The sequence below is a fragment of the Triticum aestivum genome, chromosome 2D (genome assembly GCF_018294505.1).
Source record: "Triticum aestivum cultivar Chinese Spring chromosome 2D, IWGSC CS RefSeq v2.1, whole genome shotgun sequence".
Taxonomy (NCBI): Eukaryota; Viridiplantae; Streptophyta; class Magnoliopsida; order Poales; family Poaceae; genus Triticum; species Triticum aestivum.
This window is the reverse complement of record NC_057799.1, coordinates 654,944,673-655,088,851: the sequence shown is the minus strand read 5'-3', so window position 1 is coordinate 655,088,851 and position 144,179 is coordinate 654,944,673. Positions and strand designations below refer to the sequence as shown.

At 44.9% G+C, this 144,179-nt stretch overlaps 1 protein-coding gene and 4 pseudogenes across 1 annotated transcript; all 5 read right to left on the bottom strand.

Moving 5' to 3' along the window:
- Positions 1–11,083: 11,083 nt before the first annotated feature.
- LOC123056220 (putative disease resistance protein RGA4) lies at positions 11,084–12,836 on the bottom strand (annotated as a pseudogene).
- A 4,360-nt stretch (positions 12,837–17,196) lies between these two features.
- LOC123050869 (putative disease resistance protein RGA4) lies at positions 17,197–19,765 on the bottom strand (annotated as a pseudogene).
- Positions 19,766–21,693: 1,928 nt separating this feature from the next.
- On the bottom strand, positions 21,694–22,425 carry LOC123056219 (F-box/kelch-repeat protein At2g24250-like). Its single transcript, XM_044479901.1, has one exon. The coding sequence runs from the start codon at positions 22,423–22,425 to the stop codon at positions 21,694–21,696; it is 732 nt and encodes a 243-aa protein (XP_044335836.1).
- Positions 22,426–27,307: 4,882 nt separating this feature from the next.
- On the bottom strand, positions 27,308–30,688 carry LOC123056218 (disease resistance protein RGA2-like; annotated as a pseudogene).
- A 9,612-nt stretch (positions 30,689–40,300) lies between these two features.
- LOC123056217 (putative disease resistance RPP13-like protein 1) lies at positions 40,301–118,266 on the bottom strand (annotated as a pseudogene).
- Between the last annotated feature and the right edge of the window lie 25,913 nt (positions 118,267–144,179).

The window sequence follows — 144,179 nt, the reverse complement described above, 5'->3', positions numbered from 1 at the left end:
AATATCTAGGTATGATCATGTATATAGGCATCACGTCCGTGACAAGTAGACCGACTCCTGCCTGCATCTACTACTATTACTCCACACATCGACCGCTATCCAGCATGCATTTAGAGTATTAAATTCATCAGAACGGAGTAACGCTTTAAGCAAGATGACATGATGTAGAGGGATAAACTCATGCAATATGATATAAACCCCATCTTTTTATCCTCGATGGCAACAATACAATACGTGTCGTTTCCCCTACTGTCACTGGGATCGAGCACCGCAAGATTGAACCGAAAGCTAAGCACTTCTCCCATTGCAAGAAAGATCAATCCAGTAGGCCAAACCAAACTGATAATTCAAAGAGACTTGCAAAGATAACCAATCATACATAAAAGAATTCAGAGGAGATTCAAATATTGTTCATAGATAATCTTGTTCATAAACCCACAATTCATCGGATCTCGACAAACACACCGCAAAAGAAGATTACATCAAATAGATCTCCAAGAGAATCGAGGAGAACTTTGTATTGAGATCCAAAGAGAGAGAAGAAGCCATCTAGCTAATAACTATGGACCCGAATGTCTGAGGTAAACTACTCACACATCATCGGTGAGGCTATGGTGTTGATGTAGAAGCCCTCCATGATCAATGCCCCCTCCGGCGGAGCGCCGAAAAAGGCCCCAAGATGGGATCTCATGGGTACAGAAGGTTGCGGCAGTGGAAATAGGGTTTTGGCTCCTCCTCTGATGTTTTCGGGGTACGTAGGTATATATAGGAGGAAGAAGTAGGTCGCTGGAGCCACGAGGGGCCCACGAGGGTGGAGGGCGCGCCCAGGGGGGTAGGAGCGCCCCCTGCCTCGTGGCCTCCTTGTTGATTGCTTAACGTCCATTCCAAGTCCTCTGGATCACGTTTGTTCAGAAAATCACGTTCCCGAAGGTTTCATTCCGTTTGGACTCTGTTTGGTATTCCTTTCCTTTGAAACACTGAAATAGACAAAAAACAGCAATTTGGGCTGGGCCTCCGGTTAATAGGTTAGTCCCAAAAATAATATAAAAGTGTATAATAAAGCCCATTGAGCATCCAAAACGGATAATATAATAGCATGGAACAATCAAAAATTATAGATACCTTGGAGACGTATCAAGCATCCCCAAGCTCCTGCTCGTCCTCGAGTAGGTAAATGATAAAAACAGAATTTTTGATGTGGAATGCTTCTTAGCATAATTTTCAATGTAATTCTTTTTATTGTGGCATGAATATTTAGATCCGAAAGATTCAAGATAAAAGTTTAATGTTGACATAAAAACAATAATACTTCAAACATGCTAACCAAGCAATTATGTCTTATCAAAATAACATAGCCAAAGAAAGCCCATCCCTACAAAATCATATAGTTAGGCCATGCTTCAATTTCGTCACACAAAACGTTCTCATCATGCATAACCACGATGACAAGCCGAGCAATTGGTTCATACTTTTTAAGGCGCTTCAGCCTTTTCAACCCTTACGCAATACATGAGCGCAAGCCATGGATATAGCACTATGGGTGGAATAAAGTATAATGATGGGGGTTATGTGAGAAGACAAAAAGGTAGAAAGTCTCACACTGACGCGGCTAATCAATAGGCTATGGAGATGCCCATCAATTGATGTCAATGAGAGGAGTAGGGATTGCCATGCAACAGATGCACTAGAGCTATAAATATATGAAAGCTCAACAAAATAAACTAAGTGGGTGTGCATCCAACTTGCTTGCTCACGAAGACCTAGGGCATTTCGAGGAAGCCCATCATTGGAATATACAAGCCAAGTTCTATAATGAAAAATTCCCACTAGCATATGAAAGTGACAACATAGGAGACTCTCTATCATGAAGATCACGATGCTACTTTGAAGCACAAGTGTGGAAAAAGGATAGTAACATTGTCCCTTCTCTCTTTTTCCCTCCTTTTTTTTCTTTTTTTTTGTTGGGCCTTCTCTTTTTCTTTGGCCTCTTTTTTTAGTCCGGAATCTCATCCCGTCTTGTGGGGGAATCATAGTCTCCATCATCCTTTCCTCACATGGGATAATGCTCTAATAATGATGATCATCACACTTTTATTACTTACAACTCAAGAATTACAACTCAATACTTAGAACAAAATATGACTCTATGTGAATGCCTCCGGCGGTGTACCGGGATATGCAATGAATCAAGAGTGACATGTATAAAAAATTATGAAAGGTGGCTTTGCCACAAATACGATGTCAACTACATGATCATGTAAAGCAACATGACAATGATGGAGCGTGTCATAATAAACGGAACGGTGGTAAGTTGCATGGCAATATATCTCGGAATGGCATGATAGGTAGGTATAGTGGCTGTTTTGAGGAAGATATAAGGAGGTTTATGTGTGATAGAGCGTATCATATCACGGGGTTTAGATGCACCGGCGAAGTTTGCACCAACTCTCAAGGCGAGAAAGGGCAATGCAAGGTACCGTAGAGGCTAGAAAATTGTGGAAGGTTGAGAGTGCGTATAATCCATGGACTCACATTAGTCATAAAGAACTCATATTCTTATTGCAAAAGTTTATTAGCCCCTGAAGCAAAGTACTACTACGCATGCCCCTAGAGGGATAGATTGGTAGGAAAAGACCATCGCTCATCCCCGACCGGCACTCATAAGGAAAGCAATAAAAGAACACCTTATGTGTCAAAATTGTCGCACAACTTTTACCATACGTGCATGCTACGGGACTTGCCAACCTTAACACAAGTATTTCTCAATTTCACAATTACTCAACTAGCACACTCTAATATTACCACCTTTATATCTCAAAACACTTATCAAGTATCAAACTTCTCATGATATTCAATGAACTCAATATGGAAGTTTTTATTATGCTCATCTTTGATGCCTATCACATTCGGATTAATTTCAAAATTAAAGAAAATTACCATGCTATTTAAGACTCTCAAACTAATATAAGTGAAGCATGAGATATCAATAATTTCTATAAAATAAAAACCACCACCGTGCTCTAAAAGATATAAGTGAAGCACTAGAGCAAAAACTATATAGCTCAAAAAATATAAGTGAAGCACATAGAGTATTCTAACAAATTCTGAATCATGTGTGTCTCTCTCAAAAGGTGTGTACAGCAAGGATGATTGTGGTAAACTAAAAATCAAAGACTCAAATCATACAAGACGCTCCAAGCAAAACACATATCATGTGGTGAATAAAAATATAGCCCCAAGTAAAGTTACCGATAGATAAGACGAAAGAGGGGATGCCTTCCGGGGCATCCCCAAGCTTAAGATTTTGGTTGTCCTTGAATTTTACCTTGGGGTTCCTAGGGCATCCCCAAGCTTAGGCTCTTGCCACTCCTTGTTCCATAATCCATCAAATCTTTACCCAAAACTTGAAAACTTCACAACACAAAACTCAACAGAAAATCTCATAAGCTCCGTTAGCGAAATAAGACAAACCACCACTTTAAGGTACTGTATTGAACTCATTATTTATTTATATTGGTGTTAAACCGAATGTATTCCAACTTCTCTACGGTTCATAATCTCCATTACTAGCCATAGATTCATCAAAATAAGCAAACAACACACGAAAAACAGAATCTGTCAAAAACAGAACAGTCTGTAGTAATCTGTGTCTAACGCAAACTTCTGTAACTCAAAAATTCTACCAAAATAGGAAATACTAGATAATTTGTTTATTGATCTACTGCAATTGGAATCCGTATTTTATAACGTTCTGGTGATTTTTAACAATTGTTTTCGTGAACAGAAAGTTTCTGGAATTTTCAGCAAGATCAAATAACTATCATCCAAGAAGATCCTATAGGTTTCACTTGGCACAAACACTAATTAAAACATAAAAACAAATCTAACCAGAGGCTAGATCAAAGATTTATTACTAAACAGAAATAAAAAGCAAGAAAATTAAAATAAAATTGGGTTGCCTCCCAACAAGCGCTTTTCTTTAAAGCATTTTCGCTAGGCATTGATAATTTTAATGATGCTCACATGAAAGACAAGAATTGAAGCACAAAGAGAGCATCATAAAACACGTGACAAACACATCTAAGTCTAACATACTTCCTATGCATAGGCATATTATAAGCAAACAAATTTGCAAGGCAAGCAAAAACTAGCATATGCAAGGAAGAAGAAAGGAACAATAGCAATCTGAACATAACGAGAGGTAATTTTGTAACATGAAAATTTCTACAACCATATTTTCCTTTCACATAATAATAAAAAGTAGGATCATAATCAAATTCAACAAAATATCTATCACATAAAATATTTTCAACACGATCCACATGCATGCGAAGTTGACACTTCTCCAAAATAGTGGGATTAACATTAACAAAAGTCATGACCTCTCCAAACCCACTTTTATCAAAAAAATACCATAAGATTGAACATTCTCCAAATATGTGGGATCTAAAGTTGACACTCTTCCAAACCCACTTTCAATAATATTGCAAGCATTATTATCAATCTCATATTCATCATGGGGCTTAAAATTTTCAAGATCATAAGAAAAATCACCCCAATCATGATCATTGCAACAAGTAGTGGACCTAGCAAAACTAGCATCCCCAAGCTTAGGGTTTTGCATATCATTAACACAATTGACATTAATAGAATTTATAATAACATCATTGCAATCATGCTTTTTGTTCAAATATCTATCGTGAATCACTTCATAAAGCACTTCATCACAATTTTCAGATTCACGGATTTCAAGCAAAACCTTATAAAGATAATCTAGTGCACCCAAATCACTAGGAATTGGTTCATCATAATTGGATCTCTTAAAAAGATTGGCAAGCGGATGAGGATCCATAGATCTTAGGTTCTCTGTTTAGCAATAAATACACAATTATTCCAACCAAACGAGCAACCGAGCTAAGTAAGACATCAAGGAAAACGAAAAGACGAACAAAAGAAGGGCGAAGAAAACGGCAAGGGTGAAGTGGGGGAGAGGAAAACGAGAGGCAAATGGCAAATAATGTAATGCGAGGGATAAGAGTTTGTGATGGGTACTTGGTATGTCTTGACTTGTGCGTAGACTCCCCGGCAACGGCGCCAGAAATCCTTCTTGCTACCTCTTGAGCACTGCGTTGGTTTTCCCTTGAAGAGGAAAGGGTAATGCACTAAAGTAGCGTAAGTATTTCCCTCAGTTTTTGAGAACCAAGGTATCAATCCAGTGGGAGACCACGCTCAAGTCCCACGCACCTACACAAACAAATAAGAACCTTGCAACTAACGCGATAAAGGGGTTGTCAATCCCTTCACGGCCACTTGCAAAAGTGAGATCTGATAGAGATGATAAGATAATATTTTTGGTATTTTTATGAAAAAGACTAAAAGTAAAGAAAGCAAAATAAACGGTAATAGAAATAACGGTAGATTAATATGATAGAGATAGACCCGGGGGTCATAGGTTTCACTAGTGGCTTCTCTCAAGAGCATAAGTATTACGGTGGGTAAACAAATTACTGTCGAGCAATTGATAGAATTGAGCATAGTTATGAGAATATCTAGGTATGATCATGTATATAGGCATCACGTCCGTGACAAGTAGACCGACGCCTGCATCTGCTACTATTACTCCACACATCGACCGCTATCCAGCATGCATCTAGAGTATTAAGTTCGTAAGAACGGAGTAACGCTTTAAGCAAGATGACATGATGTAGAGGGATAAACTCATGCAATATGATATAAACCCCCATCTTTTTATCCTCGATGGCAACAATACAATACGTGTCGTTCCCCCTACTGTCACTGGGATCGAGCACCGCAAGATTGAACCCAAAGCTAAGCACTTCTCCCATTGCAAGAAAGATCAATCTAGTAGGCCAAACCAAACTGATAATTCAAAGAGACTTGCAAAGATAACCAATCATACATAAAAGAATTCAGAGGAGATTCAAATATTGTTCATAGATAATCTTGATCATAAATCCACAATTCATCGGATCTCGACAAACCACCGCAAAAGAAGATTACATCAAATAGATCTCCAAGAGAATCGAGGAGAACTTTGTATTGAGATCCAAAGAGAGAGAAGAAGCCATCTAGCTAATAACTATGGACCCGAAGGTCTGAGGTAAACTACTCACACATCATCGGAGAGGCTATGGTGTTGAGGTAGAAGCCCTCCGGCGGAGCGCTGGAAAAGGCCCCAAGATGGGATCTCATGGGTACAGAAGGTTGCGGCGGTGGAAATAGGGTTTTGGATCCTCCTCTGATGTTTTCGGGGTACGTAGGTATACATAGGAGGAAGAAGTAGGTCGGTGGAGCCATGAGGGGCCCACGAGGGTGGAGGGCGCGCCCCCCTGCCTCGTGGCCTCCTCGTTGTTGCTTGACGTCCACTCCAAGTCCTCTGGATCACGTTTGTTCAGAAAATCACGTTCCCGAAAGTTTCATTCCGTTTGGACTCCGTTTGATATTCGTTTCCTTCGAAACACTGAAATAGGCAAAAAAACAGCAATTTGGGCTGGGCCTCCGGTTAATAGGTTAGTCCCAAAAATAATATAAAAGTGTATAATAAAGCCCATTGAACATCCAAAACAGATAATATAATAGCATGGAACAATCAAAAATTATAGATACGTTGGAGACGTATCAAGGTACCAAAGTAATCCAGGAGTGGATCACTGGACATCGGTCAAGAACATCCTGAAATACCTGAAAAGGACTAAGGATATGTTTCTCGTTTATGGAGGTGACAAAGAGCTCGTCGTAAATGGTTACGTCGATGCAATCTTTGACACTGATCCGGACGATTCTAAATCGCAAACCGGATACGTGTTTTTATTGAACGGTGGAGCTGTCAGTTGGTGCAGTTCTAAACAAAGTGTCGTGGCGGGATCTACGTGTGAAGCGGAGTACATAGCTGCTTCGGAAGCAGCAAATGAAGGAGTCTGGATGGAGTTCATATCCGATCTAGGTGTCATACCTAGTGCATCGGGTCCAATGAAAATCTTTTGTGACAATACTGGTGTAATTGCCTTGGCAAAGGAATCTAGATTTCACAAGAGAACCAAGCACATCAAGAGACGCTTCAATTCCATCCAGGATCAAGTCCAGGTGGGAGACATAGAGATTTGCAAGATACATACGGATCTGAATATTCCAGACCCATTGACTAAGCCTCTTCCACGAGCAAAACATGATTAGCACCAAGACTCCATGGGTGTTAGAATCATTACTGTGTAATCTAGATTATTGACTCTAGATTATTGACTCAAGGAAATATGCCCTAGAGGCAATAATAAATTTATTATTTATTTCCTCATATCATGATAAATGTTTATTATTCATGCTAGAATTGTATTAACCGGAAACATAATACATGTGTGAATACATAGACAAACATAGTGTCACTAGTATGCCTCTACTTGACTAGCTCGTTGAGCAAAGATGGTTGAGTTTCCTAGCCATAGACATGAGTTGTCATTTGATTAACGGGATCACATCATTAGGAGAATGATGTGATTGACTTGACCCATTTCGTTAGCTTAGCACTTGATCGTTTGGTTTACTGCTATTGCTTTCTCCATGACTTATACATGTTCTTATGACTATGAGATTATGCAACTCCCGAATACCGAGGAACACTGTGTGTCCTACCAAACGTCACAACGTAACTTGGTGATTATAAAGGTGCTCTACAAGTGTCTCCAATAGTGTTTGTTGAGTTGGCATAGATCAAGAATAGGATTTGTCACTCCGATTGTCGGAGAGGTATCTCTGGGCCCTCTCGGTAATGCACATCACTAGAAGCTTTGCAAGCAATGTGACTAATGAGTTAGTCACAGGATGATGCACTACAGAACGAGTAAAGAGACTTGTCGGTAACGAGATTGAGCTAGGTATTGAGATACCGACGATCGAATCTCGGACAAGTAACATACCGATGACAAAGGGAACAACGTATGTTGTTATGCGGTTTGACCGATAAAGACCTACGTAGAATATGTAGGAACCAATATGAGCATCCAGGTTCCGCTATTAGTTATTGACCGGAGACGTGTCTCGGTCATGTCTACATAGTTCTCGAACCCGTAGGGTCCGCACGCTTAAAGTTCGGTGACGATCGGTATTATGAGTTTATGTGTTTTGATGTACCAAAGGTAGTTCGGAGTCCCGGATATGATCATGGACATGACGAGGTGTCTCGAAATGGTCGAGACGTAAAGATCGACATATTGGACGACTATGTTCGGACACCGGAAGTGTTTCGGGAGGTTTCGGACATATACCGGAGTACCGGGGGGTTACCGGAACCCCCCCCCCCCCCCCGGGGAGTATATTGCGCCTAATGGGCCCTAGTGGGAGAAGAGGAGGGGCGGCCAGGGCAGCCGCGCGCCCCCTCCCCCTCTAGTCCGAATTGGAGAAGGAGGGGGGCGGCGCCCTCCTTTCCTTCTCTCCTTCTCTCCCTTCCTTCTCCTCTCCTACTCGTACTTGGAAGGGGGGAGTCCTACTCAGTCCTACTCCCGTTGGGAGTAGGACTCCTCATGGGGCGCGCCATAGGAGGCGGGCCCCCTCCCCCTGTCAGTGTCAAAACCGGCGGATCTCGGGTAGGGGGTCCCGAGTGTTGTCCGATAGCAGGTCTAGGCCATGCTCGTCGTGACTGTCCGGTGCTCCTGGCGCGGGCCCGAATCCATCGAAGATCAAGTCTCCGCGGATATCCGCCGTGTAGTTCAGGTTTCCGAACCTGATTTGATGGCCAGGGGCGTAGCTGTCGATCTGCTCCAGATGGCCAAGCGAATTGGCCCGCAGTGCGAAGCCGCCGAACACGAAGATCTGCCCGGGGAGAAAAGTCTCACCCTGGACTGTGTTGTTGATGATGGTTGAAGGAGCCATCGAGCCTTGTGGCGACGACACAGAGGAACTCTCAATGAAAGCACCAATGTCGGTGTCAAAACCGGCGGATCTCGGGTAGGGCGTCCCGATCTGTGCGTCAAGGCCGATGGTAACAGGAAACGAGGGACACAATGTTTACCCAGGTTCAGGCCCTCTCGATGGAGGTAAAACCCTACTTCCTGCTTGATTAATATTGAAGATATGGGTAGTACAAGAGTAGATCTACCACGAGATCGAAGAGGCTAAACCCTAAGAGCTAGCCTATGATGGTATGATTGTAATTGTGATCGGCCTTCTAAGGACCAACCTCTCCGGTTTATATAGACACCGGAGAGGACTAGGGTTTACATGGAGTCGGTTACAAGGAAGGAAATATAATATCCGGATCGCCAAGCTTGCCTTCCACGCAAAGGAGAGTCCCATCCGGACACGGGCCGAAGTCTTGAGTCTTGTATCTTCACGCTTTAATAGTCCGGACGATGTATACAGTCCGGCTGTCCGGATACCCCCTTATCCAGGACTCCCTCACCCCCTCCTCCACTCCTTTATATACGGGGAAGGGGGCACCCCTTGGACACACAACAATTGATCATTGATCTCTTAGCCGTGTGCGGTGCCCCCCCTCCACCATAACCCACCTCGGTAATATTGTAGCGGTGCTTAGGCGAAGCCCTGCGTCGGTAGCATCATCATCACCGTCATCACGCCGTCGTGCTGATGAAACTCTCCGGCGAAGCCCTACTGGATCGTGAGTTCGCGGGACGTCGCCGAGCTGAACGTGTGCAGTCCGCGGAGGTGCCATAACTTCGGTGCTGGGATCGGTCGATCGTGAAGATGTACGACTACATCAACCGCGTTGTGATAACGCTTCCGCTTACGGTCTACGAGGGTACGTAGATGATACTCTCCCCTCTCGTTGATATGCATCACCATGATCTTGCGTGTGCGTAGGAAAATTTTGAAATTACTACGTTACCCAACAATCAAGAGGTAGGTAGAAGCGGTGCTGTGATCATGCATGCTAGGAGTAGCACCGTGCACAACGGAATGGAATATGATCGAGTGGAAACATGAAAGAGATGTACTTAATTATGTTTTCTATTTATTTACGGGACTATTGAAGCAGTACATGAGAAGACCAAATTATATCTTCTCTGCCTTCTCCACACCTTGGTAACAGAGCCTTCTGCTTCTGCCTTCCTCAGCTTGCTGAAACTTCTCACCATGTTTTCCTTCGAAAACAATTGTTTGTTCGATTCTATTCACAGAGTTGTGTGTGGGACGCATGCAGAAGAAGAAAGCAAACCAGAGCAGAAGAAACCAAACCAGAGTAGAAGAAACCAAGCTCATCTGGCTACTCGCTGCCAAATGCGCAGCAGCAGCAGCAGCAGCAGCTATACGTACAGGGTACAGCCAGAACATTGCTTGGAGATGCTTAATAAAAGTCTGTATTGATTGCAGGGTACAAGGTTCATTGTTCCAAAAATTTGAATCCTAGTTAGCATCATGACTCCGGCTCTCAACTGCAGTGCAACAGCTCTTTTTTGAGCAGCCATCAGATATAGTAAAAGTTAAGGCCAACCAACTTTGCGCGGCAGTTTGAAATGATCATCAGAGGCGTCGAACTTTAGGCTAGTACTTGGGGCTACTTCTTCCTACAAAGGCCATTCATTCTACTTTGTTGTAGTTTCAAACAGAAACAAATACGAACGACTAGTCTGAATCCCGCAAACCAAACCAAATTGTTTTTCCTCACTTGTGAAACTCCAAACACTCTCTTAAAAAATGTTCAGTAAGTAGGCTTCTCTAGTTCAGGCTAGACGAAGCATGATGTCTTAGTGCTTCCCTGATATTTCATCACCTGGAAGAAAAAAACATGGTTAATACAACAAATTTGGCAAGAGAGAGAGAGAGACTTAGCAAAAAAAATCACAATGCCCTCTACATAGAATTACTGTAAACATCAAAGTTTACTTTCGGGGAAATATGAGCAGATCAAACTTCTGTCCGAACTATTCAGACAAAACATGTAGGTAGGTGTCATCAACAAGTCCAGCATACCTTAATGATGATGATTTAAGTGGGATTTTTACTGCATAATACATGAGAAACGAGTATTAGCACAAATACCTTGGGCGGTATCTTGTGTCCATCTGCTCCACTTCCTCTAAGTTTGGACAGCCGGATATTAGCACCTCCTTTATGTTTGCAACTGCCTTGTGCATAGCTTTGTGTACTTGCATAGGCTCAACAAGTTGGGTTCATCAAATTCACTGTTGCGGAGTACATATAGATGGCGAACATTCTGGGGAACTTTATCAAAATCAGTCTTATTTCTTAAGATGAAGCAGTCATGCTCTGAAACTTTTTGTGCCATGTCATGCAACAAGTCATGGATTACGTATCCACCATTAACCTTTTGAAAGAAGGACCGTGCTACAAGGTCTTCAAAATACTGAGAACCAATATCTTGAATAGGAACACCACCTTGAGGTTCCACAAAGCCTTCTGCTGCCCAAATTTCAGCTAAGCATGTCTTCTCAAATTCATAATCTTTGGGGTACATAGCACAGAATGCGAAGCATTGCTTCAAATAGAATGGTAAATACATGTAGCTCAACCGAAGGGCAGGCAAAATCTCGGTTTCCTTTTGTTTCAACTCCCACAGTTCACTTTCAAGTATAGAATTCCAATGCGATGCTTGAAGGTCCATGCTCAACATGCGCCCCAGAGTTTTGGCTGCCAATGGAGAACCCTTCAATTTAGGAAGTATTCTTCTTCAAATGCGCTCTAACTCAGGATTATTGTTAGAACCCTCAGATCTAAACGCGCACAATTTGAAAAAATTCCAAAAGACATCATCCTTTATACCTTCAACTATACCAGCCTCCATTGTTTGCACCCTCTCAGTAACAATTGGACATCTAGTGGTGACCAACATCGCACTTCCCTCTTGGACACTTGTAAAAGGTGCACAAAACATCTCCCAACACCGCCCATTATCCTTCAAGGCATCATCCCACATGTCATCAAGGACTATCAATACCCTTTTATTATTCACGTGGTTAGAAAGAGAACGTTGAAGAGAATCCAAATTATCAGTTGTTGCCTCCTTTCTGATACATGATTGTATGACCTCTTTATTAGCCTTTTCACATCAAAGTCATCGGAGACACAAATCCAAATTATTAGCTCGAAGTGGGACTTCACATGTTGATGGCTGCAGATATGTTGGGCCAAAGTAGTCTTTCCAACACCCCCAATTCCAGTTATCACCAAAACAGGAAGACTCAATATTACCGATTTACCATCAACATGGTTGCTTGATGATGTGCTTGTTGATGCATTGATTGAACTTGTTGCTCTCTTGCGTTTTGGACATGTAGGTACATTAAGAGATCCCAATATCTGCTTCAGCTCTTTGTCACGACTAAATATCTTTGTTTCCTTTGACAACAAAGAGGTGGTCTCCGGCCTGACTAATTTGTCAATGTGATGTCTAACTCCACAAAGTCCCATATTCTCCAGCTGACTCGAAAGGTGATTCAACCTTGATTGAACATCATACAGTTTGTTGAAGTTGCCATCAACAAAGAGGTGGTCTCCGGACATTGGATTGCATTGCCCTCCACTTGCACCTTCATCTCGTACCATCTAAACTCATCAATAATGTCCTCAGCTTCAGACACGGCATCCTTGAGACTCGGAAGAAGCTTGGCTACACGCTCTTCGTAGCTTCTCCACTCTGCTCCATTAATGAGGTCATACATTGCAGGAAGAGTGTCACAGAGACGTTGTAGATCACTCTGTAATTGGAATACATGATCATGGAGACTTTGCTCCTGTGAGCCACTCCATCGGGAGCGCAGAGATGAAGTGGCAGATTTGGCCGACAGAAACAAACTGACACACTCATTGATGGCACTGATGATCCCGGCGGCAGATAAACTCATGGTTGCTGGAGTTGGAGTCTGGACATCTATTTTCTTCCTGGGAGAAAACAGTGGACACAATTAGCATTATGGAGGTAAATTTTGTAGTCATAATATACATTTCCACCCATGAAATTAGTCTCAATGGATACATCAGCAAGAAAGCAAGTTAGAGAAACATCATGAATGATCTGGCACTTGTGGTGAAAATGAAATCATTAAGTTTCAATATGCCTTTGCAATTATTTACAAACATTTTGTACTTTTCCTAGAAATCGTGTACGTGGAATGCATGCTATACTGAATATATATGGAAGTCGTGACGTGAAATATACACTGCATGCTGTAAATACCAAATTATTTTCTTCTGACTCCTCAAAGGCAGCTTTTGAGCACTTCTCAGGCTCTTTGGGCTCCACGGACTCGCGCGCCTTCTCCCTCAACTTCCCTGCTTTCGAGCCACGCTCCTTCGACCTTTCGGCCCTCGAGCTCCCATTCTCTGCCGACGAGATTTGGCACGCGATCAAGCTCTTGCCCACCGGGAAAGCGCCCGGACCAGACGGGTTCACGGCTGAGTTCCTTCGATCCGCCTGGGTGATCATCAAGGACGACATCGTTGAGGCCTTTGGCAAGCTGTACGAGCTTAACGGGCAGAGTTTCCAGCGGTTGAATGAGGCTCTCCTTACGTTTATCGCAAGAGGCCAGACGCCGCCTCACTCTCCGACTATTGACCGATTAGCTTGATTCACCTCCTCGCAAAGCTTTTTGCGAAGGTTCTCTCCCTCCGGCTTGCCCCTAGGCTTGGGGAAATGATCTCCCCCAACCAAAGCGCGTTCATCTCGGGCCATTGCATCCACGACAATTCTTCCTCGTCCAACAGACCGCCAGGCACCTTCATCATCGCAAGCTGTCTAGGATCCTCCTCAAGCTCGACATTGCCAAGGCGTTCGACTCGGTCTCTTGGCCGTTCCTCCTTGACACTCTTCGCCATCTCGGATTCGGCCCAAGATGGAGGGAGTGGATCTCCATCCTCCTCTCAACGGCCAGCACCCGGGTCTTGATCAATGGGCATCCCAGACCCCCCATCCCCCATGCCAAGGGCCTTCGTCAAGGCGATCCGGTCTCCCCGATGCTTTTCATGATCGTCATCGACATGATCAACTCCCTCATTCAGCATGCCGTCCGTTGTGGCATCCTCAGACGCCTCACTCCACAATGCATGACCGCCGGCGTGTCCCTCTTCGCGGACGATGTGGTGATCTTCTGTCATCCGGATGCCCACGACCTCGATGCGGTGCGCGAGATCCTCCGGATTTTTGGGGTGGCCTCCGGCCTCCATACCAACTACGCCAAGTGTTCCATCTCTCCCATCCGTTGCTCCGATGAGCTGTCTGCGGAGCTGAGCGCCGCCCTAGCCTACCCCGTTGCCCCGGCATCCAAGACCTCGACGACACCTCACCCGCCACCCACCGCTACCCCAACCAAAGAGATAAGTGGAAAGGCCCCACCTTTAGCACCCCTGAGCTGCCCCCAGCGGCGAGACCCAATAGGCCAGCCAAAACTGCCGGGCACGAGACAAGTCCAGTCCTGCTGCCGGGCGTGACACGAGCTCGGTCTAGCTGCCGGGCACGAGACGAGTCCGGTCCTGCTGCGAGGCGCGAGACGAGCTCGATACTGCTGCCAGGCATTAGACGAGCTCGGTCCTGCTGCCGGGCACGAGACGAGCGATGGACCGCGACTGGGAGGGGGCCAACCCTTCAATGAAGGTAGCGCCCGAACGACGATGAGAGGAATCGAAGGTCGACAAGGGCGCTCACCGACCGGCCAATGTCGAAGAAGTCCAGCTGTTGTCGCGAAACGGCCCAGACCACCGCCATGAGCCACCACCACGTCGTGGCAGCCCACATCCATGCCGGGACCCCGAGGGGCAGCTCCGAGTCGTCCTACAGCAGGAACGCCACCACCCTCGCTGTCAAAGGTCGCCACACGCAAGGGCCGGCCGAAGCCCACATCACCCGAGCGCCACCACCAGCATGAACCCCCACCACCACCCCAACGCCAGCAACCTTGATTGCCGATGATATCTGACCCTCGCCGCCTCAGCCCGCGCCGCCCACGGGCAGCTGACCGGAGGAGCAGCCCCCTCCAAAGGCAGTTGCAAAAATAAAGGAGGTGAGGATACACAACTGTGCAAAGTTGAAGGAAGCAGAGCATATCAATAGAAGACCCCGCCGAAGGTATTTTTGCTAGCACTTGTTTCCTTGGGAACCGGTACGAAATATATATTTTCTCTTTCTGAAACAATGAGCACAGGGAAAGGATTACTCGATTATTTTCCTTTTTCATATTTCCCTACCCAAATTGTTGGCCTGAAAACAGTGAAACAGAGCAGGTAGACATGATCTGCAGAAGAGGAATTTTCGCTAGTTAGGATGCTGGTGTTGTTAATACCTACGTACTCGAGCACTACCATGCCACTCCTACTTGTAGTCACTAGCCATCAATTTGCTATTTACAATGCTCGTCCGGACAGAAAAATACCGGCACTATGTAGCAGAGCAGAGCAGCGTCAGTAGAACTCAATGCAGCAGCTGCTTCAAGTTCAGAGTTATGGGATCCCCTGATCGTTCAAGCAGATCACTTCAGTCACGTGCTCCTCTGGGTGATATACGTCGATTGAGTTTCTCTGTGACCTGAGTGTTCAGGACCGGGACAGAGCTTGAAGACGATGCCATGGCCGTTGGGTGGTAGGTTTTGGGTAAATAGGTTTGGGTGTTTTGGTTTGTAGCTAGATGATGAAGAAGAGGCCTGCTCTGACTACCATGTGCGATAGGGTAAAGCGTCATACCCTTGGTTGACGGGACGCGTCCATGTTTATATACAGGGGCTTATCCCTGGGATGCATACATATGTTTGTAGTACAAGTCAAGATACAAAGAAGAGATAGAAAGATAAAGGACATGGCGACAGAATAACTAACTAGGGAATCCTAGCCTATCTCTAACTTGAATGGCTATCTCTCTCTCCGTGGCTCTGTGGTTGTTTCTCCCTTTTTACAGTTTTATTCCATCAATCATTTCCCAATTCCGAGTTTGCACAACCGTAAGCTCGTTGTGATAACAACTTGTGAAATGTCAGAGTCGCTGTGTCAGACATGTGGTATTTGTATGCATTTGTGTGTTATGAACTTATGATGCATCTTAACTAGTTGTTACAATGTGTTAGCGATTATTCACATATGGTTTGGGGCGAATCAGGACGCTGAGAAGGCAAGACAATGGCATGATATCTTGTCGTCCTCAGGTCTTCCAACTTCATGTAATGCAGCTGTGAGTTCCTTTAAAAAGAAACATGGTCAGTATAGCATAATTTGGCACAAAAAAAAACAAGAGTTTCGACATAACACGCACAACATGGCAGCAATCTTGTGGATGAGTTTTTTTAGATGTCAGTCTATATTGGAATTTCTTTATGGAGATGAATGATTAACGTATCAAGATTTTATACGGACTGAATATTGGGATCACAACTTTCCTAACATTGGAACTAACAAGCAGAAACAAAACAAGACATACAGTGCATGTACATGTCATCAGTGAGTAAATCCAGCATACTCTAGTGATACTGATTTAAGTTGGATCGTCACTGCATAACACACGAGCAATTCACAGTATATAGGGAATTTCGAGCAACAGAGGGGTTAAATCTGGGCAGGAAAGAAGCGTTAGCACAAATACCTTAGCGGGGTCTTCTTTTGATCTCATCCATTCCTCTAACTTTGGACACTGGGATATCCGCACCTTTAGATAAGATGGCAACACCAGCCCCCTTTGCCAGTTGAGACTTGGGCAGTCATAAATATTCAAATGTTTCATATGAGGAAAACTCTGAAGCCTTTCAACTGGCAGGGACGGTAACTTGGGACAATATTTGATGTAAATTTCCTCAATAGCAGGTACGTATTCTGGTGTTAGGATGCCATCAAGGGTTGACAAATTCTCACACAACGTAATTTCTAGGTCAGTAAGGGACGGGAGTACTCCAATGCTGCGAGTGCTCGTAGAAATGGAGAGATTAGGTGAGCCTCCAATAGATGTAAGGGATTTGCACCAAATATCCAACCTCCTTAGAGCTGGAAGACTCCACGTTTGTAGTTGTATGGACGTGACAAACGGGCATTGGCAACGAAAGTAAGTGAGGGAGCAACAGTCAATATTGCAAAAGAGACTAGAATCCGACAAATTGAGCCACTTGAGGGACGGCGAAACCAATCTTTGGAGGCGGATGTTTGGACAATCAGCTATGCACAATGATTCAAGGAAATGAAAATCCCCAAACACTTCAGTTGGTATTGATTCTAGCATCTTGCAATTGGAAATTTTTATTTTCTGGATGGCTGGTACATAATCTGGATGCAGAAAATCTTCTAGGCTTGATATATTTTCACAGTTAGCAATGGTTATGTCTATCAAGGACAAGTAAGTACCAGTTGCATGTATCCCATTTCGATTTATGCTCTGTGAGATCATGGGAAATGATATGCCCTTCAGCCCAACACAGCCTCTAAAAGCAAGTGATTTTAAGCTTGGCAAGTTGTGTGGTTCAAACCATCTTGGGAGCGAGACACCTACATAATTTGAGAGGAGCAAAGACTTGAGGCTGATAGGAGGCTGCATAACTTCAAGCACTTCTAAATCATTGTTGTGAATATAAAACTCGGGGAAGCCTAAAGCAACTCGCATAATCAATATCAACCTATCAAGATATTTCTTATTCTTCAATTCAGCTTCTGCTGCATGATCCTTACTTAGGATGCCAAGATTATTTATCACCAAGTATCCATGAATTTGGTTCAGATTCTTTATTGACCTGATTCCCAGTCCCTCTTCATGGGATGAATCAAGAGTAAGTCCTTCTGTTTCGAATTTCTGCAAATTGATCAACTTCCCAAAGTCACTGGATAAGCTTCGTAGTGTGCAGTTCTTGGCATATAAAATCTGCATATTATATAACCAACAGAAAGTTGAAGGGATCCTCTTTAAAGTACAATGTCCGGAGATTTCAAGGTACCGAATATGCTTCCAATTGCCAATACTATCTGGTAACTCATCTATGAAGGCACAAGAAATCACGCGGATACACGGAAGTTTAGTACACCAATGGCCCATTACAATGCCTGTTTCCCCATAATAATCCGGGCAAATTAGTGTGCGCAACTTTGTGTACTTGCATAGTCTCAACATGCTAGAATCATCAAAGCCACTGCTAGGGAGTACGTACAGATGCCGGACGTTCTGGGGAACTTTATCAAAGTCACTCTTATTTCTTAAGATGGAGCAGTTGTGCTTTGAAACTTTTTGTGCCATATCATGCAATAAGTCATGGATTACATATCCACCATTAACCTTTTGAAAGAAGGACCGTGCCACAAGGTCTTCAAAGTACTGGCAGCCAATATCTTGAATAGGAACACCACCTTGAGGCTCCACAAAGCCTTCCGCTGCCCAAATTTCAGCTAAGCATGCCTTCTCAAATTTGTAATCTTTGGGGTACACAGCACAAAATGCAAAGCATTGCTTCAAGTAAAATGGTAAATACATGTAGCTCAATCGAAGGGCGGGCAAGATCTCTGTTTCCTTTTGTTTCAACTTCCACAGTTCACTCTCAAGTATAGAATTCCAGTGTGATGCTTGAAGGTGCATGCTTAACATCCGCCCCAGAGTTTTGGCGGCCAAAGGAGAACCCTTCAGTTTAGGTAGTATTCTTCCTCCAATGCGCTCTAACTCAGGATCATTGTTAGAACCCTCAGATCCAAACGCGCACAATTTGAAGAAATTCCAAAATACGTCATCCTTTAGACCTTTGACTATAATAGGCTCCATTGTGTGCACCCCCTTCGTAACATTTGGACATCTAGTGGTGATCAACATCGCACTTCCCTCTTGGACACCTGTAAAAGGTGCACAAAACATGTCCCAACACCGTCCATTATCCTTCAAGGCATCATCCCACATGTCATGCATCAAGGACTAACAATAACCTTTTGTTTTTCACGTGGTTTGAAAGAGCACACTGGAGAGAATCCAAATTATCTATCCGTGTCTCCTTTCTAGTACAGGATTCTATGACCTCCTTAGTTAACGTCTTCACATTAAAGTTATCAGAGACAGAAATCCAAATTATTAGTTCAAAGTGAGACTTTACTAGTTGATGGTTGCAGATATGTTGGGCTAAAGTAGTCTTTCCAACACCACCAATTACAGCTACCACCAAAACAGGAAGACTCAATATTATCGATTCACCATTAACATGGTTGCTTGATGATGTGCTTGTTGATGCATTGATTGAACTAGTTGCTCTCTTGCGTTTTGGACGTGTAGGTACATTAAGAAATACCTGATTCAGCTCCTTGTCACGACCAAATATCTTTGTTCCCTTAGAGAAGAAAGAAGTGGTCACCGGCCTGACTAATTCGTCAAAGCATTGTGCAACTCCACGAAGCCCCATATTCTCCATCTGACAAGAAAGATGATCCAACCTTGATTGGACATCATTCAGTTTGTTGAAGTTACCTTGGGTGACCTTATCAAGGAAGTCAATGAAAGGAGATTGGTTTGCATTGCCTTCTACTTGCACCTTCACCTCGTACCATCTGAACTCATCAATAAGGTCCTCAGCCTCAGACACGGCATCCTTGAGACTTGGAAGGAGCTTTTCCACACGCTCTTCGTAGCTTCTCCACTCTGCTCCGTTAATGAGGTCGTACATTGCAGAAGAGTTTCGCAGAGACGCCGTAGGTCACTTTGTAATTGCAATACATGGTCCTGAAGAATTTTCTCTTGTGAGATACTCCATCGGGAGTGCAGAGATGAAATGGCAGATTTGGCTGACTGAAACAAACTGACACACTCATTGATGGCACTGAGGATCCCAACGGCAGATAAGCTCATGGTTGCTGGAGCCTGGACATCTATTTTCGTCCTGGGAGCAAATAGTGGACATAATTAGCATTATGGAAGTAATTTTTGTTGTCAGAATATACAACGAGTCGACTAGTGCAGTAATTATTTTCTCCGGATACATTTCCACCCATGAAATTAGTCTCAACGGATACATCAGCAAGACAACAAGTTAAAGTAACACCGTGAATGATGTTGCAGTGAAAAAAACATTAAGTTTTATTGAGGGAGAAAACCGTTAAGTTTCAATATCTGTTTGCAATTATTAGCAAACATATTGTACTTTGACTAGAAATCGTGTATGTGGAAATCATGTTATAACTGAATATATATGTCGTGTGGTGAAATATACATTGCGTATTGAAATGATTTCACATATGGAATAGCCCAGGGAGGACCATGCTATGAAACAGGAAATATGATGGAGTCGAATGTCAAAACATGAAAGAGAGACTGTAGGAGCAACGCATGAAAATACCAAATTATCTTGTCCTCCTTCTCCACACCTTCATAAAACAGAGCCTTCTGCTTGCTCTAGTTTTCTTCTGCTCAGCTTGCAGAATAGGTTGGTGGATTCTATTCAACACAAAGGAAAATCAAAGAGTATGTGGAACGCAAAAGAGGTAGAGGAAGCTCACCTTGACCGGCGCTGCTTGCCGTCGACGAGCAGCTCACTGCCAACAGAAGCAATGAACCATTCCATAAATCTATCTGTAGCAGCTTGAGATGCAAAAAGGGAAGTAGTTGAAAACCAAACTGTCAGTGAAACCTCAGTAGTGTATGTAGTATCTGAAAGAAGTGCAGCAAGAGTGGTGCTCTGCTAGCAACAGAAATGGGCAGAAACGCCACCAAAACTGTCGCTGCACTGCAAATCAATTGAGCTGCATCAATCAGTCCCTGTACTGCATCAAACACCACAAATCTGCTTGCTTGATAATCAACGGGCAGGCAGGCAGATGCAGTGCAGGGTACAGACATAACATTGTTAGGTTGATCTCCTCCCGTTCGAGCCCAACGGCTCTAACGGGCCCTTGCCTCACGCCCTGATCGGGGGCGCCCAACCAAACTATGGTTGGTGGGCCCCTGGCGCCGTGCTATATATAAAGAGGTGGGGGAGCCGGCCGCACACGATACAAGGTTCACCGTGCGCCGCAGCCCCCCACCTACATCCGTTCCGATCTAGGGTTAGCGCAGAAGCGAAGGGAAGCACCGCCACCACTTCGTCCACACACACACACAGCGCCATCACCGACCACCCCTCCACCATGGCCTCCGGCTCAAGTCAAGCAGAAGGTGAACTACCGATGTAATCTAGCCTACCCGATCTAAAGTCTCTATCAAACATGTCTTGGAGATGCTCAACAAAAAAACTCTGAACTGACTTGCCTATTTAGTGTTCCTAATTGTTGTGCTAACTAATCCTAATTCAGCTCGATCATCTGGCTCTCAAACCAAATGTACAACAGCTCTCAACGGGCAGGCAGCAGCTTTCTTTCTAGCAGCCATCTGACCTAAAAGTTAAGCCCACCCAACTTCAGATTGAAATGATCAGGGGAGGCATAAAATTATTACTGTTTTCCTCTGTTTAGTTCTGAATTTAACCTGTTAGTCAATCCAGAAACCTCACAAGGCAATAGTTACTTACTAATATGGGTGGCAATCATCATAGCATAAAATTAATTCAGAACCCTGCAACACTGATTAGACTGTTCCCTCGGAAAACCTAAAGGGGCCACCTTTGTTTGGTGCCGCGATCTCAAGGGCGAAAAGAAGAAGCTGAAAATCAAACTTTTTCCTGTGTTCTGAAACCTTTTACTGAAAATCAAACCGAACTGTTCCTTAATTTAGAATCCTGTAACTGCATCTGAACTTTGCTAGTGCTTAACCCACCCAAGCTATCAAATCAGACACAATATCTATCATGGGATGCAAAGCGTGAACCACGCCGGTGGCGGCTTGTTCCGGTGCGGCCCAAGGCCCTCGACCTTCTCCTCCCTGCCGTCCTTGAGGCTGAACACCCCGGCGCCACGCTGGTTGTCGGGGTAGTACGGCGACAGATCGTCGGCGGTGTAGTAGACGCAGCCGGCCCTAAGCTCCGGTTGCTCCCTCGTCGACACGCACAGCGAGCCATTCACCCCGATGAACAATGCGGCGTCGCCGATGTCGTCCACCTCCTTCCATTGCTTGGCACCCGCGTCAAGGACCAGCACCTTGAATGTCAACCGATGCGTGACCTTATCAGACTGCTTGAGCACGACCATCAGCCGACCGCCCGGCGCCGTCACCAGGTACTTGTTGTGGTCGCACCAGGGCTGCCCTGGCTCTACAACCACACTGGTGAACACGCCAGTACCATCGGCGTCCTGCTCCCACGCCTCCAACTCGCCGGAGTAAGTGATCGAGTAGAACCTGCCCTCGTGGTGGACAGCGTCCTCGATGCTGTCGCGCGAAGGCGGCCTCGGCCACCTGGCACACTTGGTCCCGGCCTTGGTGATGCCATGGCGCGAGGGCACTAGCCTCCACACGCGGCCCTCCCCCGTGGCGAAGGCCACGGCGCCGTACCGTAGATCGGTGATGAGCATGGCGACGGCGGCAGAGTCGGAGAGGACGACCTTGCGGTAGATGTAGCGGCGCATGGAGCCGGGGGTCATCGCCGAGAATCCGTCAGGGTACGGCGGGGGCCCCCTGATGAACCGCTTCTCCTCGAATGAGAAGACGGAGCCCCACGTTCAGCGTCGATGCAGGGAATGGTCTCGATGGCCGGGAGCGCGCGCTGCTCGCCGGTGACTGGGTTGACGAGGCGCAGCCGGGCGAAGGCATCAGCGGTGACGAGCCACCCGCAGGAGGACGAAGAGCCAAGTATGAGGTGGTCGGGCCCCGGAGCGCGCACGACGGCGGAGCGGCGGTGCGCGAGCGAGAAGAGCGTGGCCGTCTCCGGGGTGTCGCCGGGCAGGACGAGGCACGGCGCCTCCGGCATGCGGAAGGCGGCGGCGAAGGCGAGGCGGTCGAGGAGGCACAGGCGGGCTTGGATGTTGGCTAGCATGTCCGGCGGGAGGCCGGCGGCGGCGGCCTCTGCTCGATCTCGCGGCATTGGATTGGGGATGGATGGAGCAGTTGGGGACCGGAGAGAATAATGGAAATATTTCTTAAAATTATAATTATTAAATATTTATTTTAATTATGGAAACGTTTAAATAAGTATACACATAATTTTAGAACTCATGGGTATGACGTTTAAAATAATGTTTGTATAATAAAAAATATTCATAATGTAGATAAAATGTTGATATGAATATTCAATTGTGGTAATACTTAAGTTACTGAAAAAAATTGAATATAGATCACAAGTCAAAATTATACACGAGTTGATGGTCATAAATATTTACTAAATGTTTGTATTCAATCTTTTGTATAATTTAAATATGTGCTATGAGTTTACAAAAATGTTCGTATTCATTAAACCTTTCGAATGCTTTTATTTACTAATCATAAGTTTTTTTGTAATTATTTTGTTATTGACTACATGCATTTTGCAAATATCTTTAAAAACATTAGCGCTTACAAAATGCGCGGCACTAACTGCAGTCCATACCCAGTGAGCGTCCTTGTTACGAGATATTTAGCGAAATCACTAGTGGAGGAACACTCTTTGCAAAGGTGAGTTTTACTTGTCGCAATTTGAGAGTTTTCTCTTTTTCGTAGATCCGTTTATTCAAAACTTTTTATTTCTTAAACCGTGCGTTCAAATCTCAAACCGTTTTCATTATTGGATTCCACGCGTCGAGATCTTCAAAACGAAATCCCGTGGTGATAGATTTTGACGACTTTTTTCATGAAAAAAAAAGAAAAATAATCGTGTCTCTTGCGAAAAAAACACGTTTTTTTCTTTTCAGAAAGGCACGGACATGCCTCTTGCAGAAGGACAAAACTGTGTTTTTTCCGTTTCCAAGAGGCACAAACCGTGCCTCTCCCAGAAGCAAATCGTGCCTCTCGGGAAAAAAAATGAAAATGTGTTTTTTTATCGTCTCCGACAGGCATGGCTATGCCTCTCGCGAAGCAAATCTATGCCTCGTAGAAGGAAAGTGTTTTTTCGTTTCCGAAAGGCACGACCGTGCCTCTCGCGGAAGCAAATTCCTGCCTCTCGCAGAAGGAAAAAAAACTTATTTTTTTCATTTTCAAGAGCTCCCGGAAGCAAATCCGTGCCTGTCGCGGAAGGAAAAAAATTAAAATGCATATTTTCACCGTCTCTGAGAGACACGGCTGTGCCTCTCGTAAAAGCAAATGCGTGCCTCTTGCGAAAGCAAAACTGTGCCTCTCGCGGAAGGAATTTTTTTTGTTTTCGATAGGCACGGCCGTGCCTTTCGCAGAAGAAAAACCGTGCATCTCACGAAAGCAAAAAAAATGTATTTTTTTATTTCCAAGAGGCATGGCTGTGCCTCTAGCGGAAAAAGAGCACTTTTTTGATTTTTTTATTTTTGTGTCGAAAAGCTATGAAAGACCGGTGAAAAACCGAAAAGCCGAAAAAACATCTAAAAAGCTGAAAACACGTGTGAAAAAATAAAAAATAAGTATCGAAAAAAGCGCTCAGAGCACGACACATTGCGGCGGCTAAGAGCGCGCCAAGCGACACGCTCTCAGCCCATCCTAAGTGACCCTTAAGGAGACTCCCGACGAGCGCTCCTCAATTAGTTGCTCTCGATATTTAGGCTAGCCATCCAATATGGGCCTGCAGTGGCTAGTACCTAAAGTCTGCACGCTGCAGTTCTCCGGTTCGAGACAGAGCAGCATTAATTTTTATGATTATTTACACATTGTATTGATAGGCGGGACCCACATCGCAGGGAATTCTCGTGGAAAAAAAATTCTGAAGGTATTTTCGCAAAATAACAGGCCACACGCCTTGCATCTTCCGTCCTGACAGCACGCCGGCATGCCTAGTCAGCCCTGCAGTGTATTCAATTGTGATTTGCGCCGTGTTTGCACAAGGAAGCCAAATTGTTTCACCGATTCAATGTTCATTATAAGTTTTAGCATTAAAGTGACTTTTTGCGTCACGTTCGAGTACCGGTGGTGTAGTTGACTCAAACCAAATACTCCCAGCAACACGGCAAGACAGAGAAATGATAAAAAGAAAATGTTAACCCTGTAAACCAGCTGTTTTCCTAGCTTACTCCCATTGAACCCCAACTTGTTGATACCTGAGTATGTATATACATGCATATTGAGAGATGTGCAGCAAGAGGGGTGCTCTGCTGGTGGAATAACAGAGGAAGCTACTATACTCCAGCAGCAATTGAAATAGGCAACCAAACAGAAGACCATGGTTGCAGTTTGAAACAAACACGTACACAAGACTAATCTGAACCCTGCAAACAAGTATAAGTAGATGTTATCCTTACTTCTGAAACCCTACTATCTTCAAAAAGCTCTCAAGTCACATATACAGAATCAGTGAGCTAAAGTACACTGCCTTAGTGAGCTAAATTCCCTTTGAAATAAACTATCCATCCTGAAAACAAGTGCAGCTTGTTAGCTTGGTTGCAATCTGGAATAAACAACCATAATTACTGTTCTATTCACAAGCAATAATTAGTTAATAATATTGGTTGCAATCATCATAGGATAGAAGTTAAGCCCGAGCATGCACACTAATTAAACTGTTTCATTGAAAAACTTAAAGCAACCTAAAAGGGCCACCTTTGTTAGCTGTGTTGCGATCTGAAATACAAAAGGAACTAAACTGTTCCCTAAATTCAGAAGCCTGTTACTTCATCTGTACTGCCGGCAGCTTTCTTCGTTACTAGCAGCATTGCATTTTTGAAAACTAAGCCCACTCAATTTTTTTGGCAGCACTTTGAAACAATCACAGGCCAAAACAAACACAAAAGACGAGTAGCGTCTGAACCCTTACTGCGAACTAAATTGTCCTTTCCTGAGAACAGAGCTCGAGTCGCTAGCAGCGCATATCAATGCCTTGCCCGACTGGGTTTGCAAACCCTGATCAGGCCCGCCCGTTGCTCTCATTTCTACTTAAACGCCGACTCCGGATGCTAGGATCCAGGAGTTCGTATTTTAAATTCTTCTTTCCTCACTTCTGAACCCCAAACACTGTCTTGAAAAATGTTCAGTGAGCCAAATGGCCTCTCTAGTTCTGTCCCTCGACTCACCCCACCGACATGAGCAGCCCACTAACTTGCAGAGGAGCTAGTATTAGTGAGCACACTAGGTCTGCTGTGAACTACAAATCCTCTTGAAACAGACACAATTTCCAGACTAATGCTGATTTACTTTTTTTTTTTGCCCAGCAAAAAAAAAGTACACCCTGCATCTGAAACTGCAGCTTTCTACTCTGTGGCAGTCAGAAATAATCATCTGACCCATCCAAGGTGCTATGCCAAAAGAGCTAATATATGCTTCACTTCTGAAACCTGGAATCATCTGCCTGCCTGCTTGCTTGCTTGTTGTTCAGACTAGCTAAGATCATTTTTTTTCTCGGATACGCTATGCTCCAAAGTGCGTGTAATTTTGTATTAGGAGAAAGTGTAAGACAGCAACGCAGATCTTCATACAGGCCAAAAAAACAGAGCACGAGCAGAAACCACAAAGCTAAGAACGAGAACTACAGGAGAGAAAAGATCGTGAAACAAGCAAAAAACAAGAACAAGAACTGTAGGAGAGAAAACATCATGAAGAGGCAGATGCGGATTCATGTCTTTTTTTTTTTTGCGACTGAGATGCGGATTCATGTCAGGTAAACATATTGCAGACTCAAGATGCACACAAATACACAAATACATATACAGATACAGCTATTTGCACAACTTGGACTCTTAACTGACTTGGATACAGTGGGGAAACCTTCTCCGGCCGGGACAAAACCCTACCATATTCAAATCCTACTCCCTAATACTTTTACTTGCCTAATATCTTGCACCCTAGACTTGGCATGCCGACGGTACTAATGACACCACATGACAGACTATGTCGTTTCGTAAGTTACAACGAGTTTATTACGATTGTGCAAACTGGAAATTGCTAGTTAGCAGCACAAATATGGATTGCAGATGGGAGTTATTGATGGAATAAAATTGATAAAAAAGGAGAAGCAGCCGCGGAGTGATAGATAGAGATGGCGAGATGAAGGCATGATGTCTTGTTGCCCTCCGGTCTTCCGACTTCTCAGTTCATGAAGCCTCCAGTCCCTTAAAGAACAAAACAATGTTCGGTAAAGCAAATCTGGAAACAAAAGGAGAGTTTTGACTTAACACATGCAACACATCAGGACTCATACATCTATAGGTTAACGAGTTTTTTTTCAAAATGTCACCTGTAAGGAATTACTGTAAACATCACACTTTTCTTTCAGGAAATATCAACAGATGTAGGTGTCATCAATGAGTAATTCCAGCGTCTTTAATGATGATGATTTAAGTTGAATTTTTATGGCATATTACATGAGTTCCAGTATGCAGGGACTTTCGAACAAAAGCAAAGTAAAAGCTGGAAGGGGAAAATGTGTTAGTACAAATACCTTCAGTGGGGCCTTCTATTGACCTCCTTCCTTCCCCTAAAGTTTGGACACCCTGATACAACCAACTTATTTCTTTTTGCAACTGCCTTTGCTCCACCAATTGAAACTAAGTCTGGACAATCCGAAATCCTCAATTCCTCAAGTGATGCAAGATTACTGCACCAAATATCGCCTGGAATGGATCTTATACCATTGCATCCACCAATGCTCAGTGAGACGAGCGATGTGAGATTCTGTAGGCAGCTGGGATGGGAACATATGGAAAGATATCCCCACATCGCTCAAATCTGAGCCTTTGGAGAGATGATGGCACCACCAATCCCCTCTGCCAGTTGAGGCTTTGGCACTGATTAATCACCAGATCTTTCAGAGAAGGAAAACTCCCAAACCTTTCACCTGGCAGGGACAGTAACCGGAGACAGTATTCGACATGAATTTTCTCAATAGCAGGTAGGTATTCTGGTGTTATGAGGTCATCAAGGGTTGATAATCTAACACATGATGTAACTGCATTAAGAGACGAAAATGCTCTAATGCTGCCTCCAATAGATGTCAGAGATTTGCATTCAATCCACAACTCCCGTAGAGCTGGAGAACTCCACATTTGTAGTTGGATGGACGTGACAAACTCACATGATAAATCAAAGTAGGCGAGGGAGCAGCAATAAATATTGCAAAAGAGACCAGAATCCCACAGACGCAGCTTCTTAAGGGACTGGGAAACCAATTTTTGGACAACTGACCAAGTACAGTTCTTCAAGGAAATGAAGATCCCCAAACTTTTCAGTTGGTACTGATGCTAACATGTTGCACTTTTCAATTCTTATTTTCTTGATGGCTGCTACATAATCTGGATGCAGAAAATGTTCAAGGCTTGGTAACACGTGGTACCCATCAATGGTTAGATCTGTCAGTGACAGGAAATTACCAACTGCAGGTATCTCATTTGAGTTTATGCTCTGTGAGATAAAGGGAGATGATATGCTCTTGAGTCGAAAACAGCCTGCAAAAGTAAGTGATTTTAAGCTTGGCAAGTTTTGTGGCTGAAACCAGCTTGGGAGCGAGATACTGATATAATTTTGTAGGAACAGAGACTTAACACTGATACGAGGTTGCAGAATTTCAAGCACTTCTTTCTCACTGTTGTCGATATAACTCTCAGGGAAGCCTAAAGCATCCTGGACATTCAGTTTCAACTCGTCAAGATATTTCTTATTCTCCAGTTCAGCTTCTGTTGCATCAAAGTTTGTTAGGAAGACAACATTATCTATAATTCCTTGTCCCCCTTCATTGGCTGAACCAAGAGAAAATCCATGTGATTCGAACTTCTCTGAGTCAAGAGTTAATCCATCTGATACAAATTTCTGTAAACTAATCAACTTACAGAAGTCACCGGGTAAGCTTTCTAGCTTGCATTTCTTTGCATATAAAATCTGCAGATTATATAACCAACAGAAAGTTGAAGGAATCCTCTTCAAAGGACAAGCTCTGGAGATTTCAAGGTACCGAATATGCTTCCAATTGCCAATACTATCTGGTAACTCATTTATGAAGGCACAAGAAACCACACGCATACGCAGAAGTTTAGCACACCAGTGGTCCATCGAAAAACCTGTCCCCCCCCCCCCCCCCCCCCCCCCTAAATTCTTCATGCAAATCAGGGTACGCAGCTTCGTGAACTTGCAAAGTCCCTTGGAATCGTCAAAGTCACTGCTTGGGGGTATGCACAGATGACGGACATTCTGAGGAACTTTGTCAAAGTCACTCTTATTTCTTAAGATGAAACAGTCATGCTTTGAAACCATTTGTGCCATGTCATGCAGCCGTATCCACCATCGCCTTTTTGAAAGAAGGACCGTGCTACAAGGTCTTCAAAATATTGACAGCCAATATCTTGAATTGGAAGACCGCCTTGAGGTTCCACAAAGCCTTCTGCTACCCAAATTTCAGCTAAGCATGCCTTCTCAAATTTGTACTCTTTGGGGTACACAGCACAGAATGCGAAGCATTGCTTCAAATAGAATGATAAATACATATAGCTCAACCGAAGGGCAGGCAAACTGTCAGTCTCCTCTTGTTTCAACTCCGACATTTCACTCTTAAGTATAAAATTCCAATGTGATGCTTGAAGGTCCATGCTTAACATGCGTCCTACAGTTCTGGCAGCCAAAGGAGAACCTCTCAATTTAGGAAGTATACTTCTACCAATGCGCTCTAACTCGGGATTTTTGTTAGACCTCTTAGATCCAAACGCACACAATTTGAAGAAATCCCAAATGACTTCGTCCTTTAGACTTTCAACTATAATGGGCTCCATTGTGCGCGCCCCCTGAGTTACATTTGCACATCTAGTCGTGACCAACATGAAACTTCCATCTTGGACACTTCTAAAAGGTGCACAAAAACTCTTCCAACACTCCCCATTTTCCTTCAAGGCATCACCCCACATGTCATCAAGGACTATCAGCATTCTTTTGTTGTTCACATGGTTAAAGAGAACACGCTGAAGAGAATCCAAGTTATTAATTGTTTCCTCCTTTTTAGTACATGAGTGTATGGCCTCTTTTAGTTAACCTCTTCGCATCAAAGTCATTTGAGACACAAATCCAAATTACCTCAAAATGAAAATTCACTTCTCGATTGCTGCAGATATGTTGGGCCAAAGTAGTTTTCCCAACACCACCAATTCCATATAAAGGCAAAACAGGAATACTGAATATTCTTGATTCACTATTAACATCGTTGCTTCCTGTTGTGCTTGTTGATGCATTCGTTGAACTAGTTACTCTCTTGCGTTTTGATTTTGTAGGTACATTGAGAAATCCCAATATCTTCTCCAGCTGCATGTCACGACCAAATATTTTTGTTTCACTTGGCAAAGAGGTGGTCTCCGGCCTGACTAATTTATCAAAGCAACGTGTAACTCCACGAAGCCCCATATTCTCCAGCTGACTCGAGAGATGATTCAACCTTAATTGGACATCATTCATTTTGTTAAAGTTGCCTTGGATAACCTTATCAAGGAAGTCAATTTATGGATATTGGCTTGCATTGCCTTCCACTTGCACCTTCTTCTCGTACCATCTGAACTCATCAAGAAGGTCCTCGGCCTCAGACACAGCATCCTTGAGGCTCGGAAGAAGCTTGGCCACACAATTTTCTTGGCTTCTCCACTCTGCTCCATTAATGAGGTCATACATTGCAGGAAGAGTGTCGCTGAGACGTTGTAGGTCACTCTGTAATTGCAGTACATTATTATGGAGACTTTGATCCTTTGAGCCACTCCATCGGGATTGCAGAGATGAAATGGCAGATTTGGCCCGCAGAAACAAAGTGACACATTCATTGAAGGCACTAACGATTCCAATTGCAGATAAGCTCATGGTTCGTTGCTGGACTATGGACACCTATTTTCGTCCTGCGGGCATACAGTGGAGGAGATTAGCATAGGAAGTAAATTTTGCTATACAACCAGTCAAATATTGCAGTGATTTATTTTCTCCAGATATGTTTCCACCTAAAGTTGCCATGGAATTAGTTTCGACGGATACATGAGCAAGTTAGAGAAACATCAGGCGACCACACATGAGAGTGTGTAGTCTTAGATGTGTATAGTTACTCTCTGTACATCCCCTTGTATAAGGGGCTTTTCTGCACTTTACCACATCTGTATATGTACTGGCCTTTGGCCCTCGGTAAATCCAGTTGATGTTTATCCAACATGGTATCAGATGTTAGGTTCCCCTCTCTCCCGCACGCTGCAACTCCGTGCTAGCTACTCCTCCAATCCACCCACTGCCGCCCCGGCCCTCCTCGCTGCAGCTCCGGTCGTCCCGGCATCCGGCCGCCCCGGCTCTTCTCGCTGCAGATCTGGCCGCCCCGGCCCTCCTCACTGCAGCTCCGGCCGTCCCAGCATCCGGCCGGCCCGGCTCTTCTCGCCGCAGATCTGGCCGCCCCGGCCCTCCTCGCTGCAGCTCCGGCCGTCCCGGCCTGCTCCGCTGCCCGGCTCGGCCCAGTTGCCGCCGCCGTCGGTCTTCTATGACTCCTCGCCCCGCTGCTCGCCCACTCCGCCCGGCCGCCGCCCCTGCTTCCCTGCTGCTCCGTTCGGTTGCTGAGGCTGCGGCTTTGCTCTGCCCCGCGCGTGCGCTGCTTCGCTCGGCTTCACTGAGCCGCCCGCTCTCGTTCTTGCCCGCTTGCCTGCTGCGCGCCGCTCGCCTCGTTTGTACGCGCGCGGGCGTGAGCGAGCGCTCGATTCCGATCGATCCAGATCTGGTCCTCTGCCTTCATTGACTCCGAAAAAAGAGAGAAGAAATAAAGATACCTTAGTATCTCATCTTCAGGCTATGTGACTGTTCCTCGCTGCTCGGTGATCTTTGATGGCACCAACTATGCTGAGTTTGCGGGTTTCATGTGTATCCATATGCACGGCCTTCTGCTATGGGGCGTTCTCTCTGGCGAGGTACCGTGTCCGCCCTACCCTGTTGCTCCGGTGGCTCCTGTTCCGCCGGTGCCGCCGGTGCTTGCTGCTGATGCTTCTCAGGCTGATCGGGATGCAGCCAAGGCTCTTGATGATGCTACAGTTGATGCTTATGATCAGCAGGTATCCGCATATTATGATGCTCTTTCTATCTACCGGGATGATCTGTCTGCTTACACTCAGTGGTGCAATGATGATGCTCGAGCTGCTGCTGTTCTCACTGCGAGTGTCCTCCCTCAGTTTGCTTCGGAGTTCATGGGCCTCGGCACTGTTGCAGCGATGTGGTCCTATCTTTGTTAGCGCTATCAGCCCTCTGGTGATGCTCTATACCTTTCTGTGGTGCGTCAGGAGCATGCTCTTCAGCAGGGTGACTCGTCTGTTGATGAGTTCTATTCACAGTGCTCTGCCATCCGGCGTCAGCTTGACTCACTGTGGACAGTTGTTTGTGGCACTTACCGTTGCTGTCAGACTACGCGGTCTGACTTGGAGTTTCAGAGGGTTCACGGGTTCTTATCTCATCTTCGCTCCGAGTTTGAGCCCCGACGTGCTCACTTGCTTGCCCGTGGTCGTGTTTCTATCTCGGAAGTGCTTGCTAAGCTTCGTGCTGAGGAGACCCGCCTTCGTTCTGCTGGGTTGCTTGCAGTCTCTTCTGTGTTGGCTGCTCGTACTCTTGTGTCATCTGCTCGTCCCACTTCTCCACCGCTCCTGCCCACACCTTCAAGGGGGTGGGTCGCCCTCCTTATGTTGAGAAGGGCCTGTCGCGCCGTGACAATATCTGTGACTACTGCTCCAGGCCAGGCCACCCAGAGTCTGATTGTCGCCAAAAGCAGCGAAACCATAGGCGCTCCTCTTCCAGTGGGACTCCTGTGTCTTCATCGACTCCGTCACTCACTGACCAGGACATTGTTCGCCTCAAGCGCCTTCTGGCTTCCTCCGGTTCTTCCTCGACGGGCTCTGCTGCTGCTGTGACTGCTGTCTCCACTTCATCACCGCCGACATCTACATCGTCAGGTACATCCTCGTGGGTTCTGGACTCTGGAGCCTCCTTTCATATGTCCTCTGATTCTTCATTGTTGTCTTCTCTTCGCCCTCTTGATTCTCCTATTAATGTTCTCACTGCTGATGGCACATCCCTTCCTGTTGCTAGTCGTGGTCTTCTTTCCACTCCATCCTTCTCTGTTCCTAATGTTTCTCATGTTCCTCGCCTTACCATGAATCTTTTTTCCGCTGCCCAACTTACTGATTCTGGTTGTCGTGAAGGAAATATGCCCTAGAGGCAATAATAAAGTTATTATTTATTTCCTTATATCATGATAAATGTTTATTATTCATATTAGAATTGTATTAACCGGAAACATAATACATGTGTGAATACATAGACAAACGGGGTGTCACTAGTATGCCTCTACTTTACTAGCTCGTTAATTAAAGATGGTTATGTTTCCTAACCATAGACATGAGTTGTCATTTGATTAAATGGATCATATCATTAGGAGAATGATGTGATTGACTTGACCCATTCCGTTAGCTTAGCACATGATCGTTTAGTATTCTGCTATTGCTTTCTTCATGACTTATACATGTTCCTATGACTATGAGATTATGCAACTCCCGTTTATCGGAGGAACACTTTGTGTGCTACCAAACGTCACAACGTAACTGGGTGATTATAAAGGTGCTCTACAGGTGTCTCCGAAGGTACTTATTGGGTTGGCGTATTTCGAGATTAGGATTTGTCACTCCGATTGTCGGAGAGGTATCTCTGGGCCCACTCGGTAATGCACATCACTATAAGCCTTGCAAGCATTGTAACTAATGAGTTAGTTGTGGGATGATGTATTACGGAACGAGTAAAGAGACTTGCCGGTAACGAGATTGAACTAGGTATTGAGATACCGACGATCGAATCTCGGGCAAGTAACATACCGATGACAAAGGGAACAACGTATGTTGTTATGAGGTTTGACCGATAAAGATCTTCGTAGAATATGTGGGAGCCAATATGAGCATCCAGGTTCCGCTATTGGTTATTGACCGGAGACGCGTCTCGGTCATGTCTACATTGTTGTCGAACCCGTAGGGTCCGCACGCTTAAAGTTCGATGACGGTTATATTATGAGTTTATGTGTTTTGATGTACCGAAGGTAGTTCGGAGTTCCATATGAGATCGGGGACATGACGAGGAGTCTCGAAATGGTCGAGACGTAAAGATTGATATATTGAACGACTATATTCGGACATCGGAAAGATTCCGAGTGATTCGGGTATTTTTCGGAGTACCGGAGAGTTACGGGAATTCGCCGGGGAGTATATGGGCCTTATTGGGCTTTAGGGGAAAGAGAGAGGAGAGGCTGGGCGCCCCCCCCAAGGCCTAGTCCGAATTGGACTAGGGGGAGGGGCTGGGCCCCCTCCTTCCTTCTCTTCTCTCTCCCCTTTCCTTGACTCCTACTCCTACTACTTGGAAGGGGGGGGAGAATCCTACTCCCGGTGGGAGTAGGACTCCTCCTAGGGCGCGCCATAAAGAGGGCCGGCCCTCCCCTCCTCCACTCCTTTATATACGGGGAGGGGGGCACCCTTGGAGACACAACAATTGATCATTGATCTTTTAGCCGTGTGCGGTGCCCCCCTCCACCATAGTCCACCTCGATAATTCTGTAGCGGTGCTTAGGCGAAGCCCTACGTTGGTAGAACATCATCATCGTCACCACGCCGTCGTGCTGACGAAACTCTCCCTCAACACTCGGCTGGATCGGAGTTCGAGGGACGTCATCGGGCTGAACGTGTGCTGAACTCGGAGGTGCCGTGCGTTCGGTACTTGATCGGTCGGATCATGAAGACGTACGACTATATCAACCGCGTTGTGCTAATGCTTCCGCTTTCAGTCTACGAGGGTACGTGGACAACACTCTCCCCTCTCGTTGCTATGCATCACCATGATCTTGCGTGTGCGTAGGATTTTTTTTGAAATTACTACGTTCCCCATCAGTGGTATCCGAGCCTGGTTTTATGCGTAGATGTTATATGCACGAGTAGAACACAAGTGTGTTGTGGGCGATACAAGTCATACTGCTTACCAGCATGTCATACTTTGGTTCGGCAGTATTGTTGGATGAAGCGGCCCGGACCGACATTACGCGTACGCTTACGTGAGACTGGTTTTACCGCCGTGCTATGCACACAGGTGACTAGCGGGTGTCAGTTTCTCCAACTTTAGTTGAACCGAGTGTGGCTACGCCCGGTCCTTGAGAAGGTTAAAACATCACTAACTTGACGAACTATCGTTGTGGTTTTGATGCGTAGGTAAGAACGGTTCTTGCTCAGCCCGTAGCAGCCACGTAAAACTTGCAACAACAAAGTAGAGGACATCTAACTTGTTTTTGCAGGGCATGTTGTGATGTGATATGGTCAAGACGTGATGAGATATAAGTTGTTGTATGAGATGATCATGTTTTGTTGAAGTTATCGGCAACTGGCAAAAGCCTTATGGTTGTCTCTTTATTGCATAAGATGCAAGCGCCAAATAATTGCTTTACTTTATCGCTATGCGATACCAATAGTTGCAAGAGCAATAGTTGGCGAGACGACCATGTGACGACACATTGATATAGATCAAGATGATGGAGATCATGGTGTCATGCCGGTGACGATGGAGATCATGACGATGCTTTGGAGATGTAGATCAAAGGCACAAGATGATGATGGCCATATCATGTCACATATTATGATTGCATGTGATGTTTATCTTTTATACATCTTTTTTGCTTAGTTCGGCGGTAGCATTATAAGATGATCTCTCACTAAATTTCAAGATAAAAGTGTTCTCCCTGAGTATGCACTGTTGCCAAAGTTCGTCGTGCCCAGACACCATGTGATGATCGAGTGTGATAAGCTCTACGTCCATCTACAACGGGTGCAAGCCAGTTTTGCACACGCAGAATACTCAGGTTAAACTTGACGAGCCTAGCATATGCAGATATGGCCTCGGAACACTGAGACCAAAAGGTCGAGCGTGAATCATATAGTAGATATGATCAACATAGTGATGTTCACCATTGAAAACTACTCCATTTCATGTGATGATCGGTTATGGTTTAGTTGATTTGGATCACGTGATCACTTAGATGATTAGAGGGATGTCTATCTAAGTGGGAGTTCTTAAGTAATATGATTAATTGAACTTTAATTTATCATGAACTTAGTCCTGGTAGTATTAGCATATCTATGTTGTAGATCAATAGCTCGCATTGTTGCTTCCCTATGTTTTATATTTGTTCCTAGAGAAAAACTAAGTTGAAAGATGATAGTAGCAATGATACGGACTGGGTCCGTGATATGAGGTTTATCCTCATTGCTGCATAGAAGAATTATGTCATTGATGCACCGCTAGGTGACAGACCTATTGCAGGAGCAGATGCAGACCTTATGAACGTTTGGCTAGCTCAATATGATGACTACTTGATAGTTTAGTGCACCATGCTTAACAGCTTAGAATCGGGATTTCAAAGACGTTTTGAACGTCATGGACGATATGAGATGTTCTAGGAGTTGCAGTTAATATTTCAAGCAAATACCCGAGTTGAGAGATATGAAGTCTCCAACAAGTTCTATAGCTAAAAGATGGAGGAGAATAGCTCAAGCAGTGAGCATGTGCTTAGATTGTCTGGGTATTACAATCGCTTGAATCAAGTGGGAGTTAATCTTCCAGATAAGATAGTGATTGACAGAATTCTCTAGTCACCATCACCAAGTTAGTAGAACTTCGTGATGAACTATAGTATGCAAGGGATGACGAAAATGATTCCCGAGCTTTTCATGATGATGAAATCGATGAAGGTAGAAATCAAGAAAGAGCATCAAGTGTTGATGATTAATAAGACCACTAGTTTCAAGAAAAAGGGCAAAAGGAAAGAAAGGGAACTTCATGTAGAATGGCAAGCAAGTTGTCACTTCCGTGAAGAAGCCCAAAGCTAGACTTAAGCCTGAAACTGAGTGCTTCTACTGCAAAGAAACTGGTCACTGGAAGCGGAACTGCCCCAGGTAATTGGCGGATAAGAAGGATGACAAAGTGAACAAAGGTATATTTGATATACATGTTATTGATGTGTACTTTACTAGTGTTTATAGCAACCCCTAAGTATTTGATACTAGTTCAGTTGTTATGATTAGTAACTCGAAACGGGAGTTGCAGAATAAACAGAGACTAGTTAAGGGTAAAGTGACGATGTGTGTTGGAAGTGGTTCCAAGATTGATATGATCATCATCGCAGACTCCCTATACTTTCGGGATTAGTGTTAAACCTAAATAAGTGTTATTTGGTGTTTGCGTTGAGCATGAATATGATTTGATCATGTTTATTGTAATACGGTTATTCATTTAAGTTAAAAAGCAATTGTTGTTCTGTTTACATGAATAAAACCTTCTATGATCATACACATCAACGAAAATGGTTTGTTGGATCTCGATCGTAGTGATACACATATTCATAATATTGAAGCCAAAAGATGCAAAATTAATAATGATAGTGCAACTTATTTGTGGCACTGCCGTTTAGGTCATATTGGTGTAAAGCGCATGAAGAAACTCCATGCTGATGGGATTTTGGAATCACTTGATTATGAATCACTTGATGCTTGCGAACCATGCCTTATGGGCAAGATGACTAAAACTCCGTTCTCTGGAACAATGGAGCAAGCAACTGTCTTATTGGAAATAATACATACTGATGTATGCGATCCGATGAGTGTTGAGGCTCGCGGCGGGTATCGTTATTTTCTGACCTTCACAGGGCAGCGGACGGCTAAAGCGTGCGGAGAATGTCAAGAGAGGGCGGGGTCGACCGAATTTGACATGGGAGGAGTCCGTTAAGAGAGAGCTGAAGCATTGGAGTATCACCAAAGAGCTAGCTATGGACAGGGATGCGTGGAAGCTTGCTATCCATGTGCCAGAGCCATGAGTTGGTTGCGAGATCTTATGGGTTTCATCTCTAGTCTACCCCAACTTGTTTGGGACTAAAGGCTTTGTTGTTGTTGTTGTTGTTTACTGTCGCCCTAATTAATACCAAGAGGAGTATCGATCAGTGGTGGAAATTAAGCTGCGAGGGATGGGAGAAAGAAGAAGAAGCACTCGATCGCCATCGAACTATCAGAAGAAATCAATGAGCATGTACGCAGAGTGAATTCGGTAGAAGAAAGAAAGGCTTTGGTGAGTCCTGAGGGGCCGCCGCACCGCAGGATCAGGAGAGAAACCAGCTGCACCGCGCCCGATCTGTCAGATGAGCTGATCACTTCCTTGTAGTTAATTTAAGCTGGTCTTTCTTTCTTTCTTTCTTTTAATAAAGAGATGCAAAAGGAGGCGCATTTCCTTCTCTCTCTTTTCCAAGAAGATGCAGGGGAGCTGCTGCGTGTATCATATCAAGGAGCAAAAGTTTACAGCACCAATCATGTTAACAACCGAAAAGAGACAAGGAGAAAGGAAGACAGCCACTCAGACCAGAACCTAACAAGCTACTCCCTCCGTTCGGAATTACTTGTCTAAAAAATGAATATATATAAAACTAAAATACGTCTAGATACATCCATTTCTGCGACAAGTAATTCCGAACGGAGGGAGTAATTAAAAAGCACAAAAGCAAGTCAAGACCCAGAAAGCAACATAGGCAAAGTGATACCACCAAGGATGGACCAAAGACTTTATATTGCAACCATCTAAGTAAGTCTGAAGCATGCTGTAAACTGAAAAACATGGACCGGTCGATCCATACATCTTTTGTAAACAAAAATAATAACCCCGATTAGTTTGTTACAGTTTGAGATTCAACAAGGAAACTCCAACTATTTTTTCTTTAGTTACTGATGATAACCGGGTATGTACATACATCTTGAGAGATGTTCAGTAAGGGTGGTGCTCTGCTCTGTCTGCAGCAATACAAATAGGAAGTCAAACAAACTGACGTTAACCATTTGAATAATTAAAAACAGACGATGGTTGGTTGCAGTTTGAGAAAATGGTTTCTCCTTGGTTGTTACTGAAACTTGTGCATGTATATCTTGAGAAACGTTCTGTAACAGTCATGCTCTGCTGGTAAGAGAAAGCAGAAATGGCGAAAACGACAGTTTGATTCCTTTCAGTAATCCAAGGCATCAAATGCTTGCTTAACAAAGCAAAACCGAATGCCACCGATTTGGCTTGTAATGCACCCTCTCAGCTCAGCACCCCACACCTCAAATCTGCATGACCATCAAGAGACAGGCAGATGCATGCATGGTAGGTAAACAAACACATTCCAGAGTTGCCATATGATGCATGCTACTATAACAACTTGGTTGCAGTTTGAAACAATCAAAAGGCAAAACACAAACACAAATAAGTACAAAATGCTATTCTGAACCCAGCAAACCAAACAGTCAGCCAACCACCTTAGCCAAGCTCTATCACACACTGCAAAAAATCCCTTAGCTAAGCCTATTGTTTGCTTGGATGCAGTTTGGAATAAATCATTATAATTACTGTCGATCGCCCTCTGTTTAGTTCCGAATTAAACATGTTAATCCAGAAACCTCACAAGGCAATAATTAATTACTTACTCATATTGGTTGCAATCCTCAAAGCATAAGACCCTGTTTGTTTCCAGGGACTTATTGGTTTAGGGACTTAAAAAAGTCCCTATAAGTCCCATCTAAACCAAACAGGAGGGACTTATAGGGACTTAAAGTGGTGATTTGGGACTTATCAAAAAAGAATCTCAGGGAGGAACTTATAGGGACTTTTCCATCGATTCCCCCTGCCCCGCACCTAACCTTATCGCATCCCCGCTTCGCTCCTTCCCCGCATCCCCGCTCTACTCCAGTCGCCGCCGCCGCCGGCAGTACCCTGAACCGCCGCCGCCATGGCCGACGATGAGGAGGACCGGATCCCCTTCTTCTCTCAGTTCCACGCGCATCATCAGGCATCCCAGGGCTCATCCGCCGGGATCAATCTCGGGAGGGGAATGGGAGTCTTGGATCTCAACCACAACGTCGACGACTTCCCGGAGTTGGGCTCGTACCAGCAGCTCCTCTTCGACCAGTCCGCCGGCCATGGTCTTCCTCCTACTGGACCTGGTCGTGGGAGGCCCGTGTCTCACGGCTTGAACAAGTGTTTTATCAACTTATAAGTTCCTGTAAACAAACAGGCAGGGACTTGGGACTTATAAGTCGATGTAAACAAACAGGTAGGGACTTATGACTTATAAGTTGGGACTTAAAAAAGTCCTATGACTTATTAAACAAACTGGGCCTAAAACTAAGTCTGAGCCTTGCACACTGATTAAACTGTTCCCTCGGAAAACTTAAAGGCAACCTAAAAGGGCCACCTATCTGAACGGCGCAAAGAAGAAGCTGAGAATCAAACTGTTCTGAAGCCTTTTTACCGAAAATCAAACCGAAATGTTTCCTTAATTCAGAGTTCTGTTACTGTATCGGAACTTGAGTAGTGCACATAATAAAGTACTTAACCCGCCCCAGAAAGCTATGAATGAAATCATTCACTGTATCCATCATCCTGGGATGGAAGGCGTGAACTTAGAGATGTCTTAGAGATGCACAGCGACACTGACAGATACAACATGTCTTAGAGACGCACAGCGACACTAGCAGATACAACATGTCTTAGAGACGCACAGCGACACTGGCAGGTGCACAACTTGGAGTCTAAACAGACTTGGATATGGTGGGGAAACCTTCTCCGGGACAAAAACCCTACCCTATTCAAATCCTTCTCCCTAATAGTAATGTTGACCCCCACATAACAGACTATTGCTTCAGAAGTTGCAAACTTAGCTAAGAACTGATAGTTATCAACACAATTATGGATTCCAGATCGATGGAATAGAACCGTACAAAAAAGGAGTAGTACAAATATAGACACCTTCTTTATTTTTGCAACTGCCTCTGCTCCACCAATTGAAACTAGGTCTGGACAATTCTCAATCACCAATTTCTCCAGTGATACAAGATTAGTGCGCCAAATGTTGCCTGGAATGGATGCTATACCATTGCATCTACCAATTTCAAGTGAGACGAGGGATGTGAGGTTCTGTAGGCATCTGGGTATAAAAGGAGAGATATCCCCACATTCCTTTAAGCAGAGGCTTTGGAGGTATGTTGGAAGCACCAAACCTCTTTGCCACTTGAGACTTGGGCAAAAATAAACCACCAGATGTTAAGACAAGGAAAGCTCCCAAACCTTTCAACTGGCAGAGACTTTAACTCCTGACAAGTTCCGATTTCAATTTTCTCGATAGCAGGTAGATATTCTGGTGTTAGGAGGTCAACAAGGCTTGACAATTTAAGGCAAGCGTAATTTTTTATGAAATTAAGGGACAAGAATGCTCTTCTGCTGCCAGTGCCCGCGAAAATGGAACTATTACCGGAGTCTCCGATAGATACAAGAGATTCACACAAAATTACCAAGCTCTGTAGAGCTGGAAGACTCCATTTTTGTAGTTGGATGGACGTGACAAAACCATATCTTAAATCAAAGTCGGTGAGGGAACAGCAGTTAATGTTGCAAAAGAAACCAGAATCCAACAGACTAAGCTTCTTAAGGGACTGCGAAACCAATCCTTGGAAACGGATGTTTGGGCAATGCCACACATGCAGTTCTTTAAGCAAACGAAAACCCCTAAATTTTTCTGTTGGTACTGATGCTAACAGCTTGCAATTGTCAATACGTATTCTCTTGATGACTAGGCGCAGCTGGGCCAGGTCGTTGGCGGTGACGAACCACCCGCGGGAGGGGGAGGATCACAGAATGACGTGATCGGGATCCGGGGCGGGCATGACTGCGGTGTGGCGGTCGGCGAGGAAGAAGAGAGTGTCGGCCGTACGCATCGCTCGAGGCGCAAAAGATGGCCGTGAAGGCGAGGCGGTCGAGGAGGCTCAGGCGGCCGTTGATGTTGGCCAGCATGTCCGACGGGAGGCTGGCGGGGACGGTGATGGCCGTCTTTGCTCGATTGCGCCGCATCCGAAGCATGGATCGGGGAATGGGAATCGAGAGGAGGAGAAGGATGATGTGGGTGCCGATTGGAGATCAACGGTTCGAAAGTACTGACCTAGCTCCGCCTTGTGCGTCTCCATGTTTCTCCAAATCTCTCTCTGCCTCTCCATGCGCGGGGGAGGCAGAGAAGTGCCACAACTTGATTCCTTCCCTTGGCTTGGCTTGGGAGACAACAATGGCCTCGGGGAAGGTGCGCTGGGGTGGGGGAAGTGACAGTTGTCGTGTGTGACAACAAGGAGCTTTGTGGGCATGGCAACGGTGACCATGAGCTCCGGCTCAACGGCAAGAAGTGGCGAAAGGCGGGAGGAGGTTCAGGGGGTAGCGGCACGACCGGGAATGGGGTAGTTGTGGCGTGGCTCGCCGAAGAGTTTGCCGGCGGTGACTGGTGGTGTCGAGATGTGATGGTCAGGGAAAGAAACTTCCTCACAACAAATTTGGGTACGATAGGGAATCAGAAAAAATACCCATTTCTAGGGAGAAAAGGAAGGCATTGAAGATAACTTCTTGAATTTTAAGTGGTTAAATATTTTGTGGAAGGCCTCGGTAGTACTATCGACCTAAACATTTAGGAGGAAGCTCGATAGTGTGAACTCCTAAAAAAATAGTTCTTAGGGGTTATAGGTTTTTAGGAAAAGAGCTAACGATGCTTGTGCCCATAGGTTGACTAGCATTGGAAACCCTAAGAGGAACTCCAGTCGATCCCCTAAACTTAGTCCCAAATCCGCTTACTGAGACCTTAAAAAAATTATGGATATTTAGGCACACTCAGTGGCAAGTAAAATTATGGATATTTGTACATCTGAACAACATGATCTTGTCTAGAGTTTCTCTCTTGTCAAGCAGTGACCAGACAGAGCAAAAGAATGAAAGACTAGTTCTTCCTTTCTTTGCTTGCTTACAAGAAATGTAATGCATTGCATCGCTTACCCTATCTCTCAAATATTTCTCAGTACATACTTACATACCTGGATCTTATCCAATCACAATCATAGGAGAAGCGATGCGAGGGCGTTGAGGATGTTCCATTTCATTCTTCTCTTGGTGATCTCGATTCGCAGCTCGGTCGACGAGCCGCCCATCCAGCAGATTCCTCTGAAAACTTGTCAACTTTTGGCTAAATAACCAGATTATTCTTTTATTATTAACAATTATTATGCATTCTGACTCTCTTTTCCTGACAATTATGCTAGCTTGCAAAAGAAAAAGAAAACATAAAGATGCATACATAGACATCTACAAAGGTGCACGTCTCAGAGATGCAGAATGACTGACTCTTAGCTTGTGCTATGAAAAAACGATGATGCATGCTGCACATGCCACACGCCATACCCAAAAATAAAGCCAAATGATAAGTGTCACATGTATGGCACAAAGTAACACCGTCGTGACGTTTTTTACAACTACAATTGTCATCCAAAAAACATCCGCAAAAAAATATTGGAACTTGTCATCCAAACAGAAAGTTGCCATGATTCACGACTAAAGTTGCCATCCTCGGGTAACTAAACTTGCCATCAAAATCCGTCAGGGCGGAATTGCTTCGTGCCACACATGTGACACTTATCAGGGTCCAAAATAAATGCTTGATAAAGAGAGAGATGAATAGTAGCTTGTATTCAGAAGCCTGTTCACCGTTCAGCAGTGTCCTAGTTGTTCAAATTAAGCCTCATCTGACTCTGCTGAAGGGTAGGCAAAATCTCTGCTTGCATATGTGATCTGAGGAGGACTCAGTACAGTAGGTCTGCTGCCGCAAAGCACAGTGCAGTTCCTTGTGAAATGATCTGTCCTGTGCAGCTTCTCATATCAAAGCAAAACAGCATCAAGCCTGTTGTCCAAGCCAAACCGTTTCTTCCATTCTTTCATGCTTTCTTTCCTAAGAAGACTAGTTTGGAATGATCCTGGAAGGAAAAAGTCTGAATTTCCTCTTCACTGGCAACTGGCAACTGATAGCTATCACTTATCACCAACATAGATTACTATGTATGGTTGTGCACTGGCAACTGATAGCTATCACTTAAGGAACAAATTTAGATTGCAGGAGGAATTATTGATGGAAAAAAACTGCTGAAAGGGAGAGAGAGAGAGATGGCCAAACCAACACAAAATAGTCTGAACCGATAGCACCATCACCAACACGAGTGAGCCTAAACAACCTACCTCTGCTGCTGCACAGTGCAGTTCCTTCTGAAATGACCTCACTTGTAGAACATGTGCAGCTTTTCATAGCAACCGGCCGGCCTCAGGTCTGAAGCAAGCTCTGTTGCAGTTCGAGATATGGATATAATTACAAGGCAAGAACAAAGTTGCAAACCAAACTGTTGTGTTAAGTTCTCAAACCTCTTCCCCAAAACCCAACCTATATAAATACATACATATCTTGAGAAAAATGCAGCAACAGTGGAACTTGGTCTGATGATGAAAAACAAATATTGTTTCTTTGGAGCAGGTGCAGAATTCAGTCTGCTGCATCAATGAATTCCAACAACACCCTACGGCTCAAACGCCCATTCATTCATTGTTCAAACTATATATTCCAGATCATGGGCAGGCAACAAATGCAGTGCTCATGCATGAAAATGCATTGTAATTAAACATCATACATTTCGTAACGGAGGGAGTAGCAGCCATCAGAACTGAAAATTAGGCCCACTCATCTCTGTGGAGCAGAGTCGTAAAAAATATGAGCCTCCGGAAGCTCCAGTCCCACATCAAACTTTACGCTAGACAAGAATTCATTCTCTTTAGTTACTGAAACCACATCAAACCCGAATTGCATTATGTATGTATATCTTCAGAGAAGTGCACTGCAGTAAGAGTCACCCCTCAATTCTTGATTGGTAATGTACTCTCTTCCTTGTTCGAACAAACCTTGATCGTCGACAGGCAGGCAGATGCAGTGCTCTGATCATGCCACAACTTATTCCTGAGTTGGTTTATGATGCATGCCACAGCTTAACTGTTTGCAGTTTTTTGAAACAACCAAAAGGAAAAACACAAACACAAAATACTAGCTTGGTTGCAGCTTCGAATAAATTTTCATAATTACTCTTCTATTCTGTTTACGCCTGGCTTAAACATGTTAATGAAGAAACCTCACAAGGCAATAGTCAAATGATAATCTTGGTTGCAATCTTCATAGTAGCAAATATAAAATCTCACAAAGCCCTGCAGACTAATTAAACCATATCCTCCAAGAATTTAAAACCGTCATCATAGGATGGTGGAAGGCGTGAACCATGCCGGCGGTGGCCAGCTCCGGTGCCGCCCAAGGCCCTCGACCTTGTCCTGGCTGCCATCCTTGAGGCTGAACACCCCGACAGCATTGTAGCAGTGGACACCAGCATTGTCATTCCACGGCCTCGGAGGCCTCAGATCATCCTCGGTGTAGTAGACGCAGCCGGCCCTGAGCTCCGGGTGCTCCCTCGTTGACACACAGAGGGAACTGTTCCCCCCGACAAACAGCGAGTTGTCGCCGATGTCGTCCGTCTCCTTCCACCCTTCCCTGCTATCGAGGACCTGCACCTTGAAGGAGCAAGTCCGCTGGCCAGTAGTCTGTTCGGTCTCCTTGACCTTGAGCACGACCATCAGTCGCCCGCCTGGCGCCCCCACGAGGTACTTGCGGTGCTCAGCATCAGGTGGCAGTAGCCTCTGCGCGACCACCGCGCTCGTGAACACACCGGCAGCTTTCGTGTCACGCTCCTCCCATGCCTCCACCTCGCCGGAGTATGTGATCGAGTAGAACATGCCCTCGTGGTTGACAGCGTCCTTGACGCCGTTGCGTGAGTGCCACAGCCTCCACGAGCCGGCCTCCAACGTGGCGACGGGCTCAACGCCATCGCGTGGGGGCGGGAGCCTCCACGCGCCGTCCCCCGCCATGGCGAAGGCCACAACGCCATAGTCCGGCCCCGTGACGAGCATGGGGATTTCGGCTGAGTCGGAGAGGACGACCTTGCTATAGAGAAAGTGGCGCATCTCCTCGGCTCTCAACGTCACGTTGCAGTAAGGGTACGGCGCGCGGGCCCCTGAGGAACCACTTCACCTCGAGCCAAAATGAGTCGCACCCGCGATGGACGAAGAGGAAGGGTATGGTGTCGATGGCCGGGAGCGCCCGCAGCTCGCCGGTGCCGGCGTTGACAAGACGCAGCTGGGCCCGGTCGTCGGCGGTGACGAGCCACGCGCGGGAGGAGGATCCCAGGACGGTGTGGCCGGGCCCCGGGATACGCGTGGCTGTGGCGCGACAGTCGGCCAGAGAGAAGAGCGTGGCGTTCTCCGGCGCGTCGCCGGGCAGAAAGAGGCACGGCGGCTCCAGCCTGAACGCATCACGCGAGGCAGGGAAGGCGGCGGCGAAGGCGAGGCGGTCTGGGACGCTCAGGCGGCCATGGATGTTGGCCAGCATATCCACTGGGAGGCTGGCGCCGACGGCCTTGGCGGCGGCGTCCTTCTTTCGCGGCATTGCTGGCATGGATCGGATGGATCGAGGATAAAAGAAAAGAAGTTTTTGTTATAACCCTATAAAGACCTCGACTAGACATGACCCTGCCTGGCCTAAACCTAAATCACATGAACGATTTTGAGAAGCTTATCTCGACGGCTTTTCGAGTTTCAAATTTGTTTGAAAAACATTCTACACATTCATATGGATGTATTCTACATGTGTATGAAGCACTAGTGCAGAACCAGCTATAGCACCGGTTCGTAAGGACCTTTAGTGCCGGTTCTGTAACCGGCACTAAAAGTCCCCACCCTTTAGTGCCGGTTTAGCACGAACCGCCGCTAAAGGGCCACCACGTGGCACGAGCGAGCGCCGGGGGCGGGGAGCACTTTAGTACCGGTTGGTAACACCAACCGGTACTAAGGTTTTGGATTCATTATTTCTTTTTCTTTAATTTTGTGTTTTCCATTTAATTCTTTTTTATTTGCTGGTATTTTACGATACTGCATATTCTACACGTTATGCATATATATAAATATATAGAATTTCTCGTAGAACCGAATATATATATATATATATATATATATATATATATATATATATATATATATATATATATATATATATATATATATATATATATATATATATATATATATATAACTATTCATCACCCAGTATGTAGAATAAGTTATTCTTCACCCGAGGTAATCTTACGATCACTTCATAATTAAATTACATTTGGAATTCTAATAGTTACATTCCTATTGATTCACTACGTAAAATTTGGTATAAGAAAATAAAAATATAGGTCATAAGACAAGAAAATTTAAAGTTTATGTATATTTTACACTATGTTTTTACGTTTGTAATTTACATAACATAATTTTTTTTACGGTGATTATATATTTTCTTACGGTCTCTTTTTACATCAGAAATAAGAAAAAACTTACGGAACGTAAAATTACAGTGCACTGGTGGTAAAATAGAGGGGGTGAAGAATAACTATTCCTCACCCAGGGTGACGAATAGTCAATCCCTATATAAATATATATATATATATATATATATATATATATATATATATATATATATAGATATATATATCATCGAATGTCTCACAACTACCATTATTCACACATACACATGTATATATATATATATACAATTTCTCCTACATGTTGCCTTGGTGCCTTCGAAGTACGATGACAATTGGGAGTGGTTCATGGGGCGGTAGCGGGTAATAGTATTCTCCTTTGGGATCTATGACCTGGTCGAGCAAAAATCCCGCTATTTCCTCTTGAAGTGCTCGTATGCCTCCAGTTGGTAGGAGCTTCTCCCGCACGTCTTTGAACTGTTAAGAAGGAGATCAATATGCATGCATGTGTATTAGTTGTGTGACTAGATATCGATAATCATGTAAAAATTGTGAATAGTGTTCTGTCAAACGTACCCATTGCTGTCTATCAGATTTGCTCCTTTCGGACGCCATCATACGAATGTTCTCGCAAACGTAGTATGCACACACATCAGTCCCCGGCGCCTGCTTCAGGGCCTTTACGAGAATAGAATTTAATCAGGTAATAATTAATCAAGCATGATAATTAATTAATGGTATTGAAACAAGAATTAAAAAGAGATGGTAGCTAGCTAGTATTACTTAATTACTTACCTTGGGTCGACACCAAAACATATTTTGTCGCCATTTGCCTGGAGTCACCTTGATGAACTTTGCCCAAGCCCTGTCCGCCGGCAAAGAAAATGAATAAGGGTTATTAAATAGTTGATATCAGGAAATGACGAACTAAATAGGCCGAGTTATAGTTAATAATGATTGAAATTACCTGTCGACTATCCCTTCAAGATGGTGAAGTCACTTTCTTTTTTAAGTAGTGAGTCTAGTAATTCAACTATTCCTTCTTCAACTATAATGACTAACAAGATCCAGTGTAACTGCATGCGCACACGTTTGCATATCTTAATTAAGCGGGCATGTGCATAACACGAATCAACATCTAGCTAGCTAGTAAGCAAAAACAGAATTTGTAGTACAACACAGTGTGACTCACAGGAAGTTGTAAGGAAGTAGTATATCTTCATTGGTATTGAGGCGCTTGAAGAACTCTAGCATGTTTTTCTCTACATCTGCTTTACACCATTCCAATTTCCATGTGTGTTCATTAATGGTATTTGGGTCAATGAACTCAATGCCATAGCGTCCAGCTTTTTTCATTTCATACATCTTCATCCTGCATAATACCACAGAAAAGAATATATAGTGAGGATAATTACAGGTAATGATCGATCAATGAGCACTACAGCTAGCTTGAGACTTAAACTACAGAAAAAAATCACTTACAGACAATAGCAACTGACGATAGATTTGTCGAGTGCATCTTGATTGAATAAGTGAAATAGTTCTGAATACTCAACGGACAGAGCTTTCTTATGGAAGTAATGCTCTTCCTTGACTTGCACCATGAGGGACTCTCGATTGAAACTCTTGGTAATTTTCATGTACCAATCATGCAATTCATACATTCTCGTTGGGAGGTTCTTGACCTCCTGGGGCTCGACCAAAGGTTCGCTGTGGACATATTTCCGTTTTATTTCCTCCTCTCTAAGCGGAGACATGGGCTCGATCTCGAGGAGTTGTCCAACAGTGATATTGAGCATTTCAGCCTGCATTATATGCTCCTCGGTTATTACCAGATTGCCCAGCTGGGGAACGTTAACGGTTTGCCCACATATATATAGGGCGCCGGTACTCTTATGTGTTGTTGGCACAACAAGCGGGGGGATCGATTGCGCCGCCTGTTCTCCCAGCTGGGGAACAGTTTTCCCGCATTTTTTGCCAGCTGCTTGGCTCGAGCTCGACTCCTTCTGTAGTTGTGCTCGATGTGCCTTCCTGATTTGGCGCTCATAGTCTGAGTCAACAGGCTTGGGAGCTGGTGGTCTAGCCATACTAATAAAGTGGTCAATCTTTTCCTCAGGCACTTTCTCCCTTGGCGGCGTTGCCGGTTTCGGTCCAAAATGGGCGTCCACTTGGGCCTTCACTATGGCTCTGTTTTGCTCATCAGTCATGTCGTAAGGCCTCTGAGGAAGAGGAGTGAGGCTTGGACCATATTTATATCGCTTGCCTCCGCCTGTACCTCCTTTACTACCTCGACTCGTGCCGCTACACACCATAGCTGCGTCGGCTCCCTTCCGCGATTGCTGAGGCGGCGGAGACGGCTGACGTGGCTTAGTTGGAGCAGGAGGAGTGGCCTGATGCTGTGCCGGACTTGAAGCAGGAGGAGTGGCCTCACGCGGTGTCGGACTTGAAGCAGGAGGAGTGGCCTCACGCTGTGCCGGACTTGAAGCAGGAGGAGTGGCCTCACGCGGTGTCGGACATGAAGCAAGAGGAGTTCCCTCACGCTGTGCCAGACTTGAAGCAGGAGGAGTGGCCTGCTGCTGTGCCGGACTTGGAGGAGGAGGAGTGGCCTCACATCGAGGAGGAGTCGGATGACGACGCGGTGTCGGTGGCCTTCGAAAGATGATGCAATCCTTTCTCCATAGGATGATACGATGCATGGCCTCTCCCAGTGTGTGCTCCTCGTCACCTCCAGGAATGTCAAGATCTAGCCCCGAATATTGGTCCACCACCTCATCAACCACGACACGAGCATAGCCGGCTGGAATCGGGTTGCAATGGAAGGTTCCATCGGGGGGATTTGTATAAGCAATGGCGTCCGCCACCTTCATGGATATGTTCTTCATTTTTAAGTGTAGCTCAGAGTTAGTGCTGTCCAAGATGTCATCCAGAGGGTATCTATCCAGCAGTGTGTCGCCCGAGGCGGAACCTACGCTGCTTCTCGGCATGGATGGGACGGTGCTATCCATTGCTGGATCATCCGCTAGCTGCTGCCGCTGCTGAGACCCCCTTTCCTGGCTAAGTGAGTCGATCTGCTGCAGCTGCCGCTAGAATTTGAGTGCCAAGTCCGCGTGCGCTGATTCTAGGCCTAGAAGGCGTTCTGCTTCCTGCTTCCTCTGCTCCTCCTCCAGCTTCGTCTTCTTCTCCTCCTCCATCTTCCTTCTTGCACGGCTTCTGTAGTCGGCGTTCCTGTCCGAAAAGCCCTCATACCACGGAACAGTGCCCTTGCCTCGTGTTCTTCCCGGGTGTTCAGGATTTCCCAGGGCACGCGTAAGCTCGTCGTTCTCTCTGTTATGCGTGAACACCCCCTTTCGATCATCTTCTATTGCTTGAAGTAACTTTTCTTCGGCTCCTTTTAGACTTGCCTTCTTCGAAACCAAGCCTGTCTTTGGGTCCAACGCCCCCCATGCGCATAGAACCAAGTTCTGCACCTGGGAGGCCAGCTCCTAGTAACTGGAGTTGCATCCACCATCTCTTGTTCAGACTTATCCCACTTAGGCATTGCCACCGCGTAGCCACCTGGCCCCAGCCTATGGAACTGCGTCTTTTTTGCGGCATTGGCCTTGTTTTTTCTCGACCGTTCCTTAGATAATTCTGATTCCTTGAATTTCACGAAAGCGGGCCAGTGTTCTCTTTGCTTCTCCAGTGTTCCCTTGAATTCTGGAGTCTTCTTTTCTCCTTCGACGTAGTTGGCCCATACAATTTTCTTGTGGGTGTTGAATGCAATTGCCATCTTCCTAAGAGCAGCATCCTTGACTTTCTGCACATCTGCATCAGTGAAATGATCTAGTAGGGTGAAATGTTCCATGAGAGATTCCCAAAGCGTTTGTTTTGCTCTGTCGTCGACCCAAGTAACATCTGGACATTTATTTTTTTGGCTCTTTCCATTCTTGAATGGAGATCGGGAGTTGGTCCCTCACAAGAACTCCGCACTGACGAATGAACTTGTTCGCAATGTTCTTAGGCATGCTTGGTTCGCCATTAGCTTTGATGGCATCGATGTTGTACTTTACACCCTCCTTCAACTTTTTGCCCGGGCCTCACTTTGTCTTGCTGTCTGTAGAAGCAGATTTTCTCAATCCGGAGGGCTGAAAGAAGAAAGATCGATTCGTTAATATATCTTCAAATAAAAAAATGTGATGATCACCAGATGCCTGCTTATATAAATATACCTCGCCGGTCTCTGTTATTGCAAGATCAACATTGTCTGCGTCATCATAATCATAATCATAGTTCATCACTTCATCAGTTCGGTCGTCACGATAGAATATCATATCATCACCCTCCCCGGTATTGTTCAGATATTCGGAGCCGTCATAGTCTTCATTCTGATCAACTAGCCCGTGATGGCTGCGTATGATCTCGAACAGGGTCTCTTCTCCCTCTCTGCCGGTATTGTCCGCCATAGCTTTTATTTAACTAATCTAGAAGAAATATGAAATAATTTAGTATTCAAATTACAATGCATGGATGCAATCAATAAGGAAAAGCTGAATCATAGTACATAATATGCATCGTCTCTAATAATCTCGAATACATCGTCTTGAATATTATATATCGAATACATCACTATCTAGCTAGCTAATAAAGATCGAATACTACAGAAGAATCTAGGCCACTCGCGGTTCCTGAGGCGCGGGCGGTGGACACCCAAAGAGAAGGAACCATCACAGGATTATATCTCCGGTCATCTGCCCAAAGAACCTGCCAGGTATTGGAGAACCTGACATCCATAGCAGCCATGTAGCGACGGACGTGCTCGGCCTCCTCCCTGACACGGCGACGCACCACCTCCGGCGGGGCTGGCTCCCTCTGCACTGAATGTGGCCCACGCGAACTCCACCAAAGGAGATCAGGGTCGACGACGGGACCCGGGGCCGGGTTCCTCACCAAGCGGCGCGCCCCTGAAGGTAGCACCTCCTAGTGCCAGCCCGGCAGAGCCAAGTCCCGGACATGGGTCCTCTGAAGCAGGACGTCGTCGCGAACGGGTCGACGACGAGGATACGGGCCGGGCAAAAAGTAACATGTTTTAAATTATTGGATTGTGATAACTAAAATTCTATATGCAAATTCTAAATTTTTCTATAACTAAAATTATAAGAAACTAAAAATAGCATCGATCGTCGTCTAACAATTTGACATTAATCTAATTCATCTAGCTAAAACTAATATTTCTAAAATTTCTAACATTTCTATATAACTAACATTTCTAATATTTCTATAACTAAAAAACAGAAAAATTTCTAACATTTCTATAAATAAAAAACAGAAAAATTTCTAACATTTCTATAACTAAAAAACAGAAATTTTTCTAACATTTCTATAAATATTTCTATAACTAAAAACCAGAAAAATTTCTAATTTTTTTACAACTAATTAACAATGTGTGTGTGTGTGTGTGGACATGGCGGCCGGGGCAGGAGCTCACCGGCGAGGCGAGGCGACGGGGACGGCGATGGGCGGCGACGACGCGGATGGCAACGACGGGGACGGGGACGGGGCGGCGACGACGGGGACGGGGACGGGGACGGGGCGGCGACGACGACGGGGACGGGGACGGGGCGGCGACGACGGGGACGGGGACGGGGCGGCGACGACAGGGACGGGGACGGGGTGGGAACGACGGGGACGGCGATACGGCTGGGGCGGCGACGACGGGACGGGGACGGGGACGGGGCGGCAACGGGGGCGTCGACGGGGGCGTTGACGAGGGGTGGCGACGGGGGCGTCGACGGGGGCAGCGACGGGGCCGTGATGGGGGGCGGCGGGCGACCAGGCAGAGGAGAAGAAGCAGATGAAAACTGACGAAATTTGGAAGTGCTGCTTATATAGGATGGGCCTTTAGTACCGGGTGGTGGCACCAACCAGTACGAAAGACACCCCTTTAGTACCGGTTGGAGCCACGACCCTGTACTAAAGGGTGTGCGCTGCCAAGCGAGGGGCGCAAAGTTTAGTCCCACCTCGCCTAGCGAAGGGCAGCCGCACTGGTTTATAAACCTAGCCGCTGCTGCTCCTTCGAGCTCCTCTCCAAAGCAGGCCGTCTGGGCCTACCTGTTCTGTGCTACCCTGTGGGCCTACTGGGCCTTGCGGGCCTGCATCCTGGCCCAACAACAGGTTGGGTTTCTAGTCGTATGCAGGCCGTTGTGGCCCTGTTGGTGGGCTTTTTTATTTTCTTATTTTTTTTCTTTATTTATTTTCTTTTATTTATTTCTGAGTTGTTTTTTGCTGTATTTAGAGTTTCTTTGTGAATATTTTTTATTTACGTACAAAAAATTACAAACTTTCTGTTAGTGCCGGTAGTTTTCAAATTTGAATAGTTTAAATTTTGAATTATTTGAAATTTGTGTGAATCACTAGTTTGTGAATAACTTAACTTTAAAAATAGATTTTTCAATGATTCTTTTTTATTATGTTTAATATTAATGTGTTTTATCATTATATTCAATTTGGTAATGCTTAGATTATTAAAAAAATGAAATGCCTTTGTAACAGATGAGTTTTCGTCCGAAACCCTGATACTTCGGAAGAGATTGTCCATTTTGTACACGAAGTGCATCCAGTTTTTGCCGTAACCCTCTCTACTTTTTTGCACATGCTATGTGGGTGAAATTAGGATACCATGTTAACTTTCAACCTTTTCGGAGTTCATTTGAAGTGTTTTTCAATTTCAGGGTCATTTAGGCTAAAAAAATCAGTAAATGCATGAAAGAATTTGTTTGCACATAAAATTTCTTCGCATTTCAAATGCCGAAACACATAAGTACCCTAACTATTACAAAGATTCCCTCTTGGGTGTGAAACACAGAAGAAAGTGATGATAGTGAAGCCGATCACATCCCAGATCTTTGGGTGTGAAACTTTTTCTTCGCGTGTGTCCCTTTGCGCGGTAACCATGGACAATCTTCATCATTTAACTGGATGCTCGGGTCAATATTCACTGTGAATGGAGCAATTTCATCAAACTTTTCATAATCTTCTGACATGTCTGTCTTGTCATCCACTCCCATGATGTTTCTTTTCCCAGAAAGAACTATGTGGCGCTTTGCCTCATCGTATGATGCATTCGCTTCCTTATCTTTTCTTTTCTCGGCTTGGTAGACATGTCCTTCACATAGAAAACCTGTGCGACATCATTGGCTAGGACGAATGGTTCGTCTGCATATGCAAGATTGTTGAGATCCACTGTTGTCATTCCGTACTGCGGGTCTTTCGTTACCCCGCCTCGTGTCATAGTGACCCATTTGCACCGAAACAAAGCGACCTTCAAACCACGTCCATAGTCAACTTCCCATATGACCTCTATGTAACCATAATATGTTTCCTTTTCCGTCTTGGTTGGTATATCAAAGCGTACACCGCTGTTTTGGTTGGTGCTCTGCTTATCTTGGGCGATCGTGTAAAATGTATTCCCATTTATCTCGTACCCTTTGAAAGTCATTATATTCGAAGATGGTAACTGGGACATCAAGTACAGGTCATCTTCAATAGCGGCGTCATGCATGACACGTGTCTGCAACCAGCCGGCGAAAGTCCCCGTTTGTTCACGTGTAATCCAATCGTCAGACTGCTCCGGGTGTTTGGAGCGTAGAAAATTCTTGTGTTCCTCTGATAACCCACAAGTATAGGGGATCAATTTTAGCCTCTTTCGATAAGTAAGAGTGTCGAACCCAACGAGGAGCTAAAGGTAGAACAAATATTCCCTCAAGTTCTGTCGACAACCGATACAACTCTACGCACTCTTAATGTTCACTTTAACTAGAACAAGTATGAAACTAGAAGTACTTTGTAGGTGTTTTTGGATAAGTTTGCAAGGTAATAAAGAGCACGTAAATAAAAGCTAGGGGCTCTTTAGATAAAGACACAACTAAATTAGTTTTAGTAGAGAGCTTTTTGTCACGAGAAAGTTATTTGTCCCTAGGCAATCGATAACTAGACCGGTATTGCAATTTTATATGAGGGAGAGGCATAAGCTAACATACTTTCTCTACTTGGCTCATATGCACTTATGATTGGAACTCTAGCAAGCATCCGCAACTACTAAAGATCATTAAGGTAAAACCCAACCACAACATTAAAGTACCAAGTCCTCTTTATTCCCATACGCAAACAACCTACTTACTCCGATATGTGCTTCTGTCACTCACGCCACCCACCATAAGCAAATCATGAACATATTGCAAACTCTACAGTGGGGATTCCTCACGCTTGTGCGACATGGATAGCACCATAGGACAACACCAATAATAAAACATGCAACTCAAACCAATCACGATCATCAATTAACCCATAGGACAAAACGGATCTACTCAAAAATCATAGGATAGCCATACATCATTGCGAAATAATATATAGCGTTGAGCACCATGTTTAAGTAGAGATTACAGTGGGTAAAAGAGGGAATACACCGCTGCATAGAGGGGGGAAGAGTTGGTGATGACATCGGTGAAGTTGTTGGTGAAGATTGCGGTGACGATGATGGCCCCGGTGGCACTCCGGCGCCACCGGAAGCGAGGGGTAGAGAGCCCCCCTCCTTCTTCTTCTTCCTTCACCTTCTCCCTAGATGGGAGAAGGGTTTTCCCTCTGGTCCATGGTCTCCATGGCGTGGGAGGGGCGAGAGCCCCTCCGAGATTGGATCTGTCTCTCTGTCTCTCTCTGTTTCTTGGTTCTGGCTTCTGCCCTTTCACCGTTTCTTATATATCCGGAGATCCGTAACTCCGATTGGATTGAAACCTTCGCCAAGATTTTTTCCCGAAAATTAGCTTTCTTGCGGCCAAAGAAGACCAGCAACCGCCTTACGGGGTGGCCATGAGGGTCAGGGGCGCGCCCAGGGGGCCAGGCGCGCCCCTGCCTCGTGGCCCCTCGGGCACCGTCTCTCGTTGATTCTTCTTCCCATATTCCAAAAATATTCCAAAAATATCCTGCGAAACATAAAACATGCAACAAACAGGAACTGGCACTAGGCACTGGATCAATATGTTAGTCCCAAAAATAATATAAAAAGTTGCCAAAAGTATATGAAAGTTGTAGAATATTGGCATGGAACAATAAAAAATTATAGATACGACGGAGACGTATCAGCATCCCCAAGCTTAATTCATGCTCGTCCTTGAGTAGGTAAATGATAAAAAGATAATTTTTGATGTGGAATGCTACCTAACATAATCTTGATCATGTAATCTAATCAGGGCATGAATATTAAGACACGAGTGATTCAAGGCAATAGTCTATCATTTGACATAAAAACAATAATAGTCAGGCATCCCAACAAACAATCATGTCTTTCAAAATATCAATGCTAAAGAACGTTATCCCTACAAAATCATATAGTCTTTTATGCTTCCTTTTGTTAACACAAGGTACCCCTCATGCCCATCCCTGTGTCAGCCAAGCAATTGGTTCATACTTTTTAATGCGCTTCAGCTTTTTCAACCCTCACGCAATACATGAGCGCAAGCCAGGGATATAGCACTACAGGTGGAATAGAGTATGATGGTGGAGGTTGTGTGGAGAAGACAAAAAGGGAGAAAGTCTCACATCGACGCGGCTAATCAACGGGCTATGGAGATGCCCATCAATTGATGTCAATGCGAGGAGTAGGTATTGCCATGCAATGCACTAAGAGCTATAAGTGTATGAAAGCTCAAACTGAAACTAAGTGGGTGTGCATCCAACTTGCTTGCTCATGAAGACCTCGGGCATTTGAGGAAGCCCATCATCGAAATATACAAGCCAAGTTCTATAATGAAAATTCCCACTAGTATATGAAAGTGATAACTCAAGAGACTCTCTATATGAAGAACATGGTGCTTCTCTGAAGCACAAGTGTGGTAAAAGGATAGTAACATTGCCCCTTCTCTCTTTTTCTCTGATTTTTTTATTTTTTTGGTGGGCTTCTTTGGCCTCTTTTTTTTATTTGGGCTTCTTTGGCCTCTTTTATTTCTCATAAAGTCCGGAGTCTCATCCCGACTTGTGGGGGAATCATAGTCTCCATCATCCTTTCCTCACTAGGGCAATGCTCTAATAATGATGTTCATCACACTTTATTTATTTACAACTCAATATTACAACTCGATACTAGAACAAAATATGACTCTATATGAATGCCTCCGGGGGTGTACCGGGATGTGCAATGATCTAGCATAGCAAAGATATGAAAAAATGGACAAGCCATGAAAACATAATGCTAGCTATCTTACGATCATGCAAAGCAATATGACAATGAATGCTCAAGTCATGTATATGATGATGATGGAAGTTGCATGGCAATATATCTCAGAATGGCTATGGAAATGCCATGATAGGTAGGTATGGTGGCTGTTTTGAGGAAGATATAAGGAGGCTTATGTGTGATAGAGCGTATCGTATCACGGGGTTTGGATGCACCGGCGAAATTTGCACCAACTCTCAAGGTGAGAAAGGGCAATGCACGGCACCGAAGAGGCTAGCAATGATGGAAGGGTGAGAGTGCGTATAATCCATGGACTCACATTAGTCATAAAGAACTCATATACTTATTGCAAAAGTTTATTAGCCCTCGAAGCAAAGTACTACTACGCATGCCCCTAGGGAGGAGGTTGGTAGGAGTTAACCATCGCGTGCCCCTGACCTTCATGCAAAGATAAACAATCAAAATACAATGCGCGCCAATTTGGTTACATAGTTAGGAGACCATACGTGCATGCTTCGGGAATCACAAACCTTAACACCAATATCCTTACTAAACACAACCATTTACTAGAACCTCCCACATATTATCATCTCTATATCGCAAAACTATTGCAAGGAATCAAACATATCATATTCAGTGATCTACAAGTTTTATGTAGGATTTTATGACTAACCATGTGAATGACCAATTCCTGTCATCTCTCTAAATAGATATAAGTGAAGCAAGAGAGTTTAATTCTTTCTACAAAAGATATGCCCACGCTCTAACAAATATAAGTGAAGCAAAAGAGCATTCTACAAATGGCGGTTTTCTATGTGAAGGGAAACAGGCAATCCAAACTTCAAATGATATAAGTGAAGCACATGAAGCATTCTATAAAGCCATACTCAAAAGATTTAAGTGAAGTGCAATGAGCATTCTATAAATCAACCATGGACTATCTCATACCAGCATGGTGCATAAAATAAAAGTGAAAACTAAATGCAAAAGATGCTCCAAGATTTGCACATATCGCATGAACGAAACGAATCTGAACACATACCGATACTTGTTGAAGAAAGAGGGGATGCCTTCCAGGGCATCCCCAAGCTTAGATGCTTGAGTCTCCTTGAATATTTACTTGGGGTGCCTTGGGCATCCCCAAGATTGAGCTCTTGCCTCTCCTCCTTTTCCTCATATCGAGACCTTCTCGATCATCGAACACTTCATCCACACAAAACTTCAACAGAAAACTCGGTAAGATCCGTTAGTATAATAAAGCAAATCACTACTCTAAGTACTGTTTGCAAAGCAATTCATATTTTGTTTTTGCATTATAGCTACTATAATATAATTTTTCCATGGCTTAATCCACTGATAGAAATTGATAGTTTCATCAAAACAAGCAAACTATGCATCAAAAACAGAATCTATCAAAAACAGAACAGCCTGTAGCAATCTGAACATTCACCATATTTCTGGTACCCCAAAACTTCTACCAAAATTAGGAAAATAAAATTTTTGTATAGAAAGACAGTGCAAAAAGAATCAGAACTGTTTGACGTTCCAGTAAAAAATGTAAAATCGTGCACTACAGCCAAAGTTTCTGTCCTGCACCGCACAAACCAACAAGCATTGTAAACATCCTAAAGGCAAACCTTGGCACATTATTTTTATAATACAATGGAATTGTACAAAGGGATAATTATTTTTGATGAAAAGTTTCTGTAATTAAGATTCACAAAGTTTGCGTGAGCATGAACAAAGTTCAAGGAGCTCTCCCACTTCGACAATGCTTGTCTCTCTCACTTTCAATTTCCTTTTTGAAAGGATTTGGGTTCCCCTCTTTATTTTTTTGTTTTTAAACTTTATAAAAGCACTCAACAGAAATAAATGACTCTCTAAAACTTCCGGGTTGTCTCCCTGGCAGCGCTTTCTTTAAAGCCATTAAGCTATTCATATAGTGCTCAAGTAATGAATCCACCCGGATCCCAAGGTATATTAAAGCCAATTTTAATTAACAATGATTTGTAATTTAGTAGTGAGCACAAAGTAACATATATCATGCAACAACGAAGTCTAACTCTCTTCCTATGCATCAGCATGTCATAAAAGAGCAATTCATGCACGGCAAGTAAAGGCCAATGCAGAGTATAAGCAGTTTCCTGCAATTCTATCATATTGGAAACATAGAGAGGTGGAGATATAGTTCCTCTCTCATAATAACTGCAAGTAGGAGCAGCAAGCACATGCATATCACATTCATCAAAATTATCATGTGCAGCGGTAAAAGGCAATCCATCAATATAATCCTTAATAAGCACAAACTTGTATGATATAGTGTAGTAGGGAAAACTCAAAAAGATAATAGGACTATCATGTGTGGGTGCAATAGCAACAATTTCATTTTTAACATAAGGAACTATAACAATTTCATCTCCATAAGCATAATTCATATTGGCATCTTGGCCACAAGCATAGCAGGCATCATCAAAAAGAGGTATTTCAAGAGAATCAACGGGATCATAACAATCATCATAGCAATCATCCTTCGGTAAGCACGAAGGGAAATTAAACAATGTATGAGGTTAAGAGTTACTATCATTAGAAGGTGGGCACGGGTAGCTAATCCGCTCTTCCTCCTTTTGTTCTTCGCTCTCCTCATCATCTTTTTCATCCAATGAGCTCACAGTTTCATCAATTTCTTCTTCCATAGACTCCTGCAAAATATTAGTCTCTTCTTGGACAGCGGAGAAGTCCTCAATATATGGTTTAACATAGGCATTAGAAGCATAATTATCATAACAATATTCAAGTATGGCAAAATTTTCAGATTTGTAAAGAGTAGCATCATACTTTTCAATCAAAGAAGCAATTTCATAAGCACCCTTAAAAGCAACAAATTCTTCAATTTGTTGAACATCATAGTAATTATAAACACCCTTAGCATACAAAGATACGATTCCATTATCACTAAACTCACATTGGTAGGGAAGGTGTTTCTTAGGGTTTTCAGAACAACAAGTAACATCATATATTTCACATACATTCCAAGCATAGCATTGCAAACGATGAATTTGATCTAGTAAAAGTTTCCCCTTTTGAGATAAGCGGTGTCGCACATAAAAAGCATGCTCATCTAAAGATTTCCCCTCAACTAAGCTAGTTGGGGTTTCAGCACGAGCACATAGGGATCGAAGATGATCCAAGTAAAAAGTTTCAGTAGTGTGATAGATTTTGAGTGGTTCTTCAACCATTGGTTCAGTAGGTACAACTAATTTTTTGGTATTTTGCGTTTCCTACCCATAACTAAAGATAGAAAAAACTAAGAACAACAAATAAAAATTACTTAGTGATAAAGCAAACAAGCACACACGAGAATATTCACCCCACGCTATAACTCCCCGGCAACGGCGCCAGAAAAAGGTCTTGATAACCCACAAGTATATGGGATCAATTGTAGCCTCTTTCGATAAGTAAGAGTGTCGAACCCAACGAGGAGCTAAAGGTAGAACAAATATTCCCTCAAGTTCTATCGACCAGCAATACAACTCTACGCACACTTAACGTTCGCTTTAACTAGAACAAGTCTGAAACTAGATGTACTTTGTAGGTGTTTTTGGATAAGTTTGCAAGGTAATAAAGAGCACGTAAATAAAAGCTAGGGGCTCTTTAGATAAAGACACAACTAAATTAGTTTTAGTAGAGAGCTTTTTGTCACGAGAAAGTTATTTGTCCCTAGGCAATCGATAACTAGACCGGTATTGCAATTTTATATGAGGGAAAGGCATAAGCTAACATACTTTCTCTACTTGGATCATATGCACTTATGATTGGAACTCTAGCAAGAATCCACAACTACTAAAGATCATTAAGGTAAAACCCAACCATAACATTAAAGTATCAAGTCCTCTTTATTCCCATACGCAAACAACCTACTTACTCGGGTATGTGCTTCTGTCACTCACGCCACCCACCATAAGCAAATCATGAACATATTGCAAACCCTACAGCGGGGATCCCTCACGCTTGCGCAACACAGAGAGCACCATAGGACAACACCAATAATAAAACATGCAACTCAAACCAATCACGATCATCAATTAACCCATATGACAAAACGGATCTACTCAAACATCATAGGATAGCCATACATCATTGGGAAATAATATATAGCATTGAGCACCATGTCTAAGTAGAGATTACAGCGGGTAAAAGAGGGAATACACCGCTGCATAGAGGGGGGAAGAGTTGGTGATGACAGCGGTGAAGTTGTTGGTGAAGATTGCGGAGACGATGATGGCCCAGGTGGCACTCCGGCGCCACCGGAAGCGAGGTGGAGAGAGCCCCCCTCCTTCTTCTTCTTCCTTGACCTTCTCCCTAGATGGGAGAAGGGTTTCCCCTCTGGTCCATGGTCTCCATGGCATGGGAGGGGCGAGAGCCCCTCCGAGATTGGATCTGTCTCTCTGTCTCTCTCTGTTTCTGCGTTCTGGCTTCTGCCCTTTCACCGTTTCTTATATATCCGGAGATCCGTAACTCCGATTGGATTGAAACCTTCGCCAAGATTTTTTTTCTTCTAAAAATTAGCTTTCTTGCGGCCAAAGAAGAGCAGCAACCGCCTTACGGGGTGCCCACGAGGGTCAGGGGCGCGCCCAGGGGGGCCAAGCGCGCCCCCTGCCTCATGGCCCCCTCGGGCACCGTCTCGCGTTGATTCTTCTTCCCATATTTCACAAATATTCCAAAAATATTCTCCGTCCGTTTTTATCCCGTTTGGACTCCGTTTGATATGGGGTTTCCGTGAAACATAAAACATGCAACAAACAGGAACTGGCACTAGCCACTGGATCAATATGTTAGTCCCAAAAATAATATAAAAAGTCGCCAAAAGTATATGAAAGTTGTAGAATATTGGCATGGAACAATAAAAAATTATAGATATGACGGAGACGTATCGTCCTCCATATACGGAGCCACCAAGGCGGAATTCTGTAGAACTGTGTAGTGTGCTTGAGTGAGAGAATGCCCGTCCATACATATTATTTGATCCCGTCATAGCGTGCCTTTTCCATCCAGTCTGCCCTTATGCCGCGATTCAGGAACACCAATCGGCTTAAGGTCAGGAATAAAGTCAATACAAAACTCAATGACCTACTCATTTTCATGGCCCTTCGAGATGCTTCCTTCTGGCCTAGCACGGTTATGAATATATTTCTTTAAGACTCCCATGAACCTCTCAAAGGGGAACATATTGTGTAGAAATACAGGACCCAAAACGTTAATCTCTTCGCAAAGGTGAATTAGGACGTGCGTCATGATGTTGAAGAAGGATGGTGGAAACACCAACTCGAAACTGACAAGACATTGCACCAAATCATTCTCTAACCTTGGTATGATTTCTGGATCGATTACCTTCTGAGAGATTGCATTGAGGAATGCACATAGCTTCACAATGGCTAATCGAACGTTTTTCGGTAGAAGCCCCCTCAATGCGACCGGAAGCAGTTGCGTCATAATCACGTGGCAGTCATGAGACTTTAGGTTTTGGAACTTTTTCTCTGCCATATTTATTATTCCCTTTATATTTGACGAGAAGCCAGACGGTACCTTAATACTGAGCAGGCATTCAAAGAAGATTTCCTTCTCTTCTTTGGTAAGAGCGTAGCTGGCATGACCCTGATGTGTGCCATCTTTTCCGTGCATACGTTGCTGGTCCTCCCGTGCCTCCGGTGTTTTTTTTGTGTTCCCATACACGCCCAAGAAGCCAAGCAGGGTCACGCAAAGATTCTTCGTCACGTGCATCACGTCGATTGCGGAGCGAACCTCTAGGTCTTTCCAATAGGGCAGGTCCCAAAATATAGATTTCTTCTTCCATATGGGTGCGCGTCCGTGAGCGTCATTCGGAACAGGTTGTCCGCCAAGACCCTTTCCAAAGACTACCTTCGAATCCTTGACCATATCATGTACATCAGCACCAGTACGGTGGCGAGGCTTCGTCCAGTGATCTGCCTCACCTTTGTAATGCTTGCCTTTCTTTCTAACGGGATGCCTGCTCGGAAGAAATCGACGATGTCCCAGGTACACATTCTTCCTACAATTATCCAAATATATACTGTCGGTATCATCCAAATAGTGCGTGCATGCGCGGTATCCCTTGTTTGTCTGTCCTGAAAGGTTACTGAGAGCAGGCCAATCATTGATGGTCACGAACAGCAACGCCTTTAGGTCAAATTCTTCCTGTCCGTGCTCATCCCACGCACGTACACTTGTTCCATTCCACAGCTGTAAGAGTTCTTCAACTAATGGCCTTAGGTACACATCAATGTCGTTGTCGGGTTGCTTAGCGCCTTGGATGAGCACTGGCATCATAATGAACTTCCGCTTCATGCACAACCGAGGAAGGTTACACAAACATAGAGTCACATGCCAGGTGCTATGGTTGCTGCTCTGCTCCCCAAAAGGATTAATGCCATATGCGCTTAGACCAAACCATACGTTCCTTGCGTCACCTGCAAACTCCTCCTGTACTTTCTCTCGATTTTTCTCCATTGCGACCCGTCAGCGGGTACTCTCAACTTTCCGTCTTTCTTACGGTCTTCCTTGCGTCACCTGCAAACTCCTCCCTGTACTTTCTCTCGATTTTTCTCCACTGCGACCCGTTAGCGGGTACTCTCAACTTTCCCTCTTTCTTACGGTCTTCACTGTGCCATCACATCGCCTTGGAATGCTCTTTGTTTTGGAACAAACGTTTCAACCGTGGTATTATAGGAGCATACCACATCACCTTGGCAGGAATCTTCTTCCTGGGGCGCTCGCCCTCGACTTCACCAGGGTCATCGCGGCTGATCTTATAGCGCAATGCACCGCATACGGGCACGCGTTCAAATCCGTGTACTCACCGCGGTAGACGATGCAGTCGTTAGGGCATGCATGTATCTTCTGCACCTCTAACCCTAGAGGGCAGACAACCTTCTTTGCTTTGTACGTACTCTCGGGCAATTCATTGTCTTTTGGAAGCATCTTCTTTAAAATTACCAGCAACTTTCCAAATCCCTTGTCAGATACACCATTCTCTGCCTTCCATTGCAGTAATTCTAGTGTGGTGCCCAACTTTTTCTTGTCAGCTTCGCAATTCGGGTACAACAATTTCTTGTGATCCTCTAACATGCGCTGCAACTTCTTCTTCTCCAAATCACTTGCGCAGTTTCTCTTTGCATCGGCAATGGCCCGACCTAGATCATCAGCGGGCTCATCTGATGCATCTTCTTCAGCTTCTTCCCCCATTGTTGTATCATCGTATTCAGGGAACCCATGGCCAGCATAGCTGTCGTCGTCCTCTTCTTCTTCTTCATTTTCTTCCATCATAACCCCTCTTTCTCCATGCTTGGTCCAAACATTATAGTGGGGCATGAAACCGGACTCAAATAGGTGGACGTGAATGGTTCTTGACTTAGAGTAATTGTGATCATTCTTACAGCCAGCACATGGACAAGGCATAAAACCATCCGCCCGCTTGTTTGCCTTAGCCGCAAGCAGAAAAGTATGCACACCATCAATGAACTCGGGATAGCATTGGTCATCGTACATCCATTGTCGGCTCATCTTCATTACACAACACCGAAAAGACTAAATTAATACAAGTTCATACATAAAGTTCATATATAAAGTTCATACAACACTTAAATGCAACAAAAAAATAACTCTCTAGCTAAAGCATTTAAATGCAACAACAAATGCGATCAAGATCGCAACTAAGGTAACAATTGATCCAACAGCATAATGATACCAAGCCTCACTATCAATGGCATATTTTCTAATCTTTCTAATCTTCAAGCGCATTTTCTCCATCTCGATCTTGTGACCATTGACGACATCGGCAACATGCAACTCCAATTCCATCTTCTCCCCCTCAATTCCTTTCAGTTTTTCTTTCAAATACTCGTTTTCTCTTTCAACTAAATTTAACCTCTCGACAATAGGGTCGGTTGGAATTTCCGGTTCACATACCTCCTAGATAAAAATATCTATGTCAACTTGATGGGCATAATTTGTCATAAACACGAAATGCAACAAATAGTTTTAAAAGAGAATATACCACATCCGAATCATAACACGGACAAGGGCCGACGGGGATAGATATCAAAACCTTGACACTATGTATAACAAACAACGTACGAGTGATACGTCTCCGTCGTATCTACTTTTCCAAACACTTTTGCCCTTGTTTTGGACTCTAACTTGCATGATTTGAATGGAACTAACCCGGACTGACGCTGTTTTCAGCAGACTTTCCATGGTGTTACTTATGTGTAGAAACAAAAGTTCTCGGAATGACCTGAAACTCCACGGAACATCTATTTGGAAAATAAGAAAAATACTGGAAGAAAAATCCACGTCAGGGGGCCCACACCCTGTCCACGAGGGTGGGGGGCGCGCCTTCCCCCCCGGGCGTGCCCCCCTACCTCGTGGGCCCCCTGACGCTCCACCGACCTCAACTCCAACTCCATATATTCACTTTCGGGGAGAAAAAAATCAGAGAGAAGGATTCATCGCGTTTCACGATACGGAGCCACCGCCAAGCACGAAAACCTCTCGGGAGGGCTGATCTGGAGTCCGTTCGGGGCTCCGGAGAGGGGAATCCGTCGCCATCGTCATCATCAACCATCCTCATCACCAATTTCATGATGCTCACCGCCGTGCGTGAGTAATTCCATCGTAGGATTGCTGGACGGTGATGGGTTGGATGAGATCTATCATGTAATCGAGTTAGTTTTGTTAGGGTTTGATCCCTAGTATCCACTATGTTCTGAGATTGATGTTGCTATGACATTGCTATGCTTAATGCTTGTCACTAGGGCCCGAGTGCCATGATTTCAGATCTGAACCTATTATGTTTTCATGAATATATGTGAGTTCTTGATCCTATCTTGCAAGTCTATAGTCACCTACTATGTGTTATGATCCGGCAACCCCGAAGTGACAATAACCGGGACCACTCCCGGTGGTGACCATAGTTTGAGGAGTTCATGTATTCAGTATGTGCTAATGCTTTGTTCCGGTACTCTATTAAAAGGATGCCTTAATATCCCTTAGTTTCCATTAGGACCCCGCTGCCACGCGAGGGTAGGACAAAAGATGTCATGCAAGTTCTTTTCCATAAGCACGTATGACTATATTCGGAATACATGCCTACATTACATTGATGAATTGGAGCTAGTTCCGTGTCACCCTATGTTTTGACTGTTACATGATGAACCGCATCCGGCATAATTCTCCATCACCGATCCAATGCCTACGAGCTTTTCATATATTGTTCTTCGCTTATTTACTTTTCCGTTGCTACTATTACAATCACTACAAAACACTAAAAATATTACTTTTGCTACTGTTACTTTTGTTACCGTTACCACTACTATCATACTACTTTGCTACTAAATACTTTGCTGCAGATATTAAGTTATCCAGGTGTGGCTGAATTGACAACTCAGTTGCTAATACTTGAGAATATTCTTTGGCTCCCCTTGTGTCGAATCAATAAATTTGGGTTGAATACTCTACCCTCAAAAACTGTTGCGATCCCCTATACTTGTGGGTTATCAAGGGGTAAGATAATTATACGAGTAACTATATATCCAAATCGCACAAACATGAATTTTTTATATAAAAAAGATAAGAATAATAGGCTCACCACAAGGTGGTGCCGGCGACGGGACGGTGCAAGCGATCGACGGTGGTTATGACGGAGATTTAGAAGGCACTAAGTAAACCACACCTACATATGCAAACTAAGTATTATTTTGACCTCAAATTGCATATAAACCAAATACTACCACATATAATTCCTCCGAAATTACTAAAACCCACAATTAATCACTATATAAACCAATGCAAGAGCTAATCTAGCAATGAGAGATGAAAGGAGAAAGTTGCTAACCTTTGTGATCATTTGAATGGATGGTGGCCTGCAAGTCTTGACAAATTTTGGGCAAAATTTGTGATGAGCTCCAGAGGAAGAAGGGAAAAACAAAGGAGAGGGAGAGGGAAAGGGGGAAGAACAGAGTACGGGTGGATGAAGGGTTTATATAGGACGACCTTTAGTACCGGTTCGAGGCACGAACCGGTACTAAAGGTGCTGGAGGGGCCCCAGTCTGACAACATCCTGCCACCACTCTCTTTAGTACCGGCTCGTGGCACGAACCGGTGCTAAAAGTTCGGCACGAACCGGTACTAATGAGAGCGGCCCGCCTAGCCGTTGGAACCGGCACTAATGGTCACATTAGTGCCGGCTCAAATTCAAACCGGGACTAATGAGCAAAACATTTGACCCTTTTTCTATTAGTGAAGTCTGACAATGAAATACATTATGATGAGAGCTAAACAAAAAAGAAAAAGAAATCCTGCATTCCTAACAGTGAACAGTGTTTGTACTCTTCATTGGTTTCAAAATCATGATTTTTTCTTTTTATTAGGATCTAAACGCTCTTATATGAACATGTATGATTTTTTTCAGAATCTTTTGAAACTTCAAAAATATGATTTTTGAATTTTTTTCAAAAAAAGACCTCCATGAAGATCGCCCACCATTGGCATTTTCCACCAATTCAAAATGGTTTTTGCCAGGCTTTTAAACCCTCATGGTCCTGTAATAATTCCTGTAAACTTAAGTGTTAAATAAAGTAAAGCATGTTTACCCCCTAAAAACATGGACGCTGATAACGCCCACACGTGTGGCAAACTAGACATCTGCGCACACACCGTGTGTGGTGTAAGCAGGAGGCAGCCCACACGGGTCATGTGTGGGCAAATATTAGAATTGCTCACACGTGTGGAAGCAAAAATGCCCACACATTCTGGCGCAGCTGCGTTAGTTACCCGTGGAGCGACACTTTAGTTGCCATCCGGGATGGTAAATGTAGTTGTAAAAGCATGACAACTCTCTGTTTTGCTTAACTACAGTTGCCATGTCTAATTTATGGTAGTTGACGCGTGCAATCAAACCATAGTTGCCATATGTGCTTACCTACACTAGTGCAGAACCGGGCTATAGCACCGGTTCGTAAGGCCCTTTAGTGCCGGTTCTGTAACCGGGACTAAAGGGTGGGGACTAAAGGCCCCCCCCTTTAGTACCGGTTCTGCACGAAACGCTGCTAAAGGGCCACCACGTGGCACGAGCCAGCGCGGGGCGGGAGCCCTTTAGTACCGGTTGGTAACACCAACCGGTACTAAAAGGTTTGGGGGGTTTTGGGTTCATGATTTCTTTTTTCCTTTAATTTTGTGTGTTCCATTTAATTCTTTTCCGTTTGCTGGTATTTTACGCTACTACATATTGTACATGTTATGCATATATATAAATAGAATTTCTCGTAGAACCGATCATATATATATACGAATGTCTCACAACCACCATTATTCACACATACACATGTATATATATATATACAATTAGGTATATACAATTTCTCCTACATGTTGCCTTCGGAGCCAGTGGAAATTGCCTTGGTGCCTTCGGAGCAAAATGAAAATTGGGAGTGGTTCATGGGGGCGGTAGCGGGTAATGGTATTCTCCTTTGGGATCTATGACCTGGTCGAGCAAAAATCCCGCTATGAACTCTTGAAGTGCTCGTATGCGCTCCGTTGGTAGGAGCTGCTCCCGCACCTCATCGAACTATTAAGAAGGAGATCAATATGCATGTGTGTTAGTTGTGTGACTAGATATCGATAATGATGCAAAAATTGTGAATAGTGTTATCAAGGACCGTAGCCATAGCTGTCTATCAGATTTTCTTCTTTCGGACGCCATCATGCGAATGTTCTCGCAAACGTAGTATGCACACACTTCAGTCCCCGGCTCCTTCTTCAGGGCCTTTACGAGAATGGAATTTAATCAGATAATAATTAATCAAGCATGATAATTAATGGTATTGAAACAAGAATTGAAGAGATGGTAGCTAGCTAGTACTACTTAATTACTTACCTTGTGTCGAAACGAATACAGCTTGTTTCGCCATTGGCCTGGAGTCACGTTGATGAACTTTTCCCAAGCCCTGCCCGCCGGCAAAGAAAATGAATAAATGAGTTATTAAATAGTTGATATTAGGAAATGACAAACTAAATAGGCCGAGATATAGTTAATAATGATTGAAATTACCTGTCGACTATCCCCTTCAAGATTGAGTAGTCACTTTGTTTTTTAAGTAGTGAATCCAGTACTTCAATTATTCCTTCTTCAACTTTAATGATTAACAAGATCCAGTGGTAACTGCATGCGCACAAGTTTGCATGTCTTAATTAAGTGGGCATGTGCATAACACTCATCAACTACCCTCAACCATATACACTTAATTATTAACATATAGCTAGCTAGTAAGTAAGAACAGAATTTGTAGTACAAGACAGTGTGACTCACAGGAAGGTGTAAGGAAGTAGTATACCTTCGTTGGTATTGAGGCACTTCAAGAACTCTAGCATGCTTTTCTCTACATCTGCTTTATACCATTCCAATTTCCATGTGTCTTCATTAATGGTATTTGGGTCAATGAACCCAATGCCATAGCGTCCAGTTTTTTCATTTCATACATCTTCATCCTGCATAATACCACAGAAAAGAATATAGTGAGGATAATTACAGGTAATGATCGATCAATGAGCACTACAGCTAGCTTGAGACTTAAATTACAGAAAGAAATCACTTACAGACAATAGCAACTGACGAGAGATTTGTCGAGTGCTTCTTGATTGAATAACTGAAATAGTTCTGAATACTCAACAGACAGAGCTAGCGTATGGAAGTAATGCTCTTCCTTGACGTTCACCATGCGGGACTCTCGATTGGAACTCTTGGTAATTTTCATGTACCAATGATGCAATTCATACATTCTCGTTGGGAGGTTCTTGACCTCCTCAGGCTCGACCAAAGGTTCGCCGCGGACATATTTCCGTTTTATGTCCTCCTCTCTAAGCGGAGACATGGGCTCGATCTCGAGGAGTTGTCCAACAGTGATACCGAGCATTTCAGCCTGCCTTCTATGCTCGTCGGTTATTACCAGCTGACCGGCGCCGATACTCTCATCTGTTGGTACAACAAGCGGGGGGATCGATTGCGCCGCCTATTCTCCCAGCCGGGGAATGGTTTTCCCGCATTTTTTGCCACCTGCTTGGCTCGAGCTCAACTCCTTCTGTAGTCATGCTCGATGTGCCTTCCTGATTTGGCACTCATAGTCTGAGTCAACAGGCTTGGGAGCTGGTTTTCTTGCCATATGAATAAAGTGGTCAACGACTTTCTCAGGCACTTTCTCCTTTGGCGGCGGTGGCGGTTTCGGTCCAAAATGGGCATCCACTTGGGCCTTCACTATGGCTGTGTTTTGCTCCTCGGTCATGTCGTAAGGCCTCTGAGGAAGAGGAGCGAGGCTTGGACCATATTGAAATCACTTGCCTCCGCCTGTACCTCCTGTACTACATCGACTTGTACTGCTACACACCATAGCTGCGGCGGCTCTCTTCCGCGATTGCTGAGGCAGCGGAGACGGCTGACATGGCTGAGTTGGAGCAGGAGGAGTGGCCAGACGCGGTGTCGGACTTGAAGCAGGAGGAGTGGCCTGACGCTGTGCCGGACTTGAAGCAGGAGGAGTGGCCTGACACTGTGCCGGATTTGGAGGAGGAGGAGTGGCCTAACGCATTGGTGGACTTGGAGGAGCGGGAGTCTACTGACGTGGTGGCGGACTTCTAGGAGGAGTCGGCTGACGCGGTGTCGGTGGCCTTCGAAAGATGATGCAATCCTTTCTCCATAGGATGATACGATGTATGGCCTCTCCCAGTGTGTGCTCCTCGTCACCTCCAGGAATGTCAAGCTCTAGCCCCGAATATTCTTAGCATGGTGTCACACATGAGCAGTGTCGCACATAACAAGCATGCTCATCTAAAGATTTGCCCTCAACTAAGCTAGTTGGGGTTGCAACACGAGCACATAGGGATGGAAGATGATCCAAGTAAAAAGCTTCAGTAGTGTGATAGATTTTGAGTGGTTCTTCAACCATTGGTTTAGTAGGTACAACTAATTTTTTTGGTATTTTGCGTTTCCTACCCATAACTAAAGGTAGAAAACAACTAAGAACAACAAATAAAAATTACTTAGTGATAAAGCAAACAAGCACACACGAGAATATTCACCCCACGCTATAACTCCCAGGCAACGGCGCCAGAAAAAGGTCTTGATAACCCACAAGTATATGGGATCAATTGTAGCCTCTTTCGATAAGTAAGAGTGTCGAACCCAACGAGGAGCTAAAGGTAGAACAAATATTCCCTCAAGTTCTATCGACCAGCAATACAACTCTACGCACACTTAACGTTCGCTTTAACTAGAACAAGTCTGAAACTAGAAGTACTTTGTAGGTGTTTTTGGATAAGGTTGCAAGGTAATAAAGAGCACGTAAATAAAAGCTAGGGGCTGTTTAGATAAATACACAACTAAATTAGTTTTAGTAGAGAGCTTTTTGTCACGAGAAAGTTATTTGTCCCTAGGCAATCGATAACTAGACCGGTATTGCAATTTTATATGAGTGAGAGGCATAAGCTAACAAACTTTCTCTACTTGGATCATATGCACTTATGATTGGAACTCTAGCAAGCATCCGCAACTACTAAAGATCATTAAGGTAAAACCCAACCATAGCATTAAAGTATCAAGTCCTTTTTATTCCCATACGCAAACAACCTACTTACTCGGGTATGTGCTTCTGTCACTCACGCCATCCACCATAAGCAAATCATGAACATATTGCAAACCCTAAAGCGGGGAACCCTCACGCTTGCGCGACACGGAGAGCACCATAGGACAACACCAATAATAAAACATGCAACTCAAACCAATCACAATCAACAATTAACCCATAGGACAAAACGGATCTACTCAAACATCATAGGATAGCCATACATCATTGGGAAATAATATATAGCATTGAGCACCATGTTTAAGTAGAGATTACAGCGGGTAAAAGATGGAATACACCGCTGCATAGAGGGGGGAAGAGTTGGTGATGACAGCGGTGAAGTTGTTGGTGAAGATTGCGGAGACGATGATGGCCCAGGTGGCACTCCGGCGCCACCGGAAGCGAGGTGGAGAGAGCCCCCCTCCTTCTTATTCTTCCTTGACCTTCTCCCTAGATGGGAGAAGGGTTTCCCCTCTGGTCCATGGTCTCCATGGCATGGGAGGGGCGAGAGCCCCTCCAAGATTGGATCTGTCTCTCTGTCTCTCTCTGTTTCTGCGTTCTGGCTTCTGCCCTTTCACCGTTTCTTATATATCCGGCGATCCGTAACTCCGATTGGATTGAAACCTTCGCCAAGATTTTTTTCTTCTGAAAATTAGCTTTCTTGCGGCCAAAGAAGAGCAGCAACCGCCTTACGGGGTGCCCACGAGGGCCAGGGGCGCGCCCCCTGCCTCGTGCCCCCCTCGGGCACCGTATCACGTTGATTCTTCTCCCCATATTTCACAAATATTCCAAAAATATTCTCCATTCGTTTTTATCCCGTTTGGACTCCATTTGATATGGGGTTTCTGCGAAACGTAAAACATGCAACAAAGGAACTGGCACTAGGCACTGGATCAATATGTTAGTCCCAAAAATAATATAAAAAGTTGCCAAAAGTATATGAAAGTTGTAGAATATTGGCATGGAACAATCAAAAATTATAGATACGACGGAGACGTATCATCCTCCATATAGGGAGCCACCAAGGCAGAATTCTGTAGAACTGTGTAGTGTGCTTGAGTGAGAGAATGCCCGTCCATACATATTATTTGATCCCCTCCGGCGTGCCTTTTCCATCCAGTCTGCCCTTATGCCGCGATTCAGGAACACCAATCGGCTTAAGGTCAGGAATAAAGTCAATACAAAACTCAATGACCTCCTCATTTTCATGGCCCTTCGAGATGCTTCCTTCTTGCCTAGCACGGTTATGAACATATTTCTTTAAGACTCCCATGAACCTCTCAAAGGGGAACATATTGTGTAGAAATACAGGACCCAAAACGTTAATCTCTTCGCAAAGGTGAACTAGGACGTGCGTCATGATGTTGAAGAAGGATGGTGGAAACACCAACTCGAAACTGACAAGACATTGCACCAAATCATTCTCTAACCTTGGTATGATTTCTGGATCGATTACCTTATGAGAGATTGCATTGAGGAATGCACATAGCTTCACAATGGCTAATCGAACGTTTTTCGGTAGAAGCCCCCTCAATGCGACCGGAAGCAGTTGCGTTATAATCACGTGGCAATCATGAGTCTTTAGGTTCGGGAACTTTTTCTCTGCCATATTTATTATTCCCTTTATATTCGACGAGAAGCCAGACGGTACCTTAATATTAAGCAGACATTCAAAGAAGATTTCCTTCTCTTCTTTGGTAAGAGCGTAGCTGGCATGGCCCTGATGTGTGCCGTCTTTTACGTGCATATGTTGCTGGTCCTCCCGTGCCTCCGGTGTATCTTTTGTCTTCCCATACACGCCCAAGAAGCCAAGCAGGGTCATGCAAAGATTCTTCGTCACGTGCATCACGTCGATTGCGGAGCGAACCTCTAGGTCTTCCCAATAGGGCAGGTCCCAAAATATAGATTTCTTCTTCCATATGGGTGCGCGTCCGTCAGCGTCATTCGGAACAGGTTGTCCGCCAGGACCCTTTCCAAAGACTACCTTCAAATCCTTGACCATATCATGTACATCAGCACCAGTACGGCGGCGAGGCTTCGTCCAGTGATCCGCCTCACCTTTGAAATGCTTGCCTTTCTTTCTTACGGGATGCCTGCTCGGAAGAAATCGACGATGTCCCAGGTACACATTCTTCCTACAATTATCCAAATATATACTTGATACGTTCATTTTGCATCATGCTTTTATATCGATATTTATTGCAATATGGGTTGTTATTACACGTTATGTCACAATACTTATGCCTATTCTCTCTTATTTTACAAGGTTTACATGAGGAGGGAGAATGCCGGCAGCTGGAATTCTGGGCTGGAAAAGGAGCAAATATTAGAGATCTATTCTGCACAACTCCAAAAATCGTGAAACTCCATGAAAGTTATTTTTGGAAATAATAAAAAATATTGAGCGGAAGAAGTACGTCAGAGGGGGCACCACCTGGCCACGAGGGTGGGGGGCGCGCCCTACCCCCCAGGGGGCGCCCCCTGCCTCGTGGGCCCCCTGTTGGCTCTCCGGTTGCCATCTTCTGCTATATGAAGTCTTTCGTCGAGGAAAAAATCATAAGCAACCTTTCGGGACGAGACTGCGCCGCCACGAGGCGGAACCTTGGCGGAACCAATCTAGGGCTCCGGCAGAGCTGTTCTTCCGGGGACACTTCCCTCCGGGAGGGGGAAATCATCGCCATCATCATCACCAACGCTCCTCTCATAGGGAGAGGGCAATCTCCATCAAAATCTTCACCAACACCATCTCCTCTCAAAACCCTAGTTCATCTCTTGTATCCAATTCTTGTCTCCAAGTCCGGGATTGGTACTAGTAGGTTGCTAGTAGTGTTGATTACTCCTTGTAATTGATGCTTGTTGGTTTATTTGATGGAAGATCATATGTTCAGATCCTATATGCATATTAATACCCCTCTGATTATGAACATGAATATGCTTTATGAGTAGTTACCTTTGTTCCTAAGGACATGGGAGAAGTCTTGCTATTAGTAGTCATGTGAATTTGGTATTCGTTCGATATTTTGATGAGATGTATGTTGTCTATCCTCTAGTGGGGTTATGTGAACGTCGACTACATAAAACTTCACCATTATTTGGGCCTAGAGGAAGGCATTGGGAAGTAATAAGTAGATGATGGGTTGCTAGAGTGACAGAAGCTTAAACCCTAGTTTATGCGTTGCTTCGTAAGGGGCTGATTTGGATCCATATATTTCATGCTATGGTTAGGTTTACCTTAATACTTTTGTTGTAGTTGCGGATGCTTGCAATAGAGGTTAATCATAAGTGGGATGCTTGTTCTAGTAAGAACAGCACCCAAGCACCGGTCCACCCGCATATCAAATTATCAAAGTACCAAACGCGAATATATGAACGTGATGAAAACTAGCTTGACGATAATTCCCATGTGTCCTTGGGAGCGCTTTTCCTTATATAAGAGTTTGTCCATGCTTGTCCTTTGCTACAAAAAGGATTGGGCCACCTTGCTGCACTTTATTTACTTTTGCTACTTGTTGCTTGTTACAAATTATCCTATCACAAAACTATCTGTTACCTCTTATTTCAGTACTTGCAGAGAATACCTTGCTGAAAACCGCTTATCATTTCCTTCTGCTCCTCGTTGGGTTCGACATTCTTACTTATTGAAAGGACTACGATAGATCCCCTATACTTGTGGGTCAGCAAGACTCTTTTCTGGCGCCGTTGCCGGGGAGTGAAGCGCCTTTGGTAGGTGGAATTTGGTAAGGAAAAATTTATATAGTATTCTGAAATTTACTGTCACTTGTTACTATGGAAAGTAATCCTCTGAGGAGCTTGTTCGGGGTATCTTCACCCTGACCAGTAGAGCAAAGAGTTGCTCCTCAACCTACTGAACCTACTGAAAATGAAAATGTTCCCTTTGAAGTTCCTTCGGGTATGTTAGAAAAACTGCTAGCTAATTCTTTTGTAGGAGATGGAACAAAGCATCCTGATGAGGACCTAATATATGTGGATGAAGTTTGTGGATTATTTAAGCTTGCAGGTATACCCGATGATGTTGTTAAGAAGAAGGTCTTCCCTTTATATTTGAAGGGAGATGCATCGACATGGTATAGGCTATGTGATGATACGGGGTGATGGAACTACAAACGATTGAAATTGGAATTTCATCAGAAGTTTTATCCTATGCATCTTGTTCATCGTGATCGCAATTATATATATAATTTTTGGCCTCGCGAAGGAGAAATCATTGCTCAAGCTTGGGGGAGGCTGAAATCAATGTTATATTCATGCCCCAATCATGAGCTCCTAAGAGAAATAATTATTCCAATTTTTTATGCTCGGCTTTCTGAAAACAATCGCACCATGCTCGATACTTCTTGTGCTGGCTCTTTTATGATGAAGACTATTTAATTCAAATGGAGTTTATTGGATAGAATTAAATGCAACTCTGAAGATTGGGATCTCGACGAAGGTAAGGAGTCAGGTATGACACCTAAGTTTGATTGTGTTAAATCTTTTATGGATACCGATGTTTTCCTTAAATTTAGCACTAAATATGGACTTGACTCTGAGATAGTAGCTTCTTTCTGTGAATCTTTTGCTACTTATGTTGATCTCCCCAAGGAGAAGTGGTTTCAATATCATCCTCCCATAAAAGTAAAAGTAGCTGCACCTATTAAAGTTGAAGAAAAGACTATCACTTATAATGATCCTGTTGTTCCTTCTTCTTATGTTGAGAAACCACCTTTCCCTGTTAGGATAAAGGATCATGCTAAAGCTTCAACTGTGGTTCGTAAAAGCAATATTAGAACTTATACACCTCCTGAGCAAGTTAAAGTTGAACCTAATATTGCTATTGTTAAAGATCTCTTGGCTAGAATTTATTTCTGCGGTGAAACTGCTAGAATTTCCAAACCTTGTGCTAAAGATAAACATAGACCTGTGGTAGGCATGCCTGTTATTTCTGTTAAAATAGGAGATCATTGTTATCATGGCTTATGTGATATGGGTGCTAGTGCTAGTGCTATACCTCATGACTTATACAAAGAAATTATGCATGAAATTGCACATGCTGAGATAGAAGGTATTGATGTTACCATCAAACTTGCTAATAGAGATACAATATCACCCATTGGAATTGTTAGAGATGTTGAAGTCTTGTGTGCCAAAACTAAATATCCTGCTGATTTTCTTGTTCTTGGTTCCCCACAAGATAGCTTTTGTCCCATTATATTTGGTAGACCCTTCTTGAACACAGTCAATGCTAGGATAGACTGCGAAAAGAATGTTGTTACTATTGGCTTGGGTGATATGTCTCATGAGTTTAATTTCTCTAAATTTAGTAGACAACATCATGAAGAGGAATTACCTAGTAAGGATGAAATTATTGGTCTTGCTTCTATTGCCGTACCTCCTAGTGATCCTTTAGAACAATATTTGCTAGACCATGAAAATGATATGTTCATGAATGAAAGAAGGGAACTAGATGAAGTATTCTTTAAACAGGAACCTATCCTGAAACACAATTTGCCTGTTGAAATCCTAGGGGATCCTCCTCCACCCAAGGGTGATCTCGTGTTTGAGCTTAAACCGTTGCCTGATACTCTTAAATATGCTTATCTTGATGAGAAAAAGATATATCCTATTATTATTAGTGCTAACCTTTCAGAGCATGAAGAAGAGAGATTATTGAAAACTCTGAAGAAGCATCGAGCTGCTATTGGATATACTCTTGATGATCTTAAGGGCATTAGTCCCACTCTATGTCAACATAAAATAAATTTGGAAGAAGATGCCAAACCAGTTCGTGATCATCAACGACGGCTGAATCTTAAGTTGAAAGAAGTGGTAAGAAAGGAAATACTAAAGCTCCTTGAGGCAGGTATAATTTATCCCGTTGCTGATAGTCAGTGCGTAAGTCCTGTCCATTGTGTCCCTAAGAAGGGAGGTATTACTGTCGTTCCTAATGATAAAGATGAATTGATTCCGCAAAGAATTATTACAGGTTATAGGATGGTAATTGATTTCCGCAAATTAAATAAGGCTACTAAAAAGGATCATTACCCCTTACCTTTTATTGATCAAATGCTAGAAAGATTATCCAAACATACACATTTTTGCTTTGTAGATGGTTATTCTGGTTTCTCTCAAATACCTGTGTCAGCCAATGATCAATCAAAGACTACTTTTACTTGCCCTTTTGGTACTTTTGCTTATAGACGTATGCCTTTTGGTTTATGTAATGCACCTGCTACCTTTCAAAGACGCATGATGGCTATATTCTCTTACTTTTGTGAAAAATATTAGTGAGGTTTTCATGGACGATTTTTCCGTCTATGGATCCTCTTTTGATGATTGCTTGAGCAACCTTGATCGAGTTTTGCAAAAATGTGAAGAAACTAATGTTGTCTTGAATTGGGAAAAGTGCCACTTTATGGTTAATGAAGGTATTGTCTTGGGGCATAAAGTTTCTGAAGAGGTATTGAAGTCGATAAAGCCAAGGTTGATGGTATTGAAAAGGTGCCATGTCCCAAGGACATCAAATGTATAAGAAGTTTCCTTGGTCATGCCGGATTTTATAGGAGGTTCATTAAGGAATTCTCAAAAATTTCTCGGCCTCTGACTAATTTATTAGAAAAAGATATACCATTTGTCTTTGATGATGATTGTGTAGAAGCATTTGAAATACTTACAAAAGCATTGATCTCTGCGCCTATTGTTCAGCCACCTGATTGGAATTTACCCTTTGAAATTATGTGTGATGCTAGTGATTATGATGTAGGTGCTGTTCTAGGGCAAAGTGTTGATAAGAAATTAAATGTTATTCAATATGCTAGTAAAACTCTAGACAATGCTCAGAGAAATTATGCCACTACTGAAAAAGAATTCTTAGCAGTTGTATTTGCTTGTGATAAGTTCAGACCTTATATTGTCGATTCTAAAGTAACTATTCACATGAATCATGCTGCTATTAAATATCTTATGGGAAATAAAGATGCTAAACCTAGACTTATTAGATGGGTTCTCTTGCTACAAGAATTTGATTTGCATATTATTGATAGAAAGGGAGCTGAGAACCCCGTTGCAGACAACTTGTCTAGGTTAGAAAATGTTCTTGATGACCCACTACCTATTGATGATAGCTTTCCTGATGAGCAATTAAATGTCATAAATGCCTCTCGTACTACTCCATGGTATGCTGATTATGCTAATTATATTGTTGCAAAATTTATACCACCTAGTTTCACATACCAGCAAAAGAAAAAGTTTTCTATGACTTGAGACATTACTTTTGGGATGACTCACATCTTTATAAAGAAGGAGTAGATGGTGTTATTAGACGTTGTGTACCTGAGCATGAACAGGAACAAATCCTACGCAAGTGTCACTACGAGGCATATGGAGGACACCACACTGGAGATAGAACTGCACATAAGGTATTGCAATCCGGTTTTTATTGGCCTACTCTCTTCAAGGATGCCCGTAAGTTTGTATTATCTTGTGATGAATGTCAAAGAATTGGTAATATTAGTAGACATCAAGAAATGCCTATGAACTATTCACTTGTTATTGAACCATTCGATGTTTGGGCCTTTGATTATATGGGACCTTTGTGACGCCCCCGATTTGAGCATACACTAATCATGCACGCAGATGTGTACGATCAAGATCAGGGACTCACGGGAAGATATCGCAGCACAACTCTAAAACATAAATAAGTCATACAAGCATCATAATACAAGCCAGGGGCCTCGAGGGCTCGAATACAAGTGCTCGATCATAGACGAGTCAGCGGAAGCAACAATGTCTGAGTACACACATAAGTTAAACAAGTTTGCCTTAAGAAGGCTAGCACAAACTGGGATACAGATCGAACGAGGCGCAGGCCTCCTACCTGGGATCCTCCTAACTACTCCTGGTCGTCGTCAGCGGACTGCACGTAGTAGTAGGCACCTCCAGTGTCGTAGGACTCGTCGTCGGCGGTGGCGTCTGGTTCCTGGACTCCAACCTCTGGTTGCGACAACCAGGTAGAAAGGAAAGGGGGGAAAAGAGGGAGAAAAGCAACCGTGAGTACTCATCCAAAGTACTCGCAAGCAAGGAGCTACACTACATATGCATGGGTATATGTGTAAAGGACCATATCAGTGGATTGAACTGCAGAATGCCAGAATAAGAGGGGGATAGCTAATCCTGTCGAAGACTACGCTTCTGGCCATCTCCATCTTGCAGAATGCATAAGAGAGTAGATTGAAGTCCTCCAAGTAGCATCGCATAGCATAATCCTACCCGGCGATCCCCTCCTCGTCGCCCTGTTAGAGAGCGAGCACCGGGTTGGATCTGGCACTTGGAAGGGTGTATTTTATTCAGTATCCGGTTCTAGTTGTCATAAGGTCAAGGTACAACTCCGGGCCGTCCTTTTACCGAGGGACACGGCTATTCGAATAGATAAACTTCCCTGCAGGGGTGCACCACATAACCCAACACGCTCGATCCCATTTGGCCGGATACACTTTTCTGGGTCATGCCCGGCCTCGGAAGATCAACACGTTGCAGCCCCACCTAAGCACAACAGAGAGGTCAGCACGCTGGTCTAAATCCTATGTGCGCAGGGGTCTGGGCCCATCACCCATTGCACACCTGCACGTTGCGTACGCGGCCGGAAGCAGACCTAGCCTAGTGGCGTTCCAGTCCAATCCGGCGCGCGCCACTCAGTCGCTGACGTCACGAAGGCTTCGGCTGATACCACGACGCCGGGATACCCATAACTACTCCCGCGTAGATGGTTAGTGCGTATAGACCAAATGGCCAGACTCAGATCAAATACCAAGAACTCGTTAAGCGTGTTATGTTGAAGTAACCGCGGACGCCGTCCAGGGCCAAGCCCACCTCTCACCTAGGCGGTCTCAACCTGCCCTGTCGCTCCGCCACAAAGATCCACTTGCGGGTACTCCTACGAGTCGACCCGACTTTATTTACCACATGTGTCATGTATAGAGTATATAAGTATATACCCGTGATCACCGCCCAAGTGATCACGGCCCGATAGTATAGCACAGCAGACGGACAGGAATGTAGGGCCATTGATGGATAACTAGCATCCTATACTAAGCATGTAGGATTGCAGGTAAAGGTAACAACAGTAGTAGCAAGGATAGGATATGCATCAGGATAGGATTAACGGAAAGCAGTAACAGGCTATACTACTCTAATGCACGCATTATAGAGAAGAATAGGCGATATCTGGTGATCAAGGGGGGGGCTTGTCTGGTTGCTCTGGCAAGTAGGAGGGGTCGTCAACTCCTTAGACGAACTGGGCAGCAGCAGCGTCGGTCTCGTAGTCTACCGGAGAGAAGAGGGGGTGAAGAAACAGTAAATACAATGCAAACATAAGCATGACGATGCGTGACATGACAATGAGCGGTGCTAGGTGTGTCCTAACGCGGCAGTAGGTGGTACCGGCGAAGGGGGAAAACATCCGGGAAAGTATTCCCGATGTTTCGCGTTTTCAGACAAACGGACCGGAGGGGGAAAGTTCCATGTTCGCTATGCTAGGAACGTGTGGCTGACAAACGGACTGCATAGCCGGATTCGTCTCGTCGTTCTGAGCAACTTTCATGTAGAAAGTATTTCCATCTGAGCTACGGTTTATTTTATAGGATTTTCTAAAGTTTTAAATCATTTTAGAATTTATTTAATTTATTTAATTCAACATTATCCAGAATAGTGCCTGCTGACATCATCATGACGTCAGCATGACGTCAGCAGTCAACAGGGCGTTGACTGGGTCAAACTAACGTGTGGGACCCACCTGTCATTGACTGATTAATTAATTAACTAAAAGTTTAATTAGTCTAGTTATTAGATTAGTTTAATTAATCAAAAATTAATTAGGTTAATTAATTCTTTAATGAATTAATTATTTTTAATATATTATTATTTATTTTTATTCCTTTTTTATATCTTTTTATTTTACGTTCTGGGGGTGGGGTCCCCGTGTCAGTGGCTCAGGGGGGTGCAGCGGGCGCACTGGTGCGGGTGCTCGCACCCGACGCCATGAGAGGCGACGGCGAGCGCGCCTAGGGCCTCGGTGGCCGGCGACAACGGGAGCAGCACTGGGCGTGGGGAGTTGCGGGGCACGCGCGCCGGCGAGACGAGCCGTGGCGGCCTTCGGCAGGCGCGGGGGAGCGCGGTAGGCGCCGGCGGCTACAGGGGGCGGCGGAAGGCGTAGCCCCGGCGCAGCAGCACGGGCAAGCAGGGCCCGAGGCCACCGCGAGCGGGCGGCAAGGCGGAGCGGGGTCACGCGGGCAAGGCGCCGTGAGCGCGGGCGCCGGACGCGCACGGGCGTGGAGGACACGGTCGAGGCCAGATCGTGTGCGAGCGCGAGGGGCGAGGCGGTACGGTGCGGTGGCCGTGGTGGCGTTCGGCGATTCAGACGGCGCAACGGAACGGGCGACGGTGATGGGGATAGAAGAGGAGGTGCTCACAACCGGTGTAGGGGAATGGCAGCATGCCCGGGGAGGCTCGGGGTGGTCGACGGGGACGCGGTCGACGACGAAGAGGAAGGCGAGGCGGCTCCGGCGAGCGGCTTGAGGAGGAGACGAGGAGGCGAGATCTGGCGGGGAAGGCCCGGCGAGGACGAGCTCCGGGCGGCGACGGCGTACTGGCGCGGGGTCGGCGGTCTCCTCTCGATCCCGATCCAAATCAGGGGAGAGGGGGGATATTTCGGGGGAGTGGGGGGTGTCGGTGGTGAGTGGATAAGGGGGGGGGGAGTGGGTGGCCGGCTGGGCCTGATGGGTTGGCCCAGTTGGGCCACGGCCCAGGGGGGGTTTTCTCTTTTTTTTGTTTTTTGTTTTGTAATTTCTTTTCTTTTATTTATTTTCTTTTCTGTTTTATTTCAATTTAAATTATTTAGGCATTTTATAAAAATGTGTTTACTACACCATATTTACTTATGCAAAATATGGCACCTCCCGAACATTTTTGTTTTAAATTTTGAAAAACTTTTATCATTGACATTAATTTGAATTTGAATTTTTAAACGGTTTGACCTAACGGTAGATTAGCAAAGTAACCGTGGTGACGTGGCACCATTAGCGTGGGATTACTGTAGCTTGATTATCCGGGCGTTACAAAACTCCTCCACTACAAGAAATCTCGTCCCGAGATTTAGGAGGTAGAAGGAAAAAGTGCGCGGTATTCTTCGCGCAGACGATCCTCTCGTTCCCAAGTGGCTTCAACTTCAGAATGGTGCGACCACTAAACTTTGAGGAACTTGATCGCCTTCTGACGTGTGCGGCGTTCAGCTTGGTCGAGAATGCGGACCGGATGCTCCTTATAGGAGAGGTCCTGCTGCAATTCGAGCACTTCATGATCCCCTGCTCGGATTGGGTCCTTGAAGCAACGGCGGAGCTGTGACACATGGAACACATCGTGAACCTGAGAAAGGTTCGGCGGAAGCTCCAGTTGGTATGCCACTTTTCCACGCCTTTCGAGAATAGTGAATGGGCCAATATATCGAGGAGCTAGTTTGCCCTTGATTCCAAAGCGGTGAGCACCCTTCATTGGTGTGACTCGAAGATAAGCCTTTTCGCCAGGTTGATAGACCATGTCTTTATGATGACGGTCATACTGACTCTTCTGACGTGACTGAGCAGTCTTGAGATTCTCACGAATAATGCGGACTTGTTCTTCGGCATGTTGGATAATATCCGGACCGAAGAGTGGACGTTCCCCAGTTTCTGACCAGTTCAGAGGGGTTCGGCACTTTCGTCCATATAACACTTCGAAGGGGGCCATCTTCAAACTAGCTTGATAGCTATTATTATAAGAGAACTCAGCATACGGGAGAGATTCCTCCCATTTCTTGCCGAAGGAAATAACACAAGCTCGAAGCATTTCTTCGAGAACTTGGTTGACGCGTTCAACTTGCCCTTGCGACTGAGGATGAAACACAGTACTGAATGACAGATGAGTTCCCATGGCTTCTTGGAAACTTGCCCAGAATCTTGAAGTGAATAAGCTGCCACAGTCTGAACTGATAACCAATGGAATACCGTGGAGTGAAACAATCCTGGACATATAGAGCGTTGCCAGCTGACTAGCAGTGATCGTTTCTTTGACCGCCAGGAAATGTGCAACTTTGGAAAGCCGGTCAATGACGACAAGAATAGCATCATTACCTTTCTGTGATTTGGGAAATCCAGTGACGAAGTGCATCTCAACATGGTCCCATTTCCATTTAGGAATAGAGATAGGTTGCAGAGTTCCAGCAGGCATTTGATGTTCTGCCTTGATACGACGGCAAACGTCACACTCAGCAACATAACGAGCAATGTCTTGCTTCATATTAGACCACCGGAATCTCTGACGGATGTCTTGGTACATCTTTGTACTACCAGGATGGATACATAGAGGCGTATCATGAGCTTCTTACATAACTTCCTGAGTCATATCCAGGTTTTTCTCTGCACATGGCACCACTAGGCGGCCCTTGAAGTATAAAGTGCCATCTTCAGCAATAGTGAAGAATGAGGGCTTTCCTTCTACGAGGTAGCGCTTAATCTTGTGGGCTTCAGAGTCATACTTCTGTAGCCTTCTGATGCTGTCCACGAGATCTGGTTTAGCAACTAGGGTATTGAGGGAACCCTGGGTAACAACGTGGAGGTTCATCTTGCCGAACTCCTTAGGAGGGGGAGCGAGTGCACCCGGAGGAACAACATGGAGGTTCAGCTTCCTGAATTCTTCAACAAGCGAGGGCTGAACTTTGTGAACCTGGAGGTGGTTGCAGTAAGACTTGCGGCTCAAGGCATCAACCATTACATTAGCCTTGCCTGGCGTATAGGAAATACCCAAGTCAAAGTCTGCAACAAGCTCCATCCATCTCTGCTGACGGAGGTTCGGGTCTGGCTGAGTAAACAGATACTTCAGACTTTGGTGGTCAGTGAAGATCTCGCAACGATTACCGAGAAGGTAATGTCGCCACTGCTTCAGCGCATGAATGACAGCTGCAAGTTCGAGGTCGTGAACTGGGTAGTTCTCTTCGTGAGGGCGCAATTGCCGAGAGGCATAAGCAATCACTTTGCGGTCTTGCATTAGGACACAGCCTAATCCTTGACGGGAAGCGTCGCAGTAAATGATGAAGTCCTTCTTAGTATTAGGTGGAGCTAGAACTGGGGCAGAAGTCAACTTGTCTTTGAGTGGCTGGAAACTTTCCTGACATTTGTCTGTCCATTGGAACTTGACGCCCTTATGCAACAGGTTAGTCAGAGGCCTGGCGATCTTGGAGAAGTTCTCGACGAATCGACGGCAATAGCTGGCGAGACCGAGAAAACTTCTGACTTGCTTAACGTTCTTGGGAGGAGTCCAATCAAGGATAGCCTGGACTCATTCAGGGTTGACGGCAATACCATCCTTAGAGATGACATGCCCAAGATAGGTTACTTCGGGTAGCCAGAATTCACATTTGGAGAACTTGGCATATAGTTGATGCTCTCGTAGCTTTTCCAGCACAAGTCGAAGATGTTCAGCATGTTCTTCTTCGTTCTTGGAAAATACCAGGATATCATCTAGATAAACCACGACGAATTTGTCGAGGTAATCCATGAATATATAGTTCATCAGACGAGAGAAGGTGGCTGGAGCATTGGTTAAACCGAAAGACATGACGGTGTACTCGTATGAACCATAGCGAGTCACGAAGGCGGTCTTTGGGATATCCTCTTCGCGAACACGGATCTGGTGGTAACCCAACCTCAAGTCGAGCATAGAGAACACTGATGAACCCGCTAGTTGATCATATAGGTCATTGATCCAAGGAAGAGGGTATTTATTCTGAATGGTAGCTTGGTTTATAGGACGGAAGTCTTGAACTAATCGGTTTGTCCCATCCTTCTTCTTGACAAAGAGAGAAGGTGCTCCCCAAGCAGAGCAACTTGGGCGAATGAATCCTTTGCGAAGAGATTTGTCGATTTCCTCCTTAAGCTCAAGGAGTTCATGCGGCGGCATTTTGTAGGGTCGCTTGGCTATAGGAGTGGTGCCTGGTTTCAAGTCGATGATGAATTCGACAGCTCTAGCAGGGGAGTCCCTGGAAGTTCTTCAGGGAAGACGTCGAGGAATTCACGCACGACGGGAATGTTTTCAATGCCCTCGAGTGGTGCGGCGTTCAATGCATTCAATGCATAGAGCCTTGCCTCGGCATTTTGCACCAGATGAGCTTGGTAAGCAACTATTTCATCTGAAGGGTGAAGTAGATCAACGGTCTTTGTGGCGCAAACTATAGAAGCAGTATGCGCTTTCAACCAATCCATCCCCAAAATGAGGTCGATGTTAGACGACTTCAGGATAATGGGAGAGGCATAGAATTCCAGCCCTTCGATTTCCATGGGGACATCGATGCCAACCAGGGAGGTTTGACACTGACCCACGGGGGTTTTGACCAATACCGAGGTGTTCATCTCCTCACATTTAACGTCGTGCTTGTATGCAAAATCTTCTGACATGAATGAATGCGATGCACCTGTATCAAATTAAACGGATGCTGGTACTGAATTTACGAGGAGTGTACCCATCACAGTAGCAGGTTGGTCTTGAGCTTCGTTCAGATCAACGTGGTTGGCATGAGCACGACCATAAGACTTAGCATTGTTGTTGCGGGGCTGGTTGTTACCACGGCCAGCTGCGGGAAGGGCAAGTTGATTCTGATTCTGATTGCATTCTCTAGCATGGTGTCCTGGTTGACCACACCTGAAGCACAAGCCATTATTGGGAGTGGGAACAGGAGCTTGTGACGGTGGAGCTGGAAGTCTTGACTGCCTAGATGGTGGTGGAGGCAGACGAGGTGCAGCATAGGTCTGCCTCGGGGCAGATGCATTTGGACGGTACATGCTGTTTGGGATCCATATCTTATGCTTCTGTGAGGGCGGGCCCGAAGATGAGCCCGTGTCACGGTTGCGCCTGTGAGAGCTCTGGTATTCCTGCAGACCAGTTTCGACATTGATGGCCTTGTTCACCAGGGTGGCGAAATCAGCAAAGTCATGCACTAGAAGTGCGAGCTTGATGTCAGCTTGAAGGCCATCACGGAACTTCTCCTGTCTGCGTGCATCAGTTGCAATGTCCTCTTCAGCATAGCGAGACAAGTCCAGAAACTCCCGCTGATAAGCTTCAACAGTTTTGTTGCCTTAGGTGAGGTTGCGGAACTCACGCTTCTTCCGGTCCATGACCCCCTGAGGAATGAAGCGGGCACGGAAAGCAGCTTGGAAGTCTGGCCAGGTGATGATTGTTCCAGCTGGCAGAGTACACCTGTGGCTGTCCCACCATTGAGCTGCGGGTCCCTTCAGAAAGAAGGAAGCAAAGTTGACATAGCTGGCAGGGGTTACATTGGCAGACTCCATCTCATAGGTGATGTCACGGAGCCAGTCATCAGCATCCAGAGGCTGAGTTGAGCTGCGGTACACAGTTGGGTTCAGGCGCATGAAATCCTGCATAGTTACTGGGGTTGATTGCTGGTCCATATTGGGGCGAGGGAACTGAGCCATCATATTTTCCATGAATTGGCGGTTCAGTTCAAACTGTTGGATCATACCAGCCATGTACTCAGGTGGTGGTGGGGCATTGCCACCACTACCATGACCACCTGGTCTAACCATCCTGCTAATATAACAGGGGTAGTTCAGCATTGAGAAATTTGCAAAGACAATAATCATTCATGATGAAACATGCATAATGAAAGGAGCACGATAGCTACTACATAGTAGTCGGCATAACTTACAAAAGGGGTCATGCATAGGGTTTAGTACACAGAGTTCAGTACACAGAGTTCAGTACATAGACTAAAACAACATAGGCGGCTCACAGGCTCACGGCAAATGTTGCCAATACTAATAAGCCAGACTACATCAGTCCCAGGAGGAACTGTGGAGGTAATCGTAGCCCGACAGCTGGTAGTGAGGCAACGGATAGCCCTCCACGTCAGCAGACTGGGGGCCGCGGATAATCAGGTGTAGAGCCCGACGCTCAGGTGGTAGAAGAGGACCAAGTGCGGGAGAGTAGCCTCCCACCTCTGGCCAACCGACACCGTGGGGCATCACGGTCCTGGCTGGGTAGATCGCAGTACGCGGTAGCTGTCCAGATCGGACAAAGGGGTGCAGCAGCGTCAGAGCACGGTAAAGGTGCTGACGGGTGGTGTACATCTCGTGGCGAAGAGCTCGGTTAGCTCGATCCAGCCCATGAGCATGCAGAACCAGGTTCTGATGGTAGAAGGGCTCTGGGGTGACAGTGGAGTAGGCAGCAGCATAGTATCCCTCCGCACCAACATCAGATGCGATAGCAATGTGCCTGAAAGGGGAGGTGTCCAACTCCCGATACTCTCCACGAAGACGCGTCAGAGCAGCATAGGCAACATCGTGGACAGCCATATCGATGGTCACTCCAACACCATGAGCGGTGTGCAGCACAGTAGTGGAGTGATACTCCCGCGAGTAGAGGTGGACGATGGCACGGTACTGCTCCTGGTTAAACTCCTGGCACTCCTCGTAGACGGTGTACTCAGGGTGCCAGCGATAACCCAGATAGGTCATCATCTCAGCTAGCACAGCCGGTGATCCCGAGGCACCAATGGCCGTCGTGTGACGCACGACCTGCCTCGTGGGTTCCATCTGAAAGCAAAGGCGTTTCAAAGGAGTCAAATGACAGTGTGTGAATTGTTCAAAATACTATTCTAAGAAACAACTATGGCTTATCCAACTTTGGGGTGAATGCGGTCACGGGATCCTAGTGTTAGAGTTAGTAAATTCGTTTAACCCGAGTAGAAGAGAGTTCAGAGTCCCAGAGTAAAGGTCGAGGAGTAAAAGATCCTAGTATCACCCAATGGCGACGTGGGCCCGTAAGACACACAGCCATGTTAGTAAAAGTTTTGTAATGTCTAGACTCGACTTCGGCCAAGGAGTGTGGAAAGGGGGATTCCTACAGGCAGTCGGCTCTGATACCAACTTGTGACGCCCCCAATTTGACCGTACACTAATCATGCACGCAAATGTGTACGATCAAGATCAGGGACTCACGGGAAGATATCACAGCACAACTCTAAAACATAAATAAGTCATACAAGCATCATAATACAAGCCAGGGGCCTCGAGGGCTCGAATACAAGTGCTTGATCATAGACGAGTCAGCGGAAGCAACAATGTCTGAGTACACACATAAGTTAAACAAGTTTGCCTTAAGAAGGCTAGCACAAACTGGGATACAGATCGAACGAGGCGCAGGCCTCCTGCCTGGGATCCTCCTAACTACTCCTTGTCATCGTCAGCGGACTGCACGTAGGAGTAGGCACCTCCAGTGTCGTAGGAGTCGTCGGCGGCGGTGGCGTCTGGTTCCTGGACTCCAACCTCTGGTTGCGACAACCAGGTAGAAAGGAAAGGGGGGAAAAGAGGGAGAAAAGCAACCGTGAGCACTCATCCAAAGTACTCGCAAGCAAGGAGCTACACTACATATGCATGGGTATATGTGTAAAGGACCATATCAGTGGATTGAACTGCAGAATGCCAGAATAAGAGGGGGATAGCTAATCCTGTCGAAGACTACGCTTCTGGCCATCTCCATCTTGCAGAATGCAGAAGAGAGTAGATTGAAGTCCTCCAAGTAGCATCGCATAGCATAATCCTACCCGGCGATCCCCTCCTCGTCGCCCTGTTAGAGAGCGATCACCGGGTTGTATCTGGCACTTGGAAGGGTGTATTTTATTCAGTATCCGGTTCTAGTTGTCATAAGGTCAAGGTACAACTCCTGGTCGTCCTTTTACCGAGGGACACGGCTATTCGAATAGATAAACTTCCCTGCAGGGGTGCACCACATAACCCAACACGCTCGATCCCATTTGGCCGGACACACTTTTCTGGGTCATGCCCGGCCTCGGAAGATCAACACGTCGCAGCCCCACCTAAGCACAACAGAGAGGTCAGCACGCTGGTCTAAATCCTATGCGCGCGGGGGTCTGGGCCCATCGCCCATTGCACACCTGCACGTTGCGTACGCGGCCGGAAGCAGACCTAGCTTAGTGGCGTTCCAGTCCAATCCGGCATGCGCCACTCAGTCGCTGACGTCACAAAGGCTTCGGCTGATACCACGACGCCGGGATACCCATAACTACTCCCGAGTAGATGGTTAGTGCGTATAGACCAAATGGCCAGACTCAGATCAAATGCCAAGAACTCGTTAAGCGTGTTATGTTGAAGTAACCGCGGACGCCGTCCAGGGCCAGGCCCACCTCTCACCTAGGCGGTCTCAACCTGCCCTGTCGCTCCGCCACAAAGATCCACTTGCGGGTACTCCTACGAGCCGTCCCGACTTTATTTACCACATGTGTCATGTATAGAGTATATAAGTATATACCCGTGATCACCGCCCAAGTGATCACGGCCCGATAGTATAGCATAGCAAACGGACAGGAATGTAGGGCCACTGATGGATAACTAGCATCCTATACTAAGCATGTAGGATTGCAGGTAAAGGTAACAACAGTAGTAGCAAGGATAGGCTATGCATCAGGATAGGATTAACGGAAAGCAGTAACAGGCTATACTACTCCAATGCAAGCAGTATAGAGAAGAATAGGCGATATCTGGTGATCAAGGGGGGGGGGCTTTCCTAGTTGCTCTGGCAAGTAGGAGGGGTTGTCAACTCCGTAGTCGAACTGGGCAGCAGCAGCGTCGGTCTCGTAGTCTACCGGAGAGAAGAGGGGGGGAAGAAACAGTAAATACAATGCAAACATAAGCATGACGATGCGTGACATGACAATGAGCGGTGCTACGTGTGTCCTAACGCGGCAGTAGGTGGTACCGGCGAAGGGGGAAAACATCCGGGAAAGTATTCCCGATGTTTCGCGTTTTCGGACAAACGGACCGGAGGGGGAAAGTTCCATGTTAGCTATGCTAGGAACGTGTGGCTGACAAACGGACTGCGTAGCCGGATTCGTCTCGTCGTTCTGAGCAACTTTCATGTAGAAAGTATTTTCATCTGAGCTACGGTTTATTTTATAGGATTTTCTAAAGTTTTAAATCATTTTAGAATTTATTTAATTTATTTAATTCAACATTATCCAGAATAGTGCCTGCTGACATCATCATGATGTCAGCATGACGTCAGCAGTCAACAGGGCGTTGACTGGGTCAAACTGACGTGCGGGACCCACCTGTCATTGACTGATTAATTAATTAACTAAAAGTTTAACTAGTTTAGTTATTAGATTAGTTTAATTAATCAAAAATTAATTAGGTTAATTAATTCTTTAATTAATTAATTGTTTTTAAGATATTATTATTATTTTTTATTCCTTTTTTATATCTTTTTATTTTACGTTCTGGGGTGGGGTCCCCGTGTCAGTGGCTCAGGGGGTGCAGCGGGTGCTCGCACCCGACGCCATGAGAGGCGAGGGCGAGCGCGCCTGGGGCCACGGTGGCCGGCGACAACGGGAGCAGCACCGGGCATGGGGAGTTGCGGGGTACGCGCGCCGGCGAGACGACCCGTGGCGGCCTTCGGCAGGCGCGGGGGAGCGCGGTAGGCGCCGGCGGCTACAGGCTGCAGGGGGCGGCGGAGGGCGCAGCCCCGGCGCGGCAGCACGGGCAAGCAGGGCCCGAGGCCACCGCGAGCGGGCGGCAAGGCGGAGCGGGGTCGCGCGGGCAAGGCGCCGTGAGCGCGGGCGCCGGACGCGCACGGGCGTGGAGGACACGGTCGAGGCCAGATCGTGTGCGAGCGCGAGGGGGCGAGGCGGTACGGTGCGGTGGCCGTGGTGGCGTTCGGCGATGCCGACGGCGCAACGGAACGGGCGACGGTGATGGGGATAGAAGAGGGGGCACTCACAACCGGTGTAGGAGAACGGCAGCGTGCTCGGGGAGGCTCGGGGTGGTCGACGGGGACGCGGTCGACGACGAAGAGGAAGGCGAGGCGGCTCCGGCGAGCGGCTTGAGGAGGAGACGAGGAGGCGAGATCCGGCGGGCAAGGCCCGGCGAGGACGAGCTCCGGGCGGCGACGGCGTACTGGCGCGGGGTCGGCGGTCTCCTCTCGATCCCAATCCAAATCGGGGGAGAGGGGGGATATTTCAGGGGAGTGGGGGGGTGTCGGTGGTGAGTGGATAAGGGGGGGGAGTGGGTGGCCGACTGGGCCTGATGGGTTGGCCCAGTTGGGCCACGGCCCAGGGGGGTTTTCTCTTTTTTTCTTTTCTGTTTTGTAATTTCTTTTCTTTTATTTCTTTTCTTTTCTGTTTTATTTCAATTTAAATTATTTAGGCATTTTATAAAAATGTGTTTACTACACCATATTTACTTATGCAAAATATGGCACCTCCCGAACATTTTTGTTTTAAATTTTGAAAAACTTTTATCGTTGACATTAATTTGAATTTGAATTTTTAAACGGTTTGACCTGACGGTAGATTAGCAAAGTAATCATGGTGACGTGGCACCATTAGCGTGGGATTACTGTAGCTTGTTTATGCGGGCGTTACAACCTTTTCCTGCCTCTAATGGATATACACATATTTTAGTTGCTGTTGATTACGTTACTAAGTGGGTAGAAGCTATTCCAACTTGTAGTGCTGATCATAACACTTCTATTAAAATGCTTAAAGAAGTTATTTTCCCGAGGTTTGGAGTCCCTAGATATTTAATGACTGATGGTGGTTCACATTTTATTCATGGTGCTTTTTGTAAAATGCTTGCTAAATATGATGTTAATCATAGAATTACATCTCCTTATCACCCACAGTCTAGTGGTCAAGTAGAATTGAGTAATAGAGAGCTCAAATTAATTTTGCAAAAGACTGTCAATAGATCTAGAAAGAATTGGTCCAAGAAACTGGATGATGCATTATGGGCATATAGAACTGCATATAAAAATCCTGTGGTTATGTCTCGGTATAAAATGGTTTATGGAAAAGCATGTCACTTACCTCTTGAACTAGAACATAAGGCTTATTGGGCTATTAAAGAGCTCAATTATGATTTCAAACTTGCCGGTGAGAAAAGGTTATTTGACATTAGCTCACTTGATGAATGGAGAACTCAAGCTTATGAGAATGCCAAGTTATTTAAAGAAAAAGTTAAAAGATGGCATGACAAAAGAATACAAAAGCGCGAGTTTAATGTTGGTGATTATGTATTGCTATACAACTCTCGTTTAAGATTTTTTGCAGGAAAACTGCTCTCTAAATGGGAAGGCCCTTACGTTATCGAGGAGGTCTATCGTTCCGGTGCCATAAAAATCAACAACTTCGAAGGCACAAATCCAGAGGTGGTAAACGGTCAAAGAATCAAACATTATATCTCAGGTAATCCCATAAATGTTGAAACCAATGTTATTGAAACCATAACCCCGGAGGAATACATAAGGGACACTTTCCAGAACGTTTCAGACTCCGAAAAGGAATAGGTATGTGGTACGGTAATTAAACCGACTCCAAAACAATTTTTATGGCAATATTTATCCATTTTGGAATATTTAGAAAAATAGAAAAATGAGAAGCAGTCCGGGAAGGACACGAGGGCTCCGCGAGGGTGGAGGGCGCGCCCTACCCTACTAGGCGCGCCCCCCTACCTCGTGGGCACCTCGTATGCTCTCCGGACTCCATTTTATTGCACGATACGTATTTTGGTCGGTAAAAATTCATTAATAATCTCCCGAAGGTTTTGACTCCCGTATCACGCAATTATCCTCTGTCCTTGTTTCGAGCTGTTTTCTGTCAGGGTTGTTAAGGCCAGGCATCATGTTGTCCCCTCCTCCAACAATGGTGACAGCGATGCTTGGCTAATGAAGATAGAGCTGAAAAGGGAAGAACCCATGGAGATCAACAAGGATGAAGGGATCAAGAAGGCCACGGAGGATCAAGCTCCGGCAGCAGAAGACATCCTTCGACTTGATCATAATCTTCTTACCCCAGCTAAGATCGAAGCTTTCAAGATGATTGAGTTAGCTCGTATACAGAACAAGTATCTCACAAGTGAAAATATTTTGTTGAAGGAGCATATCGTTGCACTCAAGGGCATTATCCGCAAGTTGGAGGACCTCTTACGTTCGATGTGCGACTATCCATCATCACCTCCACCTTCTTCATCAGCAAAGGAGATATAATCACATGGGTATGGGCACTCCCCTTGGCAACTGCCAAGCTTGGGGGAGATGCCCCGGTATCGTATCACCATCACACTCCTATCTTTACCATTTTTCTTAGTTCGATCCCATTAGTAGTATTTTGATCTAGTAGAATAAAGTTTATGTCATGATCTAGTTTTGAGTTTTGCTTTATGATCTCTCTATGTAATCGAGTCCGTGGGCTATATAATAAAGATTAGTGTTGAGTCAAGGGCTTGATTACCTTGCTATGATCTTGAGTGAATAAAAGAAAAGAGAAAAAGAATAAAAAGAAACAAAGAGATCATATTGATCTTATTGAGAGTAATGACTTCACATAGAAAGAGTATGATCATTAAAAATTGTTGAGAGTTGACAAGCATAACTTTGGTCATCGTTGCAATTAATAGGAAGTAATAAGGAAAGAGAGGTTTCACATATAAATATACTATCTTGGACATCTTTTATGATTGGGAGCACTCATTAAAATATGACATGCTAAAGAGTTGATGTTGGACAAGGAAGACAACGTAATGGGTTATGTTTTCTTATATCTGAGATAAAGTATATTGTCATGGATCATCCAACATGTTGAGCTTGCCTTTCCCCCTCATGCTAGCCAAATTCTTTGCACCAAGTAGAGATACTACTTGTGCTTCGAAAAACCCTTAAACCAGTTTTGCCATGAGAGTCCACCATATCTACCTATGGATCGAGTAAGATCCTTCAAGTAAGTTGTCATCGGTGCAAGCAATAAAAATTGCTCTCTAAATATGTATGATTGATTGGTGTGGAGGAAATAAGCTTTATACGATCTTGTGATGTGGAAGAAATAAAAGCGACGGACTGCATAATAAAGGCTCATATCACAAGGGGCAATATAAAGTGATGATCTTTCGCATTAAGATTTTGTGCATCCAACCCTGAAAGTGCATGGCAACATCTGCTTCCCTCTGCGAAGGGCCTATCTTTTAGTATTATCTTCTACCTTATGCAAGAGTCATGGTGATCTTCACCTTTCCTTTTTACATTTTATCCTTTTGCAAGCACAGGGTGTTGGAAAGATCCTGATACATATATCTAATTGGATATGGGTTAGCATGAATTATTATTGTTGACATTACCCTTGAGGTAAAAGGTTGGGAGGTGAAACTATAAGCCACTATCTTTCTCTGTGTCCAATTAAAACTCCGTAACCACAATTATTGCGTGAGTGTTAGCAATTATGAAGGACTAAGTGATAGTTGAGTATGTGAACTTGCTATAAAGCTCTGACATAGACTCTTTCTGATGTTATGATAAATTGCAATTGCTTCAATGATTGAGATTATAGTTTGTTAGTTCTCAATAAAGTTTCTGATTCATACTTTTGCATTTTGAATAGGTTATTACTTGAGCATAAGAAGTCATATGACAATATCCATATATGTTGTTGTTATGAGAATAATCATGATGCCCTCATGTCCGTATTTTATTTTATCGACACCTCTACCTCTAAACATGTGGACATATTTATCGTTATCGGCTTCCGCTTGAGGACAAGTGAGGTCTAAGCTTGGGGGAGTTGATACGTCCATTTTGCATCATGCTTTTATATCGATATTTATTGCAATATGGGCTGTTATTACACGTTATGTCACAATACTTATGCCTATTCTCTCTTATTTTACAAGGTTTACATGAGGAGGGAGAATGCCGGCAGCTGGAATTCTGGGCTGGAAAAGGAGCAAATATTAGAGACCTATTCTGCACAACTCCAAAAATCCTGAAACTCCATGAAAGTTATTTTTGGAAATAATAAAAAATATTGAGCGGAAGAAGTACGTCAGAGGGGGCCCCACCTGGCCACGAGGGTGGGGGGCGCGCCCTACCCCCCAGGGCGCGCCCCCTGCCTCGTGGGCCCCCTGTTGGCTCTCCGGTTGCCATCTTCTGCTATATGAAGTCTTTCGTCGAGGAAAAAATCATAAGCAACCTTTCGGGACGAGACTCCGCCGCCACGAGGCGGAACCTTGGCGGAACCAATCTAGGGCTCCAGCATAGCTGTTCTGCCGGGGACACTTCCCTCCGGGAGGGGGAAATCATCGCCATCGTCATCACCAACGCTCCTCTCATCGGGAGAGGGCAATCTCCATCAACATGTTCACCAGCACCATCTCCTCTCAAACCCTAGTTCATCTCTTGTATCCAATTCTTGTCTCCAAGTCCGGGATTGGTACTAGTAGGTTGCTAGTAGTGTTGATTACTCCTTCTAGTTGATGCTAGTTGGTTTATTTGGTGGAAGATCATATGTTCAGATCCTATATGCATATTAATACCCCTCTGAATATGAACATGAATATGCTTTGTGAGTAGTTACGTTTGTTCCTGATGACATGGGACAAGTCTTGCTATTAGTAGTCATGTGAATTTGGTATTTGTTCGATATTTTGATGAGATGTATGTTGTCTATCCTCTAGTGGGGTTATGTGAACGTCGACTACATAACACTTCACCATTATTTGGGCCTAGAGGAAGGCATTGGGAAGTAATAAGTAGATGATGGGTTGCTAGAGTGACAGAAGCTTAAACCCTAGTTTATGCGTTGCTTCGTAAGGGGCTGATTTGGATCCATATGTTTCATGCTATGATTAGGTTTACCTTAATACTTTTGTTGTAGTTGCGGATGCCTGCAATAGAGGTTAATCATAAGTGGGATGCTTGTTCAAGTAAGAACAGCACCCAAGCACCGGTCCACCCACATATCAAATTATCAAAGTACCGAACGCGAATCATAGGAACGTGATGAAAACTAGCTTGACGATAATTCCCATGTGTCCTCGGGAGAGCTTTTCCTTATATAAGAGTTTGTCCAGGCTTGTCCTTTGCTATAAAAAGGATTGGGCCACCTTGCTGCACTTTATTTACTTTTGTTACTTGTTGCTCGGTACAAATTATCATATCACAAAACTATCTGTTACCTCTTATTTCAGTACTTGCAGAGAATACCTTGCTGAGAACCGCTTATCATTTCCTTCTGCTCCTCGTTGGATTCGACACTCTTACTTATCGACAGGACTACGATAGATCCCCTATACTTGTGGGTCATCAATACTGTCGGTATCATCCAAACAATGCGTGCATGCGCGGTATCCCTTGTTTGTCTGTCTTGAAAGGTTACTGAGAGCAGGCCAATCATTGATGGTCACGAACAACAACGCCTTTAGGTCAAATTCTTCCTGTTTGTGCTCATCCCACGCACATACACCTGTTCCATTCCACAGCTGTAAGAGTTCTCAACTAATGGCCTTAGGTACACATCAATGTCGTTGTCGGGTTGCTTAGGGCCTTGGATGAGCACTGGCATCATAATGAACTTCGGCTTCATGCACAACCGAGGAAGGTTATACAAACATAGAGTCACAGGACAGGTGCTATGGTTGCTGCTCTGCTCCCCAAAAGGATTAATGCCATCTGCGCTTAGACCAAACCATACGTTCCTAGCGTCACCTGCAAACTCCTGCCTGTACTTTCTCTCAATTTTTCTCCACTGCGACCCGTCACCGGGTACTCTCAACTTTCCATCTTTCTTACGGTCTTCACTGTGCCATCGCATCGCCTTGGCATGCTCTTTGTTTTGGAACAAACGTTTCAACCGTGGTATTATAGGAGCATACCACATCACCTTGGCAGGAATCTTCTTCCTGGGGCGCTCGCCCTCGACATCACCAGGGTCATCGCGCCTGATCTTATAGCGCAATGCACCGCATACCGGGCACGCGTTCAAATCTGTGTACTCACCGCGGTAGACGATGTAGTCATTAGGGCATGCATGTATCTTCTGCACCTCTAACCCTAGAGGGCAGACAGCCTTCTTTGCTTCGTATGTATTCTCGGGCAATTCGTTGTCTTTTGGAAGCATCTTCTTTAACATTACCAGCAACTTTCCAAATCCCTTGTCAGATACACCATTCTCTGCCTTGCATTGCAGTAATTCCAGTGTGGTGCCCAGCTTTTTCTTGTCAGCTTCACAATTCGGGTACAACAATTTCTTGTGATCCTCTAACATGCGCTGCAACTTCTTCTTCTCCAAATCACTTGCGCAGTTTCTCTTTGCATCGGCAATGGCCCGACCTAGATCATCAGTGGGCTCATCTGATGCCTCTTCTTCAGCTTCTATCTGCATTGCCGGCTCAGCTTCTTCCCCCATTGTTGTATCATCGTATTCAGGGAACCCATGGCCAGGATAGCGGTCGTCGTCCTCTTCTTCTTTATTTTCTTCCATCATAACCCCTCTTTCTCCATGCTTGGTCCAAACATTATAGTGGGGCATGAAACCGGACTCAAATAGGTGGACGTGAATAGTTCTTGACTTAGAGTAATTGTGATCATTCTTACAGCCAGCACATGGACAAGGCATAAAACCATCCGCCCGCTTGTTTGCCTCAGCCGCAAGCAGAAACGTATGCACGCCATTAATGAACTCGGGAGAGCATCGGTCATCGTACAACCATTGTCGGCTCATCTTCATTACACAACACCGAAAAGACCAAATTAATACAAGTTCATACATAAAGTTCATATATAAAGTTCATACACACTTAAATGCAACAAACAAATAACTCTCTAGCTAAAGCACTTAAATGCAACAACAAATGCGATCAAGATCGCAACTAAGGTAACAATTGATCCAACGGCATAATGATACCAAGCCTCACTATCAATGGCATATTTTCTAATCTTTGTAATCTTCAAGCGCATTTTCTCCATCTTGATCTTGTGACCATCGAAGACATCGGCAACATGCAACTCCAATTCCATCTTCTCCCCCTCAATTCCATTCAGTTTTTCTTTCAAATACTCGTTTTCTCTTTCAACTAAATTTAACCTCTCGACAATAGGGTCGGTTGGAATTTCCGGTTCACATACCTCCTAGATAAAAATATCTATGTCAACTTGATGGGCATAATTTGTCATAAACACGAAATGCAACAAATAGTTTTAAAAGAGAATATACCACATCCGAATCATAACACGAACGAGGGCCGACGGGGACAGATATCAAAACCATGACACTATGTATGACAAACAACGTACGGGTCAGATAATTATACAAGTATCTATATATCCAAATCACACAAACATGAATTTTTTATATAAAAAAGATAAGAACAATAGGCTCACCACAAGGTGGTGCCGGCGACGGGACGGTGCGGGCGATCGACGGTGGTTATGACGGAGATTTAGAAGGCACTACGTAAACCACACCTACATATGCAAACTAAGTGTTATTTGGACCTCAAATTGCATATAAATCAAAGACTACCACATATAATTCCTCCTAAATTACTAAAACCCACAATTAATCACTATATAAACAAATGGAAGAGCTGATCTAGCAATGAGAGATGAAAGGACAAAGTTGCTAACCTTTGTGATCATTTGAATGGATGGGGGCCCGCAAATCTTGACAAATTTTGGGCAAAATTTGTGATGAGCTCCAGAGGAAGAAGGGAAGAACAGAGGAGAGGGAGAGGGGAAAGGGGGAAGAACAGAGTACGGGTGAATGAAGGGTTTATATAGGACGACCTTTAGTACCGGTTCGAGGCACAAACCGGTACTAAAGGTGCTGGAGGGGCCCCAGTCTGACAACATCCTGCCACCACTCTCTTTAGTACCGGCTCGTGGCACGAACCGGTGCTAAAAGTTCGGCACGAACCGATATTAATGAGAGCGGCCCGCCTAGCCGTTGGAACTGGCACTAATGGTCACATTAGTGACCATTAGTGCCGGCTCAAATTCAAACCGGGAGTAATGAGCAAAACATTTGACCCTTTTTCTACTAGTGAAGTCTGACAATGAAATACATTATGATGAGAGCTACACAAAAAAGAAAAAGAAATCCTGCATTCCTAATAGTGAACAGTGTTTGTACTCTTCATTAGTTTCAAAATCGTGATTTTGTCTTTTTATTAGGATCTAAACGCTCTTATATTTCTTTACGGAGGGAGCACATTCATATGAACATGTATGATTTTTTTTCAGAATCTTTTGAAACTTCAAAAATATGATTTTTGATTTTTTTTCAAAAAAAAGACCTCCATGAAGAACGCCTGCCATTGGCATTTTCCACCAATTCAAACTGGTTTTTTCCATTTATGGCTTTTAAACCCTCATGATCCTGTAATAATTCCTGTAAACTTAAGTGTTAAATAAAGTAAAGCATGTTTACCCCCTAAAAACATGGACGCTGATAGCGCCCACACATGTGGTAAATTAGACATCTGCCCACACACCGTGTGTGGTGTAAGCAGGAGGCAGCCCACACGGGTCATGTGTGGGCGAATATTAGAATTGCTCACACGTGTGGAAGCAAAAATGCCCACACATTCTAGCGCAGCTGCGTTAGTTACCCGCGGAGCGACGCTTTAGTTGCCATCCGGGATGGTAAATGTAGTTGTAAAAGCATGACAACTCTCTGTTTTGCTTAGCTATAGTTGCCATGTCGAATTTATGGTAGTTGACGCGTGCAATCAAACCATAGTTGCCGTACGTGCTTACCTACACTAGTGCAGAACCGGGCTATAGCACTGGTTCGTTAGGCCCTTTAGTGACGGTTCTGTAACCGGGAATAAAGGGTGGGGACTAAAGGCCCCCCCCTTTAGTACCGGTTCTGCACGAACCGCCGCTAAAGGGCCACCACGTGGCACGAGCCAGCGCCGGGGGCGGGGAGCCCTTTAGTACCGGTTGGTAACACCAACCGGTACTAAAATGTTTGGGGGGTTTTGGATTCATGATTCTTTTTCCTTTAATTTTGTGTTTTCCATTTAATTCTTTTTTTGCTGGTATTTTACGATACTACATATTGTACACGTTATGCATATATATAAATAGAATTTCTCGTAGAACCGATCATATATATATACGAATGTCTCACAACCACCATTATTCACACATACACATGTATATATATATATATACAATTAGGTATATATACAATTTCTCCTACATGTTGCCTTCGGAGCCAGTGGCATTTGCCTTGGTGCCTTCGGAGCACGATGACAATTGGGAGTGGTTCATGGGGGCGGTAGCGGGTAATGGTATTCTCCTTTGGGATCTATGACCTGGTCGAGCAAAAATCCCGCTATTTCCTCTTGAAGTGCTCGTATACACTCCGTTGGTAGGAGCTGCTCCCGCACCTCATCGAACTGTTAAGAAGGATATCAATATGCATGTGTATTAGTTGTGTGACTAGATATCGATAATGATGTAAAAATTGTGAATAGTGTTCTGGCAAACGTACCCATAGCTGTCTATCAGATTTGCTCCTTTCGGACGCCATCATGCGAATGTTCTCGCAAACGTAGTATGCACACACTTCAGTCCCCGGCGCCTGCTTCAGGGCCTTTACGAGAATGGAATCTAATCAGATAATAATTAATCAAGCATGATAATTAATGGTATTGAAACAAGAATTAAAGAGATGGTAGCTAGCTAGTACTACTTAATTACTTACCTTGGGTCGAAACCAATACAGCTTTTTTCACCATTAGCTTGGAGTCACGTTGATGAACTTTTCCCAAGCCCTGCCCGCCGACAAAGAAAATGAATAAAGGAGTTATTAAATAGTTGATATCAGGAAATGACGAACTAAAGAGGCCGAGATATAGTTAATAATGATTGAAATTACCTGTCGACTATCCCCTTCAAGATTGAGTAGTCACTTTGTTTTTTAAGTAGTGAGTCCAGTACTTCAACTGTTCCTTCTTCAACTTTAATGATTAACAAGATCCAGTGATAACTGCATGCGCACAAGTTTGCATGTCTTAATTAAGCGGGCATGTGCATAACACTCATCAACTACCCTAAACCCTATACACTTAATTATTAACATCTAGCTAGCTAGTAAGCAAAAACAGAATTTGTAATACAAGACAGTGTGACTCACAGGAAGTTGTAAGGAAGTAGTATAACTTCATTGGTATTGAGGCGCTTCAAGAACTCTAGCATGTTTTTCTCTACATCTGCTTTATACCATTCCAATTTCCATGTGTCTTCATTAATGGTATTTGGGTCAATGAACCCAATGCCATAGCGTCCAGCTTTTTTCATTTCATACATCTTCATCCTGCATAATACCACAGAAAAGAATATAGTGAGGATAATTAAAGGTAATGATCGATCAATGAGCACTACAGCTAGCTTGAGACTTAAATTACAGAAAGAAATCACTTACAGACAATAGCAACTGACGAGTGCTTCTTGATTGAATAACTGAAATAGTTCTGAATACTCAACGGACAGAGCTAGCTTATGGAAGTAATGCTCTTCCTTGACGTTCACCATGAGGGACTCTCGATTGGAACTCTTGGTAATTTTCATGTACCAATCATGCAATTCATACATTCTCGTTGGGAGGTTCTTGACCTCCTCAGGCTCGACCAAAGGTTCGCCGCGGACACATTTCCATTTTATGTCCTCCTCTCTAAGCGGAGACATGGGCTCGATCTCGAGGAGTTGTCCAACAATGATACCGAGCATTTCAGCCTGCCTTCTATGCTCGTCGGTTATTACCAGCTAACCGGCGCCGATACTCACATCTGTTGGTACAACAAGCGGGGGGATCGATTGCGCCGCCTGTTCTCCTAGCCGGGGAACGGTTTTCCCGCATTTTTTGCCACCTACTTGGCTCGAGCTCGAGCTCGACTCCTTCTATAGTCATGCTCGATGTGCCTTCCTGATTTGGCGCTCATAGTCTGAGTCAACAGGCTTGGGAGCTGGTTTTCTTGCCATATGAATAAAGTGGTCAACGACTTTCTCAGGCACTTTCTCGTTTGGCGGCGGTGGCGGTTTCGGTCCAAAATGGGCGTCCACTTGGGCCTTCACTATGGTTGTGTTTTGCTCCTCGGTCATGTCGTAAGGCCTCTGAGGAAGAGGAGCGAGGCTTGGACCATATTGAAATCACTTGCCTCCGCCTGTACCTCCTATACTACCTCGACTTGTACCGCTACGCACCATAGCTGCGGCGGCTCTCTTCCGCGATTGCTGAGGCGGCGGAGACGGCTAACGTGGCTGAGGTGGAGCAGGAAGAGTGGCCAGACGCGGTGTCGGACTTGAAGCAGGAGTGGCCTGACGCTGTGCCGGACTTGAAGCAGGAGGAGTGGCCTGACGCTGTGCCGGACTTGGAGGAGGAGGAGTGGCCTGACGCATTGGTGGACTTGGAGGAGCGGGAGTCTGCTGGCGCGGTGGCGGGCTTCGAGGAGGAGTCGGCTAACGCGGTGTCGGTGGCCTTTGAAAGATGATGCAGTCCTTTCTCCATAGGATGATATGATGTATGGCCTCTCCCAGTGTGTGCTCCTCGTCACCTCCAGGAATGTCAAGCTCTAGCCCCGAATATTGGTCCACCACCTCATCAACCACGACACGAACATAACCGGCTAGAATCTGGTTGCAATGTAAGGTTGCTTCGGGGTGATTTGTATAAGCAACGGTCTCCGCCACCTTCATGGATATGTTCTTCATTTTGAAGTGTAGCTCACCGTTAGTGTTCTCCAAGATGTCATCCACAGGGTATCTATCCAGCAGTTCGTCGCCCGGGGCGGAACCCACGCTGCTTCTCGGCATGGATGGAACGGTGCTATCCAATGTTGGATCATCCGCTAGCTGTTGCCGCTGTTGAGACCCCCTTTCCTGGCCAAGTGAGTCGATCTGCTGCTGCTGCCGCTGGAATTTGAGTGCCAAGTGCACGTGCGCTGATTCGAGGCCTTGAAGGCGTTCTGCTTCCTGCTTCCTCTGCTCCTCCTCCAGCTTCCTCTTCTTCTCCTCCTCCATCTTCCTTCTTGCACGGCTTCTGTAGTCGGCGTTCCAGTCCGAAAATCCCTCATACCACGAAACAACGCCCTTGCCTCGTGTTCTTCCCGGGTGTTCTGGATTTCCCAGGGCGCGCGCAAGCTCGTCGTTCTCTCTGTTGGGCGTGAACACCCCCTTTTGAGCATCTTCTATTGCTTCAAGTAACTTATCTTTGGCTCCTTTAAGACATTCCTTCTTCGAAACCTGGCCTGTCTTCGGGTCCAACGCCCCCCCATGCGTATAGAACCAAGTTCTGCACCTGGGGGGCCAGCTCTTAGTAATTGGAGTGACCTCTGCATCCAACATCTCTTGCTCAGACTTATCCCACTTAGGCATTGCCACCATGTAGCCACCTGGTCCCAGCCTATGGAACTGCTCCTTTTTTGCGGCATTGGCCTTGTTTTTTCTCGACCGTTCCTTAATTCCGATTCCTTCAATTTCACGAAAGCGGGTCAGTGTTCTCTTTGCTTCTTCAGTGTTCCCTTGAATTCTGGAGTCTTCTTTCCTCCTTTGACGTAGTTGGCCCATATAGTTTTTTTGTGGTTGTTGAATGCAATTGCCATCTTCCTAAGAGCAGCGTCCTTGACTTTCTGCACATCTGCATCTGTGAAATGATCTGGTAGGGTGAAATGTTCCATGAGTTTTTTCCAAAGCAGAGATTTTGCTCTGTCGTCGACAAAAAGTAAGATCACGACGTTTCTTTGCTGGCTCTTTCCATTCTTGAAGGGAGATCGGGAGTTGGTCCTTCACAAGAACTCTGCACTGACGAACGAACTTGTTCGCAATGTTCTTAGGCACTAGTGGTTCGCCATCAGTTCTGATGGCATCGATGTTATACTTTACGCCCTCCTTTAACTTTTTGCCCGGACCTCGCACTGTCCTGCTGCCTGTAGAAGATTTGCTCGATCTGGAGGGCTGAAATAAGAAAGATCGATTCGTTAATATATCTTCAAATCATTAAAAACATGTGATGATCACCAGATGCCTGTTTATATAAATATACCTCGCCGGTCTCTGTTATTTCAAGATCAACATTTTTGGCGTCATCATAATCATAGTTCATGACTTCATCAATTCGGTCATCGTGGTCGAATATCATATCATCACCCTCCCTGGTATTGTTCATATATTGGGAGCCGTCATCTTCTTCATTCCGATCATCTGGACAGCGAGGGGAGCGTATGATCTCGAACATGGCCTCTTCTCCCTCTCTGCCGGTATTGTCCGCCATAGCTTTTATTTAACTAATCCAGAAGAAATATAAAACAATTTAGTATTCAAATTACAATGCATGCATACAATCAATAAGGAAAAACTGAATCATAGTACATAATATGCATCGTCTCGAAAAATATATAATCTCGAATACATCGTCTTGAATAATATATAATCTCAAATACATCGTCTCAGATAGTACATATAATCTCGAATACATCATCCCGAATAATATATATAATCTTGAATACATCATCTCAAATATTATATATCGAATACATCACTATCTAGGTAGCTAATAAAGATTGAATAGTACAGAATAATCTAGGCCACTCGTGGTTCGTGAGGCGCCGGCGGTGGACACCCAAAGAGAAAGAACCATCACAGGATCATAGCTCCGGTCATCTCCCCAAAGAACCTCCCAGGTATTGCAGAACCTGACGTCCATAGCAGCCATGTACTGACGGACGTGCTCGTCCTCCTCCCTGACATGGCGACGCACCACCTCCGGCGGGGCCGGCTCCCTCCACACTGGAAGTGGCCAACGCGAACGCCACCAAAGGAGCTCAGGGTCGATGACAGGACCCAGGGCCGGGTTCCTCACCAAGCGGCGAGCTCCTGAAGGTAGCACCTCCCAGTGCCAGCCCGGCGGAGCCTAGACCCGGACATGGATCCTCTGAAGCAGGACATCGTTGCGAAGGGGGAGACGGCGAGGATGCGGGCCGGGCATCGTCGAGAACAAATACTATATGCCGCAAAAGTAACATTTTTTCAATGATTGGATTGTGATTTCTTATATGCAAATTATAAATTTCTATAACTAAAATTATAAGAAACTAAAAAAACACCGATCATCATCTAAAAATTTGAAATTAATCTAATTCATCTAGCTAAAACTAACATTTCTAACATTTCTAACATATATATAACTAACATTTCTTTAACATTTCTAACATTTCTATATAACTAACATTTCTATAACATTAATATATCTAGAACAAAAAGTATCTAATTAATTAATTCATCTAAAACCTTTGACATTAATCTAATATAATTAATTAATTCATCTAAAACCTTTGTATAAAAAATAGAAAAAACAGAAAAACTAAAAACTAAAAACAGAAAAACATCTATAGCTAAAATAGAAAAATTGTGTGTGTATGTGTGTGTGTATGTGCGTGTGTGTGCACCTACGGCGCGGCGGCGCGGCGACTTTGATTGGAGGGAGGAGATGGGGGAGAGGGGCTCACAGCGCGGGCGAGGACGAGGCGACGGCGAGGCGAGGGACGGCGACGGGCCGGTGCGGCGACGGGGGCGGGCCGACCACGGGGCGGCGCGGAGTCGACGGGGACGACGCGACAGGGACGGGGGCGGTGCGGAGTCGATGGTGGGGCGCGACGGGGGCGGCGACGGCGACGGGGTCGAAGAAGCAAAGGAGAAGAAACTGAAATTTTGATAAGTGTTGTATATATAGGGATGCCATTTAGTACCGGTTGGAGCCACCAACCAGTACTAAAGGTCAAATGTGGCCAGGCCAAGCAGCGGGAACAACACCCCTTTAGTACCGGGTCGTGGCTCCCAACCGGTACTAAAGACCCCCCCATTTAGTACCGGTTGGAGTCACAACCCGGTACTAAAGGTGGTGCGCTGCCAGGCGAGGGGCGCAGAAGTTTAGTCCCACCTCGCTAGCCAAGGGGCGCTTGCACCTGCTTATAACCCCCGTCGCCGCTGCTGTCTCGAGCTCCTCTCTAAAGCAGGCCTTCTTGGCCTACCTATGCTGTGATGCCCTGTTGGGCCTACTGGGCTAGCGGGCCTGCATCCTTGCCCAACCAGAGGTTGGGTTTCTAGTAGTATGCAGGCCGCTGTGGCCCAGTAGGCGGGCTTTTTTTCATTTAGTTTTTTTTTCTTTTTTGCTTTATTTATTTTTGAGTTGTTTTTTTTTGTTGTATTTAGAGTTTCTTTGTGAATATTTTTGCTTTACGTACAAAAAATTACAAACTTTCTGTTAGTGCCGGTAGTTTTCAAATTTGAATAGTTTAAATTTAAATTATTTGAAATTTGTGTGAATCACTAGTTTGTGAATAACTTAACTTTAAAAATAGATTTTTCGGTGATTCTTTTTTCTTATGTTTAATAGTGTGTTTTATCATTATATTCAATTTGGTAATACTTAGGTTATTTAGAAAATGAAATGCCTTTGTAACAGATGAGTTTTCATCTGAAACCCTGATACTTCGAAAGAGATTCTCCATTTTGTACACGAAGTGCATCCAGTTTTTGCCGTAACCCTCTCTACTTTTTTGCACAGGATATCTGGGTGAAATTATGATACCATGACAACTTTCAACCTTTTCAGAGTTCATTTGAAGTGTTTTTCAATTTCAGGGTCATTTAGCTTAAAAAATCAGTAAATGCATGAAAAATAGCAAATGAAGTCAGAAAGGGTTGAAAATTGATGACGCGGCTTTGAATGGTGCATACTGAACGGACAAAATGTCTGGAGTTATAATAAGTAAAAAAATGAAATGCCTTTTGTAACAGATGAGTTTTCGTCTGAAACCCTGATACTTCGAAAGAGATTGTCCATTTTGTACACGAAGTGCATCCATTTTTTGTCGTAACCGTCTCAACTTTTTTGCACATGCTACGTGGGTGAAATGATGATACCATGCCAACTTTCCATCTTTTCAGATTTCAGCTGAAGTGTTTTTCAATTTGAGGGTCATTTAGCTGAAAAAATCAGTAAATGCATGAAAGAATTTGTTTGCACATAAAATTTCTTCGCGTTTCAAATGCGAAAACACATAAGTACCCTAACCATTACAAAGATTCCCTCCGGTTAGTTCGAAGAGGGACTTTCCAGATATATAAGTCCGGAAACTTTTTCGAGAGTGATGACAGTGAAGCCGATCACATCCAGAGTGGGATCTTTGGGTGTGAAACTTTTTCTTCACATGTGTCCCTTTGCGTCATAACCATGGACAATCTTCATCATTTAACTGGATGCTCGGGTCAATATTCACTGTGAATGGAGCAATTTCATCACACTTTTCATAATCTTCTGACATGTCTGTCTTGTCATCCACTCCCACGATGTTTCTTTTCCCTAAAAGAACTATGTGGCGCTTTGGCTCATCGTATGATGCATTCGCTTCATTATCTTTTCTTTTTCTCGGCTTGGTAGACATGTCCTTCACATAAAAAACCTGCGCCACATCATTGGCTAGGACGAATGGTTCGTCTGCATACGCAAGATCGTTGAGATCCACTGTTGTCATTCCGTACTGCGGGTCTTCCGTTACCCCGCCTCATGTCATATTGACCCATTTGCACCGAAACAAAGGGACCTTCAAACCACGTCCATAGTCAAGTTCCCATATGTCCTCTATGTAACCATAATATGTTTACTTTACCGTCTTGGTTGCTGCATCAAAGCGGACACCACTGTTTTGGTTGGTGCTCTTCTTATCTTGGGCGATCGTGTAAAATGTATTCCCATTTATCTCGTACCCTTTGAAAGTCATTATATTCGAAGATGGTAACTGGGACAGCCAGTATAGGTCATCTTCAATAGCAACGTCATACATGGCACATGTCTGCAAGCAACCGGAGAAAGTCCCCGTTTGTTCACGTGTAATCCAGTCGTCAGACTGCTCCGGGTGTTTGGAGCGTAGAAAATTCTTGTGTTCCTCCATATACGGAGCCACCAAGGCGGAATTCTGTAGAACTGTGTAGTGTGCTTGAGTGAGAGAATGCCCGTCCATACATATTATTTGTTCCCCTCCTAGCGTGCCTTTTCCATCCAGTCTGCCCTTATGCCGCGATTCAGGAACACCAATCGGCTTAAGGTCAGGAATAAAGTCAATACAAAACTCAATGACCTCCTCATTTTCATGGCCCTTGGAGATGCTTCCTTCTGGCCTAGCACGGTTATGAACATATTTCTTTAAGACTCCCATGAACCTCTCAAAGGGGAACATATTGTGTAGAAATACAGGACCCAAAACGTTAATCTCTTCGCATAGGTGAACTAGGACGTGCGTCATGATGTTGAAGAAGGATGGTGGGAACACCAACTCGAAACTGACAAGACATTGCACCAAATCATTCTCTAACCTTGGTATGATTTCTGGATCGATTACCTTCTGAGAGATTGCATTGAGGAATGCACATAGCTTCACAATGGCTAATCGAACGGTTTTCGGTAGAAGCCCCCTCAATGCAACCGGAAGCAGTTGCGTCATAATCACGTGGCAGTCATGAGACTTTAGGTTCTGGAACTTTTTCTCTGCCATATTTATTATTCCCTTTATATTCGACGAGAAGCCAGACGGTACCTTCATACTGAGCAGGCATTCAAAGAAGATTTCCTTCTCTTCTTTGGTAAGAGCGTAGCTGGCATGACCCTGATGTATGCCGTCTTTTCCGTGCATACGTTGCTGGTCCTCCCGTGCCTCCGGTGTATCTTTTGTCTTCCCATACACGCCCAAGAAGCCAAGCAGGGTCACGCAAAGATTCTTCGTCACGTGCATCACGTCGATTGCGGAGCGGACCTCTAGGTCTTTCCAATAGGGCAGGTCCCAAAATATAGATTTCTTCTTCCACATGGGTGCGCGTCCGTCAGCTTCATTCGGAACAGGTTGTCCGCCAGGACCCTTTCCAAAGACTACCTTCAAATCCTTGACCATATCATGTACATCAGCACCAGTACGGTGGCGAGGCTTCGTCCGATGATCCGCCTCACCTTTGAAATGCTTTCCTTTCTTTTTTACGGGATGCCTGTTTGGAAGAAATCGACGATGTCCTAGGTACACATTCTTCCTACAATTATCCAAATATGTTGCCGATATCATCCAAACAGTGCGTGCATGCACGGTATCCCTTGTTTGTCTGTCCTGAAAGGTTACTGAGAGCAGGCCAATCATTGATGGTCATGAACAGCAACGCCTTTAGGTCAAATTCTTCATGTTTGTGCTCATCCCACGCACGTACACCTGTTCCATTCCACAGCTGTAAGAGTTCTTCAACTAATGACCTTAGGTACACATTAATATCATTGCCGGGTTGCTTAGGGCCTTGGATGAGCACTGGCATCATAATGAACTTCTGCTTCATGCACAACCAAGGAGGAAGTTTATACATACATAGAGTCACATGCCATGTGCTATGGTTGCTGCTCTGCTCCCCAAAAGGATTAATGCCATCTGCGCTTAGACCAAACCATACGTTCCTTGCGTCACCTGCAAACTCCACCCTGTACTTTCTCTTGATTTTTCTCTACTGTGACCCATCAACGGGTACTCTCAACTTTCCGTCTTTCTTACCGTATTCTCTGTGCCATCGCATCGCCTTGGCATGATCTTTGTTTTGGAAGAAACGTTTCAACCGTGGTATTATAGGAGCATACCACATCACCTTGGCAGGAATCTTTTTCCTGGGGCACTCGCCCTCGATATCACCAGGGTCATCGCGGCTGATCTTATAGCACAATGCACCGCATACCGGGCATGCGTTCAAATCCTCGTACTCATCGCGGTAGAGGATGCAGTCATTAGGGCATGCATGTATCTTCTGCACCTCTAACCCTAGAGGGAAGACAACCTTCTTTGCTTCATACGTACACTCGGGCAATTCATTGTCCTTTGGAAGCATATTCTTTATCATTACCAGCAACTTTCCAAATCCCTTGTCAGATACACCATTCTCTGCCTTCCATTGCAGCAATTCGAGTGTGGTGCCCAGCTTTTTCTTGTCAGCTTCGCAATTCGGGTACAATAATTTCTTGTGATCCTCTAACATGCGCTGCAACTTCTTCTCCTTTTCACTTGCGCAGTTTCTCTTTGCATCGGCAATGGCCCGACCTAGATCATCAACGGTCTCATCTGATGCCTCTTCTTCAGCTTCTTCCCGCATTGCCGGCTCAGCTTCTTCCCGCATTGCCGGCTCAGCTTCTTCCCCCATTGTTGTACCATCGTATTCAGCGAACCCATGGCCAGGATAGTTGTCGTCGTCCTCTTCTTCTTCATTGTCTTCCATCATAACCCCTCTTTCTCCGTGCTTGGTCCAAACATTATAGTGGGGCATGAAACCGGACTCAAACAGGTGGATGTGAATGATTTTCAACTTAGAGTAATTCTTCTTACAGCCAGCACATGGACAAGGCATAAAACCATCCGCCCGCTTGTTTGCCTCAGCCGCAACTAGAAAAGTATGCACGCCATTAATGAACTGGGGAGAGCATCGGTCATCGTACATCCATTGCTGGCTCATCTTCATTACACAACACCGAAAAGACCAACTTAATACAAGTTCATACAACACTTAAATGCAACATAAAAATAACTCTCTAGCTAAAGCATTTAAATGGAACAACAAATGCGATCAAGATTGCAACTAAGGTAACAATTGATCCAACAACATAATGATAGCAAGCCTCGCTATCAATGGCATATTTTCTAATCTTTCTAATCTTCAAGCGCATTTTCTCCATCTTGATCTTGTGATCATCGACGACATCGGCAACATGCAACTCCAATTCCATCTTCTCCCCCTCAATTCTTTTCATTTTTTCTTTCAAATACTCGTTTTCTCTTTCAACTAAATTTAACCTCTCGAAAATAGGGTCGGTTGGAATTTCTGGTTCACATACCTCCTAGATAAAAATATCTATGTCAACTTGATGGGCATAATTTGTCATGAACACGAAATGCAACAAATAGTTTTAAAAGAGAATATACCACATCCGAATCATAACACGGACGAGGGCCGACGGGGACGGATATCAAAACCATGGCACTATGTATAACAAACAACGTACGGGTAAGATAATTATACAAGTAACTATATATCTAAATCACACAAACATTATTTTTTTTATATTAAAAAGATAAGAACAAGAGGCTCACCGCAAGGTGGTGCCGGCGACAGGACGGTGCGGACGATCGACGGTGGTTAGGATGGAGACAGGAAGGCACTAAGTAAACCACACCTACATATGCAAACTAAGAGTTATTTTGAGCTCAAATTGCATATAAATCAAATAAACTACCACATATAATTCCTTCCAAATTACTAAAACCCACAAATTAATGACTATATAAAGCATTGCAAGAGCTAATCTAGCAATGAGAGATGAAAAGACAAAGTTGCTTACCTTTGTGATCACTTGAATGGATGGGGGCCTTCAAATCTTGACAAAACTTGGGCAAATTGTGTGATGAGCTCGAGGTAGAGGGGAAGAACAGAGAGGAGAGGGAAAAGGGGAAAATAGAGCGAGCTCGATCGCGGGTGGACGAAGGGTTTATATAGGACGACCTTTAGTACCGGTTCGTGGCAAGAACCGGTACTAAAGGTGCTGGAGGGGCCCCAGTCTGACAACATCCTGCCACCACTCTCTTTAGTACCGGTTCGTGGCACGAATCGGTGCTAAAAGTTCGGCGTGAACTGGCACTAATGAGAGCGGCCCGCCTAGCCGTTGGAACCGGCACTAATGGTCACATTAGTGCCGGTTCAAATACAAACCGGGACTAATGAGCTGAACATTTGACCCTTTTTCTACTAGTGCTAGTTGCCATGTATGATTAATCATAGTTGCCATGTGTGTTTACCTGGTTGCCACGTACGCGTAACTGCAGTTGCCATCTACCAACGAATCATAGTTGTCATGTGTGTTCACCTAGCTGCCGCATACTCGCAACTGCAGTTGCCATCTATCAACGAATCATAGTTGCCATGTGTGTTTACCTAGTTGCCGCATACGTGCAACTGCAGTTGCCATCTATCACCGTACGAGCATTGTGTGGGTGAAGAGGCGCTCGCCCACACGCGCATGGACTAGTTGGTGACTGTCTGGGCGGGAATCGGTTCGCCCACACGGCGCAGCTGGCAAACCGCGCGCTGCGGGTCGTGTGGGCGAGCGCTCTAACGCCCACACAACACGCTATGCCTACGTGACACTCTGATTCCTTTAGGATACGTGCAAAACAGAATTAAGGTGGATCAAGACGTGTGGACGATGTACAAGTATGCCATACGTGTGGGCGTTATCATCACGGAAAAACATTAAACTAGTTTAGAAGCTATTTGTCTGTCTTTTTCCCCTTTTGTCTGTCTGTTTATTGGATCGTTATCATCAGTTATTTATGATTTTCCTCTTTTTTATATTTCATTTTTTGTTTCATTTTTCAAATACATACAGACTTTTTCAAATACATATTCACAAAATTCACAAATGTTGTCAGATACAAGTTGAACATTTGTCAAATGCACGCTGAATTTTTTTTACACAAGTTGAACATTTTCTTAAAGCATAAAATATATTTGTTAAGTGTTAGTACATTTTTTTTGAAATGTTAAGATACTTTTTTGAATGACACAAAAATTACACGGTCATTTTCTTTAAATTTATAAATGTTTATAAAAATGTTAGAAACATATTTTTGAAACTTGTAAATTTTTTAATGTAAGAATCATTTTTCTAAATTACGCAAAAAAAAATATTGTAGAATTGTTTTCTAAAATTTCACAAACATATTTTTGTAACACACGACAGTTGTTTTTGGAATGGTATGAAATGTATTGGAAAATTACGCCAATACTTTTTAAATGCCATGACCATATATTTTGAAACGCATGAACTTTTTTTAAATGCTCGATAAACGCTTTTAAAAGTTTAAGCATATTATTTCTGGAACATAGATAGCAATCTTTAGGAGGAGGAGGGTTTCTGTCCATGAGGAGGAGAAGTGGAGGTGAGCGGGAGCGGGCGAACGCTGCACAAGGGCAAAGACGCCGGGCGGTGGAAGGGGAATGGGAGAGGGAGAGCCGGGAAAGCATCTGCCCACACAGATGCACATTGAGCTCTGCTGCTGATGATGATCGGCTTTGCAATTGCAACTCTTCCATGGAGTACTTTCATATATGCCCAACCAATTATTGTGTAAGCATTTGAATAATTCTGTATTTTATCTTTTCTTTTCTTTTCTGTAAACTCTTCCACTCTGGTTGCTCTCCCAACAACCATTGCACTATGCACTTTTATTCATTATAATGAAAATGACACACAGTAGGGTTTTACCCTACTGTTTTATGGTAAAAAAAAAATTATTGTGTAAGCAACGGATGAGAGGATTTTCTCAAAAAAAAACGGATGGGAGGACAATAAATAAAATGGATATACACAAATGAAGTTAGTGACAAAAAGGCACTGGGCCAAATGCACATCTGCCTCTCGATTCAAAGTGCAGCAACTTTCTTTCTGTCAGCTCCATCCGCTCTCTGAAAGCTAAGTCCGCTCAAAAAGCTAAGTACCCATCCCACGCGGCTCTTCAGACCTGAACCGGGCATTTTAACTTAGTCCAACTCTCTGGCGGTTTGAAATAATCCCCTGCAAACTGCAACACCAAACGACCTAATTTATACAGCATATTCTTTACTTCTGAAACCTGAACCCATCTGCTTGCCTCTTCGCCGTACAAACTAATTAAGATGCACCATAACGCACAAATGCCACATACCACATGTCTTACACAGCGACTCTCTGTCGTTTCATAAGTTATTACAACAAGTCTACTGTTTGTGTAAACCATAGTTATCAGAACAAATAAGGGAAATGATTGATGAATAAAACTGTAAAAAAAAAGGAGAAACAGCCATGGGTCCACAGCGATACAGATAGAGACAGCGAAACAATGGCATCATATCCTGTTGTCCTCAGGTCTTCCAACTTCAAATAATGCAGCTATACGTTCCTTGAAGAAGAAAACACAATCAGTGTAGCAAATTTGGCCAAAAAAAACAAGAGTTTCGACTTAACGCACACAATGCGGCAGCACACGTATTAACAAGTTTTGTTTAAAATGTCGCCCTATACTGGAATTTCTTTATGGAAATGATTAACAGATCCAGATTTCTATACGAACTAGACATTGGAACTAACAAGCAGAAACAAGACAAATAATACATGTAGGTGTCATCACTGATACCAAATTTAAGTTGGATCATCACTGCCTAATGCATGAGTAATCTACAGTATGTACGGAATTTCGAGCAACATAGACATAAAAGCTGGACAGGAAACAAGCGTTAGCACAAATACCTTAGACCGATCTTCCATTGATCTCCCCCACTTCGTCTAACTTTGGACAACCTTGATATGTGATGGCAATACCAGCCCTCTTTGCCAGTTGAGACTTGGGCAGCTAAAAATCCTCAGATGCTTCAGGTAAGGAAAACTCACAAACCTTTCAAGTGGCAGGGACAGTAACTCAGGACAAAGTTCGACGCAAATTTTCTCAATAGCAGGTATGTATTCTTGTGTTAGGATGCCATCAAGGGTTGACAATTTATCACAGGACTGAACTTGTAGGATAGTAAGGGACGGGAATGCTCTAATGCAGCTAGTGCCCGTAGAAATGGAAAGATTAGGGGACCCTCCAATAGATGTAAGAGATTTGCACCAAATTTCCAATCTCTTTAAAGCTGGAAGACTCCACGTTTGTAGTTGTATGGACGTGGCAAACTCGCATTGACAATGAAAGGAGGTGAGGGAGCAGCAGTCAATATTGCAAAAGATACCGGAACGGCACAAATGGAGCTCCTTGAGGGACGGCGAAACCAATCTTTGGTGGCAGATGTTCGGACAATCAACTATTGACATATTTTCAAGGAAATGAAAACCCCCAAAAAATTCAGTTGGTACAGATGCTAACATCTCGCAATCTTTAATATATATTTTCTTGATGCCAGGTACATAACTTGGTTGCAGAATAGGCTTGATAAATTTTCACAGTTCTCAATGGTTATGTCTGTCAAGGACAAGAACGTACCAATTGCATGTGTCTCATTTAGGTTTATGGTCTGTGAGATCATGGGAAATGATATGCTCTTCATCCCAACAAAACCTTCAAAACGAAGTGATGTTAAACTTGGCAAGTTTTGTGGTTGAAACCAGCTTGGGAGCGAGACACCAACATAATTCTTGACGAAGAGACGCTTTAGGCTGATAGGAGGTTGCAGACCTTCAAGCACTTCTGTATCATTGTTGTGGATATAAAACTCAGCGGAGCGTAAAGCAACTCGCATATTCAATATCAACCTCTCAAGACATTTCTTATCCTTCAGTTTAGCTTCTGCTGCATGGTCCTTACTTAGGATACCAAGATTATTTATCACCAAGTATTCACGAATTAGATTCAGATTCTTTATTGACCTAATTCCTTGTCCCCTTTGATTGGCTGAATCAATAAATAATCCGTTTAATTCAAATTTCTGTAAACTGGTCAACTTATCAAAGTCAGCGGGTAAGCTTTGTAGCTCGCATTTCTTGGCATATAAAATCTGCATATTATATAGCCGGCAGAAAGTTGAAGGAATCCTCTTCAAAGTACAAGTTCTGGAGATTTCAAGGTACCGAAGATGCTTCCAGTTACCGATACTATCTGGTAATTCATTTGTGAAGGTACAAGACATCACACGCATCCGTGTAAGTTTAGTACACCAGTGGTCCATTACAAAGCATGTTCTTTTGCCCAAATTAATCTTGCAAATTAGGGTACGCAGCTTCGTGTACTTGCATAGTCTCAACAAGTTGGAATCATCAAATTCACTGCTAGGCAGTATGTATAGATGGCGAACATTCTGGGGAACTTTATCAAAGTCACTCTTATTTCGTAAGATGAAGCAGTCGTGCTCTGAAACTTTTTGTGCCATGTCATGCAGCAAGTCATGGATTACATATCGACCATTAACCTTTTGAAAGAAGGACCGCGCCACAAGGTCTTCGAAATACTGATAGCAAATATCTTGAATGGGAACACCACCTTGAGGCTCCACAAAGCCTTCTGCTACCCAAATTTCAGCTAAGCATGCCTTCTCAAATTTGTAATCTTTGGGATACACGGCACAGAATGCGAAGCACTGTTTCAAATAGAATGGTAAATACATGTAGCTCAACCGAAGGGCAGGCAAAATCTCGGTTTCCTTTTGTTTCAACTCCCACAGTTCACTCTCAAGTATAGAACTCCAATGCGATGCTTGATGGTCCATGCTTAACATGCGCCCTAGAGTTTTGGCTGCCAAAGGAGAACCCTTCAATTTAGGAAGTATTCTTCTTCCAATACACTCTAACTCAGGATCATTGCTAGAACCCTCAGATCCAAATGCACATAACTTGAAGAAATTCCAAAACACATCATCCTTTAGACCTTCAACTATAACAGGCTCCATTGTGTGCACCGCCTTGGTAATATTTGGACATCTAGTGGTGACTAACATCGCACTTCCTTCTTGGGCACTTGCAAAAGGTGCACAAAACATCTCCCAACACCGCCCATTATCCTTCAAGGCATCATCCCACACATCATCAAGGACAATCAATAATCTTTTATTTTTCACATGGTTAGAAATAGCACGCTGAAGAGAATCCAAATTTTCAATCTTTGCCTCCTTTCCGGTACATGATTCTATGGCTTCTTTAGTTAATCTCTCCTCATCGAAGTCATCTGAGACACAAATCCAAATTATTAGCTCGAAGTGATACTTCACTCGTTGATGGTTGCAAATATGTTGGGCCAAAGTAGTCTTTCCAACACCACCAATTCCAGCTACCACCAAAACAGGAAGACTCAATATTTTTGGTTCACCGTTAACATGATTGCTTGATGATGTGCTTGTTGATGCGTTGATTGAACTAGTTGCTCTCTTGCGTTTGGGATGTGTAGGTACCTTAAGAAATCCCAATACCTGTTTCACCTCCTTCTCACGACCAAATATCTTTGTTTCCTTTGACAACAAAGAGGTGGTCACTGGCCTGACTGATTTGGCAAAGTGATGTGTAACTTCACGAAGCCCCATACCCTTCATCTCACTCGAAAGGTAATTCAACCTCAGTTGGATATCATTCAACTTGTTGAAGTTGCCATGAATGACCTTATCAAGGAAGTCAATGAAAGGAGATTGGATTGCATTGCCCTCCACTTGCACCTTCATCTCGTGCCATCTGAACTCATCAATAAGGTCCTCGGCCTTAGACACGGCATCCTTGAGACACGGAAGGAGCTTGGCCACACACTCTTCATAGCTTCTCCACTCTGCTCCATTAATGAGGTGATACATTGCAGGAAGAATGTCACAGAGACGTTGTAGATCACTCTGTAATTGCAGTACTTGATCCTGGAGACTTTGCTCTTGTGAGCCACTCCATCGGGAGCGCAAAGATGAAATGGCAGATTTGGCCGACAGAAACAAACTGACACAATCATTGATGGCACTGATGATCCCGGCAGCAGACCAGCTCATGGTTGCAGGAGCGCAGAGATGGAATATGTCTTCGTCCTGTGAGCAAACAGTGGACAGAATAAGGATGGTGGAAGTAATTTTTGCAGTCAAAATATACAACAAGCCAGCTATTGTAGTAATTATTTTGTCCAGATCCATTTAGTCTCAGTGGATACATCAGGAAGAATTCAAGTTAGAGAAACATCATCAATGATCTCTGGTACTTGCGGTGCAAATAAAATCATTTAGTTTCAATTATTTGCAAACATTTTGTGCTTTGACTAGAAATCATGTACGTGGAATGCATGTTATACTCAATATATATGGATGTCGTGACGTGAAATATACACTGCATGTTGTAAATACCAAATTATCTTGTTCTGACTCCTCACACCTTCATAAAACAGAGCGTTCTGCTTGCCCCCCCCCCCCCTTACTTCTCTCTTCCTTGGCTTACTGAAATTTCCCTTGATTTTTATACTTTCAAAACTGGTTTGTTCAGAGCTAAATATAGGTTGGTGGTTCAGAGCTAACATAGCTTTCTGAAATTTCCCTTGATTTTTCCTGTTTGAAAACTGGTTTTTTCAGAGCTAAGATATAAGTGGAACACAGAAGAAGAAATGAAGAAGGTAAAGGTTCAAGCTGACCTGGATCGGTGCGGCTTGCCGTCGACGAGCGACTCCTCCAAATGCGCAGCAGAAGTAGCAGTAATTATTTTCTCCTGATACGGTTCCACGAAAATTCCCCATGAAGTTAGTTTCAATGGATGAGTTAGAGAAATGTCGCGAAGTGAGAACACAGTCTCTATATATCTTAGAAATGATGTACGCAAAATATACATAAACGTATTCCAGTTCAAGTGAGATCGATTCATAAGCGGAACAGAGAGAAAGAGCGTGCGTGGCAAAACTGAACACGTCGAGTATGATGGAGATGTCCCTCATAACGCAGCGTTCTGCTTTCTCTAGCTCTCTCTTTTTCAGCTTTGTTGAAACTTTCCCAGCTTGCTTGTTCTTTTTTATCTTCTTCTAGAAATGTTTTGTTGAAAGCTAAATTGATTGGTGGATCCTATTTTTAAGAACACACAGAAAAAGGGGTACTTAGAAGAAAGCATGGTTGAAGCAAAGATTTTTCTTCTTTGAAAACTAGTTTGTTCAGAGCTAAAACAGGTTGGTGGTTCAGAGCTAAAAAAAGTGCTTGCTGAAATTTCCCTCGATTCAAAAACTGGTTGTTTAGAGCTAAAATAGGAGTCAAACGCAGAAGAAGAAATGAAGCCGCACTTAGAAGAAAGCTCACCTGGATTGGTGCGGCTTGCCGTCGACGAGTGACTCCTCCAAATGCGCAGCAGCAGCACCACCACCAGCAGGAGGAGGAGAGAAATCTTGGATTGGTCTGAATGTGAGGACGAGCCTAATGACAATCTCCTGGGAAGTGCCAACCCTCTTATACGTACAGCTTGTGGGCGGAAGCACCAACCAAGCATGGTCTTGCATTGTTCGCTTCTCCTTGGTGACAACGCCCAGGTGTTGTAAGCTATGGTATCTTGGTATCCTAGAATTTTGATGCATATATTATCTTATTAAATTATACGATAATTATATTTTGATGCTTCGCTTCTTAATCCTTTTCATGCTAGATGCTCCATGTTGCATATATTGTCTTAAATTCTGTATCATTTATTTCCAAGTTGGACACGGTCACGAAAACGGATGTATCGACTACTGAGGGAGCCAAATACCGACATCCTCAATCACGAATATATTGCATTCGTGAAAACAAAAACAAAATCTGTACTCCCTCCAGTTGCCAGTAAAAATCGCATACATGTTGAAAAATGTGGATTATAGGGTCCATGAACTGAAATGTTCATCTGCTGTGGCTCGAAGCAGCAATAATAGAAGCAATGAACCATTCGAAATACTGAAATGTTCATCTGTTGCAGCTGGAGATGGAAAAACCTCAGTATGCTAAAACTAAATAATTAGTTGAAAACCAAACTGTTCTCTTCACTTGCTGAAACCTCAGTATGCATGTATCTGAGAAAAGTAGCTGCAACAGTGGTAGTAAAAGAAGCGGAGGATGCTAGCAACAGAAACGGCAGGCAGGCAAAGCACGCCACCAACAGCAACAGAAACTGTTGAATCATTTCAGTTGCATCAATCAGTTCCTACAACAACACTTGTTCATTCTTCAGACAGGCAGGCAGGTCGATGCAGTGCTCATGCATGCATGAATGGTAGCTCTTGGAAAAAAAGTCTGACTACTGCAAACTGATCCCTGGGGCCTTTCACCTCATCTGGCTCTCATCTGTAGTACATCACCTTTCTAGCAGCCATCGGACATAAAAATTATGGGCCTTGCAACTCTGCCCAGCAGTTTGAAATAATCAGAAGAGGCATATAATTCAATTATGAGCCCTGCAAAACTGCGTACACCAAACTTTAGGGTGGCCCTTGTCTACTTCTCAAACTTGAAACCACTGCTACATCAACTAAGTTGCAGCTTGAAACTGAAACAAAACCAAAATATGCAAACCAAACTGTGTTCGTTTACTTCTGAAAACTCCTGTCCTAAAGCACTACTGGAATCGCCCTATACGCCGAGTGCCACGGACACTCGGCAAAGTCCCAAAAACCGACGGCAACGCCTTTGCCGAGTGTCACCTCCGGCAAAAGCCACCCGGCGTACACCTCTTCGTCAAACAGGAATTTGCCGAGAGCCATAACACAGGCACTCGGCAAAGCCTTTGCCGAGAGCTAAACAGCACGTCTCGGCAAAATAAAACAGCTAACGGATAAGTCCGTTAGCTCCAGACATGTGGGACCACGCAAACTTTGCCGAGAGCCACGCTCGGCAAAAGAAATACTAGGTGGCTGACACATGTGGTGTCCTGACATGTGGGCCCACAACAACAGGCCGAGCCCCGACTTTGCCAAGAGCCACTCTCGGAAGGAAGGCGACATTGCCGAGACCAGCTCCCGGCAAAGCGATGTAAACTGTCAGCTCCCATGTGGGCCACGCTGTCCTACTGCTCAGGAGGATTGCCGAGAGCAGCTCTCGGCAAAGATATCATCATATTTTTTCAAGAATATTTAGGAAGTTATTTAAAACTTTTACTGATAAATAAATGTGATCAGTGGGACCACATGTCAGTTAGAAAGAACACACACACAAAAATAAAATAGGATGTTGCATATGGTTTGCCGAGTGTCGTGCTGCGGCTCTCGGTAAAGTACGCAGTAAGTGACGGAGCCGTCTGTTGGGGACGGGAATGCCGCGTGGCTCCTCTTTGCCGTGAGCGGCTCTCATCGTCTGCAGGGTTTGCCGTGCGGTGCCTCTTTGCCATGAGGCAGTGACAGGAAAGATGGCAGTTTGCCGTGAAGCTGGGTTTGCCGAGAGTGACACTCGGCAAAGTTTGCTTTGCCGAGTGTCCGTGTTTTAGCATTCGGCGAAAAGCATTACACCCGGCGTACGTGAAAATTCCAGTAGTGAAGATGATGCTTCACTACGCTCAGGTTCTCAAGTATACTGTATTACTTTAGCCAGAGTACACTACCTTGCTACAGGTGGTGCGGACTGCCAATCCGAGGCTCTGGCTAGCTCTCAAACTAATCCTAACTTACTCTCAAACGTACACTACATCTGAAAGTAGATTTTGTGTAATTTTGTAGATCGGACATAAAAAAAAAACTGTTCCTCTCTCCAGCTCGTCTTCGTCCTTCAGATCGAGACCTTGGAACCTGCTCCATAGAGCTGTTCATGCAACCGCAGGGCGATGCAGAAGGCAGGTAATTTAAATCGCACTTAGCAGACCTCCAAGTATTAGCTCCCGCAAGATAAAGTTAGGATTAGATCTTCGTGCTTACCAGTTGTAGTCAACGCGGATTCCTAAATTCTCCACGGCCTATTGAGGTTGCAGCAGTGAGGCAGTTGGGGGATACTGCTGCTGCACGGCCTATTGAGTTTCAGGAAATTAGCATCGCCGAGGGGGGCATTCGCCGTGTCGGAGACCTCTGCAGCGGCGGCGGAAATGCCGGGTTTGTTGAGGAGGACCGGCTCTTGCAAGTGTGTTCGGAGGCCACGAGTGGTTGGACACGCAGGTATTCGTACGTCACCTGGTTTTTTCTTTGCTGGTCATCTGTGCAAGTGTGATCTCAGGCGTTTCTAGCTAGATGATGTACCTGTAGTTTTTTTACTGTCTAATTTTTCACTTAGGGATGTAACTGAATTGGGACATGATCATTTTTACCGCGGAAACTGTTTATATGTGCGGCCTGTTGGATTGTTAGTCACTATACATTTGTTTATCTTGCAGTTTTGTATTTGAAACGAAACTGCAAAAAGAAATTGTGCGAGTACAGGGGCTAATGCATTTTTAGGGACTTTGTATTTTAGTTTCAGGTAGATTTTGTGTCTGCATATATTCTGGAAGATTCAGAAGCAAGCAGTGTTGTTGTATGTCCATCTTGAGGGTAACCCAGAGAGGGAGAATACAAAATCGACACGGTGCGGCTGTGCTGCCAGGATTAGGCTCTTGAGATCTGATAACAATGGATAGTATATTTCAGATCACTCTCTGTCAAGCACTTGTGGGGAGAAGATGCACTGGCTTTCACACAGGCTGATTGATCGGTACACCAAGGATCTTGTTAGGCAGCTGAGAGGAAACAATGTCAGTCTTGGGAAGGTTTTTAGCATAGTTGGCTGTGTTTTTTGTTTTTTTGAATCAAGAGCACAACATGTCCGAAAGCTCCGAGGAAGATGCCTAAGTGTGGGAAATGTGGAGTGGTTGGACACTGTCGAAATGAATACGGCAAGGCGTGCAGAACCATTTGTGCCTAATTTCCTTTAGCTTTTGACATGGGCACATTTGATTTGTGATTTTATTTGGAGTTTTGGGTATATGCAAATGATTTGTTGCTATGCTAGCTGACAATGTCTTCAAACTTCTGCCTGAATTATATTCAACTGTTGAGACGTTCGCTACCTATATTAGCTAATTTTCATTCCTGCTAAGAATATGTTTGAATCGTGTTTCGGGCGGCAAATTTGTAAACGAATTAGGAAGAAATCAAAGTGCCCAAGAGGTAGCATTTGGGCCTCATTTTGATCAAATGGCCCTTCGGTAGCGCAAAGCGCCCACGTCTGGGAAATGTTCTCGTTTTCTTTTTCATTGCTACGAGACACAGAAAAATGCTAGCGCTTGCTTGTCGATGGAGCCGCTCGCTTGCTTGGGTATGGAAGAACTCATGTGATCATGTGCTGATGCATGCCCTGCATGTTGATTAGACAAGTCACAGCACTTGGCACGTCTTGTGAGTTTTCATGATGCATGGCGCGTGAGGGCTGGGAACAGTCTGACGAGGAGGCACCCCTGTGCTTGTTGCATCTACCCACCCTACGACAGCTGATGGCCGCACTACCTGAGATTTCTGCGTCGTCCTCGCGAATCCTGTCATCGGTGCACCTAATAACTAAAATAATAGACGTTGGGACAGATCAAAACTAATTAGCAGTTTCATTACGGTGGGTAGGAACGCATCGATAAAAATAAAGAATACCCGTAAGCATGATTAGAGAGTTTTTCATGCATGCTATCATGATTTTGGACGTAAAACTCGTTGGATTTTATTGCTACTATATAAAATAATCCAAGTCTTGGCCAAATTAATAAATTGATCTAGCCAGCGCTAGCCTTTAACCATGTTTAACAATTGATCAGGCCGTTGGTAATATAATCTCTGTGCACCACACTGGCCCATGGCCTTAAATGCCGGTTTACTTACTATTCTATGCGCTGTTGGAAAATGTCTGACTGGTCCGCGTGCTAAGTTGTTCTGCATAATAGAATAGTATAGTGCCAAGTTCAGGGCCGGCCCTGAGGGGGGGCAGCAGGGGCGGCCGCCCCGGGCCCCCAGGACCGAGGGGCCCCCTCCCAGCTAATTACGTGAAGGCAAAGCAGCCCATAAGCCATAGCTTCTCGAAGAAAAAGAAGTAGCCCAGATCCAAATAGGAAGGGACGGCAGGTATAGCAGCGTACGCATGTGATCCTAAAAAAAAGAGCAGCGTGCGCATGTACTAATTCGCTTCAATCAGCGATCAGCACGAAAAAGGAGAAGGCACGCACGTAAAAAACGGGAAATCAATTTGTTTCCACCGGCTGATAATAAGCACTCGTAAGCCGCCTCCATCGTATGACGCGTGTCCAGCGTGGGCCTCACCACTCGCACGCCTCATCACGTGCCTTTCGTTCTCCATCACAGAAATCTTATGCCCTCTTCCACTCTTCCTATCGTCTCCTGCCCATCTCACCGAGGCAGCAAGTGTGTGCATGGAGACCCGGAGGCGATGCCCAGCCGCGCCCCGATGCAAGATCCCGCCAACCCATCGTTTCGACGCTGTCGGAGGAGGCTCCGCCGGCGAGCGGCGCTGGCCGCGGGCACTGCAAGGCAGTGGCTCGGCTGGTGCTTAGCCTCCACGAGCTGCTCCATGAGGCAGGCGACGACCACTAGTGACTCACCCGCGTTCCAAGTTCCAATAGCACCGAGGCCCCGGCGAGCATGTGGAATCAAGCTGCCGCAAACCCAGCGTCGACGACCGCTGCATTGCAGCTCCGGCGGCGTCACGGCCACTACATAGCAGCTCCGACTGCCGCTGCATCGCAACTCGGCTGCGTCGTGGCCATTGCATTGCAGCTCCGGCGACGTCGACGGCCGCTGCATCGCAGCTCTGGCGACGCAGCTCCGGCAGCATCGACTCCTATGGATACTACATCACAGCTCCGGCGACGTCGTGGCTGCTCCATAGCAGCTCCGGCGACGTCGTGGCCGCTGCAATGCAGCTCCGACGGCGTCGAGGACCGCAGCTCCGGCAGCATCGACTCCGATGGCCACCACATCACAGCTCCAGCAACATCGTGGCTGCTGCATAGCAGCTCCGACAACGTCAACGACTGCTGCATCGCAGCTCTGGCGGCGTCGTGGCTGCTGCAATGCAGCTCCGGCGACGTCAAGGACCACAGCTCCGGCGGCGTCGACTCCGATGGCCACTACATCACAGCTCCGGCGCCGTCGTGACCGCTGCAATGCAGCTCTGGCGGCGTCGAGGACCGCAGCTCCGGCGGCGTCATGGCTGTTGAATCGCAGGTCCGGCGGCATCGACGCCTGCTGCATCACAACTCCGATGGCCGTTGCATAGCAGCTTCGCTGGTGTCGAGCCGCTGCGGCCGTGCTGCCGGTGGTAGCTGTGCTTGGAGCGCGACAGGGAGTGCTGCATGGGTGGTACCTGTATTTGACGGCTACGATGTGCTCGATTAGACGGTCATCAAGGCGGCTGATAACTACGAGATATCAGCCGGCTTAAGCCTAGCATCTGCCTAAAAAACGTCGTGCCATTATTATTATTACGAGGCACTCTCCCTCAGCAAAAAATAAAAACAATAGTAAGACGTCAGTTCATCCATAATTTCATATTCTCTGTTCCATGGTTTCAAACTCGAGATCCCAAGTCGCACAGGACAGACTGGTCTCCTGAACGCAGCAACGACGCAGCACGCACATCGCTTATCCATACATCGCCGAGCACCAGCCACCAGACAACCCCATCGCATCATCGCCGAGCGTCCAGCCACTGTCCACTGACGCCGATCTGATTAATCCAAGGTATATCATACTGCAATTTTCCTTCAATTTTCAGTAGAACTTCGTGCTAGAGGAAGAAATAGTTAATAAAAGTGGTAGTCAAGATGGAACTCGTTTGAAGGACATTCATGTTAAATATTTGTTTGTTTTAATTGATCACTTCTTTGAAGAAATGGTTAAAAAAACTCATGTTGTTTAAAGATTTATTCGGATTTATGTAGTGTATCTGTGATTGTTGTTTTAATTGATCACTTCTTTGAAGAAATGATTAAAAAAATCATGTTGTTTAAAGATTTATTCGGATTTACGTAGTGTATCTGTGATTGTTGCATCAGCTAAAAAGATGCTTTTCAACTTGAAATTATTGAAGAACAATTACGGATAAACAATAACCAAACAGAGCTTAAATGATTAGGCAACATTATGTATCGAGAAGAAATTGATGTATGAGATTGACATCGACACATTCATAAGTGGCTTTGCATCAAAGAATTTTAATATATATATATATATATATATATATATATATATATATATATATTGGATTTTGGATGCATTTAAGTAATTATTAATAACTTTTTTAGATGCAAATATTATTTATCATTGCTATGATATTTATATTAAGGGGCCTCAAATTTTAATTTCGCCCCGGGCCCCCAAAATCTCAGGACCGGCCCTGGCCAAGTTGTTCTGCCGCCTAGATTCTGTCCAACAGGCTACCGCTGCCAGGAGGCATACAAGGCGAAGCGAGCGTGTATGAGGGGACAGCCCGCGCGCGTAAATACCGGGACGAATCTGGTCAGTGTGGAAAACGAACGACCAGGATACAGTCCGCAGAGTGCTGGTCCGCCATTAGGCATTTTTGCATATATGTTTTCATATGAATACATATCTTAATTTTGTATTAACTTTAGTACAAAGTTGTACTAAGGTTGAGACTTTTATTTTTGCGAGAGAGGATTAAGGCATGTACGATGGTGTTATCTTAGGAGTGCCACTTAGGATTAATGATGAGGTGGGGGAGAGAGAAGTCATAAGAAAAGGTTTGTCTTCTCTTAAATAAGAGAAGACAAAGAGAAGACAGGAGATGATCTCTTAGTATAATTTGTCTCACCATGTTTTAAGGAATAACAAGTTATTGAAGATAAGGCTAAGATATAACCCATTGTAGACATACTTTTTTGTTATCTCTAAATTACATGCCATTGTACATGCCCTTAGACAGTTATTTGAGATGGGGTGAGTATAATTTTGACAGATGGAATTATATTAGGAGCGTTCATCAAGATAATACAAAAACTTACCCTGCGAGCGATGGCATGATCTCAGAGACAACAATGATGCAAACAGTAAACATATTAAAAAACAATATTGCTAAATCTCAGTTGACTGAGACTTGGCTAAGTCAGTCTCTGTCGACATACTCTCAAGACCTTTACATTAAGATTTGTGCAAAATAATAATTAGTTTTCTCTTGTTTTTCTTTCTTACATGTTGTATGACTTGACTGAGACTTCGTTAAGTCTCGGTCGACTGAGACCTAGCCACTCCCATTAAAAAATTCAGTCACAAAAAAACTCATTTAAAAATGTGTACTATTGGTTTTGAATTTTCAATAAGTTTCTAATTGGATAACTTTTATTATACATATGCTAACCAAATTGATTTTCAAAATTATGACTTACGTCGCAAAGAGAGAGTAGGCTAGATATGAAACCGGGCTAGTAAGTAAACATGGAGCAATGCATGTACAGGTAGGCTAGATAGGAAACCCCGTTATGATTCAAATTAGCAGCAACAACAACATTAAAGCCTTTTGTTCCAAGCAAGTTTGGGTAGGTTAGATATAAAACCCATCTTTTGTAACCGGATTCATATATACAACCCTCCTCCTTCACCTAGGTTTGGGACCCGCTATTCCTGAGTTGGGGGTACTTAATTTTAAAAAATGGAATAATGCATGTTGTAGTGGGATCATGGCTAACCTTCTCTTGACTTGTTCTTAATTAGTTTCTTACTCTGCAATGAGCAACATTTCTTAACGTGTATCTGTTAAGAGAAGACTTTGACATGTGAGTAGGTGCAAAGTCGACATCTTGCCGCGCCAGCTTAATTATTTATAGCTGGTGTATTGTTCATCTCCATAAAGAACTAAGCAGTTTATTATCATAATAATACAAACTAACTTTGAACAGCGTACCATATAAGCAAACAACTATTGGAGATCATTGTTGATAAGATCGTGAGATGCCACCAGCTAGTAGTTGATTCTTAAATAGATAAATTAAATATAATAGTTTACAATGTGTGCATAGTTTACACCGTTTTTGATTTGATATACAAAGGCACTTGTAATTCGAATGGAAGTTTGACCATTGATTTGGATAATAAAATGTAAGTATATGCCATTGGATTTGTTTTTAAAATGGTAATTCTTTTGAGCAGATAAATCTATTTTGATGGTCAGATTGATAGTCAATGTTGTTAGTGTCGAATCCCTGCAGGGACCTTATTTGGCAGCTTGCACGCACAAACTCTTTGAGGTTACATCACACAAGCCAAAGAAGCTAACTTCAGTTGTGTGCATTGTTCGATGCAGAAGCCGAAGAAAGAAGCCAAAGAAGCTACGTAGAAACAGATGGTCCTGACAAATTCGAGGGAAAATCTCCCAGAGTACAACATAGCTAGCTTGTTACACATGCGTTGGTTGCAACAAAAATAACTAGCTAGATCAGCACAGTACATATAGAGAGGCCTTACAAAAAATCGGCTGGCCCTTTAACTAATTAGTAAGTTGCTCAGTTCCTCCACCATCTGTCATTTGAATTTGTGAGGTGACGAAGTTGTTAATGGTTTGCTGGACGAAATCATCCGAAACCAAGGTGAAGGCAGGTTCGTCGGTGGTGAGCCCTGGCGGCATGGTTAACACGAGGCCTAGGGCGACGATCAAGGCCGCCTTGGTGTACAATCTGTACATGGAAACCACGCGCATCGACTCCATGGATAACAAGGGAACGGCTAGAACGGTGAGGTTCCTGATCCCCGTGTAGGCGCCGTGGTAACCGTTTATCATGTCGATGACGCCGAGGAGCCTGGCTTTCATGCCGGAGACGACGGAAGGCTCGTGGACGGCCTGTACGACGACGTCCAACATGGCTTTCATCGCCACGAAGGTGAGGCTGAGGATGGTGGCGAACGTTCGTGCTGGGTGGTGACGCCAGGCAGACGGGAGCAGCATGTCGACCCACGTCTGCAGGAATATGAAGACGAGAAATGACATGGCCGCCAGAACCAAGAAGGCTATGAGCGCCGTGGTAATGGCCCCAAGCGTGGCCACCATGTTAGAGTAGCTGGAAGGCTTGAGGAACACATCCAATAGCGTGAAGGTGAGGCCGATGGTGAAGGTCCTGAGCAGCAAAGATGCACCAAACAAGTTGTAGGACAGCGCCATGGAGCAGAGGATGTAGGCGAACTGGCGAAGTAGACACCGAGGCCGACAAGTGCCTCACTCGTGTCGGAGTTGGCGGAGGGCCTCTGGAACGGCGAGCCCCACATCATGTTGAGCAGGAGGAGGGCGAGACCGACGATGCTCGTGTGGATCATCTCAGGCCACCAGCTCTTTGAATTCTTGATGGCGGCACCCGCTATGAAGAGCACCAGAGCTGACAGCGCCAGCATGCCAGGATTTACATCATAGCCTACGACCCTATCCATCACCACGTAATTGACAAAAAACCAAATGATTGCTACCGAACGGGGTGGCTTGTTAACATCACAGTGCTGCCTCACTGCTGCACTCCAGAGCAAGGCGCATGCGTTGATCAGGAGCACCGACAATGGCATCATGCAGACCAGGTAGCTAGCGATGCAAATAAGTATGGCTATCACTTGGTAGACACTGGAAGGTAAGGTGTAGTGGGATTCTGAGATGACAACAACCAACGAAAAGTTCTTCAGCGCCAAGCAGACAACCTGGATGATCGAGAACGCAACGTACCAGAATCGTCAGCGCCACCATGCAAATGGCATAGAGGAGGTAGCCAGCGAGGGAGATGAGTAGTTGTGTGACCACCATGTTGGAGAAATGGGTGAGAAATGCAAGATTGCTTACATGGGGATCCCAAGTAGATGTGTGTGTGATATATAGTTTACTCCATGAACCGATGACAAGTAATGCCGGCCCAAGGCTCAAAAAATACTGATAACAGCCCCCTCTGTCCGTGTTGACTAGGCACGCATACATACAATATCAGATTCAACTTTTCTGGGTACTTCCGCCAAGGTGCCTACTTGTTGATTGATCAGGACACTATAGTAGAAAAAGGGTCGTAAGCCCATTTGACCTGGTTTTTAAACTGGGACTAAAGGGTCGTTACTAAAGCCCTAGGCCTTTAGTCCCGGTTCTTACACGAACCGGGACAGATGGGCCTCTACATGGCCGGTGCTGCGAGCCCAGGCAGGAGGGCCTTTAGTCCCGGTTGGCGGCACCAACCGGGACCAATAGGCATCCACGCGTCAGCTGTTCAGGGGCTAGGGTTTTTGTTTTTTTTTCTGAGGGGGGGGGGGGGGGGGGTTGGGGGTTTTGTATGATTAATTAAGGTGTTTCATATATTGTGTTAGGTAGCTAATTAATTAATAGAGAGAAGTGTCCTGTCTTATCTCTGTGCTTGGTCGACGCTACGTACTATACGTATAGAGAGGCCCTCGACACGCTAGCTAGTAAGCAAATGAAGAAAACCATTAAGTTCAGAAGTTCGTCATGCATACCGATAGAAGTGATATCGACCTCTCCTTCTCGAAGAGATTGCGCGAACAACAAGTTTTCGTATATCTATCCAACGCTACTGGCTACATATATACAATATTAAGATCTCTTATAATATAATCTCCCCTAATTATATATGAACTCAGCATCAACATGGTATTCTCCGGCTTTGATGACGTGGTCAAGAAAGAATCCCGCCAATTCCTCTTGAATTGCTTTCATGCGATCTTGTGGTAGGAGTTCACTCCGCATCTGCCACATCTAATTTGAAGAAGGGGATTAATACATATATATGCATGAAACTCAACAGAAATGATGGTGTAATAAAATGAAATTGTGAATATTATTGCTTACGCACTTCATATTGTCTTTTAGAGTAGCCCCGCTTATCTTTGCAAGTCGCGTTATACATGAACTCGCACACGTAGTATCCACAGTAATCATTCCCTTGTTCCTGCCACAAGCACTTTACGAGAAATAGAGGTCAATCAAACTGATAATGAAGCATTATAAATGGCATTGATGAAAGTAGCTCGAATCAACGGGAGATGCGCGGAACTAGCTAGCTAGTAGTACTTACTTTCGGGTATGTATATCGCAGCTCCTTCGGCAGTCCCGGAGCTTCTGCGGTGAACTTTTTCCAAACCCTGCAAGACAAAGAAAATAATTATTACTTGAGATATCAGGAAATGAACAAAAAGTTGCCGATATGGTGCGATAATGATCGATTGAACTTACTTGTTGAGAATTTTAGTCATGTCTGCATAGGTCTCGGGATCTTTTCGTCTCGAGTCTAAGACGGTTACTAGTCCCTGCTCAAGCTTAATCTCCAGGAGAATATAGTGGAAGCTGCGCACGCATGCATAACTCATCAATTACATTACTATAACCTCGCTCGAGTAATAAGGGAAACCGAATATGCACAAGACAGTAACACTCACTTGAAGTTGTAAGGAAAGAGTATTTTATCTTTGTTTTGATTTATTATCAATGATTTGAGTAAGTTGGCCTCGGCATCTTTGGCGCTCTTTTTAACCTGAAATTCATCTATGAGATTTGGGTTAATGAACCCAATATCATACATTTCTGCTTTTCTGCACTCGACGATCTTCAATATGCATAATATAGTGAGGATAATTATAAATACATGCAATGAAAGAGCTGAGCTATATATAGAGACTTAATGACAGAAGTAGTACTTACAAAAAGTAGCAAGTGACCGTTAATTTATCGAGGGCCTTTTGATTGAAAAACCGAAAGAACTCCTCAAATGGAACAGACAACACATCAATTCCAACAAGGTCGTGCTCCTCTTTAACTCTCAGATACAAAGTATTCGTCCCCCCAGACACTCTGCAGGTTTTCATGTACCAATCATGGAATCTTCGCATCATCGTTGTTAGAGATTTTTCATCTTTGACAAGAGGCTTCCCGTAATGGTATTTGTGTTCGTCCACCTCCAAGAAATCATAATGTACATCGTCGGGCAGGTAATCTCCAAGATTGCTATAACCGGGCACCATCCTCGGATCATTAGCGACGATATCGCTAGACACCTTGAGCGGGGGGCACGATTGGTCCGCTTGTTCTCCGAACTGGGCAATTTTTTCCCAGCTCGTCGTTCTGCTAACCTTCGATCACTGACAATACTTCCCGACCGCTCCGCTTCGATATATACCTTTTTAGTAATGCGCTCATAGTTGGTTTTCGGCGGAGACTTTGGTGGTTTCCTCAAGGCATTGATAGTGCGCTTTGCTTTCACCGGATCTATCTTCTCCTCCGGAGGTGGATGTTTCTTTGCTTTCACCCCTTCAAAGAAGTCCTTCACTTCGGTCCGCACGATCTACGCGTTTTCCTCCTCGGTCCTCTCGTATGGTAACTTCTCTGGAGTCTTCAGAGAAGGACCGAATCTGTATTGCCTCCCGCCTCTGGCTGTACTGCTAGAAGCCGGAGTAGACGGAGTGGCTGCGGCTGTCTTCTTTCCTTTCTTTCGAGGCGGAGGAGAAGGACTACGACGCTCCAGAGCAGCCGGGGCGGTGGTGGGTCTCTTCCGCCCTTGCTGACGAGGCGGAGAAGGAGGAGGCTGGCTGCTCGGGCGCACCGGTGCAGGCGGAGAAGGAGGCAGAGTGCCGCCACGCGCCAGAGAAGGAGGCTAAGTGCCCTGATCACTCGCCGGAGGAGGAGGCGGTGGAGGAGGCGGAGTGCCCTGACTCGCCGGAGGAGGAGGAGGAGGAGGAGGCGGAGGCGTCCAGTTCGGCGGGTTGATGAGCTCCTTCCGCCATAGGCATGGAGTCTTCAGAGAAGAACCTTGCGGAGTCTCCCCTTCACCCGTAGGGTGGTCAAGCTTGAGGTCCTCAAATCCATCCGTTATTTGATCCACCATCACCCTAGCATATCCTTCTGGAATCGGCCGACAGTGGTAGGTTGCGCCAGGTTCAGTAGGTAAAACAGAGCCAACGGCCGCCTTGACTTTGAATTTCATCCATTGCGTCATAAGGTGGCAATGTTGAGACTCCGTGATAGCATCCACGGGGTAGCTAGCAGGAGCCGTGAAGACAGGCTCCTGCTGAAGCAGCTCGGTGGACGCCACGCTGCTTCTCCGCTGAGATAGCGGGGTAGCTTCGGGGGAAGCTTCGGCAGGTCGTTTGCTGCGATTTGCTTCTCGTTCCTCTATCGCTAGTACCCTTGCGTGCAGCGCCTGCAGTTGGGTATGCTCCACTTTCTTCCTCCTCTCCTGGCATTTGTAACCGCCTGCGTCCGGAAACCCAGCCTTCCACGGAACAGAGCCTGGAGTGCCTCGTGTCCGTCCAGGGTGCTCAGGATTCCCGAGGCCATTGTGAGCTCGTCGTTCTCTCTGTCTGGAACGAACGTCCCTTGCTGGGCTGCATCGATATACTCCTGAAGCCTCGTGACTGGTATTCTCAGTTGCTCATCCGTCGAAACGCACTTCCCTGATACAGGGTCCAAGGTTCCGTCAACCCCGAAGAACCAAGTCCGGCAACGGTCTGGCCACTTCAATGTCTCTGGTTCGACCCCTTTATCAAGCAGGTCATTCTCAGCCTTGGCCCACAACGGCCGGGCTTTGAGGTAGCCACCTGACCCCGTGCGATGGTGAAGCTTCTTCTTCACAGAATTCTTCTTGTTTGTCACTGACATCTTCTTACTCTTGTCTGATGTCTTGTGGGCCACAAATGCGGGCCAGTGATCCCTGATCTTCTCATACCGGCCGATGAATTCTGGTGTCTCTTCTTTGTCGACAAATTTTTTCAGCTCATTCTTCCACCTCCTGAATAGTTCTGCCATCTTCTTAAGAGCATGAGACTTGATCAATTGCTCTTTAACTGGCTTCTCCGGATCCTCCTCTGGCGGTAGGGTGAAATTTGCCTTCAGCGCGGTCCAAAGATCATCTTTCTGCATATCGGAGACATAAGACACCTCAGGGTCTTCTTTAGCCGGCTTAAACCATTGGTGGATGCTGATCGGGATCTTGTCCCTAACAAGAACCCCGCACTGAGCAGCAAATGCTTCCTTTGTCCGGATGGGTTCAATCGGCATGGCCATCGCGCGCGATTTCTATGATCTCAAACCTTTCATCCGAGCGCAACTTTTTCTTCGGGCCTCGTCTCTTTACCGAAGTTGTGCTCGATACGGAGGGCTAGAAAAAAGAAGAAAGACGAGAGTTCATTAATATATGTGTACATACCAAAAACAATTAATGCATCAATTAGCTAGCTATAGTCAGCACATGCTTAATTAATATATATACCTGGCCGGACTCCGTTCGGTCACCGGAGCCGTCATCACGGTGTCCTTCTTGCACCGGCATTGGGTCACCGGAGCCATCATGATCATGTCCTTCGTCGTCCATTGTTCGATCACCGTAGTCTGCTTCTTCACCCTCTCCTTCCAGACCATCGGTGTCATTGAGAAACGACAAGACGACATCACTTACGTGTGCGATTATGCCCCCCAACATCGCTTCTGTTGCTTCGTCTCGGGGGTCCATAGTTTCTGCAAATTTTTACAACATGGCAATTATTATTCAAACATGACAGATGGATATATTAGTGGCAAACGTAGAACTAGCTAGCTTATCACAATAAGGAATCATATTAATTAGTGGCCTCGACGCTGCTTCTCTAGGGTTAGGGATGGCCTCGATCGACAACGCTTCAAGGGTTTGGGGTGGCCTCGACAACGCTTCAAGGGTATGGGCCGGGTGGCCTCGACGACAACTTTTAACTTGGTAAATTTGGGTGGCCTCGAGAGAGTTTGTCGGGTAGGGGCACGGCGGGAGGGGGTAGGAGACCGACATCGTTTTTTTCTACGGTTTGGGTGTCCTCGAGAGTTTTGGTCGAGCGAGAGGGCCGGGGGGGGGGGGGTGCTCCCATGGTATAAGTTATCACGGTCGAGAGGGGGTATATATATATCGACCGCCCATCATTTGGAAGTTATTTTGGAATGGAGTTCCCCATAAAAATTAAGAAGAGGAAGTAGAAGATAAAAAAAGAGGAGGAGAAGAAAAAAAAGGAGAAGAAGGAATAGAGGAGAAGAAGAAAAAATACTCTATTTTTTCTTCTTCTCCTCTATTCCTTCTTCTTCTCCTCTTTTTTTTCTTCTTCTTCCTCTTCTTATTCTTCCTTCTTCCTTTCTTCCTAGCTAGATATATAAAACTTTTCTAAAAAATGTTATCGGGGAGGGGGTATATCGACCTCCCCTCATGTTGAAATTATCGGGGAGGGGGTATATCGACCCCCACCCCCCTCATCATGCATATATAGCTACCACATACATATATACATTGAAAAAAATTACATATATGCAACAAAAACAATAATACACATATGAACAAAAAAATACAAATATGAACAAAAACATGCTCTGAACAAAAAAATTAATGTAATAAATCTAATAAGAAATTAGTCTAATAAAAAACATGCTCTGAACAAAAAAATTAATGTAATAAATCTAATAAGAAATTAGTCTAATAAAAAACATGCTCCGAACTTACATATAGCCACATACATACAAATATACATTATATATATATGAACAAAAAATTAATCTAATACAAAATAAAAACATAGCTGGACTGGCGCGGCGACTCACAGCGGGGGCGTCTGGCGATGGCGACGGCGGGGGAGGCGAGGGCACCGGCGTGCGAGGGCGGGCCGCGGGAAGGGGCCCGGGCCCGGGGCAGGGGCCGGCGCGGCGACGGCGTGGTCGGGGGCAGGGGCGGCGCGGCGACGGCGTCGGAGGCAGGGGCGCCGCGGCGACGGCATCGGAGGCAGGGGCGATGACGGCGACGACGACGAGGAGCAGCGCTGGGGCGTCGGGCACGAACTGACGATGAAATTGTGAAATTTTCACAAGCCCAGCTTATATACCCAGAGCACTGGTTCTGGTTCGTGGCACCAACCGGGACCAATGCCACCTTTAGTCTCGGTTGGTGCCACCAACCGTGACCAAAGGTCTGTTTTCGGCAGCCCAAAGGGCGGGAAGCGGCGGCCTTTGGTCCCGGTTGATGGCACCAACCGGGACTAAAGGGGGGGCATTGGTCCCGGTTGGTGTCACGAACCGGTACGAGAGGCCCTGTGTTGCCCGCGTCGCGGCCAAAACTTTAGTACCAGCTCGCTAGTTGAGAGAGCTCGAGAGTGGTTTATAAGCGCTGCTGCGCCAGCCCTCTCGAGCTCCTCTCAACTGCAGGCTTTCGGGCCTAATTTGTAACGATGTGCTTGTGGGCCTAATGGGCCTCCTACGGGCCTGAATCCTGGCCCATGGTTGGGTTTCTAGTCGTATTCAGGCTGTGGTGGCCCAGTAGGTGGCACTTTTTTCATTTTTTTGTTGCTTTATTTTTTTATTTTTTTCTAATTACAACAAAAAACTTACTGTTCCTATTTTTATTTATTTTATTAAAGTTTATTTATTTTACTTTTATAAAGTTTATTTTGTTTCTACTTCTTTATTTTCTAAAAGTTTATTTTATTTTATTTTATTTTGTTTCTACTTATTTATTGTATTAAATTTTAATTTAATTTATTTTGTTTCTACTTATTTATTTTATTAAAGTTTATTTTGAACAAAAAATACTTTGATAATTTCTGTGGCATGAATTTTATATACTTTTAGTTCAAAAAATACTAGAGGTTTATAAAAGCTTTTTAGTTCATTCCTTTTGCTATTACAGTTTTATAAAAGTTTTATAGTCAATTTTCTTTTTGCATGATATCATCATTTCACCCACATATCATGTGCAAGAAAGTATAGAGGGTTACGGCAAAAACTGGATGCGCTTCGTGTACAAAACGAACAATCTCTTTCGAAGTATCAGGGTTTCATACGAAAACTCGTCTGTTACAAAGGGATTTCATTTTTTTGAACTTATTTGAACTCCAGAGTTTTTCTGTGTTCAAAATGCACCACTCAAAGCCACATCATCAATTTTCAACCCTTTCTGACTTCATTTGTTATTTTTCATGCATTTACTGATTATTTTGAGCTATAAGACCCTGAAATTGAAAAGCATTTCAAATGAACTCGGAAAAGGTTGAAAGTTGGCATGGTATCATCATTTCACCCACATAGCATGTGCAAGAAAGTAGAGAGGGTTACGGCAAAAACTGGATGCACTTCGTGTACAAAACAGACAATCTCTTTCGAAGTATCAGGGTTTCATACGGGAACTCGTCTGTTACAAAGGGATTTCATTTTTTTGAACTTATTTGAACTCCAGAGTTTTTCTGTGTTCAAAATGCACCATTCAAAGCCACATCATCAATTTTCAACCCTTTCTGACTTCATTTGTTATTTTTCATGCATTTACTGATTATTTTGAGCTATAAGACCCTGAAATTGAAAAGCATTTCAAATGAACTCTGAAAAGGTTGAAAGTTGGCATGGTATCATCATTTCACCCACATAGCATGTGTAGGAATGTAGAGAGGGTTACGGCAAAAACTGGATGCACTTCGTGTACAAAACGAACAATCTCTTTCGAAGTATCAGGGTTTCATACGGAAACTCGTCTGTTACAAAGGGATTTCATTTTATTGAACTTATTTGAACTCCAGAGTTTTTTTGTGTTCAAAATGCACCATTCAAAGCCACATCATCGATTTTCAACCCTTTCTGACTTCATTTGTTATTTTTCATGCATTTACTGATTATTTTGAGCTATAAGACCCTGAAATTGAAAAGCATTTCAAATGAACTCTGAAAAGGTTGAAAGTTGGCATGGTATCATCATTTCACCCACATAGCATGTGCAAGAAAGTAGAGAGGGTTACGGCAAAAACTGGATGCACTTCATGTACAAAACGGACAATCTCTTTCGAAGTATCAGGGTTTCATACGGAAACTCGTCTGTTACAAAGGGATTTCATTTTTTGAACTTATTTGAACTCCAGAGTTTTTCTGTGTTCAAAATGCACCATTCAAAGCCACATCATCAATTTTCAACCCTTTCTGACTTCATTTGTTATTTTTCATGCATTTACTGATTATTTTGAGCTATAAGACCCTGAAATTGAAAAGCATTTCAAATGAACTCTGAAAAGGTTGAAAGTTGGCATGGTATCATCATTTCACCCACATAGCATGTGCAGGAAAGTAGAGAGGGTTACGGCAAAAATTGGATGCACTTCGTGTACAAAACGGACAATCTCTTTCGAAGTATCAGGGTTTCATTTGGAAACTCGTCTATTACAAAGGGATTTCATTTTTTTGAACTTATTTGAACTCCAGAGTTTTTCTGTGTTCAAAATGCACCATTCAAAGCCACATCATCAATTTTCAACTCTTTCTGACTTCATTTGTTATTTTTCATGCATTTACTGATTATTTTGAGCTATAAGACCCTGAAATTGAAGGCAACATATAGCTCTCATGAATAGATAAGTGACCAAATTAATAGAAGTTCATCATCACATTCAAACCAAAGTACATACATAGTTCTCATTGAACAACATATAGCTCTCCAGAGCATCTAATTAAACCATACATTGAAATTATGTAAAACATTTCAATGCAACAACAAATGCGATCATAATCGCAACCAAGGTAACAATTGAGCCAACTGCATAATGATACCAAGCCTTGGTATGAATGGCATATTTTCTAATCTTTCTAATCTTCAACCGCATTGCATCCATCTTGATCTTGTGATCATCGACGACATCCGCAACATGCAACTCCAATATCATCTTCTCCTCCTCAATTTGTTTTATTTTTTCCTTCAAGTAATTGTTTTCTTCTGCAACTAAATTTAACCTCTCGACAATAGGGTCGGTTGGACTTTAGGGTTCAACCACCCCCTAGATAAATAAAATCTATGTCACGTTGGTCGGCATAATTGTCATAAACAATAAATGACCCGAATAGTTATAAAAAGATAATATATATACCACATCTGAATCATAGACAGGACGAGGGCCGACGGGGGCGGATACCAAAACGATCGCACTATATAATAACAAGGAATAGTAAAAGTAAGAAAATTAGACAAGTATCTATCTAAAGTAAGAATTTTTTCTTTCAGAAAGAAGATAAGAAAAAGAGGCTCACCACGGTGGTGCCGGCGACGAGATCGGCGCGGGCGATCGACGGCGGTGAAGACTGGGACGGGACATGACGGACCGCTAAACCTAGACAAATCTCGGGGAAAATGGAGCTCGAAGGTCGAGTTTCGAGAGGAGAAAGATTAACTAGTATGGCTCAGACATTTCATTGAACACCTCATGTGCATAGGAGGTGAGCTAGAGCACCCAAATGCCCTCCCCTCGCCGGCCAGAAAAAACAGAGCACTGTCGAGTGCTCTGCCGTGGCGATGGGTATATATAGGCAACTCATTTGTCCCGGTTCGTGGCTGGAACCGGGACCAATGGTTGTGGGCCAGGAGCGAGGCACATTGGTCCCGGTTCGTGCCTAGAACCGGGACAAATGGGTCCCTACGAACCGAGACCAATGCCCACGAGGCCCCGGCCGGCCCCCTGGGCTAACGAACCGGGACGAATGCCCCCATGGGTCCCGGTTCGTGACTGAACCGGGACTAATGGGCTTGCCCTGCCCGAACCAAAGCCCTGTTTTCTACTAGTGGGACCTGAAGGCTAATTGTTGAGTAGGATCTTATCTTACCTTGTCTTGTACAACAAGTAGCTCATTGTACTCATGCCCATAAGGATCAACCAATAAATAACGATTCCATCAATCCCTCTCTATTGCCTCCATGTTTAATACTGCTATTGCCTCCATGGCCCTAAGGGAAGTGGCCAGGACGGGCGCGAGATTCACATGGACAAACAAGCAACTTGACCCGGTCCGCTCGGTGCTAGATCGGGTGTTCATGTCGCCGGAATGGGAAATTAGTTACCCTCTATGCACATTGGTCGCGGAGACCCGCATTGGCTCTGACCATGTCCCGCTAGTCTACTCCTTGGGGGAGGATAGGTTGCGACGTAACCCTCACTTTTTCTTTGAAACGGCCCCGTTTGAGGTGCCAGGCTTTGAGGAGATCTTCAAAGAGAAATGGTGGGCGTGCGTTAATCAGGTTGGGCCCCAGCGGGGCCCGATGGAGTTCTGGAACGCGGTCGGGGGATGACTCAGGGCTAGCCTCAAGGGGTGGGGCGCCAACCTAGGGAGGAATGAAAAATAGCACAGAGCATCGATCCTCGCGGAGATAGCCAGGATTGATGCGCAGGCCGATGCTCGGCTCTTCTCGGAGCAGGAATGGGCCCATCGCTATGCTCTAGAGGGGCAGGTCGAGGCGTTACTACGCACGGAGGAAGAATATTGGTGCCGTCGTAGTGGTCTTAAGTGGACACTTAAAGGCGACACCAATACCAAATACTTTCACGCCTACGCTAACGGTCATTGTAGAAAATGTGCAATTCTCAGGTTGCAATCGGAGCAGGGGCTTCTGTTGCGACAAGAGGACATCTCTCGCCACATCTACGAGTTTTACATCAACTTGATGGGGTCTTGCGAGGCCCAGGTGGCTGGCCTTCGCGCGGACGTGTGGGAAGCCTCTCAACGCATCCTGGAGTCTGAGAATGACGAGCTGGGGCTCGCTTTCCTACCCGAAGAAATTGACGCCGCCCTGATGGGTATGAAAGCGGACACGGCGCCGGGCTCGGACGGGTGGCCGGTGGCTATGTTGAAGCGGTTCTGGCCCATTCTTAGAGGCCCAATTTTTTAGATCTGTAATGGGTATATGCGAGGGACGGTAGATATAGCACGCCTTAATTTTGGAGTCTTATCGCTCATTCCGAAGGTCCAGGGGCCGACAACATTAGACAGTTCCGACCTATTGCGCTCATCAATGTTCCTTTTAAGATTTGTGCTAAAGCGTGTGCCACACGTCTAGGACCAATAGCTCATCGCTCGATTCACCATAATTAATCCGCGTTCATTCGCGGCCGCAACATCCTGGAGGGCCCGCTTGCCCTACAGGAGATTGTTCGTGAGCTCAAACGCGCGAAGGAACCGGCCGTTTTGCTGAAGCTAGATTTCGAGAAGGCTTATGACCGGGTAAATTGGGATTTCCGGCGGTAGGTGCTTATTAGCCGAGGTTTCTCCACTGTGTGGGTACACCGTGTGATGCAATTGGTCTCGGGAGGCCAAACTGCAGTCTTGGTGAATGGAGAAGTAGGGCACTTCTTCAGGAACAAGCGTGGACTCAGGCTGGGTGACCCGATGTCCCCTCTTCTGTTCAACTTCGTTGTCGATGCGTTGTCCACTATGCTTTCGAAGGCGGCCGCGGCAGGCCATATCCAAGGTTTGGTAGGCCACCTCATTCGAGGGGGAGTGACTCATCTGCAATATGCGGATGACATGCTATTGACGTTTCGCCCGGATTTGCATAGCATAACTACTGTCAAGGTGATTCTCCATAGTTTTGAGCTCATGTCGGGCCTCAAAATTAATTTCCACAAATGTGAGGTGCTCTCGATGGGGGTAGAGCCGGAGGAGGGAAGGCGCATAGCTGATTTTCTCAACTGCAAAGTTAGCAAATTCCCATTTACGTACCTCAGCCTACCGATAGACACCAAACGGCCCATGATAGAGGACTGGGATCCTTTGTGTGCCAAGGTGACAAGCAAGGTTTGCCCTTGGAGGGGTAAATTTCTTTCGAAAGCGGCTAGGCTCATGCTTACGAACTCGAGCCTTTCCTCCTTGCGAATGTTTGCTATGGGCCTATTTCTGCTCATAGAAGGGGTTCATGTAAAGTTGGACACGCCCAGTGCCAAGTTCTTTTGGGAAGGAACCGGTCCGAACCGTAAGTATCATATGGTTAAATGGGCCTGGGTGTGTCGACCCAAGGCCTTGGGGGGCCTTGGGATCACCAATTCGAGATTTTTAAATATCGCGTTGATGTGTAAATGGATCTGGAAAATTGCCCAGGGGGCAACCGGGTTGTGGGCCGATCTCCTAAGGGTATTTCCCTAATGAGAATTTCTTTGAAGGAAGGACAAGGGGCTCCCCCTTCTAGAATGAACTGCAGGCGGTTAAACCGGCATTTTCCATGGGGGCAAAATTCTCGATACGGAATGGCCGTTCGGCTCACTTTTGGACCGATCATTGGATAGGGGCCCAACCCCTATGGGCCGAATTCCGGGATTTGGATGAGATTGTTGTTGACCCAGCAATGACGGTGGCGGAGGCGCTCGCGTCAACACCACCGGCGATTCACTTTAAACGGGAACTCAACGGGCAAGAGCAATCTAGTCTCGCGGCCTTGCTGCAGTTGATTGACCCAATAGGCCTTTCGGACCAACCTGACACGGTGAGCTGGGTGCTCACCAGCTCAGGAAAGTTCACGGTTAACTCCTTATATCGTAAGTTGTGTCGAGGGCCGGCGCAAATCGCGATTGCAGGGTTGTGGAAAGCGTGGCTGCCCCTGAAGATCAAACTCTTCCTGTGGCAAATGTTCCGTGATAAATTGCACACTTCCTTAAACGTGGCCAAACGCAACGGGCCGGCCACTGGCCCGTGTGCGCTGTGCGGGGCACCTGAGGATGCCAATCATGTGTTCTTTAGATGTCCTCTTGCGAGGTTTGCATGGAGCGCGGCCGGACCGCGGCTGGTGTCCAATGGGACCCTCAATCGGCTGCGGAGCTTACCCAGCTTCTAGATGCAATCCACGTTCCTGCGAAACGGGTTATGTGGAGTTGTGTAGGGGCACTACTCTGGGCTATGTGGCTAACTAGAAACAAATTCACTATGGAGGGATGTTTTCCAACTCATCCGGCTAACATTATCTTCAAATGCAACCTCCTCTTGCAGCAGTGGAGTCCGTTGGGGAGGCGCAAGGATGCTGAGAGCTAGGGAGCCTTGTATGTGATGGCAAGGGAGCCTTGACTACGGTTCTGGCTGTAGTCCCTTTTGATGCTTGACGAGCCTGCACGCTCAGTACGGGCGCTGCCCTGTAATCCGTTAGTGTGGTTTGTTAAGTTACGCCTGAACTGCATGGGTTGTCCTTTGGCATGGGCCGGAATGGCTTTTGGTGTTGTATTAAGACTTGGTGATGTGTTATGCTGCCTGTTGGGGCTTTATTAATTTAAAGCTGGACGCATTTGGCGTCTTCGTTCTAAAAAATCAATCCCTCTCTGTCCCTTCTAATATGGTATCAGCCTAACCGATCCAAACCCTAGCCGCCGCTGCCGCTTCCGCTCCGCGCCGCTCCCGGGGCGGTCGATCTCCATGATCGCCACCAGGGATCGCTGAGGGAGTCCTGGACTAAGGGGTCCTCGGGCGTCCGGGCTGTTAGACATGGGCCGGACTGTTGGGCTATGAAGATACAAGACCGAAGACTCTCTCCCGTGTCCGGATGGGACTCTCCTTGCCGTGGAAGGCAAGCTTCGCATCCAAATATGAAGATTCCTTTCTTTGTAATCGACTTTATGTAACCCTAGATCCCTCCGGTATCTATATAAACCGGAGGGCTTGCTCCGTAGAGAGAATAACCATTACCATAGTCATATAGGCTAGACTTCTAGGGTTTTAGCCATTACGATCTCGTGGTAGATCAACTCTTGTAATACTCATATTCGTCAAGATCAATCAAGCAGGAAGTAGGGTATTACCTCCGTAGAGAGGGACCGAACCTGGGTAAACATTGTGTCCCCCGTCTCCTGTTACCATCGATCCTGGGCGCACAGTGCGGGACCCCCTACCCGAGATCCGCCGGTTTTGACACCGACATTGGTGCTTTCATTGAGAGTTCCACTATGCCGTCGAAGACAGGATCGATGGCTCGCCTTGTTCTCAAGGAAAATATCACCTCCGGAGGAGCGCTGGCCCAAGGCCAAACCCTCCGGCTGGGCGGCTTTACTGTGATCGCCCGTTCGGCC

What these genes read in the sequence shown, in the direction of transcription:
- LOC123056219 (XM_044479901.1), bottom strand. Translation starts at nt 22,425, where the DNA reads ATGACCCCCGGCTCCATGCGCCGCTACATCTACCGCAAGGTCGTCCTC.